At 46.5% G+C, this 144,179-nt stretch overlaps 6 long non-coding RNA genes across 7 annotated transcripts; all 6 read right to left on the bottom strand.

Annotated features, from left to right (window-relative positions):
* Positions 1–46,309: 46,309 nt before the first annotated feature.
* Positions 46,310–58,675, bottom strand: LOC109271182 (uncharacterized). Its single transcript, XR_002081863.2, has 2 exons — positions 58,504–58,675; positions 46,310–47,520 (listed from the first exon to the last, which is right to left on the bottom strand). It is a non-coding gene; the product is annotated as an uncharacterized LOC109271182 (long non-coding RNA).
* A 12,484-nt stretch (positions 58,676–71,159) lies between these two features.
* Positions 71,160–80,550, bottom strand: LOC109271351 (uncharacterized). Its single transcript, XR_002081938.2, has 3 exons — positions 80,261–80,550; positions 78,957–79,062; positions 71,160–71,966 (listed from the first exon to the last, which is right to left on the bottom strand). It is a non-coding gene; the product is annotated as an uncharacterized LOC109271351 (long non-coding RNA).
* A 2,060-nt stretch (positions 80,551–82,610) lies between these two features.
* Positions 82,611–87,100, bottom strand: LOC109271352 (uncharacterized). Its single transcript, XR_002081939.2, has 2 exons — positions 86,622–87,100; positions 82,611–84,813 (listed from the first exon to the last, which is right to left on the bottom strand). It is a non-coding gene; the product is annotated as an uncharacterized LOC109271352 (long non-coding RNA).
* A 58-nt stretch (positions 87,101–87,158) lies between these two features.
* LOC109271353 (uncharacterized) lies at positions 87,159–92,640 on the bottom strand. The gene is made up of 3 exons (XR_002081940.2): positions 91,397–92,640; positions 90,531–90,634; positions 87,159–87,458 (listed from the first exon to the last, which is right to left on the bottom strand). It is a non-coding gene; the product is annotated as an uncharacterized LOC109271353 (long non-coding RNA).
* Positions 92,641–95,266: 2,626 nt separating this feature from the next.
* On the bottom strand, positions 95,267–112,366 carry LOC109271183 (uncharacterized). Of its 2 annotated transcripts, XR_002081864.2 has the most exons (4): positions 111,503–112,366; positions 108,901–109,062; positions 104,199–104,426; positions 95,267–97,609 (listed from the first exon to the last, which is right to left on the bottom strand). It is a non-coding gene; the product is annotated as an uncharacterized LOC109271183 (long non-coding RNA). The 2 variants fall into 2 exon arrangements; XR_002081865.2 differs by lacking the exon at positions 108,901–109,062.
* An 11,631-nt stretch (positions 112,367–123,997) lies between these two features.
* On the bottom strand, positions 123,998–141,195 carry LOC128776099 (uncharacterized). The gene is made up of 3 exons (XR_008421026.1): positions 140,902–141,195; positions 134,777–134,979; positions 123,998–124,126 (listed from the first exon to the last, which is right to left on the bottom strand). It is a non-coding gene; the product is annotated as an uncharacterized LOC128776099 (long non-coding RNA).
* Between the last annotated feature and the right edge of the window lie 2,984 nt (positions 141,196–144,179).

Below are 144,179 nucleotides of genomic sequence, written 5' to 3'. Positions count from 1 at the left end.
GGCAGTAATGCAGTAATAGCACATTGCTAGAGTAATGTAATTACCATTGCAAGAGGAATGGTAATGGTACGAGCAATGGCAGAAGTGCTAATAACACAGGAAGGTTTCTGCACCTCGTCTGAACTGAAAACTGGGCAGATAATATCTCACAGCTGTGCCGATGTTAACAGATATTCCCATGTCCCAGGCGTTTGCTGAGCCTTTGGGAGCATATGTGAAATTGCCTACAGCTCAGAGCCTGCCATGTGGAATTTCACCTCATGTTAGGTAAGTTTAAACGTGAAACCCTCTCCTGGGGTAAGTAAGAAGTTTTCCCTCATGATTTCTTTCTTCACAGACCATGTGATGGCCTTGCGGGGGAGGGAGGCCAGACCGCTACAGTGGAAGCGGTACGGGCAGGGGTGATGTTGTCCTTGTCACCGTCGAGTCCCCAAGGCCAAGCATCAAGTGTGGCTTAGCTAGTGTTTGAGTAAGTAATACATTTGCTTAATGAATGTCTGTTGAATGCAGGATGAACGAACGGGCGGGCTGCCTAAGTGAAAGACTATGGAGATCCGAGAAGGGTCTCTAACTGCGGAAGTGTTGCCGGTTTGGCTCTTAGCCTTTGGTTAGGACAGAAGGGAAAGAAACTCAGTTCTTGGGGGGCCCAAGGGCTGCCTGGGATGAAAGAGCTCTGGGGTGCCTTTGTGAGTAAGGAGAAAATCTGCTGTGGAACAGCTCCTCTGCCTCTATGTTTTTACTTTAAGTAAGCCAGACAGACCCAGGACATGTGTGGGTGGGAATTTATTTTGGCAGCTCAAGTGGGGAAGGGAAGCCAAGAGCCTGAGGCTATTCAGTGAAACACCACATGCTAATCTCAATCTATCCTGGGTAATCCCAGCAAACATTTTGATCTCAGGAAAGGGTAATCCAAGATCAAGCAGCTTCCGTGAGAGGCTTGTTCTCCGTGAGGCTCAGTGATACAGGAGGATGTAAGTGAGGTCTGGGGAAGAAACAGGTTGTCCATGCAGGCTTGATCAGGCTCGAAGCTCATTCTGCCCTCCAGATTATGATGTTAGGAGAGGATGGGTCCCCTGACCTGCCAAAGGCTGAGGTGACTGCTGTGTTTCTCACAGAGTGTGGGCATTGGAACACATTGCAAGAAGCAGAAAACAAACAGAAGGTCCAAAGGATGAGGCAGCCTCTAAGAAAATAGCAAAGGTGGTGTCTTGAGCTAATACTTGCTCTGCCAGGTGCTGGCAGGGTGGGGGCATGAAGACCCGGCTTCTGAGAGCAGGCTGTCTACAAAAGGAGCAGCCAACTCAGGTCTCTGTGTCATATCCCAAAGACCTCAGTGTGGCAGCCAGAGGTGGACCCTGGCAGCTGTGAGAAGAGACTCATGAGGAGCCGGCCCTCTGCTGATCAGAGTCTCTCCCCGGTGGTTTGCGTCCCCACCTCTTCATCAAAGAATCGGTAATCCTGGTCAAGGTGGGGTTACTGGCAATGGCCATATATATTCCCTTAATATAGTCCCAAATTTTTATATATACATACACTGCTAATATGTGTGTGTGTGTGTATCTATATATATATATATATTCCCTTGATATATATATATATATATATATATATATATATACTCCCTTAATATATTCCCTTAATATAGCCCCAAATACTTATATATACATACACTGCTAATATATGTGTATATATATATATTCCCTTAATATATATATTCCCTTAATATATATATTCCCTTTATATATATTCCCTTAATATAGTCTCAAATATTTATATATACATACCACTGCTAATATATGTGTGTGTATATATATATACATATATTCCCTTAATATAGTCCCAAATACTTATATATACATACACTGCTAATATATGCATATATACATATATTATATATATATATTCCCTTAATATAGTCCCAAATATTTATATATACATACCACTGCTAATATATGTGTGTGTATATATATATATATATATTCCCTTAATACATATATATATTCCCTTAATATAGTCCCAAATACTTATATATACATACACTGTTAATATATATATATATATACACATATATATATATTCCCTTAATATAGTCCCAAATGTTTATATATACATACACTGCTGATATGTGTGTATATGTATATATATGTATTCCCTTGATATATATATATATATATATATATATATATATACTCCCTTAATATATTCCCTTAATATAGCCCCAAATACTTACATATACATACACTGCTAATATATGTATATATATATATATACTCCCTTAATATATATATTCCCTTAATATACATATATTCCCTTAATATAGTCCCAAATATTTATATATACATACACTGCTAATATATGTGTGTATATATATATATATATATATATTCCCTTAATATATATATATATTCCCTTAATATAGTCCCAAATACTTATATATACATACACTGCTAATATATGTATATATATATATACATATATATACATATGTATATATTCCCTTAATATAGTCCCAAATTTTTATATATACATACACTGCTGATATGTGTGTATATGTATATGTATTCCCTTGATATATATATATACTCCCTTAATATATTCCCTTAATATAGCCCCAAATACTTATATATACATACACTGCTAATATACGTGTATATATATATATTCCCTTAATATATATATTCCCTTAATATATATATATATTCCCTTAATATAGTCCCTTAATATAGTCTCAAATATTTATATATACATACACTGTTTATGTATGTATATATATGTTTATGTATGTATATATATTTTACATATATGTGTGTGTATATATATATATATTAAAGTCTTAGTCATACCATTTCTAACATTAAAATCATTTTTAAATATCACATAATACCTCTATCCTACACGTGCATAACCACAGTCATCCCCCCACACATACTCCAGATGCTCCAGACATCTCCAGGATAATTTTTACTTGTATCCAGTGGGCAGAGTATAATGTTAGCCTATGAGATAAATCATCACAGGCCCAAGATAAAGAGGATTGTCGCCATGGGCTCAAAGGAAGTTAAGCAATAGGATGAAAGAGTGTCTGCGTGTAGAATTAAATATACATGTAAATGTAAATAAATGTGAACGTGCATATTGTATATAAGTATATATATAAGAAGTCATACACAATGTAGATCCTATATATGATGTCTAATAGATATAATATCTTAACTTCTTATCATTCAGTATAGGTTTGTAAGCATGAAGTAGGAAGCTTGAATTCAAATCTTGATTCTACCATTTACAAGATGAGGGACTTGTGTCGTCAGCCTCTCCTGACTTTAATTTTCTCATGTATAAAAGAGGGATGAGGATACCTACCTTCTAGGGTAGTTGTGAGGATCATATAAGATCACTCTCTATGTCAGGAGTCCTTTTTGGATTTGAGCGACAGAAATATTTGGCTCTCATGACTTAAACACAGACAGACTAAGTTTTCTCACACAAGAAGATGTCCAGAGGCAAACAACTGCTAGTTTAGCAGTTCAGCTCTTTGTGGGATAGTGTCTATGCAATTCTCTTCTCCTTCCTCTCATGGTGGCCAAGTGGCTGCAGGAACTCCTTCCATCACATCTGTAATCCAGCAGGAAATGGCAAGGAGAAGGAGTGTCTCTGTCAGGAAATCAAAAGCTTTCAGAGGAATCTCACAACGGGCTCCACTTATTTATCACAGCTAGACTTTTGTCCACCTCAGGCTGGAACCTGGCAAAATAGAAGGAGTTGAGAATGTTCAACTTACTACGCCTACTGCATAAAGCCTCCGTACTAAGACACATCTGTATTGGTGTCGAATGAATATTCTCATTTCTTTTCTTTCTGAAGAGTGCTATGAGTGTGCCAGAAGCCCTGGAATAGAAAGAAAATGGTGGGGGTAGGAGGTGTTGGCAAGATGGTAAAAAGTGGGCTAAGCTGCTGGTCAATGTACTGGGGAACTGGGTAATTTTTACCAGTCTTGCTCACACAGGAGACTTCACTGGTGTAGAAATCAGGGCCACCTGGTGAGTGAGGTGAGCCTGCACGCCATTGAGGACTAGCAAGGGACAGACATCCACCGACCTACCCCACCCCCCACTGAGCTGGGCTGCTGGACAGTTCCATCTGGACCTCTGTCTTACCTCACTCAACATGTCCACAGACATCTTGGCATTCGGGGACACCGGGTCATCTTCACTATTGGTGACTGTCCACCAAGCAGCTGCGTCAGCTTCTCCTTGCTGAAGCTCTATGTTCAGAGCTACCCTCTTTGACTGTGAAGACAGATTCTTAGCAGGTGGTGAGGTTGTGCAATGGCAGAGGGACAGTCAGGCAAAGAGGAGGGCAGTGAGCTGGAGGGGAACATTCTTCCATGAGGGGAGGCACACTGAAATGCAGAGTCTGAGATGGGAGTAGCATCTGGACAGAAGCATGATGGCTTCCTATCCCTGGGTGCCTGGGTGGCTCAGTCAGTTAAGTGCCCGACTTCGGCTCAGGTCATGATCTCACAGTTGGTGGGTTTGAGCCCCACGTTGTGCTCTGTACTGACAGCTCGGAGTCTGGAGCCTGCTTCGGATTCTATGTCTCCCTCTCCACTCTCTGCCCCTCCCTCGCTCACAATCTGTCTCTCTCTGCCTCTCTTCTCCCCTCCTCCTCCTGATTACACCAAAGAGCCATCGCTTGGTCCCCTCCAATGTCTCAATGCCGCTTAGTTCCTCTTTCTCTTGTCCCTTATCCCTGGCACATGGATCCAGGGACAGCCTTCCCCTGGGCTCCATGATCACAGTCTCTCCTCTTCCAACCAGGCAGCATCCTGGTGGCATGGAAGGAGAACTGAGCTTGTTGGAATCAGGATTGTAGGGTTCCCAGCCTTGTGACCATATTTTTGAAAGAGACTTCAAATTTGGTGGGGTTTTGGGTAGGAAGAGAGCAAAGGAGTAGGTGGGCTTCAACTCTGTCACCCAAGCTTCAACAAAAGCAGCTCCTTTTCTATGTCTTTTGTGTGTTGAGATTTTGGGGAATTATCCATGCGAGAAAAAAGAAAAAAAAAGGTTCCCTGTAAAGAAACACACACACACACACACACACACACACACACACACACACTGGGAACCACCAATTTATGTCAAGGGCTTAGTACATATTAGGCGCTTAAAAATACCGCTTTTCTCCCCAACCTCTTTTTCAAAGGATGGCAATTACCATTTCCAATGGCTTTTGCTTCATGCACTTTTAAAAGTTAAAAAAAGATACACTAAATGCTTGCCACTTGCATCTAATTATGAGGATGGTCGGTCCAGTGATTCTGTGTGTCGAGATCACAACTCCGGTGCTTATCTCTTAATCCATCAGTTTCAAATGACCATCCAGGGACTCATTTTTCTTTGGTGTGACTTCTTTCTGCGGCCAAAAATTTCTGGACCTGCCTGAACTCCCGTCTCCATGCGGCTCCCCTTTCACTTAGCTGACCTGATAAATGGCCAGCAAGGTCTGGTTTCAGCAATGGGCACATTTCACTAGAAAACAATTAAAGTGACTGAAGCCTGCTGAGATCTAATAAATATTCACTCATCCGCCTGAACAGATGCCAGTTACAGCAGAAGAAAAATACAGCTCCTGGAGTCAGGGAATTCGCCCTGGTCTAGAGCTCCCAGCACAGGTGTCAAAAGAAACAGGACGAAGTGAAGATAATCTTGCAAGAGGAAGAACATCAGGGAATAAAGAAAGATGGGGTGCATGTTTCTGTCCATGTGAAAGTGGTACAAAGGGACCCCCATGTATGGATTTGTTCCCCCTGTTAGCAGAAATGGTGACTTGGATGTTTATGCTCCTTTTTAAGGGTTGCATAGTACATCTTTGGGCTCCTCCATGGTGCCCAGAACAGGACCCTAAGAGTCAGGGGCATTTATTGAGCAAGACTTAGAGTATGGGTGCAGGAGACATGGGGACACTCTCCATACTTCCATGATCCCGTAGGAGGGCTGACAGCTCTGAGCAAAGTCCAGGAGGATCTGTGTGGAACAGGGGCTAAAACCAAGGACTCTGGAATTTTACAGGGGAAATCACCTCTGCCTGGAGGGGATTAAGGGAATTGTATGGCAACAGTAGCATTAAAAATGCATCCTGGGACGTGGAGGTGGGTCAGGGCATTTGAGGAAGAGGGGATCATGTGAACAAATGCTGGGAGGTGGGAGGCTGTGGGCTGTCCTCGGGGGTCCTGGGAGATCGTGTGGTTTGGAGACAGAAGACCCAGCTCCAGTCCAAGCCTCCATCTGCCCATGAGGAACTGAGTTTCAGAGAAGGAAAGTTATGTGTCCAAATTCACACAGCTGGGAAAAAGCTTTTAATAAGTTCCAGAGCGGTAGTTGACCAACACATGACACACAATACAAGATAAACTACAGTTGATCGCTATTGACTAAAAGAAACTCTTGAGTTCAGAGGAGATAGAGTGCTATAGGTGACGGCAGAAGCCTGCCTTCCTGGAGAAGGTGGGGAGGGAAGCTTCTCAGGGACGAGAGTAGAAGAGAAGAAGCAGAGAAAGGGACCTTCTCTCTGTGGGACCCAGGCATTGGGGCAGGCACTGCCTACACCTAACCGAGAAAAAGATAGATTGCAGTTCCTACTTTTATTGGATGTTTATGCGCCACCTCTAATCTTTGAAACGATCCTTCTGGGTAGGAATAATTATTGCAGTTTTGCAGATGAGAAAACAGAGGGTTGCAGAGGTTAAACACCTTACCAAATCCACCCTCCTGGCAAGAATCAGAGTCAGGAAATAAAAAATGACCTGCTTCCTTTACTACATTGATTCCCAGGGTGTTTGGTTTGGATTGGATTGATTTGCTTCGGTTTGCTTTGGTCTGTTTTGTCTGTTAACAAATGAGAAAACAGGTTCAGAGTACTTAAGTAATTTGCCCAAGGTCACACAGCAAAGATGTGGCAGACCCTAAGGACAGAGCTGATGTTTATTTGTTTTGTTTTTGTTTTTGAACACATTCTTTCACCAACTTGGGTTTGGCAATGGCCAATGGACAAGGTGAGAGTGTAAAGACATAGAACAGGGGCGCCTGGGTGGCTCAGTGGGTTAAGCGTTCGACTTCGGCTCAGGTCACGATCTCGCGGTATGTGAGTTCGAGCCCCGCGTCGGGCTCTGTGCTGACTGCTCAGAGCCTGGAGCCTGTTTCAGATTCTGTGTCTCCCTCTCTCTCTGACCCTCCCCCGTTCATGCTCTGTCTCTGTCTCAAAAATAAATAAATGTTAAAAAAAAAAAAAAAAGACATAGAACAGAGGCCGGCCAAGAGCACCCCCTGCAGGATGCTGTGGCAACTTACCTCCTGTCCGTCAGACTATGCACCTGAAGGGTACACAGCCTTGATCTTGGCTCCACCTCTCCTTCCCAGCCGATACCTTTTCTTCTCAGGGTGCTTCCAGGTACCCTTTGCTCTCTGTACCTTGTGCCTTGAGTGATGAAAATTTGGACTTACTAAATTCACTGTCTCTCGGCTGATCTTGCACAGAGTTTCTAGCCACCAACTCTCTAGCTCCCTAACCTCTGGGCAAGTCAGTTCTTCTCTCTGAGCCTCAGCTTCCTCCTCTATAAGATGGAAGGGTGCGTCTCTACGTTAAGAACTGCATGAGTACCGAGGGAAAAAATGGTAAGTGTTAAGAACAATGGCATATATTTGGCACCGGGTACATGGATGTCCTCCTAATAATATCATCAGGGGATGGTGTGGTTGCCAACATTACTATTTTCCTTTGGCCCACTCACCCAGTTCCCAGCCCCCACGACCCACTGAGCCTGAATCAGCTCGCCAGCATCTCTGCTGTCCTTTTCCTGCTGATGCGGGCTGCCTACAAGGTTCCTTTTTCTGACATGGCAGGAAGGACGGAGCTGGAGGGTGGTGGTGGGGGAAAGGCAGGGGTGGAGTATAGCTGGCAGGGTGGCCAGGCGTTTCCTGGCAGGAACTCATGGGAGTGATGCTCAGGTATGGGGTAGGGGCAGCAGAGAAAGCAGGTCTTGCTCCATGGCCAACCAAGACTCCCGGGGGGAACCAGTCTCTGAGAAGAAATCGAAGTCTCTTTCCTTTCCACTCTCCTCATTCCTGCCTTGCCCTCCTTTGCCAGCTCTGGGCTCCAGCTGGTCTGGGAGGCAGCTCACCTCTGCCTGGTCATTAACAGTTCATTTGCTTAAATACCCATCATCATTACTGCCAATGGCTCCTCAGGGCCCCATTGCATCCCAGGAACTGCAGCAGACATTCTCCTCTGACTGATGGCCCCATGCTCGGCCCTGCCACCTGCTAATGACTCCTGGGCTGACAGCCCAGCTTGGGGGCAGCGGGATGTGGAGCACTGAAGGAGGTCTGCCTTTCTCCTTGTGAGTCCCTTTGACCCTCGCCATCCTGGAAAGGGCTCAGCTCGGAAAATAACGACTCCCCAGATCCTCCAAGGAGTGGGCTGAGAACCTCAGAGAGGAGAAGCCTGAGAGGGAACAGAAGGCATCCTCGGTGCCCTCCCTGTAAAAGCTCTCACCTCTTCCTGTGCCGCGGGCATCTGTTTTCCTCCTGCTTGCGGGATACTTCTCTTAAGTACGTGGGTCAGTGTGAATCCGAGAGGAAGGCAAGTCCTCTGACTGGAATACCACATCTCACCAGGTCAGTTAGCAATCCTCTCCTTTCTCCTCATCCCTGCACTTCCAGGTTGGTGGGGTGGTACCCCGTTTTACAGAGAAGAATCTTGAGGGTCACAAAGTCTGAGTGAGGTTCCCAAAGTCACATAGCCAGGACGTGGCAGAAATGGGTGCTCAAACTCAGTTTGGTCTGAATCCAAAGGCCACGCTGTTTTCCTCTGCCACTGACTGTTCAAAGGGAGGGAGTCCTGGGGATTCGGGAAAATTCAGAAGCTGACAGTAATGGACCAACAGAGCAGCTGCCCTGGGTATGGAAGCATTTTCTCTTTAAGAATTTTTGCTCTGCTTGGGAGACATTTTGTGGTTTTGTGTATTTGAGGGAAATTCCACCAATTTTCCCTTTCCTGACTTGCTGACCCCTGCCCTCTTCTGTTCTCTGCATTACCTCATAGGAGGGGGCTGCTCTTAGTTACCAGGAAGACTAACCCTCTATGGGTCAGGTGCTTTTTAAAGTGCTTTATGTGTGGGGCGCCTGGGTGGCTCAGTCGGTTGGGCATCCGACTTCAGCTCAGGTCATGATCTCACGGTGCATGAGTTCGAGCACCGCATCGGGCCCTGTGCTGACAGCTCGGAGCCTGGAACCTGCTTCAGATTCTGTGTCTCCCTCTCTCTCTGCCCCTCCCCTGCTCATGCTCTGTCTCTCTCTCTCTCTTTCTCTCTCTCTCTCAAAGTAAATAAATACTTTAAAAAATAAAAAAAAAATTTAAAGTGCTTTATGTGTGTTAGGTCATTGGGTCTTTGCAGCCACCCTGTGTATTAGGCCTTGTTATTATACCCATTTAGAGATGAGGGAATTAAGGACAGAGAGGCTTAATCACTTGTTCAAGGCCACCAAAGCTACTCAGCCAGACCCCTCAGAGGTCAGGGTGAGAGGGATGTCCTCAGGGCATCTTTCCTGTGCCTCTTTCCTGGTTTGAATTACTTACACGAGCTATAGTTGCAGCTGTAGTGTGAGAAGCTAGAGACCAGACGCTGCAGAATGAAGCAGGTGTCGAAGGGCCTGGGTCCTGGAAGTGCCCCCCCCGCCCCCGGCAACGGTGGGGAGCAGGCATCTCTCTGGGAAGGTGGAGCCGAGGGAGAGGCGGAAGTGATGCTCACGCCAGCTGCCAGAGGCAGGAGTGGGCAGGACCGGGAGCAGTTCTGTGATAGGTTTGAAAGCTGCCAGAAGTTCAGTCAGTGGGGCGGGTGGTCAGGCTCAGAGGAGGCCTGGCAGTCTGGGCTGGCTTCTGGAGCCCAAATCAGAAATGCATCCAGAGGGAGGCCTTGGGTCCCAAGGACGAATGTCTGGTCTGGCTCCTGAGCCAGGCAGAGCGCATCACCCCTCCTCTCACGACCCAGCGCACCGCCCACAGCCCCGTTATCATACTTGCTTCCTTGTCCAACTGGCAACGCTGTCCATGTCATTCCTCCATTAGGAGTTTTCAGTGGCTCCCCCCAAGGCCACACCATAAGTGCCAAACTCCCTAAAATGACTTGCAAGGTTCTCTATATTCCAGCCTTGGGTAGAACCTCCACCCTCACTGGTCTCCACCCCTGGGAAGTTTTGTTCCACGGACAAAACACAACTTAAATCCACGTGACCACAAGCTTCCCCCGGTCATCATACTAGGAATATACGGATCTCTCACTTGGCCATTAGCCCCACTCCTCCACCCAGAGCCCCACCCCTCCCTATCGCCTCCCATTCACATCGACTCCCAGTTGCCTTTGCCTGGCGAGCTCCTGTTTATTCCCCAGCTCAGGCATCGCTGCTGTGGACAGCCAGTCTCAGATGGCCCTGCCCCTGTTCTAAAGGCCAGGTCAAGTTTAAATGCCCTTGCCGTGTTTTCCTCTCTGTCCCCAAACTGGATGTCCCCTAGGGTAGCACTTGCCCTCTGGAACATGATCCCTGATTTGTCCGTGGTGGATCTCACACTCAGCTCCAGGAGGGCAGGCGCTCGACTGTTTTTTTCATTGTTGTGTCACCAGAGTCTGACACAAAGTAAGTGGGCAAGCGGTATTGCTGAGTGATTGAGTGGCCGCCATGTTTTTGCTTATTGGACTGTTCCTTTCCCAGAGTGACTCAGAGACTGTGTCGGAGTCATCGTCAGGACTGAAGAGCCTCCCACAGATGAGCCTCTGGGCACCCAGGTCGAGAGCAGGCAGGAATATACTTTGCTTTGACTGAAGACCACACAGGAAATGGAGCACTGGAACCGACCATCTGCCCCCGGGCCTGGAGGGAAACGGTCAGTGAGTCAGGCACAGGTCATGGCCACTGGAACCAGTTTGTGCTGGGCCCTGAGGTTAGTGTCAGGCTGTAGTTGTGAAGGCCATGCTAAGTCACCTCATGTCCCCAACAATAGCTACTTAAAGTATCTCTAGCTGAGGATCGGCCTGGCTGCTGAGCCTTGTTTGGAGCTGCCCCGTAATTGGTATCTGGGACCCTTTTTGGGGAAAGACTGGGACCACGGGGGTTGGGACTGAGCCAGAGTGGGCAGTGGGTCTCAGAGAGGGAGAGGTCCACGAGCAAGAGAAGGCAACCAGGGGAAGGAGAGGGAGCTGTGCTGTGCAGTCACAGGCTGATCGCGGGTGACCGAGAAGCTCAGCTCTCCTCTTGACTTCCCAAGGGAGAGGCTGGGCTGGAGGGACCCTCAGAGGCGACGTCCCCGGAGATGCCCAGTCCCGGCAGAGATACGCATCACGTGAGGCTCCAGAAGGAGCAGGGTCGCTGCCCGAGGCGAGTCAAGTGCTGACACAGCTGAAAGGAGATCCGCGGTCAGGTTCTACCTACCACTTGGCCACGGCGAGGCGGGCAAGCTGTCTCCCATTTTTCAACTCCACTTTGCTTCTCAACTAGGTGAGGATGTTGAGCCTACGATCTGCAGTTTCCTAACCTTCTTAGTACTGCACCCAAGCCTCATCTGTGTTTGTAGCAGGTGTGTCCAGTTTTATCCACTCAACCTTATCAAACACGGACCTGTATAGAGAGAAAGAGCATAGGCCCCAGAGTCAAGTTACCAGGGTCTGAACTCTGATCTTGCTGCTTGCTCGATGTGGGGCCTCATTCTTCTCTGTGACCAGCCTTCTCCATCTGTAAAATGGGGATAGTGTCTGTACTGACCTCAGCAGGCTGTTAAGAGGGTTACATGAGCCAATGCAAGTGTGGCAGAACCTGGCACATATTATGTGCTCAGTAAACGTTGGCTAACATTACTCAGTCAGGTCTCTTTAGTTTTCACGAAAACACCCACTTGATTTTTGTTTCCTCTTCCCTTTGGCTTCACCCTCCCCCTTCCCCCACCTCTGTCTACACCTAACCCATCCATAAGGGTGTATATTTGAGTTCTCCAGAGAAATGGGACCAGTAGGATGTGTATGTGCATATATATAATACACATAGACACACATATATGTAAAGAGGTTTATTATAAGAAATGGACTCATGTAGCTATGGAGGCCGGCAAGTTCCAATATCTTTAGGGTGAGTTGGTGAGCTGGAGACCCAGGAGAGCCAATGGTGCAGTTTTAGTCTGAAGGCAAGAAAAAGGTATGTCCCAGTTGGAAGGCATTCAGGCAGGAGAAATTCTCTCTTACTCAAGGCAGGATCAGGCTTTTAGTTCTGAGCCTTCAATTGATTAAGTGAGGCCCACCCGTACATACCAGGGAGAGCAATTTGGTTAAGTCAGTCTACTGATTTCAATGTTAATCTCATCCAAAAATACACTCAAAGAAACACCCACAATAATGTTTAAACAAATATGTGGGCACCCTTGGCCCAGGTGAATCTTTATATAAAATGTACCATCACAGGTGGTTTAAAGCCTAGCTGCTCCCTGAGAGACTTACCTAAGTCTTTCGTTACCCTGGGATCTTGAACCCTCCTTCCTCTGAACTCCTAGAAGATCTTTTTCATGGTTTTATTTGTCTTGGCCATCAGTCATGCATGACCTTGCATTGTAAAGAAGGACCCACACTTAACGCTTACTCTGTGCCAACCCGAGGGGGTAGTTATTATTCCCATATTAAGATGAGGAATCTGGGGTCTAAAGGGTTTAAGAAACTTACAGAAGGTACGTCTTGTCAGTGGGAGAGCCAGGATCCAAATCTAGGTCTCTTTGACTCCTAACACATGTTCTTGCCAGTACATCCAGCTATTACCTGATCATATTTAAATAATTCATAATTTCCCTTTCTTAACAATTCATACATGTGTGTTTTCCCTTTCTTATTGGATTGTAAGCTGCTAAAAGGGAGAGATAGATACTCCTCTGGATCTTTCACTGAGCTTAGCATGGTAGCTAACACTTGCTAAAAATGAAGATACATCTGGTTGTGATCTTCTTTTTTTTTTTTTTTTTTTTTTTAAGTATGGGTATGACAAACGACCAAGGAGCCTTTGGGCTGATGTTAAGGCTGTATTATTTTTTTCAGTTACTGTGCACTTTGTCTTGGTTTTCAGCTGGAGTAGGTCCTTTCCCCAAGAAAATGAGAAGCCCTGTCTCTACGGTCTCCACCTTGCAGTCATTTGCTCCTATTTCCAGCTCTGCCCCCTTGGTCATTTCCTTCCGGGGTCTCTACCTCCCCCTCGAGGCCCACTCTTGTCCTATCTTTAGTCTCCATCTTTTCCTGTTCCTGAGTCATCCTAATTGGGGCAAGAAATATTTAACTTGCACTTTCCCCATCCACCCCCCCACACAAACGCTCAGCTGCTTGGGTCCAGATGTCTCCCTGGCTTCTGAGTTCAGGCCACTATTCAGTTTGGAAGCACTTGGTGTTTTCATAGTATATGAGGTGGCTCTCTGCCTTCTTAGTCTAAGATCCTTGTTTCCTGCTAGATCTCAGTTTGAGATCCCTGCCTAAAACACCTATGAGATCCCTGCCTAAAACACCTCGAAGACTCAGAAGGTTAGTCTAAATTCTACACGATTTTAAAGATCGCTTAAAAAATAACTTTGGGGGGGGCGCCTGGGTGGCTCAGCTGGTTGAGCTTCCGACTTCAGCTCAGGTCATGATCTCACAGTCCGCGAGTTCAAGCCCCGCGTCAGGCTCTGGGCCCACAGCTCGGAGCCTGGAGCCTGCTTCGGATTCTGTGCCTCCCTCTCTCTCTCTCTCTCTCTGCCCCTCCCCAGCTTTCACTCTGTCTCTCCCTTTCTCAAAAATAAATAAACATTAAAAAAATAACTTATGGTTAGAATAAAGCTCATTTGATTTACTTTATTAAAGTCATCACTGACGATTTAAGGATTTTTTTCAGAAATAAAACTGTCACATTGTGTCCAAGGGAATTGCAAATGGGTCAGTGTGGCTGGAACAGAATATGCAAAGTGCACTAGTACAAGATAAACAGAGTGGAGTAATAGGATAGCGGTGGGGGTAGCAGATCATCTGGAGTTTTATAGTTTGTAAAAGTTTTGACTTAATTTTTTATTCTAAGATGTTTAAATATTCATTTAATATTTCTTCTGAAGGAGATGAAAAGCCATGGGAACATTCGGGCAGAGGAATGACATGATCCAAGTAAAGTTTTAGCAAATCTCTCTAGCTGGTGTATTGAGAATAGACCGTAGGAGGGGAAGGTGGGGCAGGGAAACTAGTTACGGGACTATTGCATAATCCAGGTAAGGGACAAGGGAGGTCTGGGTAGTAGAGTGGACAAGGTCAAAGTGATAATGCATGGCAATGAAGATAGCATCTGATGGATTGGACCATGTCTGCTTTGTGAGGGCAGAAGCGTGATGTGTGAGATCCCATAGGACTGTTCCAAACAGAAACTACTACAACTCTATAAATCTCGAAATTGGGTAACGGGGGGTCTACTGATGACTGAATGTAGATGTGTGTGTGTGTGTGTGTGTGTGTGTGTGTGTGTGAGAGAGAGAGAGAGAGAGAGAGAAAGGGTTGAAAAATTTTACGAAGATTTCAGGGAAAACCAAGAAAACCAAGAGCGCACAGTAGCTGAAAAAAATAATACAGCCTTAACATCAGCCCAAAGGTTCCTTGGTCCTTTGTCATACCCATACTTAAAAAAAAAAAAAAAAAAAAAAAAAAAAAAAAAAAAATTCCCAGATTTCTTCTTGGGAAGCAAAGATCCAGAACTAAGCCTCTGCATGGGCCAGATCATGAAAATAAATAAATCAGCGGACACATGACTGCAGGGATGACACGGGACCCAACCCTAGCCTGGCCATTCCCCTTGAAAGGCTTATGCCCTAGGGAAGTGTTTTAATGAGTTGATGTAAAGGGGGCAGCCCAGCCAGATGGGCTCAGAATGGGCTGGGCAGATCTTAAGGGTTAAGGATCATCCCCCCCCCCACCCCGCCCCTGGTAGAGCCACCGTGCCCCGGGCAGGGTCTCCTCTAGCATCCACGGCAAACCTCGTAGCAGGACGTTCAGCCCCAGGACATCCTGCTCAACTGGCAGGATGCATCTCAGCTCGGGAAGGAGTGGCCAGCCACAGAGAGTGGGCATCTGGTCAGATCGCCCCCATGTCTGCAGGGACGGTGGGCCTCCATTTACACTCCTTTAATGCCGAAAGGCTGACACGAAACAAATCTCTCTCCATCCTGCCAAGTGCGACAAAATGGCAGAGCCGTCAGGAGAGACACTTGGCAGAACGCGTCCCTCCACTTGGCATGATGTAATTTGCGCCACCTCCACAAACTTTCCCTAACTATTTCCTAAAAATAGTGCTTCGATTAGAAACTGACAGGGGCGCCTGGGTGGCGCAGTCGGTTAAGCGTCCGACTTCAGCCAGGTCACGATCTCGCGGTCCGTGAGTTCGAGCCCCGTGTCAGGCTCTGGGCTGATGGCTCGGAGCCTGGAGCCTGTTTCCGATTCTGTGTCTCCCTCTCTCTCTGCCCCTCCCCCGTTCATGCTCTGTCTCTCTCTGTCCAAAAATAAATAAAAAACGTTGAAAAAAAATTAAAAAAAAAAAAAAAAAAAGAAACTGACACAACTTCTGTTGGGGAAGGTGTGAACAGCCGTGAAACACTCAGTGCGGGAAGGAACAGGTGAGACCCCAGTAGTTCATCAAATGCCAAATGATATAGTATAATGTATGGTAATTGGTTATTATTAAAATAGTCTATTGCTTATCACACAGTAGCTAAATGGCCTTTCAGTTGCTCTATAATTACCCAGTGATGGGTGATCTGTTTTCTTCTTTGGGAGCTGGGTACCAGAGGTATGAGAGCAGAATCTGTCACAACAGAGGAAGAGAGCACGGAGAGGAGAGGGTTTCTGCCAAGGTGGGGCCGAGAAGAGTTCTTTCAAACATCCCCAGCAGGGCCAAATGCTCAGAGGGGTCTCCGCGGGGCCAGGGAGCAGAGGATGCGGTTCAGCCTCTGCAGGCTTCCCCTCTGACTTGCTTCGTTTCCGACCCATCCTTGAACCTACCTCTTCTGAAGTTTTCTAAAGGTTTTTGCTGCAGGGGAGACAAGACACGTTTGTGTGGGGTGAGAAGAGGGTGGGGGTGCCAGTCCCTGCCTTTGCTCCTTCCCTGAATCCCAGATGGAAGCCCAGGCCTCGTGTGGGGACGCTGACACGGGGTCTCCGGGCTTGAGAAGTAAGCTCGGTGGCTGTCAAGGGAGACCTGGCTCGGACTCCCAGGGCAGCAGAGAGAGCAGGGGTGTCAGAGAGGAAGACAGTCCGGGATGGCATGAGAGAGGAGGAGAAGGCAGGTTCAAAGGGATCCAAGAGATGGGAAGTTTCTGAGCAGTCGTGGGTCTCCTCTCTCGGTCCTCGGATGGGAGAGAGGGAGCCAGAGAGGAGGAATTTGTCCAGGTCCTCCAGATGTCCAGATGTCCAGAGCTGGGGTGAGGGTTCAGGTCCTCTGAGCCCACCTGGACAGGCCCAAATCTCAGAATACGGCCAACAGGTCTGTGTTGAGGCTGGGGGCTCAGTAAAGGGGAGGGACACAGGGTCTGCCTTCCCCGCCTCACCCCGCCCTGTGCCCCTGCAGGCCTCATCCTGGCCATGGGGCAAGGTGAGAGGAGGGAACAGTTTTGTGGAAAGAAGGACAAGGTATCCCCAAATCCAGCTGGGGAGGGGAGACAGTGGGAGTTCCTGTGGCTCCCAGGCTGGTTCATCTCTTCCACGCTGGGTGGCCAGACCTGGGGTTGGAGTGGACCAGACCTCGGTCAGTGGGATGCACACATATCGGGAGAAAATCACTCAGGAAAAGTCTACCACTTCTTGCCTACTGGCTCTTGTAGGTGCGTGGTAGCTATTTTTTCAACCAGACTCAGTCTCGTATACTCTAGGTGCCTAATGAATGTTTGTTGAATGAATTTATGAATGAACCGGAAGATATAGAACTGTTTAGCATCACAAAAGAGCTGTCTCTATTTCCATTGTTCTAAAGCTAAAAGATCTGGCCTGTGTCACTTCCTCTGGGAAGTCTTGCTGGATCTTATCAGGAAGAACAGGGATGTGTCTCCGTAGCCCCGTGTACGTGTGTGTCCTGCCATATTGCCCCGTACGTATCTGTTGAGGTGTCTCTCTCTCCCACTACGTGGTCAGTTTCTCCATCCTGACATCCCCAGGAATGAACATAGTGTAGATGGTCAGAAACTGTTCGTGGAAGGACTGGGTGTGCAAAGCAACCCCCACCCCTCCCACACACCCCTCATTCTAAACTGTGAAAACAAAGGTAGAGGTGTTTTGGGATTTTGTGTTTGTTTGTTTGTTTGTCCTTGGCTATAAAGTTTCCTTCATTCCTCATGCCAACCAGGATCCTGATATTTTGGAGAAATTACTTTATCCCTGTTATTTACAATATGGACGGAAAGGTAAATTCAGATGCTTTATCCTCCACCTTGGAAACCAAAGGGGTCCCTGAGATCTTCCCAGCCAAACCCAGGGGTAAGTAAGTGGCCACAGTTGACGATCGGAGTGTCTGGTTTTCGAGCAAATGATAGAAAGACGAAACAGGCAGTCAGAGCTCACTTATTCTCACAGCAACTCCATCTGATTGCTCCTGCCTAGAGGAATTCCTGGTAGTTCCTAATTCTGCATTTTTTCTTCTTCTGAGACTGGTTCTCCAAATTTCCCACGGATTCATTAAGGATTTATCCTTTCAAGAAATCCCCTTACACTCATACCAGCAAAACTCGGTTTTATTGCTGACAATCAAAGTCTTCTGACTGATACCGTCACAGATTTGCTTCTGAGCCTGAGTGGATGCCCAACAGGGGACCTGGACTGTCTGTGGAATAAACAAATTATGTCCAGTGGCCCCTCATTTATAGCTGCCACTCAGAAATGTTCCTGAAGAGACTTACTTTTTTCGCAGATATCATCAAAGCTCAAGCATTTGCAAGCAAGTCCAGATTTCTCTCTTGGCACGTGCCAGACTTGGAGGAGTCAAATATAGGTTCTGGAACCTGCCAACTGCATTTGGGTGGACATTTAGACTCTGGGATGCTGAAACCCTGCCAGCCTAGAGGGCCTCAAATCCCTGCCAAGGGGAGGAGTGCCAGGCTGGTTGATTCTACCCACCTGTGGTCGACACCTCCCCCAAATGTGGGTCTTGAGGACAAGGAAGGCGGTGAGTGAGAAGGCGCCACATTTATGCACACCCAGGAAAAGAAAGGGAAAGTGAACTTGGAGATTTTCCTTTAGCCACAGCCACTGGATTTTCCAGCCAAGCTCTGACAATACAGGGCTTTGGAAAACAAGGCTTCCAAGAGAGCATTCCGCCTGGCCTCCACCCTGGGTGTGGAGTGGTTGGTGACTGTTAAAGTTAAGAGAACACCCAGGGTAAGACATTTTCGGTTTGTTTGTAATGACACTGTGTCGACCTGGAGTATCCTATCCTCTCTGTGACGAAGTTAAGAACCAAACCCGAGGGGCGTAGATATGGCGTTGCCACAGAGCCCAGCACGGGCTTTGCCACTGAACATCTCAACCTCACGGGGCTGGGGCTGGGGTCAGGGTTCAGGCGCCAGACAACCACCGGGGCTGTGGGTGGGAACTGGCTCTCCGTGCCCCCAAAGAGCATCACTGGGAGGCAGTTGTTCAGGGAAAAACGAGTCAGGGAGGCGCAGTGGAGAGAAAATGAGCTCATTTATTACACCATAGCCCTGTGGGGTAATGAGAATAGTTATGGCACTATGGGCTAGAAACTCGATGTCAGCTCCTTTATATCTAACGGTCTGTGAGATAAGTGTTCTTGTACCCATTCAACAGTGGTCAAAGCCAAGGTCCAGAGAGGTTAAAAGTCATAGTGGTTCAGAGAGGAGCTCAAACTTGAGGATTGCTCTCTGATTCCACCTCCTCTGCTCTTTCTCCTCTGCTGTGCTGATCTCCTGTGGTTTGAAAATCATTTTTGTTTCTGGACTTCTGCGCCTTCCCAGTACAACAGAGATTTTGGTTCAATCGTCCTTGATTCCCTCCCCTCTAAAGTTATATTTTTTCTTTTTTTTATTATTTAAAACTTTTTTAATGTTTTATTTATTTTTGAGAGAGAGAGAGCACAGAAGCGCAGGAGGGACAGAGAGAGAGAGAGAAAGGGAGACACAGAATCTGAAGCAGACCCAGGGCTTGAGCCCACGAACTGTGAGATCATGACCTGAGACTAAGTTGGATGCTTAACCGATTGAGCCACCCAGGTACCCCTATTTCTTTTTTATTTTTGTTTCTTTTTTCTTATTTTAGACAGACTGCAAACCGGGGAGAGGGATAGAGGGAGACAGAGGGAGAGAGAGAATACCAAGTAGGCTCTATGCTCAGCGTGAGACCCCATGACCCTGGGATCATGACCCGAGCCAAAATCAAGAATCAGACGCCCAACCAACTGAGCCACTCAGGCACCCCCAAAGTTATATTTCTTTAGGACTGAGGATCCAAGACAACTATACCCACAAGAAATAAGACAACTACCTCTTGGTTGATTCAAGCACCACAGGGAAAGCTGAAGCCTGCTCACAGATGGACACGAGCAGGTCCTCCCCTGGAAGCAGAAAGAAGGGTAGAATCTAGTCTGTAGGCCTGTGGTCTCTGATGCATGTTGTCCCAGGGAATTTAAGGGAAAGAGAAGATTAATTCTGGGAAAGCTGCATGGTGGATGGGATGGGATGTAGAATTTTAGCTGGATCTTAAAAGGATGATTAGATGAGGTGCCTGGGTGGCTCAGTGGGTTAGGTGGTTAAGAGTCTGACTCTTCATTTTGGCTCAGTCGTGATCTCTTGGTCATGAGATCGAGCCCCATGCTAGGCTTCATGCTGAGTGTGGAGCCTGCTTGGGATTCTCTCTCTCCCTCTCTCTCTGCCCCTTCCCTGCTTGCACTCACATACTCTGTCTCTCTCTCTCTCGCTCTCAAAATAAATAAATAAACATTAAAACAAAATAAAAACAGAATGGTGACTAGAGTTTTGAAAAGGAAAAGAAAATTGGGCATTTTAAGCACTGATTAATAATAACAATTGCTGAAACAGAACAATCATCATTAATCACCCAAGACCTTTGCAAACGTTAATGGCATTTAATGATCGTAGCAGTCCTATGAGAGGGGCAATGCTATTACTTCCATTGTGCAGATGGAAAAATCAAGACTTTGAAATCTCAGGAGACTTGGTCACAGTCAACATAGATGTTCAGTGGCAAGTTGGGTGATTGAATCCACCGTGGTTTCCCAAGCTCATGCTCAGGGTTGAAAGATACAGGGAACAAGTGCAGAGCAGGGAGACCAGGCCACAGGTCGTGGAGGAGGGGAGTGGAATATCGAGGTAGATGCAGCAGCACAGGAGACCTCAGAGCAATCCGATCTCAGATCTCAGGGGAGCTCGGGCAGCGGAGCACAGGAGAGGAGGGGAGGACAGTTCTGCTATTTCTGCATATTCCCAGGCTAACAACTCCAGTTTGTGTCAGGGTGATCAGGACAAGAGCTCATTTTTATAGCTCTTACCCTGTGCCAAGCATGCATCACCTACCATTCCTGAGGTTTTCTGCCTATTAACTGTTAATCCTTACCACAATCCTTTGAGGCGGCTACAGTTATGAGCCCCACTTCAGATGAGGAAACTGGCACAGAGAGGTTAAGGCACTTGCCCAAGGTCTAGAAACTGAATGTGTGGCAGTCCAGCTCCAGAGATGGTGGTATAACCACTCTGCATGCCGCCTGGACAGGCCAGGGAAGGGAAGAGGCCACCAGCCTGGGTCCAAGTCCGGGCTTCGTTCCTTCCTAGGTGGCCCCGCTTTCTGCATCTGCAAAGCAGGGAGGATACCACCTGACTCCGCCGATGAGAGTTAAATGACACGACTAAGGGAAACTCTAGTCTGGGTCAGTGTGAGGTCAAAGGCAAGCTTCCTTCCAGCCTTCCATCCCTCTCTCCTACTCCCCAGAAGGTTTCCTCCTTAGGATCAGGATTTTCCAGACTCCTTTCCCAGGAGGGAAACACCTTTTTTTTTTTTTTTTTTTTTTTTTTTTTCCCTGAGAATGTTCATAACAAAGCAGCTTGAGGAATTTCAATCCAAATTTCACTTTCCCAGAGGGGGCTGACTGACACTTTCTCTCCCCACTCTGCTCAGAGATGCTGGAAGCATTGAGAAAACATCTGGGGTTTTCACAGTTGCCCGTGTCTTTTAAAGCACGGCTCTAAAATGCACTGGAGATTCCAGTGCTTAAAATAGGCCCCTGCAAATTCTCCAATGCCTATAATTGAATAGTAGTTAGGGGGAAAAATAGCTTTGATAATGTTTCATTTTAAAATTATAGTATTAATTGTGCTGAAGAGTCTCCACTTTCATTCAAGAAAGTGGCCTCCTCATCAGTAAAGTGGAAAGATGTAGAAGAAAACACAAAAAAAGAAGTCACACTTTTTTTCCAAACCAACTGAAGGGCAAAGCACACATAGTCTATTCCCAGGCAGAGAATGGGGCTGGCTGGAGTTTCAGAGGGAGACACACACCCCCACCTGCATAGGGGTTCTCATGAAGAAATCCTCTTGCAAGCACCCCTATGTTGCAGTGAACAGAGCCCCAGAGAAAGGAAAGATCCATCCAATACGTATGTCCAATTGTGCCATGAAGCCCTTTGGCCGAAAGATTTTAAAGGTCTTCCAGCTCAGTAGATCCCATTTTACAGATAAGGACACTGAGGCTGAGGAAAGTAGCCACCCAGGACCTTATCACCTGTAATACTTGAGCTGGTGTTTCGGGGACCTAAGGAGTCCCTGGACTTGAAGCCCTATTGGTCATGACAGAGGGAACCAGATTACTCGTGGAAAATGGCCACAGACTGTCCTGAAAGCCTTGCCCTTGCCACCTACTGCTAGCACTTAGGACCTCCCGTTTTTCCTGCTTGTCTACAACACATTCACAGATATCTGGCTGACTCTCGAGTCCACAGTTAGACATGTGGGTACCAGATGTGCACAGCGTCGCATCCAGCTGTGCTTTTGCCAGCTGTAGAAGGTACCATATGCCAGCTCCTACCCATAAGACATCTGGAGAACAGGGCCCGCAAGAGAAGAAGCTCCTGACATGCCGCTAAGACAAAGTATCTCTCTGGGTGACAGTTGCAATGTCCTCACAACTCACCAGGAGCAGAAGTAAAGGCTGGGAACTGAATTCTGGCCAAAACATTCAAGAACTATTTATTGACTGCTTGCTCTGTGAGAGGCCCCACGCTAGTTGCTAGAGATTAGTGAACACAAGACAACAAGGGGCCCACTTTGGAGGAAAGGGATATCTGTGTTCCCCAAAGCAGCCAGAATGATCCTTTAGGAAAGTCAATCAGATCATGCATTTGCCCACTCACAGCAAAAGCCACAACCTTTATAATGGCTTGAATAAGCTTATTTTCTTTTATTTTCCTCACTTCAATTTCTAACACATTTCCTCTTGCCCAACCCACTATAGCATCATAGGTTCCTTTGCATTCCTAGAACACATTTAGCATGTTTCTACCTCAGGACCTTTGCACTTGCTACTTTCTCTGGTGTGAGGCCCACAACAGGGATTCTTAACACTTGCTTCCCTTCCTTTTCATTTTCTTCCCTTCCCTTTCTACCTCCACCAAGTACCTAAATTTTTCAGAGCTAGTCCTTATAGGTGATCAAAGAAGAAACAGGGTGGATGATGGCTTAGTTCTATTCCTGCTCCATTTTAACTTCAATTCCGTGCCTTGTGCCCACACTCAGATTCAGATCCAGCCTTCAAGTTAGAAAACAGATTGACCATGGGCTGGCCTGCCATTCCCACCAGCACCAATGACTGGCTTCTCTCCCCTGCCCCTGAAGGAGTGAGTTGGGCCATTTTCCAGACACATCCCAGGCAACAGGCCTGCTCTGTGACACTGTCAAGAAGCGAGGAGCCTCAGGAAAGTCACAGACATAAACAAGATAAAGCCCGTGACCTTCCAGGGCACTTGGGCTTGTGGACCAGAGAGCTGTCAATGGCCTAGCTCTTGTCCTGATAATGGAGGGCAAAAACATTCCAGGAGATGTATTTGTCTCTGAGCCCAAGGGAGGGCAAAGGCTGAGCATCCTTGAGAAGCTGGGGGTGGGAGAGGCATAAGAGGATGCCTCTTCTGGAAATTTTCTCCAGGGCACAGAGCCAGCTCTACTGTGCTTGCTGTCCTTGCAGCCCAGATGCGCGGCAAGGACTTCGGTCAAATGCAGCAAATGCTAACCTAGACCCCCAGCCCCTGCCTGTCCGGCGGTGCTAGGGGCAAATGTGCTGGAGACGTAAAGACTGAGATTCCTGATCTCCAGATTCTCACAAAAGCTGAATGAGACATGGGGGTCAATAAGCTTCATGGAAAACAAGGGGGGAACAAGGGACAGACTTTAGGGCTCCGAGGAAGTAAGCAGCCATTCTGTCTGGGGTTGTGGGAGTCCAGGAATATTTCTAAGAGGACAGAACCCCTAAGCAGAGCTGTGAAGGTATGGTGTGATTCCGACAGGAGGAGAAGGCAGGGGGAACACTGCCGGGCAGACAGACCGGTGTGTTTTCGAAGGCATGGAGGAAGGTGATTGCAGATGTGTGCAAGTTCATGTTAAGGCCCCTGAAGAGCTGTTGAAGAAAAGAAGCTGGAAAGGCAGACCTGGGTTGAAATAGGAGGGGCCTTGACCCCCAGGAAAGAGGTTGGACCCTACCCTAGAGGCTGCCGCAGCTGGGACCGGCCCACAAGCTGAGCAGTAGCAAGATTAGCTGGGCTCTACATGGCGGAAGAAGGCACGGGAAGGGGGCAGAGAGGTGATGGGGTTGGGCTATCCAAGTGGGAGATGGTGAGGCCTATGTCCCCCCGTTGCTGGGAAAAGTTGACTTTCTTTTCCCGCTTCTAAGACAGTCATTAGCAGCTACGGGGCCACTTGAGTCCACTCTGGAAATGGGTTTGAGGCCCAGGTATAAGTCTGAATCCCATATTTGACCAAGCAGAGGTTACCAGGAAAGGCAGGAACCCAGCTAGGTAACCCAGGAAACCCAGCTGGTTTCCAAAATGCCCTGGAACTGTCTGGGTGATCCTTCTAAAACACGAATATAAACATGTCTTTGTGCTCCTTAAAACCCTTCATTGGCCCCATGTCACTTGCAGAATAAAGCCAAGATCTTTGGCTTGGCAGTCACAGCTTTGTGAAACCTGAACTTACTTCTCTCATCGCATCCCACGGTTGCCTTCCCCTAGGCGTGTGAGGCAGTGTTTCTGAATTTATCTGCACACTCAAATCCCTTGGGCACTTTTTAGAACTTCCAAAGCTCAGACCATACCCAGGATCACCTGAGTCACCATCTCTCAGACGGCCCCAGACAATCCTGGGAACTTAGAAACAGGGCCTCTGCCCTAAAATCCGGTCACACCAGTAGATCAGCCAGCTGTCTCCATCACTGAATGCTTCAAAACCTCCACAAACATTGGTGAACATACTCACATAAATGCAGATTGAGTGGGATTTGGCTGATAAACTCTGGTGGCGGCCCTGCTTCAGGCCTCAGGTCAGCGGGGTTCCTGGCTGCACGTTGCATTCAGATGCTTCCCGGTGTCTCATCTTTCTGGAAGCAGCTTCCCTGGGACAAATTTTGCAGACAAGGTCAGAGTGCAAGTGCCCCTTGAGATTTTGGCTTTTATCTGGCACCCTTTCACTTCCACTCACATCCCCATTGGTCAAAGCAGGTGACGTGGTCAAGGCCAACGTCAATGGAGTAGGGAAATAGAGCCCGCCCTCTCTTCTGTTCTGGGAGTCACAGAGAAGGAGGGGAGTGAGGAATGGAGAATAATCCAATCTACCTTATAGGTAATCTTGTGACTTCGGACGGGTCACCTCTACGAACCTGTTTCCTCATCCAGAGAACGGGAGAGCTGAAGCGGGGGTTCCACGGATGCCCACATGCACCACTGCCCCTCCCAGCTCTTCTCCTCCATAAGGACGTGTGCACGCATATGCACAACCATCCACCGGGTCCACACTGCACATGTGAACCATGACTATTATTTTTAAGCGCTTTGTAATTTCCAAAATGCTTCTGTACACTCAAGGCCATTTACTCATCTGCCGATACACACCCTTGTGCATACAGTCCCACACATACATATATTAATTAGTATTCAAGGACATACTCTCACGTGGATGTACCATGCATGTGTGCAAATGCACACAGATGACCACATGCTTGCGTGTATGACTCACACACAGATGCATGTATTCTCACACCTGTTTCTTTACAAATATACCTCCCTCCACGTGCCTTCACCTCCCCCCCACCCACCCACACACACATGCACACACCCGTCCTGCACCTCTGTGCTCACAGTGCATAATCAGTTTCCTCCACATGCAGGCCCCAGGGAACCAAGGGGCCACAGAGGAGACAGTCAAAGCTGCTTTCTCTGCAAGCCCAGGAGTTGCCTGGGATGCAGGGCCCGGGAGAGAGAGCCGGAGACAGAGGCACCAGCACTTGGGACTCTGTGCCTTTGCCCCCTGCTTCCTTCCTCAACCCCAGCCCCACTCCTCCCGTCCAATGTATCTTGTAAGTAGGACAACCAAAAATCTTACCATCCAAACCAGGACAGAGCTGAGGGTGAACGGTTACCCCAAACAACAGAATCACCTGAAACGGTCACAGGAAACAGATATACGATCCCCCTACCGGGAAAGACCGGATCTCCCATGATTACTCGGAGCTCATGTTTTCGCACAACTCAAGTCCAGGCCAAGTTGAAGGGAACTTGAAGACCAAATCTGCTCATTTGACAGTTGAGGCCTCAGAGAGAACCCGGGACTGGCCGAAGGTCACACAACACGACGAGTGTAGAAGTCAGTTTTTCAGTTCCCCAGACCAGAATTCTGCCTGGTCCTAGGTCCGGTTCCTGGTGAGCAGGTCCAGACCATCAGATTAGTGGGCAAGGACTCACTGAGGGGAAAAAGCCAGCGTGGGACGGTGGCCTCTGCCACTGTGGTCCCTTGGGGGGCTCTGGAGCTGAGGGGGCCCTTCGAAGGTGTCCCAAATTAGGACAAGGAGGCTGAGGTTTTGTGCCTCTAGGGAGAGGCAACCTTAGGTGAGGAGGTGCCCTGAAGGGGAGCACAGTCCCAGACGTGGACGCAGCTATGAGCCCAGCAGCTGTGTCCTCCGAGGGAGTGAGAGTCTCCTTCCTGCGGGGGGAAGTGGGCAACACCACAGCGGCCACCACACCCTGCGGCCTGGTGTCCCTGAGCAGCAGCTGGGATCCAGAGCTCATTTCCTGGCTCCGCAGAGGCTGCTGGAATGAAATCCCTGGGGGGGGGGGGGGGGGGGGGGGAGGGCGCTGCCCGGCGAGGAAGCCCCGTGCTGCCGTCCCCCCTGCTGCATTTTTCACTCAGCAGAGCAGAGTCTGATGTGTCTTCCAACTTCCCCCCCGCACCCCACACTGCACGATGAGGAAGCAGATGAGTTTGGGAGACCATTTCTGTGTGGCAAGCAAATCAGATTCTCATGACAAAGTCGTGTCTTGGGCTTGTTCTGTCCAAAGGCTTTTCCCACGAAACCCTGTCAGGGGAGAAGGGTGGCCCAAGTAGAGCCCAGCGGGCGCCCTCAGAGCACTGGCCGGGAGGAATTCTGCAAATCTATTACAAAGCTGAAAGCAAAAATCAAGATGAGAAATTTCAGACTTCCCGGGGTGCCTGGGTGGCTCAGTCAGTTAATCTTCTGGCTCTTGATTTCAGCTCAGGTCATGATCTCTGGGTTCATGAGTTTGAGCCCCACATAAGGCTCTGGACTGACAGCACAGAGCATGCCTGAGATTCTCTCTCCTTCTCTCTTTGCCCCTCCCCCACGCTCTCTCGCTCTCTCAAAATAAATAAATAAACTTAAAAAAAAAAAAGAAAGAAATTTCAGACTTCCCAAATAACAAGAGACACATTACAGGCTTCTGAGTCCAGGAACCCTGACTTCCAATCCCAGCTGTGTTGCCTACCTCCCGGAGGGCCTTGCACACTTCAAGTCACCTGTTCAAGAAAATTCGACGTGGCAACGCGTGAACCAACCCCAGGGAGAGGAGAAGGAACAGTGGGTACCAGCACGAGCTGGCATGGCGGCACCATCCCATTTTACAGATGAGCAAACTTGTTCTGGGGCCCAAGCCTGAACTCACACAGACTGTGTGACTTCAAAAAAAATTTTTTTAACGTTTATTTTATTTTTGAGACAGAGAGAGACAGAGCATGAACAGGGGAGGGCCAGAGAGAGAGGGAGACACAGAATCTGAAACAGGCTCCAGGCTCTGAGCTGTCAGCACAGAGCCCGATGCGGGGCTCAAACTCACAGACCACGAGATCATGACCTGAGCCGAAGTCGGACGCTTAACCGACTGAGCCACCCAGGAGCCCCTGGACTGTGTGACTTCAAAGTCCTTACTCCTTCAGAGTCTTCTGTTGATTACTCCTGACACCAGGCCGTATCATTACTCCAGATTATTCCTGACACAGGGCAGATCCTTTTACTCTAGTAGAGCTGGAATAAAAATAATTCTGGTCTGTAAGCTTTCCTTGGTGTTTTATTATGTTTCCATCATATTGGTTGCAGTCATGGGGAAGGGCAAGATCTTCCTTGTTAAAAGCCCAAGAACTTCAGTGCCAAAAACAATGGCTCCAGAGTTTTTCCATTTGAACACACACACACACACACACACACACACGACTCAGAATTTTTTTCGGAGGGCCCCGAAGAATTGTTTTTCACCAAAGAGAGCTCATGGTGCTGGCCTTTTCCAGACAGCAGATCAAATGGGTTGTCAAATTTGGAGAGTTTTCCCAGTCCCTGGAATGCTGGCTGGGCTGATAGTAGGGGCTGTGGATGATACATGCAGCTCCGTCAATGTGGGTGGCTGAGTCCCCAGTGCCAGCCCCCGCTAGGGAACTGACAGTCTGCTGGGGGAAACAAACATTAAAACAGGAAATTACAACAAGTTAATAACAACACGGAGTAGTAGAAGCAAGTACACAGTCCCCAAATAACTTGGGAGGGGCGCTAGCCCTGTTGTGGAGACTCAAGGAAGATTTGCTGAAAAAACTACCAGCTCCTTCAGGTTTTGAAGGATGAATAGGAGTTTCCTAGGAACTTATTATTTAATGTTAATGGTTCATTTTGCTGTCTGGAGAGCGGAGAGAAGGAAACAAGAGAAGGTGGCTTCTATGGACAGTGCACACGCCATCTGCCAGGCTGCATTTGGGATTTTACACACACTTATGCATTATTTAATTCTCACAATAGCTACATGAGATAGGAGTTTCACCAGCAGGAAAGTGAGGATCAAGAAGGTAAGTTGAATCACTTACCCAAGGTCACAAAGCCAGCAGGTGCTGGGGCCAGAAACCCATCTCAGTGCTTTTAGCTCTGACTCCCTGGCTCTTTCCCAGGTGCTGGCTTCTGTAGCCGACAGGAGGTGTGTGCCTTAATGGCATCTTTTGTGGCAAACTCTACACTTATTGAGATAGAATGGTGCTAAATAATTAGACACTGGGGGCGCCTGGGTGGCTCAGTCAGTTAAGCGTCCGACTTCAGCTCAGGTCACGATCTCGCGGTCCATGAGTTCTAGCCCCGCGTTGGGCTCTGGGCTGATGGCTCGGAGCCTGGAGCCTGCTTCCGATTCTGTGTCTCCCTCTCTCTCTGCCCCTCCCCCGTTCATGCTCTGTCTCTCTCTGTCTCAAAAATAAATAAACTTAAAAAAAAATAATTAGACACTGATGTAGCAAATGGTCTTGTTCAGAATTAACCCTACACAAATCTCCTAATCTGTTCGCAGAAGCTTCAAGTCTCCAAAGTGTTGTCCTACTTGGTACTTACTAGGTGCTCAGTAAATGTGATTTCACTTTTTGTTTTTTTTTTTTCCTTAGCCTTCCAAGAGGCGTGACCTGTGTCCAGGGTAGATAGGGCTAACCTCACACCTACAGGGACCTAGGTGTCCCCACAGAATTAGGGCTTTTATTGTCTTGCACAGTAATTCTCTAGCGGTTGGACAGTCTGAATCACATCATGGAGCAGACCCATGGTGTTCAAACCGGGTTCAAAGTGGCCCAGAGGTCCCGGGAGGTGGTTCAAGGGTGGGGGGCTCAGTGGTCAGGACTTCGGGCCACCCCCCCCCCAGCCCCCAGGCAAACAAAAGCAGTAGCTTTTTCACATGCTTTGTATATTGGGCTTCCGGCAGAATTTCATGCTCTTGAGAGCAAGTGTTGAACACAGAAAGTGGAAAGTGGAGAGAAACAGTTCAACATGACCAGAGCATCTCCCAATGGGTTGCTTTCCTTCTCATGTTCCCTGTCTCCTGCCCTCCTTAATAGGAAATGCCCCATGCTGCCTCCTCCCTGCCTCCCATCCCCCCTCGGAGACCAGTCACAGAAGAAAGAGGAGCCAAGGTCTGTGCCGGCAAAGGCCGGCAGGGCTGAAGCCCTGAGCCCTTGGCACACGCGGGGAAGCTGAACCCTGGGCTTTCCGCCCAAAGCGATGTTTTCTGCCCTAACCCAGGCTGCAGGGTCTTGTTGGCTGAAGCAGTTCTGAGACGGGAGGACGCAGGGCCTAGGGCAGCAAGGTAAGGGCAGAGAGCCTTGTTAAAATGAGCCAATGAGTGTGGCAGGAACAGACGCCTTCTTCCCGCCCGACACCCAGCGAGGTGGAAGACACGCTGACGCCAGAGCCAGGAGGAGCTGAGTTCAAATCCTGAGTCTGTCCTGATCAGCTGCATGACCCTGAGCAAATCAGCTCCTTCTAGTCTTTACTTCTCATCTACAAAATGAAAATAGTAACGCTGCTACAGAATCAAGTATGAGTGCATGTATTATATTAAATACATTAGGGGCGCCCGGGTGGCCCGGTGGGTTAAACGTCCTGCTCTTGATTTCAACTCAGGTTGTGATCTCGTGGTTGTGAGTCTGAGCCCCGCATCTGCTCTGTGCCAACAGCACGGAGCCTGCTTGGGATTCTCTCTCCCTCTCTCTCTGCCCCTCCCTGGTTTGCTCGCTCTCTCTCTCTCTCTCAAAACAAATAAACATTTAAAAAATTTAAAAAATATATTAAGCATGTATCAAAATATAGTTTGAAGAATGGAAAAACAGTAGGTGCAAGACTAGCTGCCGCTGAGTAAACAGAGGCCCCCTTTCCCATCCAGCTACCAGGTCCTATCTTGCCCTGGCCTGGCCTTTTTCAGACCAAAGAGTTCTACTCATCTCCTCACCTCCTGACATCTCCCTCCAGCTTGCCACCCTGGCTGGCTGGCTGGTGACAGGGCCTGCTGGCTGTCCATGAACAGGTGTCTCAGATAATGACGATCCGCCCAGTTTTCCCATCTCTGTGTCTCCCTACCTGCTAGGTCAGCCTCCCTTCATTCTCGTTATGGCTGGGAGATGGCTACATCCTTATGTGCCAGGCTTTACCCCATGGGGCATCCCTGGACCAGTGCCCAACCTCTTCCTATCTGCCAGCGATAATCTGGCCAGGCCTAGTTCAATCCGGAGACAGGATGGCAGTCAGGGCTGGGGATCACTTCCAGTGAGGCTCTGGTTGTAGGCACGCACGACAGGTGTTGAAGCTTGACCAGGCCACGGAAAACATGAAGGTTACATGTGGTACGAACCTCAGGCGTGTGCCTTTGGGCAACTCATTTTCTCTCCGTGGGTGAAAGGATTTCTCATCTGCAAACTGGAGATAAGAATGCATAACAATTACTTCTGAGAAGTGTTTCCAAGAACACATTATATAATGCGTATTAACCTCAGGGCCTGGTGCGCAGGGAGATCTTAACGGACCTGAGCCTCTTTCCACGTCACTGTCTCTTGTTGTTCTCGTTGTCGGGGCTGTCTTTACGAAGGGTGCACAGCCTACCCAGGTACGTCCCCTGTGCTGCCTCTTTTCCTCAAACTATTCATTAATATTCTGAAGACTAAGTCAGGGAGGCAGTAGCCTCACACCAGGCTTAAAACTAATCAAGTCCCCGTCAATCCAAATGAACTTTTCTCACTGATTCTCAGATCTTCTGCATCTTGCCACTGGGTGTCTTTTCCCCACATAATGAAGTTTGGGCGGCCCTGGCTGCCACTGCCGGCTGGTCCCCGAGTGTGACCTCCACACAGTCGCAGCTGCTCCCAGGCCCTGTGCTGTGAAGCCGCACCCACCCCCCCCCCACCCCCCATCGTCTGTCTGCCTTCTCATCGGGGAACCACAGGACCCTACAAGATTAACATGATGGCCTTGCAATTCCGCATCCAAGACATGTCATTTTCCTTCAACACATTTGGAAGGAGGGCAAGTTCTACTTTGTAAGGACCGTCACTTATTTTGAACTGGAAGAAAATAATTTATTTGCTCAAAGTTGTGTTTTTCTGCCAGGCGCACACATTTCCCTTTTGTGATGGGAAACGGGTCCTCCTGGATCCCCACAGAGTCTACTCTCCAAAGCCATTCCAGCGTGGGGCTTTCTTCCTCAGTTTATTTCAACGAACTAATCCTACAACTAAGAATGAGTTCACAAACAACCACATGAATGGAGGTGACAGGCAGAGAGGTAGGTGTGTTAGCAGGCTTCTTGCCTTTCCGATCTTTCCAAAACAGCCAGAAGACTGTCCCTCGTCTGCCTGGAAATCAGTTCAAATTCTTTCTACTGTGGAAAGAAATGATTGGGAGGGCTCCTTCCAACACCTGGGCCCTGCCTCTCGGCTCAGAAGCCCTGCTGCAGTTTCTGGTGTCACCTGTCACCCAACTAAAAGGGCTTGTCTGCATTTTTCTAGCTACAAGTGCTGGGCCTTCTGGCCTGGAGCCCCCCACTTGGGGACACCTCTCAGAGGCTAAGATTTTGTCAGTGACAAACTAGAAGGTTCAAGACCTTGAAAGAAGCTGCAGACGCTCAGGCTCTGGATGACTATGCCTGTAGGGAGCACGGTGGAGTGTTCCCACCCCTTCCACCTCTCATGAACCATTTTCAACCCATGTTCAGTCCTTGGATGTGGAAGGGATGTCCTCTAGGACCCGTCTTCGTGCGATGGAAAAGGTAAGCTTGTACACCAAAGGAAGCTGCCTCGGACATTCTCAATATGACTCAACGAGAAGAGAGAGGGTAAGTAACTTGCTCAGGGTCACACAGCATGTGACCATTGAAACTGGATTTTGAATCCAAGTTTATTTGCCTTTAGATTATGTCTTTCTGCTCTGTTACTACTTAGAAGGCAGGCTCAGTGCTTCTGAGACCCTGGCGGACGTCTGCTTTCCCCAAACCTGTAAACTTTGCAGATTACAGCCAGATCTCTTGCCGTCTGCTCACTTCCGGAGGGCTTCTCCAAATGCCAGGCATCCCACTGGGTTCACGTCCCAGAATGTTCCTGACACTCAAGCACTCACTTGCAGAGAAAAGCTGGACCCCAGTCCCGACATTGGACAGACCCCATAGGAACTTTATTTAAAAGTCTAAGAAGCGGGGAGAGTAAATGAGAAATCATTAAGGCAGCGGCAGGCTTTCATCCCAGGGAGGGACCGTCACTGCTCACACCTCCTGCACGGGCTGGGGATTGCATTTGTGTTTAATAACAACTTTGATCCCTCTGCCAGCGGCAACGGTCATTGAGAAATCCTGACATAAAGAAGGTATCTGGGAGATAAAGTTCTGCAAGCGATGATTACTAGCACTTAAGTTCTCTTTTTGTTGAAAGGAAGAATCCCAGATTGAACAGTGCATTGAATGATATGACAAGCAAGTACTTGATCCCTGTCCAGCTGGAGGGGGATTGTACCCATCAGCAGCTTTTTAGCTAAGGACGTCTTTATATTTCCCTTCTTTGTCTGGGCCTCTCCAGTTCCTCCTTTTACTTCATGTCAGCACTATATAGTAGGTATGCCAAGTGGTTTTGAAATTTAAATTACAGTCTCTTTTTCAGATGTTATTGGAAAGAACATGTAATTTATAACCACGTGTTAGGAGTACAGGATGTGCATGGTCCACTGCCAATTTTTCTTTTGTAAAGTTAATAAAACTTTCATAAAACACTTATACACTTGTATATTTCATGGTAAAGATTTTTTTTTTATCTCATAGGCTAATGTAAAGATTTATTAAAACCATTTTTTTGTTAAGAGGAGTGTCAATAGTTTGCAGCTGAGTGTAATTTTGAATCCGTGGAAGATGACGATCTGATGGAAAATGACAGTAACAGCTTTGTTGATTTAGCACTAAAAATAAAGGAGCCTTTCAAACGCGAGAATGCTCTAATATCCAGAGTGGGCTAGGACGCACTCAGGCCAAGGGAGGCGAGCCGAGCCGGCCACCAGCACTCCAGCCCCTGGCAAGAGCAGAGAAGGACTGGATGGAGCCCAGGTGGGAGAGTGAGCGGAGGCCCCCAGGGATTAGCTGGAAAGACAGCTCTTGTTGGGGAGGGAGGTGCCGGGAGGAGTGTCTGGGGCCCGCTGGCTGTTGCTTCTTGTGGCAGAAAATTCCAGGATCTGCCTGCCCCCATAGGCACGCCCAGCCTTTCCAGCCTTCCCAGGAACCTGGTTTTCCTCTGAAGGTCAAGGACTCCGTAACAATGAATTTGTTACAATCTGGCACATTCCTTCCCCCCTCATTCCCCCCAACCCTGCCGCCTCCAGCATTCCACATCTACCCCAAACTTCTTTTTGAACGATCATTTGAAGGAACCTCATTTAACTTTTTCCCAATGATATGCCCCCCGAGAGTCCTGGAAGAGCCTTTTCTGGTTTTTCTTTTCTTTTCTTTTCTTTTCTTTTCTTTTCTTTTCTTGTTTGTTTGTAGCTGGTAAATGGGCGTGCTCTCCTGTGTGGGCTTGGGTATGGAGTTTGCCTCAGAATTCCATGATTTGGAGAAGTGAAGTGTCCCCTCAGAGTTTCTGGGTTCTTGTCCATGAAAGGCAGATGATAACTCTGACCTCCAGGCCCCTTTACCAGAGTGTTCTGAGATTCTCGGTTTGCAAAGCATATGGATGGGCTTTGTAAACTGCAGGCGGTGAGCCTGGCAACTCCTTTTCTCCAGGCTGGATCCATTGCCCGTTAGAAGACCTGGTGAGAGGCTGGCAAAATGCACAAAGACCCTCATCCCTCAGATGTTGAGACAAGATGGATTTACAAAGACTAAAAAGCTCGGAGGAAATAAAGAGGAAGGGATGATTATTAACTGTGTGCCCACGTCTTTGCATTAAGAAGTCCTATTGTCCCCATTTTACAGATGATGAAAGTGGGACCATGAAAGGCCACGCTGTCGGCCCAGGTCGCAGAAAAGTGACACAAGCAGGTTTCAGACTTTGGCCATTCAAGGTCTGAAGCTTATCTTCTTCCGCTCGGCACCATTAGTAGTGGGGAATGTCGTCCAGTGGTTCCTCCCTGCTAAGCGCCCTGCTAGGCACTCGGTAAGCAGTCTCGCCCTTAATCCTCACGCTGGTCCTGCGAATCACTGTTATCCTCCCGCAGAGAGGCCCCGAAGGGGTGCCCAGTTCAAAGTGTGCGGCCTTCGCCCCTTAGAGTTATAATTCCCCGTTGAGAAGCCTGTCTTCAGTGGGAATCCAGAAGCTCTACCACCCACCGCTCCCCAAGTTGAAGGTGGCTCCTGACCTTTGGCTTGGGAACTGAGGCGTCAGTACCCCCAGGCTCCCCATGGGCCTGTGGCCCGGCTCCCTCACTCTGTCCTCCCCTTCCTGGTTCTTCTGGCTCTCCCGCATTATCTTGCTCCCTTCCCAACCAAAGTGGGGCTCGCCTAGCAGCTTTTCTCCTGGTGACCCTCTCTGGCACCCCTGGGGCAAGGACCCGGCATATTCCTGGCTTAGGGGCGGGGTTTCCTTTGCTGGGGCCCCCTCCGGCTGCCTCTGCCACCTGATTTACTGGCTAACTTCTAATCCTCGTGGAAGTTTCTGCTTCCTTCTCATTTCTTCAGACCCTTCCTGACCCCTCCGACTGGATCAGGCCATCTGTGTGCACTTTCATATCATCTTGTGTTTTCCCGGCACCTCTCGCAATTACAATGATGCATTTATAAAATCACTTACTTGCGGTCTGTGTTGCCCACTAGGCTGTGAACTCCAGGGGAAGAGCCACATCGGTCTCACCCGTGGCTTATGCATTTTCCATACCCAACGTGTTGTCTGAGTAGCCCTCTCCAAGATCTCATACTGCCGCCAAATACTCCTCCTCTTCAAGACAAAAGATGCCCTCCCTGATGGCCTCTTGCCTTTATAGCTTGCCCAATTTGTGACTGTGCCCTGTGTCCCTAAATAGTGTCACAGAGTCCAGGTAGGGGCTACTCTGGTGACAGCCTTCACCGATGCACATCTGAAGGAGAAGGTATAAATGCCCAGATGGTAGGAGGTAGTGGGAGATAGCCCATGGCCCGGCCTCCCTCCATGTCTCAGCCACTCTGAAATGTGGATCGCAGAGAGCTTTAGGCTCCTGGGAGACAGAGTAGATGAGAACTTGGGATCCCGGGACAAAAAGCCCCGGAGAAGTGACAGAACACCTTCTGAGACCTCTGTCACTGTCTCTCTGGGCAAAGAGAGTAGGTGGGACCCCAGAGGCAAAGCCTGGAGTGTGAGTGTGGATGTTTCCCTCCCAGGAGATGCCTCTTCATCGGGTCTAGGGGAGGACTGTGGTTTCACGGAGCAAGCGACTTCCAGGCGCACAGCTTTGTTCATTGCTGTTGCTGGCGATTTTGCTGCTATTGTCGCTTGCGGATGAGGCAATGGGGTCTAGTGGAGGGTGTGGCTTCTGGAGACTGAGTGTGAGCTTCTCAGGCCCGGAGCGTGAGAACCAGTGGCGGGAGCCTCCCGTGTGCGCATGCTCGCAGTGTGACCAGGCTGTGGCTCTTGAATGGGATCAGCCAGGTTCTCCTGCAACTGTCTATGGCAGAGGAGTGTTGGCAAAGCTGGAGGGTCTGCTGCTCACCATCTCTCTAAGAGTTGAGACAAGTTCGCAGAGTGGCTAAGAGTTCAGGTTCCACTGTCAGAATCTCAGCTTCTTAGCTTCATCATCTTGGGGAAATTACTCTGTGTCTCTGTGTCTCAGGTATAATCATAAGCAGGGATGGCTTCATGAGCATTAAGGTCTGTGTCCGCACAGAGCCCCATGCTCAGAAGGGTGCTACACTTGGTTTAATGCTCTGCTCTGATCATCTTGCAATTCTCAATAATTTTTTTAAACAAAAGGCCCATATTTTCACTTTGAATCAAGCTGGGTTTTGCAAATAAGTAAATATTATAAAATATATATTTATTATAAGAGTGAGGGTGAGGAACGATGAGATAAAGCAGCTTTGTACCTAGCATACATTAAGGGTCCGATATTAAGGGCCATTATTATGACTGCCTCCTGTCTACCGAGTACTTCATACCTCTCCAGCTTTCTGGCAGGAGGTTGGTGAGAAAGGACATCTCTAGGCCTCAAAGACAGTCAAGGACAGTCTTTAATCTTCTAATAGAATTCAGACTGAATAGAAACCAGAGACCTTGGCTGGCCTCATGACACATTTCCCGAACAACCGCTTGAGGTATAAAGTAGGGCCTACAGGTGGCCGGTTGGGAAGGGCTGGCCCCGGGGTCATCTGTGTGACAGGCTGCCCAAGAACCAAGTTCACACTCTCCTCTCTTAGTGCCCCACCCTCAGTAGCAATGTCACTCACTACACCCAGCAAGTTGAACCGTTCGGATGCTATTTTGCCAGACCAATCATTCATCTCTGCTCTCCCGAGTCTAGGAGTTTGTGACTGGGTGCAGTTCCCGGCTGGGCACATCCCGAGGAACAGAAACAGGTGCAAGGAATGTTTGCTTCACTCTTGTTTCACCTGGTTGATAGATTAGCACATCTGCGTCTCTCCCCAGTCCTCTCTGACCACCTCTGGCTCTTCTAACATGTGTAGTCACAGCCAGCAGTAAGTCTCTCCTTTACTCTTTTAACCTCTCTCCAACTCATTCCAGAACTTCTGTCTGATCTGAATGCTAGACTGCCTTTGTCCATTTGGTTCACCATCCCTCTGTCTCTCTGATGTATCTAGAAACCCAAATCTCCTTACTGAAAGGAGACATTTTCTATTCTATTCGACCAAAATCTGTTTGTTTTTTTTACTACTTTCTTTATTGCCAACAGTTGGCAGCATGGCACCGCCCCTCAAGTTTCTTATGCAATCCCAGGTATTTTTTAATGGGGAGAGGGGCCAGGAGAAGCAGAGGGTCTCTTTAGCCGTGAGGAGCCAGGGAGGCAGAGGAGGTATCCGCAGAGCTAGGCTTTGAAAAGGGGGCTCTGAAATTCAGCCCAGTGCTTTTCTTCCTGCCGCATGATGTTGTCTCTGTTGAAAAATTCTCCTTCCCCAAACACAGCGTACAACAATCCCATTGAATGCATTGCCAATGATAAACTATGTATGGACAAATAACAACAGTGACAAAACCACGCACAGAGACAAGGCAGTCTGTGTCGGGGAAGAAAGAGAAAAATAAATGAAATTAACAGTGGGAGACAAAAACAGAGGAAAACCCAGCAATTAGATTAATCATAGACTTCCAGGAAATTGGCCCAAATTTCTTTAAAATCTTGTTGATTGTTATTCAGATTGAAGGGTTCCCTCAGCAAGATTAGCCAGAGCCCATCAAGCTTGCATACCAATGGGCTGCATCCCACAGGGAGCTGCTAGGCTCCCAGGGCTGTGTCCCTGCTGTGTGGGTCACCTGTGCAGGTGTGAGGTCCACTAGGCAGAGACTGCTACTGAGGATCACGAGGTGGCATTTCCAGTCCAGGCTCCTTGGCCAACGCACGTTAGGACTTTGAATAAATCGCACAACTTTCTGGCCCTCAGTTTCCCCATTTGTTGAAAAGTCAAGTTCTACCTGCCCTTCGTAAATCAGCGGGTTTTGAGATGTTGACGAGAGAAGATAGATGTGAGTGTCCTTGGATAGGCCAAAAGCGCTACGCAAGTAGAACATAGCTTTTTGAGTGTTTTCAGGCTCAGAAAGAAAAGTTACGGCCCCCTCCAAGCCCTCGGACTGAGGAAGTGCAGCGTGGTCCTAGACCTGGTGAGTTGCCACGAAAATGTTCCAAAGCCTTCGGATTCAGTAAAGCCTTCAGTACGTTTTGACCCGAATATTCTTCCCTCTTTTATGATCTGCATTGAAAAGAAAATTGAATAACCTATCTCTGGATTTATTAATGCTTAAATCATTAGTATCTTGGCTCCAGAATGCTCTCGGATTGCCAGAGGGACGTCAGTGATTTCAAATGCCTGGAAGTCGCCCTTCACCCATGGTGAAATAATCTAAGCATAAAACGGTTTGGGTTTGGTTTGAGGGACTGAATGCCTGAGTTCCTCTTAGAACCGAACTCTTAAAATATGACTCTTTTTGGCTCAAGGTAAAAAAAATATAGATATTGACTGCTTACTAGGTGCTAGGCTCTATGCTAAGTGCTCTGCATGCATTATTTAACATGATCCTTACAACAACCCAGTGTGGTAAGTTCTATTAATATTCTTATTTTAAGGATGTAAAAGTAGCACACCCTTAAGTATTACGGAAAAGATTTTGACCAATTTTTTCTTGGCTTCTGTCTTTGAATCTTTGAATCCTATGAAAGAATAACTAATCTGAGGGCTGAAGAGAACAGCCATCCAGTATTATGTGTATCAAAATATGTCTGCACTAGATTTAATAAGCTTGAGAAAAAAATTAAGTAGAATTCTTTGCTGCGGGACTTCTCAGGGACTTTGAAATGAATAAAGGGGAAGATACATGCATCATTTTCCAAACTAATTTGGAATTCTAATATTCTTCAGAAAATCATTTAGAAAATGTTGGTATAGATCATCATATCATTTTATAGAGGAAGAAACAAAGGCTCAGTCAGGGGAAATAATTTGCCCCAGGTCACAGTGTGTTAACAGTAAGGTCAAGATAGCAACCCAGATGTCCTGAGTCCAGGCCTAAGCCCCACATTCCATTCTAATTGTGGGACCCCCGCAGTTTCAAGCCAGAAGGGCCCCACAAATAATCATAGATCACAAATCACACATTTACAGGCTCAAATGGTCACAGATATTAAGACAGAAGAGAAGATTTTATTTACATAAACTCGTTGGTTCTTGAAGGGGCTTTATTAGTTAGAATTCTCTAGAGAAACAGAACCAGAACCAGTTGGAGAGATTTTAAGTCATTGGCACATGTGATTGTAGGGTCTGGCAAGTCCAAAATCTTTAGGGCAGACCCACAGGCTGGAGATACAGAGATGAGGTGATATTGGAGCTTGAGTCTAAAAGACAGAATTCCCTTTTCCTCTGTGACCTCAGTCTGCTTTCTCTTAAGGCCTTCAACTGATTGGATGAGGCCCACCCAAAGCAAGAAAGGTAATCTGCTTTACTCCAAATCTGCTGATTTAAACGTTAATCTCATCTTAAAAAAAATAAAAGAAAATAAGAAAACAAACAAACAAACAAAAAGCCTTCACAGGGACATCTATATTGGTGTTTGAGCAAATATCTGAGTACTGTGACCCAGCCAAGTTGAGACACAAAACAGAGGCCATGTTCTTTCCGGCCGTTAAAATGCAGATGACATCTTTCCACATTATCCTCATCAACACAGCATGTACCCAGAGATCAACCCTTGCTCTGGCCTCCAAACTAGGCCCAGTGTGGACTCAGCCGTACCACGGAGGTGCCTCATGGATGTCATCAGTGGAGGAGGCTAGAGACAGTGGCCAAGGAGGAAGCCTGAACTGGATATATTCAAGGATTCCACCATGCTGCCCTCCCTCAACAAGAACAATTCCACTTTTGTCTGTTACATATTAGACTTCCATTTAAACCAGTGCTAAAATGTATTCAAAATCTTAGTCTACACCAGTACTCCACCTCCTCCAGACCCTCCTTATTCCAAGTGGCTTTGAAGGACAAGCATCATTAGCACCACACAGGAGCTTATCAGAAATGCAGAAGGTCGGGCCCCGCTCCAGAACTACTGGATCAGAATCTGCATTTTAACATGATCCTTGGGTGACTTCAAAGCACCTTGAAGACTGAGGAAGAAAGCTCTACAGGTCAAGCTTTTTGAGGACAGAGACCAGCACAGAGCCAGATGCCTAGTAGGCAGTTGAGAATTACTTTTCTTTTAAATGATGGCCTCACTTAGGAAACTGAGGTCTAGAGGAGGGAAGGTTGACACTGTTAATTAGTAGAGTGTTGGCACCAGAAAATAAGATTCTCTGATTTTGTGTGCTTTGTGCAGGAATACGACTCCTCCCTGGAGAGCCCAAGTTATTGCTGAAAACAGTGAAGTCTCCGATCTGAGCATTTCAGAAACCAAGATGTTCCAAGGGAAGCATCCAAGTTCTCTGTGTTTGTGGGAAAACTCTCTCCAAGGAGTTCTATCCGGCAAACAAAATCATTTGGCGAGAGCAAACAGGCTCCCCCCGAGGGGTCCCCTGGAATGGAAGAAAACTGAACTATGTCTTTACCTGCAGGCACATTCAAACTGAAATAAAAATCCCCTTCTCTGAAACCTTGGGTCCATCTAAACTGCCCTTTTCTGCAAGGACGGGAGAAATTCTGAGCCAACGATCAGTTGAGGAGTTAATTTGCTTCTGTGCTAAACGGCTTGCAGTGAGGCTGTCAGAGGGGAGAAGCAGCAGCAAATGGAGAAATCTTTGATCCTCGGTTCAGCCAACTTCTTCCGGAAACTTGAATGGGAGATCAAACATGAACAGCAGTGCGGGCGCTGGGCTCTGTCCAGAGCTATAGGAATCCAATACTCCAATAATCATCCAGCTTCAACAGAAGTCAACCCAGGAAGCTCACCAAGGAAAAGGCTTGAGGAAGGAGAGGACTGAAGCCGTGACTGGTGAGGGAGAGGAGGAGAGGTTTGCAAACAACCTTGGGCTGTCTTCATTGGAGTACTCCTCCGGTGCATTTCTTCCCTTATCCAGCCAGACTTTCTCATAAAACTCAAAAGGAAACAAAGATGAAGTCGAATATCATCTGCGTTTCTAGACTCAGGTAAAAATTCGAGGGCTTGGTCTTGGTTTTTCCATGCTACGACTTCACACGATCTCAGCCTCGGGAGCCGACTGACTGTCCAAGCAGCACTGTTTACATGGTCACAACCAGCACTCTGTCTAGATCACATGGGATATTCATCATAAATCCCCTCACATCTCTGAGGCACCTCGTAGTTCACAAAGCATTTTCACACTCCTTATCTCATTTGTCCTGTGGTGGGGAGGGTGTGGGGAGTGTCTATGTGTTTCAGGGGCTCAGAATTGATTGCCGCTGCCTCTTCATCACATTTTCACCCCAAGAATCCTGGTCATAAGTGATACATAGGGCAACATGATCAAAGTCCGGCAAATCCTGCAAGTGTGGTCACTTAAAGCTGCCACAAATATAAAATCTCACTACAGTCACTGACATACAGCCAACCACACTGATATTTGGCAGAAAGACAGGACAGATAGGCAGAATAGTGCTTCTCATAACTGTCAGAGCACCCAGACGGTTACCACCTTACCTTGGTACTCCCAGACCAAATGCATGGAGTGGATACTAAGTAAATTTGTGCCTTGGCACATAATCTCTGCTCATGGGCTTGGTCCTGAACTATGTTCTTCGGTTCTCCTAGCTCTCAAATGTCCTGGCCACCCGCTAAGATACTGGGTCTCCCTTTCTTTCCTCCCTCTCAAATACCCCCCTAACCCCCACCAAGATTTGCTTTACAACCCTGACTTCTTGTCAATGTCAAGCACAACCTAGCTCCCTTGCCCAACGCTGACTTTAGTATCATTCTCATCTAATTCAGCCTAGCCTAAAGGACATTGTGCATCAAAGGACGAACATATCAATCTTCGACGGGGAAAAACACAAAATTCTGAGAAAAGCTCCATAAATCCACACCTTGGCATGATCCGCTGTAGAATCACCCAGTATAAAGACAGAAACTAATTTCACCTAGTGAGCTCTGGAGCTATTAAGTGGTGGCCTGGCCAGCTCAGCCATCTTTAGGTGAGTTGATACTAATGCTTATGGCTAATAAAACAGCCCTTTTCTTCAAGAGGCTTAGAGTCCAACAAGGAAGACAGACATTAAACATGTAGTTACACGTTTGTTGTGATGGAGATTTCCCAAGTCTTTTGGAGGACCTTGCAGGTAGCAAGACCACACTGAACAGCTTCAGGGGGCACTATTCAGATTGGAAGCAGCTCACATCATCTGTTGGTCAGGGAGGTCCTTGGCACCAATTCTGTAGAAGCCGACCACATAATGCTAACTTTTGTAACACATGATTGTCTATGGCAAACGTCAAGATCTTAGCCTTAAATAATGAGGTTGCCTTGCCCAAAGAGCTCCCAAGTATCCAAAATCCAATAGAGCTGTAGGTGGCTCAGAAAAGTGGGGTAGATACCATCTCTGAAGTGTTTTCACAGGACAGGCATTATTGGAGAGAGCCCATCTGGCTGTAAAGTAGAGAAAAGTCTCCAGGCTCTGTGTTCAGAGGATTGGAGCTCCAGATCTGTGACTTCAAGCTTCATGGTGTTGGGCAACTCAACCTGGTGATCTTTACTCCTCCCCCTTCCAAAGGGCACACTGATAGCATTTTCATGAAGTTTCTTGTGAAAATGAAGTACAAAGTGCCTGGCACACAGTTGAAGCTTTAAAACTGTTTCTTCTTTTCTTTCTTTTCCTTTTCCTAAACTTGGAAGAGATTCTAGAATGCAGGAGTTGGGAAGAAAACAAGAGATCACCTAAAATGTTTTCATTTTCTAGATTTGTAAACTGAAACACAATTTGGAATTAATCTGATTATCAGTCATTGAAACACTCCAAAAATAATATGAAGCAATGATTATCGTCTGCTTTATGTGGGTGAGGCTCAGTTGTGTTGACAGTTTTACAGTCTGTAAAATAAGGATAATAATTCTGACTCCATAGGACTATTGTAAGGTTTAAATGAGAAAATACAGGAAAGTATCAATAGTTCTGTTAAGGTTTAAGGCTTGCTTAAGGTTACAGCCTGCCTTCAGGAACAGGGAGGTGTAAAAAACAAGGAATTTGTATTTTTTCTAGCTAGAATATTTTTTTAAATCTTGGTTATTTACAAGTGGGTGGTCTAAAGTGTTAAAAAGTCTCACCGTAACCCTTTGGAATAGCAAGAGGTCAGAGAGAAGAAACCTCTCTTTTATACTTGATGGCTGTCTCCGAACTAAGGTGGAGGCTACAAGGTTTCTATCCTGTCTGTCCCTGCTTGCCCCAACAGAGAGAAAGGGACTCTGGGGGTGCATTCAGAAGGACACAGAACTGATAGGAGGGGGCCCAAATGTTCACTTCTTGAAACATTGGGAAAGTTTACCCGTGACTCGAGTTTGAACCAGGCCTTTTTCTGAGTGACCCCAAGGCAAGAATCTCCTGAGATTCCATCTGTCAACAGTTTACATTTCACTTGAACTTTCTCTAGGGCTATGGAGCCATGACTACTGGTGAGATGTTCTTTGTATAATAGCCTGAAATCAGGACAATTGTTGTTGGCCGGGGTGCCCATTTTCATGGCAGTCTAGCATCTGATATTTACTGAACACTCACTATACATGAGGCAACCTGCTTGTTAATAAGCATCCCAAATGGGAAGGAAAGAGCCAGAAAGAGATCTGCATTAAAATCCTGTGCTGGCCACCCACAAGCCATGTGGCTTTGGTCAATCCGTCTGGGCCTTGGCTTTCTTCTCTATCCAATGAAAGGAAAATCTCAGGAGTCAATGTCTTCTGGCACACTCTGGGGTTAGACATATGTTTTTTCCTTCCCTCTTTCAAAAGCAGGCACTCTGGAGTGAGTCTGGCTTATGTTGTGGTTTCTTCACTATATATAGGACTTTAGTTCCCCTCTAACTTGTGAAATGGGACAACAGTAGGATTTACCTTATGCAATCGAGTAACCATGGGATGAATAAGTGTAAGTACATTCATATATGTAAGGCATTTAAGACAACCCCTGACATATTCTAAGCTCTATATACATGTGAACTACTTTTATGGTTGCTTTCCTTCTACCTTTCCTCCCTTCCATCTTCCCTTTCCCCACAGTCCCGATATGACCAAAGATCTCCTTCTGACACCACAGTCCATTGGCAGTTCTCAGTTTTCAGACCACTGATCTCTTCTCAGCATCAAAAGAGTTAAGATCCTTTCAAAACCAAATGCCTGAGCCACAAGTCGCTCCCTCTCCTTTTACAGAGGCTAAGGCCTTGATCATTTCTTAATGTAACTACTTCAGGAAATTTGTCGCGCTAATAATGTTAATATGCCTTATTTCTACACCGCTCACGCCCTGAGCTCTCAATCACTTCAAAACACAGTGATTGAAATTTTTCAAAAGTCTTTGATTTGGAAGTTGTTATGTAGAACACTAGTCAAGTATAAATATGGCAGAGTGATTTAAGGCAGTTGGAGCAATCCAAATGTTTAAGCTTGTTTCAAATAATTATCAATCTTTCTGCTCTGCATTTTCAACACCCCCCTTCATTGGAAGGAGTGGTCCTCGCCGAGGCCTGGAGCATGCTGTTGAGGCTGCCAAGTGCCTCTCCGTTCCCCACACTGTGTCTCGTTGTCATAATCATGTTATTAAATGCTTAATGGTTTGTGCTGTTCCTAGTATCAGAGACTCAGGTCGCGGAGACAACTGGTCACCCTGGAATCAAAAGCTCATTCTATGTCTGCATCCATTCAGGGGGACTCTTCCCAAGCTACAGCTCTGGGGGTGTGCCGCCAAGGGGACCCACCTGTCGGTTCAGAGGTGCACACAGAGGATCTGGCCGAGCATCTGCCTTGAAATCCTGGTCCCCAGAAGGTCCACATGATGCTATTGTGGTCCAGGACACCTTCTGGGGACTATTCCTCAGCTTCTGGGCTCCACTTCTTATCTTCCAGCAGCGACGCCCATCTTCTTGGATCTGCTTGGATGGTGACAGATTCTCGTGGTGGGGGTGGGGGTGGGGGTTGCCTGCTCTCTTTGCCCAGGTGCACATCACATATCCGCCTCCCTTCCTGTCCTGGGACATCTCTGACATGAAAGTGAGAGCAACCACGCAACCTGCTAGCCCTGTGCGCGTGTAACTGGGAACACAGGCAAGTAAATGGCCAGAGGACCACCTGAACCAATGGAGGAGAGAGGCTGATGGGTAAATATGTTTTTCCTTCGTGCTCTGACTTCTCATTTTCTGAGTCTCCTCCAAGGCATGGGAGAAGCATCGGTCACCTGTAGCACATCCTCGTATTGTCTTCCCCTCCTGTGCTGTCTCCCTCCAGTGGGCCTCTCTCCAGAGCCCTCCCTGACCAAATAAACTACCTGCACAGAACAGCCTCTGCCTTAGATGCTGTTTCCAGGTGAACTCAGGAATTACCCACAGCCTAGAGGATTAAGCTCAGAAAATTCCCAGCCTGCCCTCACCCCTCCCAAATGGACATGGACGAAACTAGAGCATGTGGATTCCCGAGAACAAAGGGAACGAACAGAGCCAGAGACACTTTAGCGCAGAGGAACAAGGTGACCCAGTTGCCTGAGCACAGAGTGACCAGGGAGCAGAGCTACCTCAGCACAAAGGGTCTGCTTGACACAATGTTGTTTTTAGCACCAAAGAACCAGCGGTGAGATTAGTTCAGATGGCACAGTTACCATAAATGGCACAGGGGATGAAGGGCTTGAGCAGAGGGAGACCAAGAAATACAATTACTTTTGACAGAAGAAGCTTCAAGTAAAGAAGCTGCCTCCATATAAATGAGCCAAAGCCTAGAGTTTCCTTTGCATGGAAGAACCAGAGCCAAGGTTTCCAGCTCTCTCCCCCTGCACCACCACCACACACACACACACACACACACACACACACACACACAAACACACATACACACGACCCCCCCACCCTGCTGCTCTCACTCTTACCTGTGGAGAACATATGAGGGAGAGCATGGGGTTTGGGCTGGGGGAACCAGAGATGAGCTGGGGTCCTCAGGGACGTACCCTAAGCTGCCTGTGTGACTTGGGCAGCTCATACAACTGTGTGAGGGACACTTGTCTCTTCCATGAATGGGGAGTAAGTAATGAAACATGGGAGAGTGGGGATCAACATCCTCTGTAAAACTGTCAAATATTATGCACTTCCTGTTGATATTACCATCCCATACAAAGTAGATGTTTCACTGAGGTCAAGAGGCATGGAAATTTATCATTATTATCACTGTTGTTATGATGATTATGAAATAAAATTTGTGTAGCTGTAGTTTGTATTTTCACATTTTCACACCTGTGGTGTCCTTTCATTCTGTCAAAAATTCACCTGGCAGGTTGTACCATTTCCCCTCATTCTAGAGAGGAGGAAACCACAACTCAGAAGACAGTGACCTTCTCAACACACTGAAATGCCCAGCAGAACCAGGGAACAAAGCAGGACTTCTGGGTGCATATCCTTCCCTGTGTTCCTGCCCCAACATATTGGAAAGGGGAGGTGGGGCTCCAAATTTTCCAATTTTAATTGGAACGATGCTGGGAGATAATATTTCCACTTAAGAACTCTGAGATGATAGTGCTCTGTCTCCCTCTTCCCCAGGGCCATTCCTGGGTGGCACTTGCTTCCTACTGTCACATGGAGAAGCTTCTCAGGCCTATATTTATGTAATAAGATATGGCAGCCTGTGTATTTCTGGGACATTATTACATGCCTGGGGTGGCGGTAGGAGGCTGAGGCTAAGGAAGATTCCTTGAGCGCTGCTTTGGATATTGTAAGATATCATGTATAAATCAAGATGGGGTAGGAGATAGTCAGGGGGGCAGACAGCCACTCAGAAGGCAGTGCTGGCGTGGCTGTGACATCACCGCCAGCCAGTCCCACAGCTTCTTGGTCTTGCAGAGTCTCCAGGTGATGTGAGCATTTGAGGCCTCAGAAGCATCCAGATTCAAAGTCATCCTCTGGACTCTGAAATGGTGGGCGTTGTTGAAGTCGGAAGGTCACGCACCCCGTTGTGTCCATCTTGGGCAAGTGTGATGTGATCCAAGTGATTCTGGACTTGGAAAAGGCTGCCTTCCAGCACACCCATACTTGCCATTGGGTAATCGCTGGATTTGCACGTCTCAAGGTCTTGCGGGCTGTGGTTGTGGTTTTACACTCTATTTGGGGGAGAGGCCCTTACTCTCTGCCAGGTTAAATGACTAGCAGGCATTACAGATGGCTGCCGAGCTGATCAGAAACAGACCTCTGGGCTGATCTGTAACTGGATCCCTGAGCTCTGATGTCGCAGCCAAGGTTAGGCAAATCCAGGCCACACGCCGGTCTCTTTGGGGTGTTCTCATGTGCGGCATCCAGGCTGTGATGAGGAACAGTAATATTTTCCAGAGGCTTTGCCCTCAGGGAACTGATAATCTGGAAGAAGGTATAAAAGAAATACGCTCAGATAAATCCGATATGGGGCAATAAAAAGAAATACAAGGACCAAGTCATGCTTAACTGTATGCTCAGTGTGTGGCAAAAAGTTGGGGATAATAGTTACTGGGTCGCTGACCGTCAAAGGGATAAAGTGCCCTTAGAGCTCAGAGAGCCAAAGGAGTCTAGGTTCTCCGAGCCTCAGGTTTCTGGGCTATAAAGAAAGGAAAGTGGGACTTCCTTTCCCTGTCTTTCTTGCATGTTTAGAGTGAGAAATTAAAAATTGAAAATTACATTATAAGCTGTAAAGCACTACCCAGTTGTCAGTGATTGCAATGAACCTGATGATCACACATCTAGCCAGCAGTAAGGGGGACAACTCAAAGAAAAGACTCTTGAGGGTTTGGGAGGTTCATCAACCCTTACAGCCTCTTTTGCTTCCTCCCCCACTATCAGTGATGTGGGTTGAGCCTGATTTGCAAAGACTTTCAACTGCTGGTCCCTTGGTAATGTCTGCCCTGTATACTCAGTTGAGTAAGACGATGAAATTTCCCTGGGACTCAGCGGAGGAATGCCCTGATCACTTAGTAATGTGGGCCACAGACCTGGGTTGGAGAATAACAGCATGCATGGCATATATTTGGCCACTTTCGCCCAGACCCTTATTTCCTCATTCAGTGCAATAGCTTCCTAATTGGTCTTCATCTTCTGTTGTCATTCAACCCCAGTCCATCTTTCCCTCTGCCACCAAAGTAGTCTCTTCCCAACACATACGTTGAACTGTGACATTCCCCCATGAAAGTCATTTGAGAATTTTCTTCTTGTTCCACGGAATGTAACCAAACTCCTCAGCAAGGCCTACAAAGCCCTCAGTAACTTGGCTCTCACCTGGTTAAGTCGCTCTGGGTCAATACCCTCAACCTTGCGAAGACACACCAAGAGAACACAGCCAGCTTCCTCCCCAAACACATCCTGCCTTAAAATATATTCACCTTTAGTACCCAATGCACTTATTGCCATCTCTGTGAAGTCTTCCCTCACCTTCTTCAAGTAGAATTGATCCCATCTTTTTTTATCTCCACGTCACCCTATATAGATATCTATTATAGCATTTTTCCTGTGTAAAAATGCTATATTATCTTGCTTATTTATCTCCATCACTAGACCATGAACTTTGTAAAACTGGAGACCATTTTTCACATATATACCTTTGTATTTATCCTGCACCGTATTTGGGATAAGATACGTGCTCGGTAAATATTTGAAGAACAAATAAATGAGATGGAGAATGTACTAAATTGGCCCGATTTATATACAGCCCTTTCTATGGGGCCCCTTTTTCATAAGTCATCATCCTAGGATCCAACTGGATCTAGGCAGGGTAGAGACCTAAGGTATCCATCCTGTAAGGTGGGTAGTACCTTATGAACTGCCCTATCAGGAGAACTCTGATAAGCAGGGGAAATGGTCACAAACCAATCAACCATGACTTATCTCTCAACTATCTGAACTTGAGATACAGATAGTCAATTAGCAGAAGCAGAAGGTAGAAAATACAAGGAGAATGTCAACTTTGTTACCACGAGATATTAGAAGCTACGAGTAAACAGGAATTATAAGCAAGACAAGGATGACATTTACATGGAGTAGAGAATAGGGTAATTGGTTGATAAGGAAGTAGGGAGAAGCAATCAACTCTGGTCTCTGAGAGATTAGCTCTAGAACTATCTTGGATCCTGAACAATGTTTTGGTATCTACATTATATTCTAGCTACATTGTTAATCATACCAACACACACACACACACACACACACACACACACACGCGCGCGCACAAAACAAGAAAACAAAAGACAAAAGCAAAACAAACCCTGAATGTGTTTTTGCTAAATTGAGAGGGTCTATTCGGGATGGTCTAATTTAAAATGCAAAGTACATCGTTTCATAAATAGTGCAGGTGGAATTCAAAGACCAGAGCCCTGTATGGTCAATAGTTGACCTCAGAGCTAAACAGGGATGGTCAGGGATGAAACCCATGGTGTGTAGGGAAACCTGGTGCCCAGTCCTGGTTTGAGCCTCACTCATGCAGAACTACTTAGATGTGTAGACATTGATTTCTACCTGGAGGTTCACCTCATCATCACATGCCTGGAGGAAAAAAGATTGACTTCAAAGAGCTGTGGAACTATTTGAATAGATGAAAAGCTACTCTTTATCAGGTAAAGAGCAGACAATCATTATATGAGTACTTCCCAAGCTTTAATGGACATTCAAATCACCTGGAAAACCTGTTGAAATTCAGATTCTAATTCTGCTGGAATGGGGTGGGGCCTAAGATTCCTCCCTTCTAACAAGCCTCCAGGGGACCCAGCTGCTGCTGGTCTGAGGACCACATTTTGAGTAGCAAGGCTCTACGTGATCCCAGAGGGAAGAGCCAGAACCCAGTGGAGGAAGTTAAAAGATAAAAGTTCTAGCTAAGGAATCCTCTACCTGCTCAGAGCCCTGTGGAATGGAATGTGGTGCTTCGGTGTCGAAAGACACTGAGTAGAAGTTAGGCAACAATATGGGAGACACGCATGACAGACAGTGGACCACCACGGTCAACTGCAAAGTCGTTTGTTGATTTTGATAACTATGTACCTAGTTGACTGTTTTTAGACATCTAAAATTTTACATCATGTATTTATTCTTTTTTATACATCACCTATTTAATTCATTTATTTCTTAATAGGGGATTTAAAATAGTAAACAGCTTACTAAATAAAATGATTAATTTAAATAAATACTTTTATTAGATCTAGCATACAAGTTCCAGAGGGCGGGGACATATATTGCCTGTTGTGTTTTGTTTTTTTTTTCACTGATGTGCATCCAATACATGGTAGGTATTTGACGTTTGTCGAATGAATGAAGGCGCATAAATCTGAAGGCAGACATGAAACTTTATCCATGGGCCTTGTCTAGTACATCTCAAAAAATGTGGTAGCCCTGCAAAGTATTCCAGTTATATTTTTAAAAAATGATGAAACAAAAATTCTTCAAAATTCAATGCATCTCCAAATCACTTGACATACCAAGATTTTGGATGAGGAAGCGTGAGGCAGGCTGAGGGACAAAGCACAAACTAGCACCGCCGCCCCCCATCCCCCAGCCCTGGCAGGACGTGTGTGATATTCCTTGGACACTCCTGGCTACCCCAAAACAGGAAAGGACAAAAAAAAAAAATGGTTAAACTGATAAGAGTCTCCACCAGTTTACCAGAAAAAGGCAATCCCATCAACAGCCTAAAGTCCAGGAACTCCCTACCTTGTTAATGTTAATGCCTTGCTAAAGGGAAAAACAACCTTAGCTTCACAATGGCTAGGCCTCCAGTAAGTTTTTAGCATGTGAAAGTCTCTTTGGAAATACCCTATTGACTTTACCTCCCCCAAGTCCAAGGTATATAACCAGCCATTCTACACAACTCCAGGACAGCTCTTCCTGCCCTCCGGGTGGGTCCTGTCCCCTGTGCTTTAATAAAAACACAATTTTGCACCAAAGACATCTTCAAGAATTCTTTCTTGGCTGTCGGCTCCGAACCCCCTGAACCCTCTACCACCCCAAAACTTCATCAGCATTAATGCTAAGTTTTACTTTTAACAGAATTTTGATCAAGACATGAAAAGATTAAAAGCCCTATAAAAGATAGGATGCTTTGGTTACTCTGGAAAAACTAAAAGATTTTACGAAGGCGTCTTTAGACGTCCCAGAGTTGCCTTTCCGGTCAAGTTTTCCTTCTGAACCTCCATCATTTTGTCCCATCTACAGGTCAAAACATCATGGAGATCTAGGTTAGGACTCCAATGCCGATGACATCTCTAAAATACCGTAGGGTGCCTATTTTCATAGTCTCTGGATGCCACATGCTGCCCACCACGTGAAATTTTTCCTAGTGCCCACATGACTGCCCGCGGGTAGCCGGGGCCAGGCCTCCTACCAGCCAGCGCCTTTCTGTCAGCAGGGACAGGCATCTGAGGGCTGGCCAGTGTCAACATGGCCGTATTGCTCAACCCTCTGGCATCTCTTATGTTCTTCATCTCCCTTTTAGGCCATTTTACTCTCGTCTTGGACATTCTCTCTCCTCTCCACATTGGTTTTCTGAACTCCGACCCCTTTGGCCAGTAGACCCCATAGCTGGAATCTTTCTGAGTGATCTTGTTTCTGTCCCCAACTTAAACTGGCTTCCTGCTTCTTTCCTATTCATATTGCAGAGCAGACCCGGGAGCTCTGGAGTTTCCTTCACACGCCCTCCCCCAAATCCTAAATCGGCTCCCCCAGCCTTTGTTCTCTTTCTCCTCAGCCTTCCCCAGAGCCAGAGTTCTGGAAGGACATCAGGCGTTACCTGCAGCAGGCCCTTCCCAGCCCACTGCGGTGTTGCTAGAAGGAAGGTGCAGCCGGCCCTGTTCTGCCTTCCTTCTCTTCGTTTGCAGCCCACATCCTTAGGCAACAGGTCAGCCTAAGACCCTAAGACCCTGCTACAGCATCGCTCCGACACGGAGAAGGAAATGGGACTGAGAATGAACTCAGGCCAAACAAAAACTATTTTTGATTGTGCCTTTTTTTTTTTTTTTTTGAGGCACACCATCACTCGTCTGCCTGAAGGAAAGGGGTGATATTCCAGCATCTGTTTGATAAGCACATCAGACAAGCCCACGGATCATGGGAACCAAGAGAAAATGGCACTGCGGGGTTACGTGAGCCTCGGATGCATTCCCGGACACAGCAAGTGTTACTGTGGGATGACACAGACCAGAGCTCAAAGCAGATGCTGGTTTGTCCTGTTCTCAGAGAAAATGCCGGCTGGAAATCGATCTTTGAGACAGGGTCAAAAGCAGCAATGCTCTTTCTGGCTGGTAGCCCTCTCATCCAAGCCTTGTCTCCACAGAATTTCACTGGGAAAAAGACAGACCCCAGAAAAATCTATGTGACTATCTTTAGAATTAATCGTGATTGATGCTCATCCAAGCTAGTGACTGGATCCAGGACAGGGAGAGAGATGTCTGACCACAAGCCTGCGTAGGATATTTCCCAACTTTGCTTTCTGTCCCATTAAAATCTCATCAGGACAAACCCTTTGGGAGACCTAAGACAGTCCCCCCGGAAGCATTTGGAAAAGCAGATATCTGGGCAAGAAAGAGGGCGTCGATTTAGATGTTCGCCACTGGACGGGGATAATAACAACAATGGGGCAAACAGAATCATCAGAACTGATGAGAACCTTGGAGATCCTCCAATCTTGATTTTGGAAAGGAAGAAAGTGGGGCTCAGAGAGAAATGAGGACACGCCCAAGGTCACACAGTCACAAGGTGTAGGGGGAAGGTGAGCCAGGACGCAGACTCAGTTCTGCGGACACCCAGCCCAGGCCTTTTTCCTTTGCACTGAGCCTTGAAGGACAGCCTAGGAATTGGCGAGGACGCTGCTTCCCTTTTCTGCTGCTCTGGGGCCAGGGAGAAATGGGCCAGGGCCTAAATGCAGCTCTCAGGGAAGTCTCTAGCAGGTTGTCAAGTGCTCCTGCCAGTGCTGAGCTGGCAAAGGAGGGTGGGGAGAAGTGCTTAGAAATCCTGAGCACTGCAAGGTGGCCTGTAATTGTAAAATTCCATTTCCTTTCAATTAGCAGCTGATTGCATTTGATGAGCTGCAACATTGTTTCCTCCGTGTAGATTAGGAGTCAGAGCAGTCAATGAGCTGTGAAATTCTCTCCCTGCTGAAACAATAGACAGTGATTAAAGCGCAGCTAATCCGATCATTATAGCTAGAGCCCACTGATCATTAGCTGCTAACCAGATCCCAGAGAGCAGCTCCAGCCCAGCCGGCCAAGGCAGACGGGATGCTGCAGGTAAGTGGTACTGATGTGCTGGCTTCCCTCCTCTCCATTCCCAGAAGTCTCTGGTGGGCCCAAGGGCCAGGTGAAAACCAGGATGCCACCGTGGAGGCGGGGAATGGGCCTGACAAGGACAGGGAGGCAGATGTAACAGATATGGGATAGAATTCCAGCCACCCCCCCCTCCCCCCCCCCCACACTCTGTTGTTTGTTGTTTAACCTCTGAGCCTGATAAGTTATTTGCCCCAAATCCTCAATAATACCTTCCTTGTGTGGTTGTTCTAAGGATTAATATCACAGCCTAGGTAAGATCCCTGGCATAATGCTAAAAGTCAGTAATAACACTAACTAGCATTTCGAGTGTTTGCTACGTGCCCAGCACTGTTCTAAGGGCTTTATATGGATTAACTTGTTTAATCCTCATAACAGCCCTGATAAAGTAGATGCTATTATTATCCCCATTTTTTTTTTTTTTCCCCAGTGAGGAACACAGAAGTTCGGTAATGTGCTGGAAATCACTGAGTGACAGAGCTGGGATTTGACTCAGGCCAAGGCAGAGGCCCAGCTATTAACTACCCCACTTTGCTGCTTCTCAGAAAACGTTAACACTCATTGTCTCCTTTTGCTGGGCCTTCGGTTTTGAAACTTTGTTGTGTGGATTAGCCAGAGAAGGTGTTAAAAATGCTGATCCTCAGCCCCAAGCCCCAGAGATTCTGATTCGGTATGTTAAGGACCAGAAACAGGAGCCTGGGTGTTACTAATCTCCATCCGCCATGCTGGTGCAGTGGCCCAGGACCTCCCCGGAGAAGGTTCTGGTGAGGAGCGATGTATCTGCATCTCCTAGCTTGATGAGAAAAGCCACACTGCGCTTATAGAGGACTAGACAGAGGCAGAAAGCATAGGCTCTCGGCTTTGCAGCTGTTCCTTTCCTTACAAGACTGGCCATATAAATCCTCTAGAGCAGGACACCTTTAAGAGTAAAAGGGGGAATGCTTATAATTATTTCCAGACAACAAGCACAAGGTGGGATTCCCAGGCAGACTGGGCATGGGGCACTGCTGTGCCCTGCCCCCCTCCCTTGGTTCTCGCCTCCGGTGCTGAGGTTCTGTGACAGCGAGCACCTGTGGAGCAGGACCAGCCTCGAGCACTGGACAAGCAGGAACAGTAGAGTTGATGTCCCCAAAGCAGCATCAACCAATGACAGATAAGGAGGCTGTGGATAAATGCCCCAGCATCCTGGCCTTCTTGACCGGAATAATCAGTCTGAAAATGTTCTGCTCGGTTTTCCAGAGTTCCCCCGCAGGGCTGAACTCCGGCTGTCCACCATCATAAACCAGTTAGAACTTAAATGTTGTTGTCTTCCTTCCCTTCGCTATTTTATGTTTCACATCTTTGCCGGTTACTTCCTGGAATCAGCTCCCGAATGAGTTACGTATCCCCCATATCCCTTCCCCAGAGTCTTCTTCTGAGCTCAGAAACGGTCACTGTTTCTGTTTCCTCAAGAATAAACTGGAAATAGGGGCTCCTGGGTGGCTCAGTTGGTTAAGCGTCCAACTTCGGCTCAGGTCATGATCTCGTGGTTTGTGAGTTAAACCCCCGCGTCGGGTTCTGTGCTGACAGCTCAGAGCTTGGACCCTGCTTCAGATTCTGTGTGTTTCTCTCTCTGCCCCTTCCCCCACTTGTGCTCTACCTGTATCTCTCTCTCAAAAGTAAATAATAAAAAAAAATTTTTTTAAAAGAATAAACTGGAAATAACAATTGGTGACACATGTAAATCATAGGACATGGCAAGCACTCAACAGAGGAAAATGCACAGTTCTCTTGTGACTGTAAACGGTGAGAAAACAGGTCACTGCTCTGGTTCACATCTGGAAGCATCTTTACTTCCAATGCTGCCATTGCCTCTTGTTCCTCCTGTGGATTGTTGCAACACTCCCCCGCGAGGACACCTGCTCCTCTCGCATTCAAGGTGGCCTCGAGGCCACGCCAGGGTGCTGTTCCCCTTTTCATCACTACCTGCTGTATTCCAGGCAGAGTGCTAGGCTCTGAGAAAGTGTAATGTAGTGTTTTTAAATCTGTTTTGAGAAATGACTCAGGATGACCACTTCTGAAGGAGAACACAAAACTTACATACCGAATGCAGAAATCTAACACTTCCATGAACATCAGTACACATTTCTAAAGTCCCGAGTTTATCATCACTCTCTGAAATACCTTTCATCACTGCCACTGAACAAAGTCCGCATGTAGCTTTCAAGGTCACTTCGTAACCTCTCAGCCACCCAAAATCTTCACTGACACTGTTTCTGCTCAGAGGCCTCTCCTGGCAGAGAAAATGCCGCAGAAAACCCCCTCTGCAAGGCTAGCCCTTCTTCCCACTCTTCGTTCAAGTGAGACCAATGCGAGGTACGCTCGCCTACTCCTTTTAATTTTTTGCCAAGCACAGTTGAACAGCTGATTTCAGTCATTTCTACCTATGGTTTCCTCCTTAAAGCTAATTAGTTTCTTTTCAAGTAATTGCAAATAGTACATTTTCCAGGCCCTTGGAGTCAAGGCTGACAACTAGCTGGTTGGAGTGGGCTCTTATCAATAGCTCACGGAAATTAGACGCGCAAACATCACACTGGGTCCCCAAGGGTTGCTCTGAGTTGTTGAGAATAAATAGCTCATGGAAGTCCCAGGGCTCTTTTATGAATGGTCCCGCTGATGCAAAAGCTCTGGGATGGTGTGGGCAACGGGGTAGTCAGGACATTCCCTAAGCGTCAACAAGATCAGCTCCCCATGCACAGGATTTGCTGTGCCCTAGACACTGTCCTTGAGGCTGACTGTGGTCCCGGAGACAGGTGCTGCAGGGTGGGGGCTGCGGGTGGAAGAGAAGAGATTGGGAAGGTTTAAAGAGGTGGACAATGATGTTCCCTGGAGAAGGAGGGACAGACAGGCTTCATGGGATAGTAACAGACCAGTGAGCCTGATTGGCCATTCCCAGTACCTCTAGCAGGTACCCTCCAGGAATCAAACATGGGTTCAGGCCTATGAAGTTCTAGTTCAGTCTTTGGGACATGATGAGAGCTCATTCCCAGATCTGCTGTTCCTGTCACATCTGGTGTTATGTATTGAGGGGATTTCTTTTATTCTTCTTTCCCTTCAATTTTAACAGCGTTGTCTTAGACCTTGGACGAGGAGGGCAGACTTTTTCAGACTCCACAGTTCAATGGATGTTGCGTATCATCACAAGCCCATGCAAGCCCCTTTACCCTTGGGTTCATTTCCTAAGGCTGCCATAACAAATTGCTACAATCAGGCTTAAAGCAACACGCATATACTGTTTTATAGTTCTGCACACTAGAAGTCTGACTTGGATCTCCCCGGATAAGATGAAGGTGTTGACAGGGTGCCTTCCCTTCTGGAACTGTCTAGAAGAGAATCTGTTTCCTCCCCTTTTCTAGCTTCTAGAGGCCTTCCACCTCCATCAGCTCTTGGTCCCCTCTCTCCATCTTCAACGCTGGCAACTTTGGGCCTAATCCTTACTTATGCTGCCATCACTCATAAATAGTCACATCTTTCTCCGACCCACATTCCTGCCTCCCTCTTCCACTCTTAGGGACCCTGGAGGTTACACGGGGCTCACCTGGATAATCTAGGCTAATCTCCCTACATGCTGATTAGCAATGTAAATTCCATCTGCAACCTTAATTCCCCCTTGTCACAAAACAAAACAGATCCACAGTTCTGGGGATTAAGTTGTGGACATTTCTGGGGGTGGGGGCATTATTCTGCCTTCCACAATCCCCAATCTTACTCCCATTCCTTGTCCTTGTCGGCATCTACTCTAATGTGCACATGTATTTAATACGTGCCCTGAAACACACGTTTCCTTGTAAGCATACCATCAGTGTAGTTTTTTGAGAGAGAGAGAGAGAGAGAGAGAGAATCCCAAGTAGGATCCATGCTCAACTTAGAGCTAATCATGGGACTCGATCTCACGACCTGAGCCGAAATCAAAAGTCAGAAGTTCAACCAACTGAGCTACCCAGGCGTCCCTATGTACATGTTTTTAATTGGCATATATGGTATTGTTCTATGTTCTGTGTGTGGTATTGTTCTTCCATTTGTCACTGAACACAATTTATTTTTAGAGAGAGACAGAGAGAGAGCACAGGAGTGTGCGTGCACAAGTGGGGGAGGGGCAGACAGAGAGGTAGAGAGAGAGACTCTCAAGCAGGCTCCACATCTGACCATGAGATAATGATCTAAGCTGAAATCAAGAGTCAGGAGGTAAACCAACTGAGCCACCCAAGCGCCCCATGGACACCACATTTTTAAGGTCTCCCGCGTGGTTCTGGATGCACTGAGTTTGAGGCTGCTAATGACTGCATGCCGGTTCATAGTTTGCATTGGCCTTGGTTTACTCATCCACTCTTCCATGAGTGACTCCTAGCCCGCCATTACCCACTCCACACAATGTCATGACAGACATCCTTGCTTGGGTCACAGTGGACCTACGTAAGCATTTCTCTGCAAAACACATCGAGGCTAGGATTGCTGGGTCCCAGGCTATATATCCCTACTTAATGTCACCAGTGAATATTTGATTCTTTTGGTGCTGTGCTAGCTAGACAGGGACCAGTATACGCTCAACTCCTCTTTACCATGATAGTGGTGCAGTGTCTTCCCATATCAAGCCTCTTGCCCGGGAGCAGAATGCCCACTTTGCATGTCTCTGATGTGGATTTTTGTGTCCTGCACAGGTTTCAGAGTCACTAAATTGTCTGTCCTCCGGTAACGTTTGGAGTCTCCGTCTGCTCTCCTTCTTCGTGTGTGAAGCACTGTGACCAACTCCAGGCTTTATTAGAGAGGTTTGTTCTGTGGCTCTGCAAGTTCAGTTTTATTTCCATCCCTTCTCCTACATCTTCATGCCTCTGGACTCTGGCAATTCAACAAATATTTCTTGAGCACCTATTGGCTGGAGTATGTTACCCCCACTCCCCACGCTGGACACTGAGGATGTGGAAGGAACAATTAAAGGGCTACCGTGTGGTGTCCTGTCAAGCTCCAAAACTCAGCTTACATCCATTTACCTCTCCCCAAAACCAGCTTAGACCAAGCCAACATCACTGGTCACCTGGACAATTGCTTTTGTCTCCTACTTGGTCTTTCCATTCCTACTCTTTGCCCCATCTAGTTCTTTCTCCAACCAGCAGCCAGAGTTAGCACTTGAAAATGTAAATCAGAGCCCATCATTCCTCCATGTCTGTTGACATCCTATTGCTTGTACAATAAAATCCATATTCCGTGGCCTTGTTTACAAAGCTCCATGACAAGTGGTAGAACATTTGACAGCAAAGTTCCATGACGGCTCCCTGCTGCCTGTCTCTCTGACCTCCTCCATGTTGCTCTCTTCTTCATTCACCAAATCTCAGCCACATTGGCCTTCTTTCTCTTTCTGGAATAGGTCAATCTGTTCCTGCCTCTTAGCCTTTGCATTAGCTGTCCCCTCTGCCTCAAATGTTCTTCCTCCCGAGCTGCTGATGGCTTGCTTCTTCTCATTACCCATACTCTGGTCTTGTTTTTATTCTCTGGATAGTGCTTATTTATTTATTAGCACTATTTATTTATTCATTTATTAATGGTTTTATTGCCTGCCTTCCTCCATGGAGTGTGAGCTTCACGAGAACGATTTTATCTGCTGGTTCGCGTCTCTATCAGCATGTAATATACTGCGTGGCACAGAGCGGGCACTCCAGATTGACTTTTGAAGAATAAATGAAGGAGTCTCAAGCAGTAGTCAGGCTTGGCTATTGTCATCTGCAGAAAACTGTTAAAAATACTGGCATCCAGGTCCCACCAGACCAAATGAATCAGAATCTCTGGGTGTAGGGCTGACACTTTGAAAAGCATCCCAGACAAATGTGCATCTGGAGTTGTAAGCCACCCATTTGAAAGGTAAGTGCCCATCTCAAACAAGGCAATTTGGGAACTTTCCCCGGGATGTTGTATCTAAACTCAGGAGAGTGATTTCTCTTGATTTCTGGCGTTAAGTGGAGGTGCCATAAGCCTGGAACTGTCTGCAGCCACATCAGCCAGGACTCTGCCATCATCCCTGGCTACAAGGAGGAAACCCAGTTGTGGGAGGAAAGACAAGGATCAACTCACAGAGAAGTTGAGCCATTTCAAGAGGGAGGGCGGGCATGGCAGGGAGAAGTCAGAAAAACACTGGCGATGTCGTGGAAGTCCCCACTGAAATGTTTTTTGTTTTTTGTTTTTTGTTTTGTTTCAAGCTGGTGGGGGCCAGGTTTCCGTCCCTTGCAACTAAAAGAATCCTGAGCAACACTCCATCCAAGCAAATAATTGTGGGCCAGAGAAAGACGATTTAAATGGAATCCAGAAGACAGAATATTACGGCAGTGCCTTTATCAATAAATCCACAATGCCAAAGACAGTCTCTTGCGAAACTAGAAATAATCCTTCACTTCTCTCATTTCAGCCGATGTTAGTGTGTTTACAAAGTGTCAGCGTTAAGCACTTCCACAGCCAAATGAAAAGTATTAGATCACTCACTGTTCTTAATAAAGGGAACAGATCGGCGGTGGGGCTGCTCTGTATATTCATCACACGGCCCTGCATCGCCCAGCTTTCTGTCCTCGGGGGCTCCTCTCCCAGCGTGGCACACAGACAGAACTCAGCACACGTGGTCGAATGCTGAGCCCTCTCTTATTTCCCTGTCCTCCGTGATCCGAATCGCGTCTACAGAAGGATGCTGAAAGGGTTGAAGCTGTGGCTCCTACAGGCTCTGATGAGCCTGCACGGTCCTACCTCAAGCAGGGGAGGGATAGTTCGGTGAGATGCCAATGTCCAACGGGCGCCAAAAGGTTTAGAGAAATGGAAGAAGATGGAAAAGATTTTATTTAAGGGTGCTCCTCTCAAAGAGAATACCGTATGTGATTGAAAGGTACTAGGCTGTCCAGAGCAAATGTGAGGTCTCGCATGCACTTTGGGAAGTAAATGCCTAAACTCCTTAAGCCTTGGGCTGCCAAGCCCCACTTCATGAAATCCCACGTGCGCCTTATTCCTGCCCCCTTTTTGCATTGCCCCAAAGATAAGCTACGAGAAAAAGAGAAACAGCACCCCCAAAAGATTTTCTGCCGGGTCTGACTCCCACCCGGAGGCACTGATCAGGAATAGGACACCTAGAATTGCACAGGGAAAGTATGTAAACCAGGTCTCCAAGCTGGAGGTAAGAGCCAGGATATATTGCTAACATTCGGTTAGGCTCCTGTCACAAACAGCCCCTGTGTTGGATAAATAGAGCAAATCCTAGCATTAGCCCAAGTTACAAGGCTATTGTAGTTGATTTCTTGTACTCCTGAGGCTGCTCTTTCTCTCTGGTGATGGGTCAGGGATTGCAGTGAGCTATAGGGAGCTATTAAATTGGATGGCAACCCGCAGTGGCACCAGCAAAACAGAGCCATCGACCTTAGGACACCGTTCAAAACAAAGAGATATTTCATCAGCCTCTTAGTACAGCATAAGATCCCCCAAACCTGTGCTAAGCAGTGTCCTGCAGGTGATGAATCTGCTTAACTGAGGGGCTTTTGTTTTGTTAAGGGAAGTACACATGTTTGGGGCCAAGCAGAATATAGTAAAACCTCGGACTGTGAGCAACTTGTTCTGCGAGTGTTGCACAAGACGAGCAAACATTTTTAATACATTTTAACTTGATAAACGAGCCATGTCTTGCAATACGAGTCGGATGGGATGCCGAATGTCACATGACCATAACTGAGTCAGTGGTTCTTGAAATTCGCTTTGATATACAAGTGCTTTGGATTACAAGCATGTTTGGGGAGCGAATTATGCTCACGAACCAAGGTTATACTGTAGTGCCTTATGGTAGAGGAGAAGCCAGCCCAGCCTCCATGGTCTTCACTCCCACACCCCTCATCCTTGTGCTCAGCTTCTCTGGCAAATAGGTATCGAACAAACGAGAGCCACATTCTTACCTGCCTAAGGAAGTGTGTATTACGGTTCTGTCCTGCTCAAGGACATTGGGCAGCCCCCCTGCTTCCTGAGGTTGGCATGGCAGGGAGGGTGGGGTGGAGAGTCACCCCTCCCAGGACAAACACGTTGAAGAAAACTGCTCCAGATTTCAGCCTATAGGCTGTCTCTTTATTGCTTTTATATTTCCAGTTTTTGAACTCAAATTGCCCCTGGTCCATTAGCACTGCCTCTTGGGGGCTTTCTGTGAAAATGATTGTATTTTGATGGGGCTAAAACCTGAGCAGAATTCCCCACCATCAACCAAAGCCCTAAAACCAATGTCATATAAATCCCTCCATTTGACAAGCTCTCTGGGACCGAGACCCACATTACATATTCTGTGACCGACTCTCCAACTGGGATGAATTTCTACATAAACCCCTCCACATGGAGCACCAGCCTTCCAGATTGGAAAGTAGAGGTCTGGCGATTCCATTATCCTTCATAATTTACATACCCTTGCTAATGCAGTCACCGACCTCCTGACACTACATTCTAGGATCACTCCCTTGTTTAATGCCACACCTCTACCATGCACATCCACACACACATACACCCATCATTCAATACAAATGGAGAAAGAACGGAACAAAAAAACCCAGAGCTGTAAAACAGGTCAATAAAACGAGATTATCTTTCTTTTAAATTTTAGGGGTGTAATCTAGTGGAATCTCCCAGTGTGATATATACTTCTAAATATTCTTCTTCTTCCCGGTCAGGATTGGACTTGGCCACCCTACTTGCTTTCCAATAAGATGTGAGTGGATGTGGCACGAGCAAAGGCATGAACTAGCTTGTGTGTCTACCATGACCATGAAAATTACATGTCTTAGCCAGCCCACTGATCCAAGGAGGGTGGAGGACACATGGAGCAGAACTGAACCAAGGTACAGCTTAAAGCCAAGCACCATTATTGTTATTATTATTTTAATGTTTATGTATTTATTTTGAGAGAGAGAGAGAGACAGCATGAGCAGGGGAGGGGGGGGGAGAGAGAGAATCCCAAGCAGACTCCACACTGTCAATGCAGAGCCCTACTCAGGGTCAAATCCATGAACCATGAGGTCATGACCTGAGCCAAAATCAAGAGTCATACTCTCAACTAACTGAGCCTCCCAGGCACCCCACACACCCTATTTAGATCACTTAATCCATAGATGGAGGAATGATTACACTCTTAAGCCACTACATTTTGGGGTGGTTTGTTATACAGTTTTATTGCGACCATAGCTAAGGCGATAATAAAGATTTTCTAAAGCAAGATAGGAAATGCAGACATTGAAAGAGATGATACTGACAGATTCAACCACGTACATTCCTAAAGCTACGTATGGATTTTTAAGGCGACAATACCATAAATAAGCTTGCAAAATTCATCTGAACCAATAACAAACAAACTCTCTTTAGCAGAGTTGGTGTCGAGAGGTAGGACTATGCAAAGAAGGACAGAATGTGTAAAATACATGCGCAGTGATGATTCTCATCCCTGTCATCTGCGGCACATCATGCCTCTGATAAAAGGAATGAGGGCAGTTATTTGTGAGCCATGTAAGGATGTTCACGATGAATAGAAATTTCAGAACGCATGATTGGTAAGATAATATCTTGAAAGGGGATTTAGAAGGAAAACCACTCTTTTTTGTTTTTCCTAGAGATTGGAATTGGGAGAGGGGAAGTGAGGATGGGGACTTTCAATTTGACCATGATTGTATCTTTAGTCCTCTTCTAATGACGATGCATTAGGTCTGCATTTGGTCTCAGATACCCTTTTGTCCAAGCACTCAATATTATAACTGCACCATTATCGTACAATGGTCCAGCCCTGTGTGGAAGACCTCCTCCAGGGACAGGAAGCCTACTCCCCTTTGACATTGCCTTTTTGGATAAATGCAATTTCTAGAAAGTTCTTCCATGTATCTCCACATATTTAGATAAAATCTGCTTCCCTTTCTCCAGATTTCAGTTTAACTTTCTTCAGACCATCACTACATCTTGTTTGTGCTTTATTTTTCCCAGAGTGAAGTTTAGTTCGTAGCAGGTGCACCTAATATTGGAACATACAGAAATGAGGGTGTGCAATTTCACTCTCCAGTTATAGATTCTGGGAACTGCAAGGGAGATCTCAGATCATCCTGTTAATCTCCGCCCCCCCACCCCATTACTTCCCTTACAGAAAGGAAAATGAGGCCCTAGAGGGACAATGTCTTACCGAGGTCCCAGAGCTGGGAAATCAGATCCAGGACTCAGAGGCAGTGAGGCAACTTCCAGCACAGTCTCCCTGTCCTTTCTGTCAGATGCCTCAACAGTCCTCTTCTGAAAACCAGTTGTTCTAGGGGCTGGGAAAGCAGGGAGATAGCCAGATATATTGGAATCGGACAAATGTGGATTCATATTCCAGTTCTGGGATTTGTACAAACTATAACATTGGGCACATTACTTAACATCTCTCAGTCTCTGTGCCCTCACTTGTAAAATGAGGTGGTAATAATCACCAACAGAGTTATTGTGAGAGAAAAACAAGACAAGGTTTATAATGCACGTAGCACAGTGCCTGGCAGAGAGTAGGAGCTAATTAAATGTGAACTCCATTCCCTTTCTCTGTGGAATACCTTGGTAGCTGAAATACTCCTTTATCCATCAAGGAATTAACACCACTGTTATGAGATTAATTCACGGCAATGCACATGAAAACAGTGATTCAGATCGTGGCAAAAAACTATAATTAAAGTATCTGGTATTGTTTGATTACAGGGTTGGCTTCACTCACTTCAGCACTTTGTGGGCAGAGAGCAGGCAGCCTGGGGGCAAAGCAGCTTTGTTTTCTGGGAGGTTTCTGACCACTTCTCAGGGCCCTGCTGGGAGGTGATGATTCCTTGGATTCTTGTTTTGCACTGAAGAGCTGGAACCTTAGTGGGACAGAGTAGAGAGGGGACTTCACATTTACTGAACATCTACTATGTATCAGGCCCTTTAAACACTTATTCTTACTTTATTCACCCAGAAATCCCAAAAGGTCAAAACTTGTAACTGCATTGAACAACCAAGAATGTTGAGGCTCGAAGAAATTCAGTAATGCTCAAGACGTCATTCCCAGTAAGGGATGGAGCTGGGTTCGACTCAAGTCCACTAGACTCCAAAGGCTATGTTCAATTCACCATGCAGGCTGCCTCCACCAAATTGACAGCCAACTGAGTAACAGGCACCATTTTTAAGTACTTTAAATGTTACAACCACACTGCTAGTTAGCTATCCAATTGTATTCTCCCCTTCTTTACTCATGGAATCCTAAGTTTTTATTCTAAATACCAATATGGCCATCTGCAGATCATTTCCCAGTTTCCTTTGCAGCTAAGGAAGCCCAAAAGACCCAAGAGGTTGTTGGTTGTAACTACCGGGAAATTTCCTAAACAGATTACCAACATCCTTGACACACACAGTTCTATGTCCTCTGTTCCCTCTACCTTTCCTTCTGCTTCCCGTCTAGAATATAGGCTGAGAGTTGGTGCCTGGCAGTCATTTTGAACCATGAGGTTCATGAGGCGACCTTGAGAATGGAAGATAGTGCCAAAGGCGGGAGAGCAGAAAGCTAGAGGAAGCCTGGGCCCCTGACAACTATGGAGCTGCCATGCCAATACTAGATGAGCAAGGTTTGAATTTCTTTTAAGTGAAAAGAAATACACCTCTACTCATTGAAGTCCCTTTATTTTTTGTTATCCCAGCTAAACAGAATCCTAACTTATACACCTATAATACATTGGTCAATCCTCCAACAGTTCTATGAGGTAGGCAACATTCTTGTTTTTCAGGTGATGTAACAGAAACTCAGAGAGGTTAAGTGACTGGCCCTGGATCACTGAGCTAGTAAGTAACAAGAGTGTGGATTTGAACTCAAGCCGACTTATACTCCTAATAATTATATCAGACAGCCGAGTTGGACTTAACATCAAAGACTATTTTTCTAAGCTGAAGAACTTTCATGTCTCAGTGGAATTTCCTTGAGAATCAAACTTTATTTCTGATGGCTTGAGCCCTATTTGCATCTGGCATGAGGTTAGTTTTTCACTTTGTAAGAAATAACATTCTAATGGGTTTTTAAGGGCCCAGAAGACTTGTTAGCCATTCCCTGGCTGCCGCAGGACAAACTCATTAAAAACATCTGAACAAAACCAACAGAACTTGAAGGGCAACAAGAAAATGAAGAAGACGCTGTGTGCATGGGGTTAGAGAATCTGTACAGTAAATCACGAATGTCAGAGGGCCCACTCACCCGACCGGAGTTGGGACTCTGTCCAGGACATTTAACCTGTTTGCATTCCCAGATCCCATAGCTTGGGGATGAGAATGGCAATCATATATTCATTATACTAGAATTTCTTCCAGTGAAACAATTTGGATGTTCCTGGAGTTTTCTCTTAACAGGATTTTACCTTTGTGGAAAAGAGTTTGCCAAGCAAACAAAGGAAGCAAATAAATTGGAGGAGAACTGTTTAGCGAGCGAAAGAGAACAAATCATTTTGTGGCACCAGGAAAGTACCCAATTACAGTAAAATATGGTTTATCCAGGGTTCTGTTGATTGGGACTTGCTATTAATTGGTATCTGTAATAAGGGGATAATCACACAGATGTGCCAGGGTGGAGGTAAGGAATACTCGAGTATGCCATGCAGAGGTGACTTAGCACAGTAACTACCACAGAGGAGAAAATACATCTTTTATGGAGCTCTAGGACCTAGAGCTGGCCACCATGTTCCCTCTCCCAGCTTTTGGAAAGCAATCTATAGATGATACAAAAACAATTTTAAAAATAGTGAGTGGAGAAAAAGCAATAAATTCTCCCTCCAGGACTGATGCCCTTAACAACCCAGGCAGAGAGCAGAAAGCATTAGCCCCAGTAGCTGCAAGTAATTTTGCAGGCTTTCTGGCTACCTGGCTACCTTTTAGAAGCCCACCTGATCAAATATCAAGAGGCAGCACAGCATGTATTGTCTTGGGTTTGAATCCTTGCTCTTCACCTACTTGGCCAAGTTAGTTAGATGTTTGCAAAATGGAGAGAGTAATAACCCCCACAGTTGGCTGCAGTGAGGGTTCAATCGGATAATACACGTAAAGTGTTAGAATATCTAGCACACAGTTAAGGGTCAATAACTCATGGTCAGTGTCAGTGATTAGAGTTATCAGTGCATGGTCTGCCATGATTTTCTTCCTCCCCTTCCTTCTGTGACAGCCCCATAATGGTTGTTCTCACTCTCATGTGGTGGTGGCTAATCAGGCTTCCTAAGAAAATCAGAAGCCCAGCACAGAGGTAGACCAGGGCAGGCCCTTGATTGGCTTCTGTTAAAATATTAGGGCTTAAAATTTGGGTTTAAAATATGGGTTTTAAAATAGGGCTTAAATATGGGTTTCGATCCTTAATTTTCTGACGACCTGTTGTCTCTGTGACCTTAAGCAAGATCTCAGGAGCTAGGAATACACATGTTTATCTATGGGTGCCTGTGAACTTTTGCTAATTAAAAAGTGTAGTTAATAACTCTTCCTCTTGTGAGTTTTAAGCCTTGTATCTAGTGCCCTGCTCACTATTAAGACTGGATGGACAGGTTAGTTAGAGGAATGGCCCGTGCACTTTAATTTGGAGGACCTCAGCCTAATAAACCATCCCAAACCTTAGCAGCTTAGAACAGCAACCATTTGCTTAGCTGATTATTCTGAGGCTTGCCAATTTGGTTTAGGCTCAGTTGGACAGTTCTTCTGTTAGTTGCAAATGGGTTCACTCACCTGCTTACAGTTGACTGCCAGCCAGCTAGGTGACTCTGTTTCTGGGAGTTAGCTGGCTGTTGGGTGGGATGGTGGAAGCAATATGGGCTATATGTCTCATCATTCAGCAGGCTAGCTCTGGCTCGATTACATGGGGGTAGTCGTGGGGTTGCAAGGGAATCAAGAGAGAGTTAGGTCCCAATGCATAGCACTTTTCAAATCTCCATTTATACCACAGAAGCCAAAGCAAATCACACAACCAAACCCAGAGTAAGTATGTGGGGGAGCTCCCCAAAGGCATGGATGCAGGGTGGTGTGAACCTATCAGGAGCCATTACTGCAACAATCTACCATAAGCACCACGGAACCCGCTCTGGGAGAAGTCGTTCTGAAACAGGCACTTTGTACACATGAGGCCAAAGTGACTTTCCTCTTAATGAATCCTAAGGAGAAATCATTCAGTCCAGTAGTCTGGACAGTTTGAATGATAAAATTCTCTTCCCAACCAATTGAAAGGTTGACTTTTGCACATAGATTTCCTTAATCTGTGAATTAGGGCGCCAGAATAGGAGGTTTCTAAATTCTCTTTAAACTCTGACATTCTGTGAATCAATACTTTTCTATTCCAATTAAAGAATAGCTAAAACCTAGCCCAGGAAAGCTCTGTTTTCTCGTCTGATGAAGTAGACAGGAAATTTCAACCAGAAGCAACTGGTCAACTGTTAGGATTGAGTGACCATAGATTAAAATGCCTCAGGAAATAGTGAATTCTGTTTATTGAAGGTGATCAAGCACAGACTGGATAGCTGTTTATTTGTTTGTTTTGTTTTGTTTTGTTTTAATCATGTGAAGTTGTGGTTTTTATGGTAGGTGTATGAAGGGACATCAGAATTTTCCTGTTGCTCCTAGCGATTCTGATGCTCACCCCAAAGCAGACCACACGGAGAAGTGGGATTAGTCCTTGCATCAGGTAAAATGTTAGATTAGATTCACTCAGCAATAAGAAGGACAAATGAGCACTTACTGTAAGTAAATCGAGATGCTTTTACATCTTACCTTTCGACTCTTTGAGTACCTGTAACTTTTTTTTACAAAGGGAACAAAAATTCAGAGAGGTGAGAACATTTGCTAAAAGTCATTCCCAACTAGGAAGTGTCTGAGTAGTTCTTTCCCTACGTTCCTGGTGATCTGTTTTCTTCCCTCCTTCCCTTCTATCATTCGTTCATTCGTTCAGTCTGTCCCTCATCTGGAGTTCACACTTTGTGAAATTTCTATGTGTTAGGAAAGACAGCCATTCATTATTCCTAGAGCGTGTGTGAACCTCACGTTCCACACCTTAAGATTTGGGTGTGAATGACATTCGATAATACATGTAAACTCAAGCGGTACCTGGTGACTAGAAAACACTCCCTGAAGGCTGGCTAGTAGTATTTTAGGGGAAATGATAGGAAGCTTTTGACACTGAGCCTGAGCTCAGAGAATCTGAGATGTGTGTTCAGAAGGAAACATTTACAAAGGGTTAGAGGACGATGACCAGAGCCCTGGGCCCTTGAATCCCGTGGTTGCTGCAGGAACCCTGAGGAGAATGAAGGACACCCTGAGCAGTGGACACCTCCAGGGGGAGCCGGCGGGGCAGGAGCCCAGCCCTGTGTGCTCTCCTCCTCCCACAGCGCAAGCCAGGACCGAGAAGTTCCTTGAAAGGGCTGTTCTTTGGAAGCATGGTGCCTTTCTGGAGATTGCCAGAGAGCATACCGCCGAGACCACACTGGAGACGTCTGCTCTCTTGAGGTGATGCCCAGGGTAAACATGAGATGAAGGAGTTCGTTGTCTCCCTGCTCTGTGCTCCCACAGCCCCTCCCGATAGCCCTCTTGGACAAGACCTAAGACCACACAACTCACAAGGAGCCAACATCTGGTCTCCAGAAAACGCTCAAGAAAGGCTTGCCCTGGCAAACTCCTGGAGTGCTGGTCACACCCAGCAGCTGGCCACCTTCTCCTTCACTCTGAGGACGTGACAGATAGCCAGGTCCCGCGTGGGTCCATCATAGGGCAAAAGCATGCCATAGCCTGGCCACAACACAGCAGGAGACTCATATCAGGCTTTTTGCGGGGTCTCCTGGAAGTCCTCTCCCTTGCCCTGGATGCAGATATGCATGCAAGAATATGCTCTCTGAACAGGGGTGAGGCCAGGTGGGGGTGGGGGGGAAGGACTGAATATTCTCTAGAAAAAGATCCTTTTCTGCAGTCGTTTTAAAGGAACATGCCGATAAGGCAATTCTTGGCAGTGTTGAAAAGAGATTAGAGGTAGCCGGAAGACTTACGTAACTGGAACATGAGATGGAAACAGCACAGGTGGTTCACCTTCGAATGTGCTCCCACTGGCCCAGCCCTGCCTCCAGGTCCGCTAGCGCCTCCTGATGTTGACGCCTGACTCTGTAGCCCAGACCTACAGCTCCAAGCTCAGGCCCAGAGGGTCCCCTGAAGGAAGCCTTTCATTCCAGAACGCTTTGCCACCTTGGAGACATTGCTGTTACAGAAGCAGTTGCAAGGACCCCAGATAAAAGTCTCAGGGGAAGACAACTTCAGCATTCAGTCTGGTTTGTGCTTTCCAGTGTGCTAAGGGCTTTTCGTATGTAATGCCATTTAAATAGAAAAGCCAAAAAAAAAAAAAAAAAAGAAAGAAAAAAGAAAAGGTAATTCTGTGCCATCCTTGGAGCAGCTTGGGGTATTAATTTCATTTTTTCTGTTCTCCCTGCATGGTTCTCTGCCCTGAATGCTCTTCTCCAGCATGTCCACATTTGCAAACTCCATCAGTCCTTACAGCCCCAGCTCAGGTCCCACCCTCTCCATCCATGAAGACTTCTGGGATCCCCCTCTCTGCCGCCACCACCACTACCCAGTCAGAACGATTTCATCACATACTAATTCGTTCCGTGCCATAGTTTCCTCATCCGTGAAATGGGCATCACAATAGTGCTTGCTCCATGCAATTGTGGCGATCAGTAAGAACGCTTAAAATGAAGCTTAGCATATCGATGAAGCTCGGTAATAATAATCGTTGTCGTTGCTGTTACTGGCGGATGTGACTTCTCTCCTTTGTTGTACTGTGAGATTGTGGAGACGGGGCAGGGACGAGGGCTTATCCGTCTCTGAACCCTAGAGCTCAGTAGATGGCCTCGATACCCAACAGCTCTTCAGGCTCTGTAGAATAGCTGTGAGACGTGTGCGTACACGAGTGGCAGGGGCCAAAGGCGAGAGCGACCCGTGAGCCAACAAACACACCGCTCATCACCCCTCCATCTGCCTGGCCATCTTTCTGGGCTACTGTCACTATCTGCTCAAAGCCAGCCAACCCGTCCTGGTGCTGGCTGCCGGCCTCCTTGCCTCCAAACAGCCACCAAAGAGGTGCCGTTACTGTCGTGCAGGTGACAGCATCGCGGAAGCCGCCTTTGGCAATCTGCCTCGTGGGGGCTGGTGCAGGTAGAACCTGAGCCCCTGGCAAAGCGGGGGCTCGGTGTGGCCACAGCCCCAGCCCTGCCTCGGATACCCATGAAAGCAATGAACGCGGCGCGCCTTTGACTCTTTACCTTGTCTCTTACGCTTCTTGCAAGGCATGGACGGTTCTAATGGATGTCAGACTTTGAATTTCTTATCATGTTGTTTATATCTAATAAGTGACTCGCCCTGTTTTTTTAAAAGTCAGCTTTTAAAAATACTGTGTTTGAACATCTGTCAAGGGCTGGGGATTAGTTGAATAGGCAGTGGATGCCAGGATATTATATTCTCTCTTATCCTTTATACTGTAATTATCTTGATCCTCAAACAACTCAGCGCCAGTTACAACCACTTTCGCAGACTTGTTGTTGCTGCAAATTCAAAAAATTATTTTATTTGAATCTAAATTAAACTGATATGTAACAAGGTTTTTTTTTTTTCATGCGAAGTCTCAAAAAACAGTATCTGCAGATGATTAAAAAACAGTAAAACATGGACAATTTCAAAGTTTATTTCAAGAATAAACTCATGAAAATTCATCTAATTACGCAGCAGTGTACCAAAAATAATCTTTTCCAAACCTAAATGTGTTTAACAAAACACACAGTCAGCTAAGCCAAATGAAAGCAAACGTGTGTTTCTGCCACAGTCACCCCCTCCCCTTGGTGCTCGAGTGGGCAGGAGGGCTTGGCAGGGTTTGGAAGCCTGTTGGTGGCTTCTGTGTCCTGAGCCGCGCTCGTCAACGTTTCCAGCGAGGGGCCGTTGGCATCCACTGGTCACGGAAATAGGCCCTGTTGTGAGTGGTCTCGGTTCCCGGCCATGTGCACAGCTGGGTGTGGAGAACTTCGAGCATTTTGGTCTCAGGAACCGTCTCGGGCAGAAGACACAACCAGACTATCGCGCACGTAAGTAACGCACAGCCGGGCCTTGTCTGCCACTGAGTCACAGTAATAGTGGCAACGTCTACCACGTAATGTGCCCTTGCTGTGAGTCAGGTATTTACTCGAGGGCCTTACATTCATTTTGTCAACTGATTCATAGAGCAAGACTGGGAGGTGGTTGTGGTTACCCTATTTTAAAGGTGCAGAAACTGAGATTCATAGGTAAATACCCTTCCTAAGATCACTCAAACAATTGGTTGAGCTGAGATGGACTCTGCCTGCCTTCCAAAGCCATGTTCACCTCTGCTCTATCACGCTATGTTAGCTTGGTCCTGGGCTGGCTTCTTTGGGGAATCCGTGGGAACCTAGCTTTCCCAACCCAGACAGCAACTTGTCCTTCTCTGCATCTCAGTATGTTCACCTGAAAAATGGAGAATGCAAGCCTTAGGACATAGTAAGAACTCAAAAAGTCATGAAAGATTATTGTTCCATTAGACTATACACTCTCGGAGAGCAGGAAGGTATCTATTTTATTCATAATTGCATCCCTCAGACCTTCCACATAGTAGCTCTTAGAGTGTTGGCCATATACTAGTCATTAATGCATGGGAAGTAAAAAAAAAATAAGAGAAGTGTCCTTCTTATAAATTGTTTGTGGCATATTTGGGAAAAGAAGACTAATCCACATAAGCAGAGGAGAGACCCACTCCAGTGAACATTCTGTTATAAGAATATTGACTAGGCTCATCAATAATGTCATATTGGAAGCGTACCTTGCTGTGTATTAGAAATTGGGTTCCGGTGGGGCGCCTGGGTGGCTCAGTCGGTTAAGCGCCCAACTTCGGCTCAGGTCATGATCTCGCAGTTTGTGAGTTCGAGCCCCGTGTCGGGCTCTGAGCTGACAGCTCGGAGCCTGGAGCCTGCTTCAGATTCTGTGTCTCCCTCTCTCTCTCTGCCCCTCCCCTGCTCATGCTCTGGCACTTTCTGCCTCAAAAATAAATAAAACATTAAAAAAATTAAAAAAAAAAAAAGAAAGAAAAAGAAATTGGGTTCCGGACTCAGTGCTCCAATTTCCTAGCTGTCCAGCCCAGTCACTTTTTTTTTTTTTTTAGGTTTATTTCTTTATTTTGAGAGAAAGAAACAGAGAGAAGGAGGTAGGGAGAGAGAGGGAGAGAGAGAATCCCAAGCAGGCTCTGCACTGTCAGCACAGAGTCCAGTGCAGGGCCCCATCTCACGAACCATGAGATCATGACCTGAGCTGAAATCAAGAGTCAGTGTCAGGTGCTCAACTGAGTGAGCCACCCAGGTGCCCCCAGGCAAGTGTTTGAGCCTCTCTGAGCTTCTGTCAGGGAAGAGTCATAATGATCTCACTCTGCTTTTCTCTTTGCATGGTTGTGAGGATCTCCCAAAATACAGTAAGCACTGTCACGTGCTGTATGAAATGTCATGACCATCATCACTTTTTGACAGTGAGAACAGGCAGATGAGGTTGAACTCACTGGAGGAAATGGTTAGAGGTTTGAAACATGAAGGGGGAGCCACATTTCATTGTGGATTATAATGGATTTCCAGGAGAAGAACTAAAATCAAGGATCTATATCAGATTCAAATCCTATGTTTCCAGAAGCCTATATCATCCTGGGGGTTCTCACTCAATCACTTGCCTCCCAGTGGCAATATTAGACACTCCCTAAATGTTTTTCAAATGTAGCTCATTTGTCTTAATTGTGATAAAAGAGTTGGATTGAATTAAAGGAAATAGGGTTGAAACTTAATTACAACCCACCCACCCCCAAACACACAAATAAAATCACCAAATCAACTGTCTTCATGAAGTTCTGTGGTCTGCCCCACCTCTCTACCTTTTCCTTAACTGAAGCAGAGAACAAGAGGAAAGAGCCTGGCTGCTAGAAAGGGCCGTAGGAATGCGTCCTTGGACACCCAGGGGGAAGGAACCTGGGACTTCCAGGAAACAGGAAGTCCCCATCTCCGTTCAACTCCTTGAAACATGCTTTCCAAGATTGGCTTAAAAAGTGAAGGTTTTTATCTCAACATTCAGCTATCGATTCATGGAATATTTTCAATTTCTGCTGTGTGCCTGGCACTGTGCTAATCCTTGGGTCTCCAGGCTTTTCTTATTTTGTATCTCTGTGACCTTGGGCAAGTCCCTCAAAGGTTCTGATCCTCAGTTTATTTGGAGAACTGACATCCTTTTTTACATGCCTTCCAAAGTTAGTAGAATGATTGAATTAGGTTAAAATGCTTAGCACACTCTCTGACCTATAGCAATTACTTTAAAAGAAATAGTAAAGAATTGAAGATTAAAAGGAAAGAAAGAAAGAAAGAAAGAAAGAAAGAAAGAAAGATCTTTGGATGTAATAGTGGGATAAGCCATAGAAAGAACTAATTATAGTTAGCAGTTGGAAGAAACACATGCATGTTTTGCATGCATGTGCAAAACACAGACTGGATTCTGCTAGCCCCTTCTCAAACACGCTCCGTGTCTGCCACACCATTCCGCAGGAGCCCAAACTCCTGAGGCCCTGGCCACCCTCCAGACCCATCTCTCACAACCCCAACCCTAGCCCCCACTCTTTCGCCACGTGTGGGTTCTCTTGGCTGGCTCTTGAAGAGACAGTGTTCTTTCGGGCATCCCCACCTTTGTCCAGGCTGTTCCCTCTACTTGGAAAAGCCCCAGTCATTTACAAGACCCAGCTGAATAGCAGCCCCTCTAGAAGACCCCCGGTCTTGTCCTCCTGTCCAGGCAGAGTTTTGTTCTCTCCTCTTGTCCCCACAGCATTTGGACAGTTGACACAGTGTTCTTTTTGTGACCGGTTTTCCAGTAGACCACGGGCTTCCTGACTTAGGAGCCTCTCCGTCATGGAGGGGTCTGGCCCAGTGCCTGACATGGGGGCGTTTAGTGATGAGAGAGAGGTAAGCAGAGAGTCAGTAAAAGATCAAGAAATTCTTGACAGTGGTTCCCAGAGGTGGGGGGTGAGTCCAGGGATGGGCTACTAAGGCTCACCTGGAAAAATTCTGAAAACAAAACAAAACAAAGCACACATATATTATGTCCTCCTAGGATTGCTGATGTGTGGACCCAGGTAAAAATGGATTTACCTAGAAGCTAATGAAGCTTATACTTTAGGAACCTTCACTCGCACACCATTCCAGCACCTGGCGAGGTGCATTTCTTGTTGATAATTTTTTTGTTTTTTTATTTTTCTAAAAGTTTATTTATTTAAGGAGAGAGAGCCCAGGCAGAAGGGCAGAGACAGAGGGAGAGAGAGAATCCCAAGCAGGCTCCATGCTGTCAGCACAGAGCCTGGTGCAGGGCTCAATCTCACAAACTGTGAGATCATGACTTGGACCAAAACCAAGAGTTGGATGCTCAACCAATTGAGCCACCCCGATGCCTCTATAATGTTATGTTTCTTTAAAAAGGTCCCTCCATACAGAATGAGCTCAGGCCTCATAAAACCTGGACCACATCTGGCCCCAGGATCTGGAGTTTTAATAACTTGCTAAGTGATTCTGGTACACAGCCAGGGTTGGAGATCACTTGCTACTCAATCAATTTACAGACCAGAAGCATCAGCTTCACGGGTGAGTGTCTTAGGAATTTAGAGTCTCAGGATTCACTTAAGACCCATTATATCTGAGTTCACATTTTTACAAAATCTCTGGGCTGACAAATGTCCATTGACAGATGAATGGATAAAGAAGATGTGGTGTGTGTGTGTGTGTGTGTGTGTGTGTGTGTAATGGAATATTACTCAGCAATAAAAATAATGAAATCTTGCCATTTGCAACAATGTGGATGGAACTAGAGGGTATTATCCTAAGCGAAATGTCAGAGAAAGACAAATACCGTATGATTTCACTCATGTGTCGAATTTAAGAAACAAAACAGATGCACATAGGGGAAGGGAAACAAAAAGAAGATAAAAACAGAGAGGGAGACAAACCATAAAAGACTCTTAAATACAGAGAACAAACTGAGGGTTGTTGCAAGGGTATTGGGTAGGGGGATGGGCTAGATGGGTGAGGGGCATTAAGGAGGACACTTGTTGGGAGGAGCACTGGTATTATATGTAAGTGACAAATCACTAGATTCTATTTCTGAAATTATAACTACACTATATGTTAACTAACTTGGATTTAAAATTTTTAAAAATTAAAAAAATAAATAAATGACAAAATCTCTGGGCTGGTTCACATGAAGAAATTGCATTCAAAATAAAGTTTGTGAAGTGTGGCTCTCATTTTTTCTCGGAGAGAAATATTTCCAGCCGTGAGATTAAGGAGGCCTTCTTGGAGGAGGTGATCTCCGAACGCGGCCCTAAAGTAGAAGCAGTGTTTGGGTGTGTGAAGTATATTCCAGCAGAGGGAGCAGTGTTAGTAGACTCACTGAGGTGGGGAGTATGGGTGTGTACAAGTGGTCCAGGGACTTTGGGCTGGAATTCGGCAAGGTCAATTGCAGGGAAGCTGCCTGGAGTGGAAATGGGAGCGGCAGGCAGGCCGTGAAGGCACTCATGTGCTGGGTTAAGGCCCCTGGATTCTAACAGGTAGGAATGTGGAGGTTTGGTGTTTGGTTCCAAAAGATATGAGAGATTAAGCTGCAAAAGCAAGACTTTCCCTGGAAGACAGAAGGGGCCACGGATATTCATGCATGCTCAGGTACAGATCACTTATGCCCCAGCCTTTCCTGAAGAAAGTACTGGAAAGGAAGGGACAGGAGGCCAGAAGAGAGGGCTGAAAGAAATTACTGGAGGCCCTCATATTTATTTCCACCCTGGAGGGCTGCTGAGAGTCCCACCTTGCTTGCATACTGGAAACTCCATGACCATTGGCTGATGGAGGTGTGCAGAGGGGAAGGAGCTGGTGTGGTCCAGGCTGAGCCCTGTGAATTCCCCATCACTCCCCATTCCTTCCGGCCACCACCTGCAGCTTCTTCTAGTTCACTCATTCCCGTGGCCCCAACTAAACCTCCTGCAGGGTTGGGCCGCCTGGGTGGCTCCATGGGTTAGGCTTCTGAATTCGGCTCAGGTCATAATCTCACGGTTGGTGAGTTCGAGCCCCGTGTTGGCCTCTGTGCTGACAGCTCAGAGCCTGGAGCCTGCTTCGGATTCTGTGTCTCCTTCTTTCTCTCTGCCCCTCCCCTGCTTGTGCTCTCTGTCTCTCTTTCTCAAAAATAAGTAAATAAATAAATACACATAAAACAAACTAACCTCCTGTAGGTTGTTAGGAAGGTTAAAGAGGAGAATATAGCGCAGTACCAGGAATCTATTAGGACCTGAAAAAGTGCATGAAATCCTTTGAAACTTGGCATCAGAGCTCATGGCCCATGCATTTTTCTACCCTATACCTGGTTCAAATTCTAATACATAGTGAATTTTCAATGAATGACTCCTGGAGAAAGTGGCCAAAATACCAGCTAATGGGAAACTCATTGCCATTTGGCCTCGGAGAAGGTTTTGTTAAGGGCTGTGATATTACACACACTTTAATAATGCACACCAGTCACAATGTAGTCGGCATTTACTGTGCCCATCACTGTGCCAAGCATTTTGCCTCTATCATTTCATTTAGTCCCATCCTTCTGATGAGGAGAGGGGGCCTGAGAGATGCTGAGCATCTGGCTCAAAGTCCCGCTGCCATGAAAAGGCAGAGCTGGAGACAGACTGAACATCAGTGGGAGATGAGAGCAGCATTCAAGTGCAAAGCTTCTTTCCAGTGTCACGGGTAAACGGGGTCCCATAGGGAAATGCACATTTGGTTTTTCCCCTCCCCCACCTCGCCTTTCTCAGATGTTAGGGAGAGTCAACATCACGCTTCATACTGGTGGACTTTGTACACTCAGTGTCAGAGAAAACACAGAGAAAACATCCCGGATGATCTAGTTCAATGCTGCTGTCTTACAGATACTAAAATGGAGGCCCAGAGAGGTTGCCTGACTTGCTCGAAGTAACACAGCATTGAGAGTGGGAGGGCTGGGCTCCATGTTAGATTTTCGGCTCTCATCATATGGTTCTTACATTAAGATAAAAACAAACATTAAAAAAAAAAGGTTATCTTTCTCACTCTGCCTTCACTTCTTCACATCTTTCTCCCTTTATTAGCCTTCCTCTTCTCTTTTACTTCATTCAGCTCTTTATTGGCTCAGCAGATATTTAATGAGGCACTGCTCTAAGCATTTTACATGTACTAGGTTATTTAAATCACGCAGAAACCTTGTGATGCAGTCACTATTATTATTCCCATTTTACAGATGAGGCACGTGTGGCTCAGAAACCTTAGACAAATTGCCCAAGGTCAGAGAGTTGGAAGGCGCTGAGGACCTACAGAGATATCTGTGTTGATATGTCCTCCAAGTGCCTGATGGCCACTGGAGGTGAATGCCTCCAGGAGGGACAGGAGGGACAGATGTTCCCATGAGTCTTTTATCATATTTCTCCTTAGTTGTTTTTTGGAGAATAATCCTCAAGTGGTTTGCCCCAGGGCATGAAGGGGGGTACTGCACTGCACTTGGGGCTGTGGGTCATGTGGTTTAGAGCCCTGAGAGCTGGAACTTAGCTGGAACTTAGCTCTGCCACTCACTAGCTATCATATAGGATGAGTCAATTCATCCCAATTTGTCTCATCTGGATAAGGGCAACAATAGTCAATTCTACCCGATTGTGTGTGCATCAGAGGAGTAAACTGAGGTAAAAGTAGTTTATCATACCAAAAGGCAGAACCAAAGAGAAATCAAATAGCCATCAACCTTCCTCTGCTTTTTTTGTATAGATGTTTGTTAAAAAAGGAAGAAGGGAACTCTGCGGGGTGCCTGAGTTTAAGATAAGGATGACCGAGAACCCAAAAAGGAAGGAAGGCTCTGGAGATGATCTCTCTGTGGGTAAGGGTAAGAGGATGGATCATTTTGGAAGAGCCCAGGGGATAGTTAATGGTCTCTGGTTAAATGGATGGTTGTAGTCATTTATTCGTTCAATAAATATTTATTGAGTATCTCCCATGTGCCGGCCACAATGCTAGACAATGGGGTGGAGTGGTTTACAGAACAGACATAACCCAGATCCTCATGAAGCTTACGGTCTACTCAAAGTCGGACACAGAACAAATGCATACAGCATCTAAATGCATTATTTTAAACTGTGACATGTTTTCTATAGGAGAGGAAAGACAGCATTGGAGGACTCAATACCCTACCTCCCCCATTCTCCCCTCTCTAGTACCCCCCGTGCCTCCCAGACGACCCCATCTCCTGCCACCACCAACTGCTTTTCAAAAGATCATAGGCCTCTGCCTATACAGGTTTATATTTTCTTGATTCAGTGCGTATCTTACTTAGTTCGCTCAGGCTGCTATTATAACAAAATCCCCAAAGCGAGGTGACTTATAAACAACAAACCTTTAGTTTTCACATCTCTAGAGGCTGGCAAGTCCAAGATCATAGGGCTGGCAGATTCATGTGGGGCCCCGCTTCCTCACTGATGGCAGTCTCTCTGCACTGTAACCTTGAGTGGCAGAAGGGGCAAGGACTGTCTTTTCTGAGGACACTAATCCCATTCATGAGGGTTCCACCCCCATGACCTCCCAAAGGTCTCACCACTGAATATGGTCACCTCAGGGGTTAGAATTTCAACAGGAGAGCCTGTTAGGGGTGGGGGTGGGGGGGGTGGACACAAACATCAGCCCAGGGACAATGAACAATCTTTTGAATGCCCAAGAAAAACCTGTACACGTATCTCCAAGGGTTCGGCTGCTTTCACAGTCCGACTTGACCACAGCCCTCTTTGATGGGCTTCCAGCATATTAGTCCCACTTTACAACTACAAACAATGTTCACGACAGTACAATGACTTGTCTAAGATGACACGGCCAGTAAGGCCACACTAGAGCTCAGGATTCATGCTCTAAGAAAGGGTGACATAAAGGGATCCAGAGCGTATAGAAAAGGCTGAGAGCATGCCTGACTCAGAAGGAGGTCAGACCTCCAGGACAGTGAAGTTCTAACCCTTAGGAAGCTAGAACGGAGACAGCAGCCATTCTTGGAAGACCCACGTCCAGTCCAGTTTGGGCGGCCAGAGAGGGCCCTTTAGGCCCAGAAGCAGGATTTTCAGAGCTCTAAAGGGAGCCATAGTCAAGTCTGGGATGGGGAGCAAGGGGCTTGCCTGTTACTCCAGTCTCTGTAAGGGCAGGGTCCCAGTCACCCCCATAAGGGCGCACGCCAGAGGACCAGGGCTTCGGGTGGCCTGGCTGAGTTGCTCCCACACAACCGCCACGCAATACTCCCCGGGAACGGGGTTCCAGGCATTGGGACCTGAGCTGGTCTGGGGGTCGGTCGGCCCGCCCCATGGCCGCTTCCGAGGCCGGCCGGGCCCGGCCGTGCAGTTCCCCGATGCGGACAGTAGGTGGCAGTGGGTCGTGAGAAATCTCGGTCGTCGCCGGGCAGGGCGCGGAGACCCAACCCGGAGAAAAACGCGGCTGGGCTTGGGCCGCGGCGCCGAGAGAAACGCGCCCCGGGGTGGGGCGTGGGGGCCGCCCCGGGCCGTCGGCTTCGGCCGAGCCGAGTCTGCGAGGACCTGGGAGGTAGCGCGGGACTGGGACCGGAAAGAGCTCCCCGGGACTCCTGGCCTCCCGTAGGCTGCGCGGTCCTGGGGCGCCCTGGGGACCCTGGCCCCCTGGGGAGGGCCCTGCCCACTGGCTCCTTACCCAGAACGAGTGCCTAGCGTGGGAATTTACTTCCTGAGCGAATAGCTTTGTTGTTTTGTTAAGTGAAGGAGAAACAGCCGTTCAGAGAGGTTAAGGGGTCTGGCTGTGGCCACAGCGCGCGACCGTGGCCGGGCAGGATTCGAACCCTGCTCCGCGTGCCCGGAGCCCGCGCTTCCACCCGCTGAGCAGCACCCGCGGGGCCTCTGGCGAGAGGAGCGCCCACTGTCCTGCGGGCGGCCTCCGTGGCCTTTCCGGTGACGGGCTCTGCTCAGCGGTGCTGTGGCCCCGGGCTGGTGTGCGTCGGTTCTGGGGCACTGTCCCCGGAGGGGAGTGGCTGCGATGGCCTCTCCTGCGCTGCCAAGCCCAGCGGCAGGGGCCCGTCTCCCGCAGAGGGGGCCTGGCCCGAGCCGCCCCCTCCTGTCTGCCTCCTCTTCTAAGTCAGACTGGCTCTCCCAAGCGCTTTTACTCTTGGGAATTCGTTACATCTTTACTACCCCTCCGGGAGGCAGGCAAAGAGGGGCTTGCATTTACAAAAGAGAAAACTCGGGCTTCCGGAAGAGGTGATCCGCCAAAGGGTGCAAAGCTAGGGCATGGCTGAGCCTGGTCTGGAACCCCAGTCCTCCCAGTTGTCCCCCTACCCGACTACCCCCAGTCAAGGCAGGGCAGGGGGTGCGGGTCTCCCGCAGGGGAGGCCACTTCTGGCCTCTTCCACTCCCGCGGCAGGCAGGCGGGGAGCAGCGGACAAATTAATTCACGCTATCTTTACATTATGTATAATGCTGCATGATTTTATTTTGCTTCATTCCCGAAATCTTTTACAGTAATTAGTAGCCGAGTAAAATATAAAAATCAATGCAATATAACACTTTAATGGTAATAATACACCATCCTGTCTAATTAATAAAATCTGTTGTTTCCAAGCTCGATTATTTATTTGACAAATTGATAGCACACATCGTGTTCATACCCTCTTCCCCGGCGCACATCCTCTCAATTTATTGAATAAAATTGTAGCAGGAAAATAAACAGATTGTCTTCTGACCTGACAAGCAAGTGAGAAATAAACCCCTCACTCATACATCCCTAATTGTTCTCAACAATATTCCCGAACACATGTCCAGATTGGTTAGAGATGAATCTCGGCTTCTTCCTCCTTTAAAAAAAAAAAAAAAAAAAAAAAAAAAAAAAAAAAAAAAGCTTCTCCTTATTTCACGAAAAAGAGCCGGTCGGAGCTTTCCTTTCCTCTGGGCAGTGTTTGCATTGGGCCAGTTTGGGGGACTGAATTTTGTGACTGTGCTCAGAGACTCCGAGGACAAGGAACGGGGCAATTTTTCTGGCTCTGGGGAGAGGAGGTCTCTGATGATTCAAGCTGCCCCTGGAACACTGAACCCCTGTCAGAGGCAGCAGAGAGGGTCAGCAAGGGAGCAGGGAGGAGGCAGATGGAAGGGTTGTCATCAGGAGGTGGGAAAACAGACCCCAGAAAAGGGTTAGGGCAGGATCCTCAGGCCCGGCGATGCTTGTGGGTAGGGGCAGGGGCAAGGAACAATGTCCAGGGTTTTCCTAGGTGAAACGCGGGATGAGACACTGATCTAATTACAAACTCAAATGTGTGTTATTTTATGTAACATGGGGACATTTCATATGCTAAGTGTGAAAATATGAGAGCATTTTAAGCTATAAATAGGACCTTAGAGATAGAGGCAGAGATACCAACACAGAGACAGAGACACAGACAGAAAGCCACAGAGAAAGAGCAAGACAGAAAGAGAGAAAAAAAAGAGGGAGACTCACCATCTGCAGGTTATTTTGTAGCATTTTTCTCTGAAAGAAAAATTGTGATGTGATCTGTGTTTGGGGAAAAGCTGTGCTATCCTCAGCTTTCAAGCTACATTTACTGGAATAAAAAGAAGGAAAAAAAAATCTCCAAGTGCACACAGGTGAAGGAAGTCACCCTCTCATGGAAACAGGACTCAAAACACACACAGAGATGTCCACACCTAAACATACACACGCATACACACACAAGACTCCTTTCTGATGAAAAGTTCTATGACCCCATGTGCACCAGGCCCATCACGCGTGTACACACACACACACACACACACACACACACACTCACTGCAGATATGCAACGACAGACATACCACAAAGGCACACACACCCTGCTGAGCCCGGGCCATTGCATCCAGGCACGCATGCCACATTGCTGAGACTTTCTGAACTGCCACGGTAGCTACCATATTCCCTTGAAGTTTCAATACTCTGATCTTATTAAACCTCCCCAGGTCGTCTCATCTGATCCATCCACCTCCCACTCCTGCCACCATTTTGTGCTAATGTCTTATTTTAATAATAATAATAATAATACTTAAGATAAAATTTTCCCAAGAGCATTTCCTACTCTCTCTGGAAGCCCATCAAGTAGGTGGTCACTTCAAGCTTTTTGCCAACACACAAATATAAAGAAAAGTGATCAACAAGGGCAGTTGGGGGTGCCTGGGTGGCTCAGTGGTTGACTTCGGTTCAGGTCATGATCTCACAGTTCATGGGTTTGAGCCCCACATAGGACTTTGTGCTGACAGTGAGGAATCTGCTTGGAATACTCTTTCCCTCTCTCTTTGTCCTTTCCATTTTCTCTCTCTCCCTCCCTCAATCTCTCTCTCTCTCTCTTTCTCTCTCAAAATGAATAAATAAGCATTATAAAACATAAGGGCAGTTGGGCTACTTTATCTTGTATAAAGCATTCCCTATGAATTGTTTTAGGACAGGGGTTCTACCCCCATTTTATGGATGAAGAAACAGGTAGTTTCTTTCCAAGAGAAAATAGTTGGGGTATTCATTGAAAACTAATTTTTACTGAAAACTTTCCATGGGTCAGAGAGTATCTAAATGCTTTACAGGCAGTATGTCATTTAATACTCACAATAACTCTGAGAGGGGTCCAGTTATTACATCCAGTATGATATTCAGAAGGCTTGGGTAATGTGCCCCAAATTATACAGCTAATATACGACAGGGCTTGGATTTGAACGATCGTCTGTCTGGACTGGTAATCCCTCAAAGCTGTGTTCCAGTCCCAGCACTGAGAGTCACTGGCTGAGTGACTTTGAGCAAGTAACATACCTGAGACTCAGTTTCCTCACCTATAAAATAATGAAAATTCTCTCACCTTGTGGGATTGATATAAAGGTTAAAGGGGACATGATTATAAAATAATGTGCCTCGTAGAGTGGCAGGCACGCATTAGGAGTTTAATAAAGACCACTTTTTCCTTCAATTTCTCCTTTTGTTCTTATGTGAGCCACTCCACCAGAAATTGCTAGAAAGAGAACTTAGTAGGCCGGGGCTGCACCTAGTAGAGCTCGGGGTTCCAAGCTTTGGTTTTACCATTTGCAAAATAAGGAAAGAACAGTGTTTTGTGAAGACAAAATGGGTTAAAGCATAAGAGGGCAGGACAGTGCCTGGTATACAGTTGGTGCTAAATAAATATTTGTAAAAGGAAAGAAGGGAGGGAGGAAAGAACCTGGCAAATGGTGCCCAAGTGCTCAAAAAGAAACCGTGCCCCAGCAGCTGTCAGGGCCTGGGACAGGTCCCATCCCACACTGGCTCCACCAAGCAGTGGGCAGGAATGTTCCAGCGGGTGGTGGATGTCCTGTGGACCTGCTCCGTGCCATCGATCAATATGTTTTATGATGGGTCTAATTAAGCTCTCTAACGAGAGATCACGAGATGACAATTTATCCCAGAGCCATCACTCATTAAAATGCTATTTCAGGAGATGACATCGTTCCAGCCTTAATTGGAGGAGTTCGCGTGACTGGAATCCCTTGGGAGCTGAGATGTCCCTTGTCACTCCTCACCTCTGTGGTGAGGGGCTCAGACGGGGCCTGAGAGGCACATGAATTCCTCAAGTGTTGCAACAGCCCGGGGCCCCACCTCCTTTATTAAGGTTGTCCCCTCCAGCAGGTGAGACACCGGCCGGTCACCAACTGGGGGCAGGCAGCCTGTGGCTGTGCAGAGGCTCGCATCCAGAATCCAAAGCTGGGAACTCTCTCATCAGCTCCACCAATGTCTAGTCACATAGGCTGGGGAAGGGACTGTCCTCGTTCAAGCCTCGGTTTCCTCATCTGTAGAGAAGCCATGATGATGCCTTCCCTGCCCATTTCACTGAGTTGTTCGGAAGATTAAAGGAGGTTGTGGAGAGGCTTAGTGAACAGAGGAGTGGAAAGAGCACAGACGTTGAGTGGAAGTCTGTAGGTCCAAATCTCTGTTCTATGACTCACTAGCTGTGTGACTCTAGACAAGTTACATAGCATCTCTGAGACCTGATGTCTTTGTGTGGAAAAATGAATCAGTAATAGTACCTACTTCAACAGGTTGCTGGGAGGATTTTAAGGATTTTATATTCAGCTTGGTTTCTCAATATCCTGGGGCCACAGAGATGAGGAGGCACGACAGTTTTCTGAGGGATCCTGTCATATCTTAGTGTCCACAGAATAATACACCAAGGACAAATGACAAATCTGAAGTGGACCTGATTCAGCCATGCAATCCTAGAAGACACAAGGGAGGAGGTGATATTTTAGCTAGACTGGAAATAGGAGATCATCTTCAGTTGAAGAATAAAGGAAAGAGCATCCTGGGATAAAGGAGCAGGCAGCATAAGCAAAGGGACTGGGGTTGGAGAAAGTTGGTGTGTTCAGAATACAGTGAGCAGAGGGAAGTAGTTTGTGGGTGAATAAAGGGTATGGCATAATCAGAGAGGGAAAGAAAGCCAGAAGGGCAAGCAGAGAGCAGGTTTTAAGGTCCCTGAATGCCATGCAAAGCATTTGGGTTTTATTAAGAAGGTCACTGAAACCTCACCAAAGATGAGTCTGATAAAATACCATTATAGAACATGGACCTCGGAGGGGAAAAGCAGATTCAAGTGCTTCTGCCAACAAAGGTGGCTTGGAGCCTGGAGACTATACAGCGTGAACCTCATCTGTCCACCAAGAGCAGGAAGCCCAGAGCCCTGTGTGCTAAATGCCATGGTCGTCCGGGGAGCGCATCAGGAAACAAAAACTGTGATGGTGCCTTGAACTGAAACTGCTTTTCTCCCAGAGAAGGAGAGGGAAACTGTACTCACTGAGCTGCTCTCATGCTTCCGGGATGTGGCACTTAATTTTGCTCGCACTCTCAATGAGGGGTCACTGTCCCCATTTACCAAACAATGCATTTAAGTCCCAGAAACGGACAGCTAATACGAGCATTCACATTCGATGCTTAGTCAGCTGGTCCCAAGGCAGTGCCACCACCACTGCACGCTCTCTCACAAAAAGTTGTCACATCTCGGACCTCCAACCTTCACTGATTTGAGGTATGGGCAATTTATCTCTATTTTTCAGAGGAGGATCCTGAGACCCAGAGAATTCTCCAAGAAGCATCTTGCCCATGGACACCTTCTATCAGATAACTTTCTGATAAAAAACAGAGCTGCAGCTCTTAACTGATAGCTATGGTACTGAGGAACGTGTTTTCCTGGAACTCTGGGACAGAATTGATGGCCTGATTCCAATCCGCCTTTCCAGAAGCCATTTGCCTTTGCTCATTCCTGCCTTCAAGGGCATATGTGGCCACTCCTGGCTCTTTGATGTTTGAATGGGTAGAGACAGGGAATGGACACCTCTTCCTATGACATAATAAAATCATTCCCTTAATCAAAAAGGTGGGGAGGGGTCCACCATTTCCAATTAGAGTGCTTTTCAGGAAAAAAAAAATGGGGAAAAACATAGTTAAAAACATTTGAAGAAAGAACGCACCCTGAAATGTGAAATTGTTCAGAAAGTATTTGTACTAGGATTCAAAGTGTTCATGACAGCCACTACTTAAACTGTTTAAAAAGTTGCAATTAGTACCAAAAGGCTTGGATGAAGAAAACATCATATCATAGGCATATTTATAAAACAACTTCCATCAGCCAAAGGAAAAATGGACAGAACTCTATTACAAGCTTTTTATATTTGAAGAGCAATTTCTAATAATACATCGAGAAGCCATTTCTGAAATTGACTTAGTGTGCATGATCTGGGATTAATGTTTCCTGCAAAATCACATGCTCGTTTGAACGTAAACATTTTGCACTTCCGTTCCACCTCCTGGTTCAGAAGAATGCACCTCCAATGTGTAAAATGATCTATCAAAATTAATTGTGAATGCCCTAATCCAATCAAGTCCACCTCATTAGGCAAACATTTAAATTATTAAGTTAAATAGTGGGGTATTTCAATATAATCTTGTTATGCTATTTTTATGGCAATACAAATGCTGTCTACAGATGGGCTCAGCTTCTCGGCATCGTTCTTATTGTTAATGCACTTACCCTCTCCATTTCCGGCTTTCATCCAAATGTGTGACATTGGTCCACAACCGCTCACTCTCTCGCTGCTTCATAATTACTGAGGGAACACCTACTATGGGCTAATATTTGAAAGCTGGAGAAGACCTTCAGGGTTATCTAGTCACCTCTTTTTGCAGATGTAGGAGCCAAAGTTCTGAGAGGCTGGGTGATTTTTCCTGGATCACACACGGCAAATTTGTGGCAGAGATGCAAGGAGAACGCTGAGTTCCTGACTGCATCCACCCTTCTGCTCTCTCCTCTTCACTCTCCTGAATTGGTTTCTCTGTCTCCTTTCTTCTTTGACTCGGATAAAAATATAGAAATAAAATAGATCAGGGGGTGCTTGGGTGGCTCAGTCAGTTGAGCGTCTGACTCTTGATTTCAGCTCAGGTCATGTTCTCAAGGTCTGTGGAATCCAGCCCCTCATCAGGCTCCTCGCTGACAGTGCAGAGCATTCTTGGGATTCTGTCTCTCCCTCTTCCTCTGCCTCTGCCCAACCCCCCTCTGTCTCTCAAAATAAATAAATAAACTTAAAAAAAAAGAAAGTAGATCAGGTCCGTCCTGGACCTATTTTAATAATTAGTATTTTGCAAAATGACTTTTTTAAACCTCCCCATATAATACAAGACATATTCCCAACCTGGTTGTTCTTCCTGGAGCTTTAAATAACTTGTCCTTTCCAAATTCCTCCAGTCAGCAAACAGCTATTCATCATTCGATATTTCCTTGAAGGCCAGCTCAACAAAGACATGTTTGGAAGGAATTCTATCTGGATGTCTCAGACTCCAGCCCTTAAATTAGTCTCTGGGTATGTGTATGCTGTGGAGAGGAAGAAAAAAGAAAGAACAAATAGGAATTAAAGCAGCCACCAAGACCGGCTGGATGCCCATGTTGGGATCCTTTTGGGAGCCAGAGGACATGATTCTGTCCTTGCCAGAGCTCCCAGCCCATGTGCCTCTTGGGAGTTGTGTCCATGGTGTCTAAAGATTCAGATTTCACCTCAACCCAGAAGGCAGGTCTAAAGGACCATCAGACTCTACCTTACTCTTGGCCATAAAGTGCAATGAAAAAATTTCCCAGTGTACCCCTTTTAGTGTTTGGCTCAAATGTGGACGTGCTTCTCTCTTCCTTAAACCTGGGGCATGACTGAAACCGGGCTAGAACTATCAGTCGTTCCCAAGGGGAACTAAACACAGCACCATGAATCTGGATATCCATCTTGCACCTTTTAGCTGGTTCTCTGATTCAGGCTGCTGGGCCTTATTATAACTTCCATAAGCCCTGGGCACTTTTGCCTTCAAGGGTTCCTTCCTCCATTAAAAAAATTTTTTTTTAATTAAAAACAAAATTATATTTATGAGTTTATTGACATAAAGAATATTAATATAATAATAATATATTAATATAATAGAATAAAACATTTTCTTCTACCCAAAAGTTCATTTTTTTTTTCTGATTTTAAAAGAATTTAAAATGTTTTCATGAGTCCCTAAAGGTATTGTGGGTCCTGGGAACTGAGCCTACTATGGCTAATAGATATATTGGCCCTGCCTGCCAGGCCGAGGGGCGTCAGCTCAGGGAGAAGAGAGCCACCCATTCTGCCTCCGTTTGGTGAATGGGCCCCAACTATCAACCCAAACGCTCTGAAAATATCTAGCTTCTTTGGATCTGGACAAGAAGGAAGAGTTTTACCTCCTGTCCTCTTATTTCCCATTTCCTGTCTGGGGACAGATTAAAAATTGTTGGGGTGTAAGAAAATGCCCTTAATACCAATCAAACTCAGGCTCTCCAAGTTTATCATTGAAAGGGGGGACGGCCTTTGCTCCTTGTCCTCTTGGTTTGATTCCTTCTGCCCCCTATCTTACCGAGCCACATTCTTCACATACTAAAACATGGCTCAGTTAGGGTTAGAACTGTCAGAAAGACCTTCCCAAGGGGAAAGTAAACACATAGCATACTGTAAATTGATGATATGAAAGGGCCCACAGGAACAGAAGATGTCAGTAGCTAAGACTCAGCCGAAGGATCTGGGTAGCCTTTGTTTAAAAGGCTGTGGAAATTGGAAACTTACACAGTAGTGGTGGGAATATAAGCTGTGGCACAACCACTTTAGAAAACTGTTTGGCAGTATCTACTAAAGTTGAACATAACGTCTTATGACCCAACATTTCTACTCAAAAGTAGCAGATTGAACCACATGAAGTTGCCAACTTTTTATTGTTTTTGACCTACAAAAATGGCAACTTGATTTGATTCAACCTAATGTGTAACAGAAATGCATACACTTGCTCATCAAAGGTCATGTATAAGGATGGTCTGCTCATAATAATCAGATACTGGACACTGTGAAAAAGCCCACCGACCATAGAATGGACAAGTAAGCTCTGGTTTGTTCATATAATAGAAAAGGGCATGCAAGGAAAATACAACTATACCCAACACATTGCTGATTGAAAGAAGCCAAACACAAAAAGGTATGTATTGTATGATTCCATTTTTATAAAATTCAAGCACAAACCTTATTCATCCACAGTGTGAGAAGTCAGAAAGGAGTTACCCTAGTCAAAGGGGACTACGTATTGACTCAAAAGGCACACGAGGGGCTCTTTCTTGATCTGGGGACCAGTTTCATGGGTGAGTGTACATTTTGAGAAAATTCATCCAGTTACAACTTATGAGTTGCATATTTTTCTGTATGTGTGTTTTCCTTTGTTAAAAAGTTTAGCAAGAAAGAAAAAAGAAAAGAAAAAGAAAAAGGAAAAAGAAAAAGAAAAAGAAAAAAAAAAGAGGGCTGCAGAAGGACTCAGGCAGCTGTTGGGGCAGAGACAACAGCAGCTGGTTCCAGGAGGGCCAGCACTGCCCTCTTGCTCTTGTTTGTGTCTTGGTAGATTTTTTGACCATTAGGTAATACGGGCTCTGTGCCAGCTGCTTCCCATGCTTTATCTCACTCAATCTACGACTCAGCACTGAGGTGGCTCCTATTATTATCCCTATCCAATGGATGGAGACACTGGGGAAACGGATGCTTAAGGACTCTAAATAACCCTCCCAAATTCACACAGCTATTAAGGGATGAGCCAGAATCTGCCCCCAGGACTGTCTCTCCAAGCTCTCATTCCTGTCCATGCTCCAGAATCTAAGGAATCGGGATCACCCGGGACAACAGGAAGGTACAACTAACTCCCTTTGATTTGGGTCCAGATCCTGCCTCTCTGGCCCCTACCTTTTCCCACTGGCCCCTATTCTTGTTCCTTCCCACCAGCATGCATGGCCACCCATGAACCTGAAAGATCCCTCAGAAGGGGCCAGGGTCAAGCACCTGGAGATCACCCACCCAAGCCAGCAGAGATATGGTTTATGCCAAGGGCATCCCAGCACCGTCTTCTCCTGCTTATTGCCCTTTTTTGACATTGGTTCTGAGTCAAAGGTATCTGTGCCAGTTTATGAGGAAATACAATATACAGAAAAATTATGTAGCTCTAGGCCACAACAAAGGCAAAACTCAGCTTCTGCCTTCTTCTCTGACCAGAAACTCAGCCTTCCGCATCCCCAGCTCTTCCCACAGCCCCGTTCAGTTTGAGTGTGGGAAGAAGTGCCAAGAAGAAAGGCAGGAAGGAGCACTTCCTGAGTGTACGCAGTGGGAGTCCATTTACATACTCTTTCCCTTCAATACACAGGACACCCTTGGGAATTGGGTATCGTTACCATTATTCTACTGCTGGGGAATCTCAGGGCTCTGTGGGTTAACCGTAAGGGCTGCTGTTTCCCTGGTGTGGGACGGTGAGACATCAGAACAAACTAGTGAGTGTTCAGGGACAACCAAAGTGCCTCCTCCCTCAGGTCTATATCCTGACCTCCTGGAGTCCCTGCATTGGGTGTGGACATACTCACAGAGCTTGTGTCCAGTGATTTTGGTACAGGGACCGGGCATGATCGGTGCCATTAGCAAGACAGGTGCTGCACTCCCGAAGCACGAAGAAGGGGGCCAGTGCCTCCTATGAAGGGCAGAGGATGAGAGATATTAGCAGGCGGGGGTTCTAGTTCCAGCTTGGCCACCTGTTCCAGGTGGCCTTGGAAAAACTCCTCCCCCTCTCTGCTCCTTAACTTTCCCCACTGTGCAGTGAGGGAATGAGGTTTGTTGATGTCTTCCAGCCTTCCCAGTCCAGCCCTCTGGCATCTGTGAGGAGGTGTTCTTGGGTCTGGACCCTGAGGTGTTAGTGTCACTGGGGAAATCCTTAAACTCTCCCTCAGAATAGAAAAGGCAGGAAGGAACTTTCCCCCTTGGCTCGTGGCTCAGGTGGATGTCTGAATGGCAGATGGAAATAAGGGACACGAACATCTGCAGGGTAGCTGCGGGGTCCTGTGGGCCCAGGCCCACCAAAGGCGTGGGGTACTAGGCAGTCAGAGGAAGGGCTCAAGAGGGCAGGTCCTGACAGTTCCACACCCAAATCATTGTGGCAACCTCCTATTTTATGTGTTCCCCTCCTGGCCCCCATGCACCCTCACTGTTTCCATAACTCAGCACTTCTTAATCTGGAATTCATGCCCCTTGAAGTTGTTTGCAAAATAATACATGTAGGTGAGTATGAGAATTTTTCTGGGGCAAGAAGCCTTGATTAGATTCTCAAAGAGCTTGGGCACATGCACTTACATATACACAGAACTGCTCTTCCAATTCAAACGCATCCTTTCTCCAACCCTACCACCCGTGCTGGCTTCAAGCCCTCATCGGGGGTATCTTGGGCTATTGCAATTACCTCCTGAGGAGCCTCTTTGCCTCCAGCTTCATCTTCCTCCAGTCTGCTTCCACAGAGCCTTCAAGGTCACCTTCTTCAAATTCTGCTTTAACAACCTTCCTTGGTTTTGCATTGATCGCCTCCAGAGACAGTTCTGTGTTTAGCCTAGCTTGCAAGGTCCTTCCAAATGTGGCTTTGACTTCTCCAGTCTCACCTCCTGACAATCCCCTTCCTTGAGCATCTGGTAGGCATGCCCTTCCTCTTTAATTTGTTGAACTCTTAGGATATAAAAAGGCTTAGTTTGTTTCATTCACTGCACTATCTTAACATGCAGTGAGTGCCTGACATGTGTAGCATTTAGTAAATATTTTCTGTAAGTGAAGAATTGAGTGAATGTATCCTTGGGGATCTAGATCAAGAGTTCCCACCTCTTGAAGCCTTCTCTCTCCCCCTTAGTATAGGTAGTCATTCTCTTGGATTCATAATTTCCTGTATTGCAACTATTTTTATATTACATCTGATATCGTGAGTTGTCATTATATGTGTCACAGATGTAGTTTGATGTTTCTTTATATTTCTAGTACCTAGACTAGGACTTGGCACCTATCAGTTGCTCCAAATACAGTAAATGTATCTTAAATAGGAGAGAAAGTGCCTGAATGCCCTTTCAAACTCAAATGCTAAGCCAGTCTTTGCCCATCAAAAGCCTATCCATTTTGGGTGGACTGTCTCAAGTTCTCCTTCCTTCATAAATCGATTCCTTCCCTTGCCCTCAATAGGATACATTTCTGGCTTCTCCAAGCTCCCCTGGCGTTTTTTTGACCCCATTCTTGTGGACTGCTATCCCTCTCCCTTGTGCTAAGAATTTACCATGAAGCTCTGCCCAACTAGTCTGCACACACCTTGAATCCTGGAGACTCATCTATTCTGTTCCTTATCCACCCCCACACTTGCCTGCTAACCCAGCTGTAGCATGGTGCTCAAAACTGGTCATATGTTATGAGGCTATTGGCAAACTCATTGTTAAATTTTCCCAGTTTTGGCTGGATCTCCAATTCCTCTCCTTAGACATGGGGCAACTCCAGTTTTTCACAGAATCCCGTTCTACAGAGAAAGATCCACTGGCCTGTATGCAAGCTTCCCTGGAAGCATTAGCCCTTTGCGTTCTCCCAAGAACACATGGCCAGCCGAACCCTCCCCAGGAAACCTGACACAACCAGGCATTCACACTTCAGGAAAAATAAAGATGAAGAAAGGGAAAAAAAAATCATTATGGGCCACAACCATTGCACAGTGAGAAGCACTAATTATTCTGTGTAGCCTGAGTTTTTCTTAGTAGGCAAACTCTTTTGAATATTAACAAATATTTATTTAGGAATTAATAATTGACATCTATTAAAGCATAATTTATGGAGAGTGAATTCCTCTTGGTTTGGGTTCCCACTGCTCAGTTACATCTGGCTGCTCCAGGAGTGACTCTTTCTTTTGTTAAAAGCGAGAGGCAGTGCTGGGGATGAGCTCCAGCAGGGGACAGGGACGAGCTTCAGTGACTGCACAGAACAGCTCAATCAGGGGACACTGGGTGAACACTCAGTCCCGACTCCGTCATTCCTTTCCGCATGGCCTCGGGAGAATTTCCTACCCTCCCCAGCCTCCCTTTCGAGACCAAGAAACAGACATCTTTATGTCTACCTTTATTTAGATGGATATGCTTGGTTGCAAGTAAAGGAAATTATTTTGAGTTGGCTTCAGCAATAAAGAGGGATTTGGATAAGGACATGGGTCATCTCCCGATGGGTCATCACCCTGCATGAGGATATGGCTGAGCCACAGGCATCGCTGGGAGCCAGGCTGGGTAAGCTCTCAACTCACTCTCTGCTTCTCACCTCTGCTCTTGTCTGTGCACCTAATGTTCTTGTCCCTTGATTGGTCTCCACAGCAAAAGCCCAGCCTTCTCACAGCTCCTGAGCATCCCCAACATGAGTGCAGCCATAGAAGAGCATGTGAATGTCCCTTTTTGTCCCCATTTCCACTTGGCACCTGTGTGGTCCTCACTGCTTAGTGGAGAGGTGCCTGTCATACAACCGAGCATGGACAGGGGCACAGGATCACACAGAAGGTCACACTTCCAGGCACCATTTAGTCATTCACGCATGCATTCATTCATTCAAGAACTGTTGCTAGAACCCAATGTGTACCAGGCACTTTTTGGGTGCTGGAGATATGGCAGTGAAAGAGGCAGAAAGGGGTGTGGGTCAGACAGGCCACCCTTGTCTTGGAGGATAGGCCATTCCAGGAGAAACAGCACTGGCAAAGAATCAAAAGGAAACTACTCACTTATCCAACTCTGCAAGGCTGTTTGAAGAGCACAATGAAAGCTCCAAGCCTTTGTGCAATTTTAAGAGGTTATTATGATATTAGACATTTTTAGGGAGAACTGATAAGAAGTTAGAAAAGGAAGAAAAGGAGGAAAGGAGAGAGGGATCAAGGGAAAAAGGAAAAACCACAGAAATAGAAAAAATATCATTTTTCTAAAATGATAGGGAGGTCTATTTTGGACCAAAATAAGAATTAATCTTATGCTTGGAGGCTTTGAAAAATATAATGGACAGTGGCGAGTTTTCCATTACTAGAGAGTATTCAAGCCAAAACTAGATCGCCTCCAGTCAGAGCTGATTTATAGGTCACTCATTTGATGGGGAAAAGATGGACAAGGTGACCGAAGAGGTGCAGTCCCATCCCACAGTTTGGGAAACAATCTTTATAGTCAAACCCAAGGTCTTAGGAGATGCCACACCTCTGGCATTCAAGGAGAGACGCTGCCTGTCACCTTCCCTGGCCTCCCAAGACAAGAGCTTACACCTCATTTTAACGTGAAATAAAAACAGCATTTCATCTCCTCTGGAATGCAAAACTGTGAATTTGAGTGAAATATGCAGTTTTCATTATGTTAAAAGATCTACTCATTACAATCAAGATAAGAGGATGTGAATAAGACAAATTGATCACCACTTTAAATGTATTAATCAGCTTGCAACTCTTGTCACCAGTCAAAACAGAACAGCCAGACATTTATTCTGTCTCACTTGTGTTTTAGAGCCCATCCCAGGAGGTCACGGAATCAGTGAGCTTCCCTACACAGTTTACGGGCAAACAGTCTCAACACACTGCAAAAGTTCTTGCCTGCTTAGAATCGGACTAAGAAGACACAATTAAATATGTTTACTCATTCTGCAAACATTTATTGAACATGTACTATGTGCCAGGCATTGTGTAAGGCTCTGGAGATACAACAGTAAGTCAAAGCTGGTTGGCCCTTGCCTGCCACATTCCCATAGTTTAGTCAGGGTGCAGACATGCAAAGAAACAATTATAATACAGAGTAATTGGGGTTGAATCAATGGTCAGCATGAAGTGTTATAGGACTGAGGACCAATCTGGAGATTGTGGTTGAGGTCGTATGGCTGGGTATGAAGGATCTTCTGCACAGATGTGGTCTGAGCTTTAAGTCCAGGAGAGAACAGAGGCTCTAGTGAGAAAAGATGCCAGCCCATCTCTAGAGTCAGGCCATCAGAGATGTAGTAAAGAAGGCCCAAATACTTCATTCAAAAGAATGTGCCTTTTTAGTCTAGCCTGTTGGGAAAATTTGGGCTGATATCTATGTTGGCTGAACTATCACACCCAGTCCAAAGGAAAGCAATAAACCTGGACCCAAACCCCTCCCAGACCATGGCTTCATCCTCTCACTATTCCCACCACAGTGTGGCCTCAGAGCTCTGGAGGCTGAGGGGTGGGTCAGGTTGGCACCCAGGAGAAAGGAGTTGAGGGAAGGATTTATTTAAACAGGAGGAAGAAATTGAGTTTCCGGGGGAGGTTGGATAGGAAGGAAGTCCCCGTGGCTGGCTTGGATTCAGCCCAGTCAGGATTCCCATCCCCGCGATAATCTCCACTCTCAGAGGACATAGTAGCAAGACAAGGACTTGGGTGCAGGGGATCTGGGAACAGAGTCACTTGCACGAGGTGGCAGCTTGACCAGAGTCAGAGCATGCCACGAGCCGGGTTCGTTGCTCCACTCCAGCACCTTCAATCCTTCCTGCCTGAGAACAGAAAGGCAAGGCTGCAATGTGTGGGTAACTTACCCTTGGCCGGGGGTGGTCAGAGAGAGAGGAACAGAAAATCTGCCCAATGTCTAGCAGCTCTCTCTTCTTCCTGTCAAGGCTGTTTCTCAGGAGAGGATCTGAAATCCTGGGAATAGACACATAAGAAGCCTGGTATCTGCCTGAATTGAAACACTTTGTTTTGGGGCTGCAGACTTAGGTACCAGTGGGAAGGTGGGATGAGGAGATGGAACCGCCCAGAAAGGAAGAGCTGTCCCTAAGATTTCTTTCTATGCCTTTGCTCCAAGCCTCATGGAAAATGTGGAGGAGCTATTTTAGGGCCAAGGAAAAACAGGTATCTTTTGGCATGATCCACTTTACTCCAGGGAATCCATGAGGCCAAATGATTCAAAATGGGTTGAACTTTACAAGTTAACTATTTTTTTTTTTTAACTTCAATAATCTGTTGTTGACAATTCCATTATGGAGAGGGAGAGAGGTGTAAACTCCGTGTAAGGACCTTTGGAGCAAGGCATTCATCTGGCTTTATGAGGCTTTGAGAGACCATAATGCATGTTTTATGGGCCCATTCTCATTTTTAATCTGCCTCGATAAGATCACTATGCTGGAAGGATACAGAAACTCACTGGCAGAGACCATGATCCTGGCTTAGGAAGGTTTGGGCCTGTGGGGAGTTCCCTGAATGTGGCCTCTCAGGATTCGGCTCAGTCAGGGCAGTCTTGTCCCACCCTCCCAGCTCTCTCCTCCACATGGATCCTGGGTGGTAGCAGGCACGAGAGGGCACAGACCTCATGGTATGACAGAGTAAATCACTTTAACCCCTCCTCCAGGTCACAGAAGTAGCAGCATTTTCCAATGAGTAGCACACGTAGAGAATGGGAGAAAATGGAATCCCCGTGACTAGAAACAGACATGGTTCCAGTCACAGATTTCTGATCCTAGCTCTCAAAGGTTGATTGAATGCCATCATCCCCAGCCTTGACCCTCTCCAATCGTCTCCCACTTGGATCTTCCAATCCTGTCTCATCACTTCTCCCGTTGGAAGAAGGAAAGACCATGTGCACCTGCTCACGAGGCAGGGACAGTCACTCTTCATGAAGCCTCCACAGACTCCTCTCCATCACCGGGTCTCCTCTGCAGCTGGGCTGGGGCCACACGCCAGGTCCTTAGGCTGGGAGTGGCAGACATTTGCGTGGCTTCCAGTTCAAAGTTGTCAGGGGCAGCTGTGAATTCTCCACACTTTCAAGACCATCAGGATATCACTGTTGGGAGGGGGCAGATAGTCCTGATCCAGGAAGTGCTCTTGGAAAACTGCCTCCAATGGTGCCTGACCCCTGTGGCACTTGGTGGAGTTATGTCATTGAGATGGAGGCGTTGTTTGTTCTTGCCATCTAGTTTAGCCCAGCCTTACTAATATACTGAGTACTGTACATACTTATGAAAGTCTACTCTGGAGAGTTTTGGTCTAGTGCAGTGTGGGGATGTTATGGGATCCTACACTCCCCAAGATTCTTCTTCTTCCTATGTACCTCCAGATCTTATGCCAGAGTCCCTGACTCTGGAGACTCTTGGGTTCTGCCTGTTCTCAAGACTTCTGAGAATCCAGGCTGTTGTCTTGATCTGGGAGGTACCACCTTTTGCCTTGGACTTAGTCTCTGGATACTGGAAGAGTCACCCTTTTACTGAATTTAGTTCATTGGAGGGTGACTGAATAGTATATAAAATATTAACTGTTCAGTTAGACAAATCTGAGTTCCAATCTTAGTAACACTTTACTCATTCATGCATGCATTCACCACCATACAGTGCTGTGAATGCCCACATGTGCATCTCTAGCTTGGACTGCTACTCTAAACTCCAGATCCAAGTACCCTGCTATCTGCTGGGCATCCCAGACACAACTAGAGCTCTTGACGTCCAGAGCTTCCTCCAGGCTCCCCTTCTCAGTACGAAGCCTGGATGCTCAGGTCAGACGCTTCTTTCAGTCATTGTTCTCCCTTCTTACCCTGTAGTCCAACCATCACCGAGTTCTACAGATTCTATTCCAAATACCCCGTGAGTTCCTGTCTGCATTTCCACATCCACCATGCTGGTCCAAGCTCCTCTCTTCTCCCACCTGGAATAGATAAATAGCCTCTTTGCTCTGCACTTAATTGCCCTGCTCTATCCATTCTCTGTCCAGCAGCCAAATGAACTACTAGAACCTACTGGAGGTTTTGTAATGCCTTAGGGGGTAAAATTCCAAATTCACACGCGACCTTGAGTGACCTGTGTACCCTCTGCTGACTCCATGCCCTTCCGTCCAGCTGTCTGTGCCAGGCATGCCGGACTTTCAGTCTCTGATCAGGTCCTCAGAGGGGCCCCATCATGCTTCTGCCAGGAGTGTTCACTTGCTCCTGGCCCGGCCACCTTCCATCATTCTTTTAAAACTCAACCGGAAGGTCTCTGTCTCTGAGATGCTTTCCCTAAACTCCCAATCTAGATTTGGTCCACCAGTACAACTTTTCATCACACCGTGTATTCCTCCTTCACTTTATAGTTTGTAGTTGGATATTTGTGTGTTTATGTTCTTAATCCCTTTGTTTGCCTCAGAAGCTCCGTGGGGCAAGCTACCCACGGTGTCTGGCAACCTAGTATGTTCTCAGTACCTGCTGCTGGGTAGGGAAAGGTGTTTACTGACTGGAAGGCGGGGTGGGGTGGAGGGAGGGACCAACTAAAGTGTACATGTGCAAGCACCCTACTATAAGACAAGTTCTGAGATGTCCACATTTACAAGATAGCAAAATGAGCCAGTGATTGATGTAAAAGTGGAGGTTAGTACGGGCTTCTTCTCAGTAATCATAAATAGCTAATATTTACACAATGTTTCTTATGCATCTGGGACTCTCTATAAATCTCCACAAAAAGACTAGGAGGTAGGTTCTGCTTTTGCGCCCATTTAAAATGAGGAATCAGACAGAGAGGTGTAGTGACTTGCCCACGGTCACACAGCTAATAAATAGCAAAGCCAATATTCTGGCTAGGGTTTTCAGTACGCATGGTCTGTGCTTAGCCGCCTTGTGCTAGGCTAGGAAATGTTTCCTGGGTTTCTCTAAAATGGAAGATGAGTTTTAGGCCCGCCCGCATCTCAGTCAGCCACCTAACACAGGGACGTGTCCCTGGGCTTCTCAGAGGGAATCTTGAGTCGCAGCCAGGAAGGACACCGCATTTGCCGCCCAGGGTCCAGAAGCTGGGTAGACCTGGCTTCCGGTCCTGGCGGTCACCAACTCACCGTGTGGTATCGGGCAGGTCATTCTAGTCTCAGAGCCTCTGGTGCTTCTTCCCATGTAAGAGCAAGGGGATGGACTCGTCTTGGGAGTTCCCTAAGATTTAGTACTCTAGAATCATGCAGGCTCTACCGGAGCAATGGATCCTAATCAAGTCCCAACTCCCCTTCATTCATTCCCAAGAAGTCGATCAGAAGCACAGGCTTCCCGCTCATCACTTAGGTACAGGGCTGAGCTGACTTGTGAATGGGAGAGGCAGAGGCTGGCGTGGACTGGAAGAAAGAGGAAGGGGGGAAAGAAAATGGGAGGGAAAGGAAGGAGGCGGAGGCAGAGGAGAGGAATGAGAGCGAGGGCAGAGAGAAGCCAGGAAGGCAAGGCCGAGGAGGGCAGCCACCAGCAAGGCGCCCGTGAGGGTGCAGATTGGGCCCTTGCTTCTAACAGTGCCGACCACCGGCAGCGGCTTTTGACTTGCTCCGAGCCAAGAGAGAGGAATGAAAAGGCTGATTTAAAAGCCACAAACAACGCAGAGCAGAGATGGCAGATACAGAACAATAACTGTCCTGGTCAAATTGCCGATTGGAGTATCTGTGTTAGGCCGCGTTTGTAGTCTCTGCGTGCGGAGCGATGGAGAGCCTAGATTGTGCCCGGGGAAGTCACACAACAATGGGGCCTGATGTTTTGTTTCCACTCTTCAAAGGCGCTCCTTTTTTTCCTCCCGGTGATAAGGCCCAGGAAACGGTTAGTGACATGCTCGTGGGAACCTCCGGAGAAGAATACCCAGCGTATCAGCGGCGCGGCGGCCGGCCCCGGAGCGGAGCGGGCGGGCGGGGCGGCTGCGGGTCCCCGGCGTGGGCTGGGGTGGTGAGATAGCATTGAGGAGGCTGCCGGAGCCGCGCGCCCCCAGTCTGGGGACCGAGCCCCTTTATCCAGCCAGAATGGGTGGAAGGCCAGACAATGTAGCGCTATATTTGGTTTGACAACAAAGGGCCGCAGGAAGATTTGATAGTGCGGGGAAGGCCGGGAGGGCGGGCAGGATGCAACACAATGAGAGCTTTGCAAAGGTATTTAGCCGGGCCCTTGGTGCCAGGAACATGGCATGGCACGGATGTCGTCGTGATGTCTAATGGCTTTTGTCTGGGCCACAGTTCTGTTTACTAGAGTGAGCCCCCCCCCCCCCCCCCCCCCCCCCCCCCCGCCCCAGCAGGGCTGAGAGAGGCGCCAGGGTGCGCCTGCTGCCTACACTTAAGGGCCATCAGAAGTCACACTCCACTAAGGCCAGTCCTCTCCTTCTCCTGAGCCCAGGCTCCAGCAGGCCCAGAGAGTCCCCGGTCAAGGGGAAGCCAGAACAGGAAGAGCAGGAACGGGACCTTTGCAGGGCGTAAGCAATCAAATGAGACCTCGAATCCAGAAAGAGGAAGCTCCAATTCCATTCTGGGCCAGGTAGCACAGAGAGGAGCGTGCCCACCACGCAGGAGAAGGAGGGAGGGATGAAGGTGAGGCTTCAGAAGGGTAGGGCAGGGGACATGGAAGGGCACTGTGTACCAAGCCTGGCCTTTCTGGGAATCCCAGACAGAGGTAGGGCAACAGGCACCAAGAGGGCTATGCTTCTGGTAGTAAGGCTGGGGAGAGTCAAGGGAAATAGGTCCAGGGTGGGGGGCAAAGGTGGGAAGATGACTTTTCCTGCCCTAGACTCAGGCCTTCTTGGAGGAGGGGACAGGTGAAGACAGCGACCCCAGAAACACAGGGGGCTGGGTGGTGGGGGCAGGAGGCAGCCTGGCTGTACCAGTGAAGTGTTCTAGACCAGCAGTATGGAAACAGGGGCCACCACCCGATGAAGACCCTAGTACATTCAGGGCTTCAGTCCTCGGAGGAAGAGCATCCCTCACTATTTTCAACCTCCATTCGGGGTTTTTTATTTGAAAACTCCTGCCTGGCTGCCCTCATACTGATTCCAGGAAAGGAATGTGGCAACCAAGGCAGGGGTGGGTAAGTGGGATATGGGCTAGGACTGAAACAGGACAAGACCTGGTGCAGAGTCTCTTTGTTCTTCCAGCGTGACCTCAGGAGTCATGGGCCCTATCAGCTCGAAAAGCCAGGAATGATGCAATCTCCCCTGGTGGAGAGATTCCTGGTTTGGGCACACTTTCTTCCTGTTGCCCTTTTTGCAAAGCAAGATTAACTGCCAGTGGACATAGCCTGGAGCAGGGCTTCCCCTCTGAGAGGCCTGTCCAACACCTCTCTGCTCCCTTAGACTTATTACCAGGACCATGGGATCCACCACAAGCGTTTTCTAGTGATTTCCTTCCGTTCCATTTTCATCAGTTCCATCCGTCCTTCCATATAACAAGGATTTACTGCACTCCTTGGCACCACGTGTTATGCCAGATACTAGACACAGAGTATGAACTCTTGAAGCCCAGCTCACAAGTCCTCAGACTAGAAGGAAGATAGCGGCTTAAACACATAATGACCATGACAAAATTCGCACAGCGGTTATTATGGCAGTACCAAATTCTCTGGAAGAAAGCCAAAGCAGTCTTCATGGACAACGTGACACTTCAACGACCTGCATCTATGTGTATTGTGGGCTAAACTGTGTACCCTCCAAAATTTATATCATGAGGTCTTAATCTCCAGCATTTCAAAATGTAACTGGATTTGGAGACAGGGTCTTTAAGGAAGTAATTAAATTAAAATGAGGTCCTTAGGATGAGTCCTTATCCAGTATGACCGGTGACTACCCAACGAGAGGAAATTTAGACCCAGACACATACAGAGAGAAGATGATGGGAAGACACAACAAGAAGATGGCCATCTACCAACCAAGGAACGAGGCCCAGCAGAGATCGTTCCCTCGTGGCCCTCAGAAGGGAACCTGCTGACAGGTTGTGTAGGCCACCCAGTCTGAGGTACTTTGCTATGGCAGCCCTAGCAAACAAATACAGCTGTCACTCCAGAACATTGTGACATTCTTCCTGAGGGTCTGGCCTAGTGCTTGACACACAGTAGGTGCTCAATAAATGCTAACCTCAACGGGACAGCCCATTCATAATTTTAACTCCAACTATACCAGCCTCAAGTAGAACATGCGGACCAAAGAGTACACAACCCTGTCCCCAAACAGCGCCTAGTCTTTTACCTCAGCATGCATTATCCACACTCGGTCAGTAAGTCAGTCAGTCATTTACTCAACATATATTGAGAACTAATTATGTGTTAGGCACTGGGAATTATAGTAGGAGGAAAGTTCCTCCTGGACGATGAAATTCCTTCTTTGCTGCTCCCCAAAGCAAAGAATGCCTCTCAGCGGGGTCACATCTCTGTCTGCCAGAGGGCCCATGTCTGGCACACTCTGGGTTGAAGTCCGTGGCCCAGCCTGGCCTTAGTACGGGCTCAGTGGAGGGCTGAGGTAGCAGGCACAGGAGCCTGGGGCTGGCAGGAGAGACATTTCAGGTGGGAGTAACTGAACTTTGTGAATTCCTCCTTGCTGGCTCTCGGGAGTATCCTTGGTCCTGGGGTGAAGCCAGGGTTGACGGGACAGAATGGTGCATCCCCTGGATAATGTCAGGAGTCCCTGCTTCTAACTGGCAGGCATCCAGATGCTGGGACAGCTTAGTGATGGGAAGGCTGTGGAGCAATCGTGGGTGTTAATGAGGGCTGGGGAGTCAGCCAAGAAGCAGAGAGGTGGCACCTGCCATAGCACTACTTGCAACACCTGCAGCTTTTGAGACAAACACGATAGGTCACCTCCACATACGTTCACACACATACATGCATTACACGCCAACCCATGCGCCCTCAGACACTCCTGGAAGCATGCACATGGGTCAGCATGTAAAACATGTTGACGTGGTCCCTGCGCATAGCACGCTGTCAGGAGTCATGAGCACAACATGCACACAGGGCTGCACACGCTCGTGGGCACTCACCCGCCTTATATTTCAAAGCATTCACTGACATATTAAAACTTAACTCAGGCTGGGGCACTGGGGTGGCTCAGTCGTTTGGCATCTGACTTCGGCTCAGGTCACGATCGCACGGTTCAGGAGTTCGGGAGTTCGAGTCCCACATTGGGCTCTGTGCTGACAGCGTGGAGCCTGGAGCCTGCTTTGGATTCTGTGTCTCCCTCTCTCTCTGCCCCTCCCCCGCTGGTTCTCTCTCTCTCTCCCTCTCTCTTTCTCTTTCTTTCTCTCTCAAAAATATTGTAAAAATTAAACAAAAAATTAAGTCAGGCTAATGTCCCGGCCCGTGAAAGTCACATAAGGGTTACTACAGCATGTAAGATTCATCTCTCAGCAGGGTGTATATCCTCTTCGATGCTCCAGAAAGCCCTCCTGAGACCAAAAACTAGCACAGTGTTTTTCTTTTACCATTTGGGTTAGGGGTTCTTGTCTTCCCTACAGGTCTTTGAGAAAAACAGCTGGAAGTTTCTCAATTCCTTTAGGAGACATAAAGTCCTGCTAACATGTAGGGTTACCATTTCTATTTCTGAGTTTTGGAGCAGAAAGACGAGGTGCTACCAGTGAAATAGCAGTGGACGGGAGAGCAGAAGATTTAGATTCTAGTCCCAGTTTTGCCTCTCTCTTGCTGGAATATTGGTTTGGATCAAGGATGACACATTTCTTCTCTGGTAACTGTGTTGAATATTCGGAGGTTATGACAGGCTTGACAAGGAGGAGTACCATGTGTGATTAGTAATAGAATAAGGTTGTTTCTTACCCTTCTTTTTTTTAAATTTTTTTCAGTGTTTGTTTATTTATTTTGAGAGAGAGGGAAAGCAAGCAGGGAAGAGGCAGAAAGAGAGGGAGAGAGAGAATCCCAAGCAGGCTCCCTACTGCCAGCACAAAGGGCTGACATGGGGCTCGAACTCATGAAATGTGAGATCATGACCTGAGCCAAAAGCAAGAGTTGGATGCTTAACCGACGGAGCCACCCAGGTGCCCCCATATTAGTACTCATTTAGAGATGAGTAAGTGGGGGCCAAGCTGGGATTTGAGGCCAGGTATCCCACTTGTGCTGATTCCCATCTTGGCTTTCAGCTAGTCTGATGAGGGGCCAGACAGTCCCTCCAGTCCTGAGTGTGGGCGTAGCCATCCAGGTGTTCTTCAGAGGGGCAGAAGCTGGGCGCTGTGTGGCCTTTCTCCTGTCCTGTGGTGGAAGGCAGACACTGGTCTGATTGGCAGGTTCTCCCCAGACCATCTCTGGGGCAGTAACCCTCCTGTTTTAACACTCTTTAAGTCTATAGTTCAGTTTTCAGGACTCAGGAACTAGAGGAACAAAATTCAGCCCGCATCGAGTTACTTCTCTACGTCACTGCCAACTTATTAGTCAAGACAGGGACCACACATGCATCTCTTTCTTCTCCTTCTTCTATCCCTCCTTCTGTTCCTCACCTTAGAAAACCTCTGAGTCATTCACACATTTTTTTAGTTTTGTTACCTGAATGGCCTCCATTGAGACTTCACCACAGTGGCTGAAGTCATCATCTCTGTATTTCAATGGAAAGATGTCCTGAAGGGAGGACTCCCCAGGGTTGTATATAAAGGGTCTGTCTTGTGGTTGCCAAGACAGGTGGAGGGCCATCTCATGTGCAAGTGCACAGTATAGTTCCCACTGTAAGTCTGCGAAGCAGTGTTTGCCTCTTGGATCTGATGACAAATCTGGTCCCTGAAAAACATTAGAAGCCTTCAGGCTCTGGTTATGATTCAGACTGAGATGAGAAGGGGCAGTAGAAAGACTGAGACCCCTTGTTTTTCTAACAATACCGACAGAAAAAGGCAACAACAACCAAAAATCCAGTTCAGGCTAACCTAGGACTTAAATTCTACCTGCTGATATGCCAGCCCTCCTCCACGAGGTTAAATGGGTTCTCAAGAGTAAATGAGATGCTCACCATCACTCATCATCAGGGAAATGCAAATCAAAACCACAATGAGATAGAATCTTATACCTGTCATAATGGCTAAAATAAGAAATACAACAGATATCAAGTGTTGGCAAAGATGTAGAAAAAAAGGAACGCTTGTGCACTGTTAGTGAGAATGTAAGTTGGTGCAGTTGCTACGGAAAACAGAATGGAGGTTCCTCGAAAAATTAAAAATAGAACTACCATATGATCCAATATAATAACATATAATAACAAAAGTGTCAACATTTGGGTCATTGGAGAAGGAAGTGGAACAACATTTCTAAATTGTTGAAAGAAAGGAGCTGTCAACTTAGAAATACAAATATCCTCAGTTGGTTGGGTGTCTGACTTCAGCTAAAGTCATGATCTCGTGGTTGGTGGGTTCAAGACCTGGGTCAGGCTCTGTGCTGACAGCTCGGAGCCTGGAGCCTGCTTCAGATTCTGTGTTTACCTCTGTCTCTGCCCCTACCCTGCTTGTGTTCTCTCTCTCATAAATAAATAAATAAATAAATAAATAAATAAATAAATAAATAACATTTTAAAAATTAAAAAAAAAGAAATGCAAATATCCTTTAGGAACAAAGGTGAAATAAAGAAATTTGTTGCCAGTAGACTTGCCTTAAAATAATTGACATAGAAAATCTTTAAGCAAAGGGAAATGATACTACAGAGACATTTGGAATATCACAAATAAGGGAAGAGCAATGGTAATAGTAAATATATAGTTAAATATGATAAACTATTGATCTTCTCTTGAATTATTTAAATATATGATGGCTGAAAGCAAAGATCATAACACTGTTTGATGGGGTTTCCAATACATGTAGACATAACATGTAGAAAACTATAAAATACACAGAGAAAGGAACCTATGTGGAGATAAGGTTTCTACGTTACACTTGTAGTGGAAAACATTGATTCCAAATAGACTGTGAGGATACAAGTATGTATATTTTAATATCTTAATAACCACTAAATATAAATATACAAAAAATATATAGTCAAAACCACAACAATTAAACTGATTTGGAATGATTTTTTAAAAATTTTCAAACAATTCAAAAAAAGAAAAGGAGAAACAAAGGCAATAAACCACAGGGAGCAAAGAGAAAACAAATAATAATATGGGAGGCCTAAATCCACACATATCAATAAATACATTTAAACGCCAATGGTCCTAACACACCAATTAAAAGTCAGAGATTCTCAGAATGGATTTTTTGTTTTTATAAAAGACTCACTAAAACTGTCTACAAAGAACTCACTTTATATACAGCCGTATGGGAAGGTTAGAAGGGAAATGATGGGAAAAGATATACCATGCAAATACTCATCAAAAAGAAAAGCTGCAGTAGCTGTAAAATATCAGATAAAGTTGATTTCAGTGCAAAGAAAATGATAGGCAATATAGAAGGATATTATGATAAGAGTCAATTTACCAGGAAGATTTAATGATTTTAAATGTGGATACATCTACCAACAGAACCTCAAGACATATGAAACAAAAATGGTCCAAACTGAAAATATAGGCAAATCCACAATTATAGCTAGAAATTTCAAAACTTCTCTTTCAGTAATTGACAGGACATGTAGAGAGAAAACCATCAGGGGTGTATAAGAACTAAATAAATAGCACCACTGGATGCCCGGATCTAACGGGCATTTAGAGAATACTCCACCCAACAGCAGAGGCCACATTTTCAAAATCTACAATGATCAGTTACCAAGATAGACCATATCTTGGGTCATACAGCAAACCTTCACAAGTTTGAAAGCATTGAATCATATAAAGTGTGCCTTTCTATTAAAATGGAATTAAACTTGAAATCAGTACTGCAAAGATAACAAGAAAGTCTCTAAATACTTGGAAATTAAACCACATACTTCTAAATCACCTATGGATCAAATTGGAATTCTCAAGAAAAATGAGAAAATATAAATACTTGGAAATTAAACCACATACTTCTAAATCACCTATGGATCAAATTGGAATTCTCAAGAAAAATGAGAAAATATTTTGAGCTGACTGAAAAATAAAAATACAACAAATGAAAATTTGTGAGATGCAGCTAAGGCATTGCTTAGAGGAATATTTATAGCTCTAGATGCTTATAGAAGCAAGGAAGAAATATCTCAAATCAATAAGCTAAACTTCCACATGAAGCAGCTAGAAAAAGAGCAAAATAAACCCCAAACAAGAAGAAGAACAAAAAATAAAGAGCAGAAATAAATAAAATTGAAACCAGAAAAAAATAGAGAATTTCAGTGAAACAAAAACCTTGCTCTTTGAAAGTGTCAATAAAGTTAATACACCTCTAGCAATACTAACAAAGGCAGGAAGATAAAAAAACCCTACAAATTTATGATATCAGCAGTGAATAGGAGGATATCATGACAAACCCCACAGACATGGCAAGGCTAGTAAGTATTTGTAAAACAACCCTACACATATAAATTTGACACATTAGGTGAAATGGACCAATTCTTTGAAAACCATAAATTCACCACAAATGAAATCCATCATATAAATAGTTTTATTATAACTATTAGAAAGCTTGAGTTGGAAAAAGAAATCTTCAGTTACACATGATTTTTGCAAATCCAGCAAATATTTAAAGAAGAAATAGCACCAATTCTACATGCTGTCTTCCAGAAAGTAGAACAGAAGGGAAGACTTTCAATTCATTTATGAGGCACACATTACCCTGGCACCAAAACCAGACAAAGACATTACAAGAAGAGAAATTTGAAACCAATAGCCCTCATGAACATAGACACACAGATCTTCAACATATAATTAGCAAATCAAATCTCAATTAAATAGTAAAGCCATGATCAATGGAGCTTATCCTGGTAGTGTAGGACCAGTTTGATATTCAAAAATCAATCAACATAAGCACCTTATTAATATTCTAAAGAAGAAAGATTATATGGTTTTATCAATCTGACAAAATTTTTCAATCATGATTAAAAAAATAACTCCAGAGGAAAAAAAAAAAAACCAATCTCTCAGCAAACTGAAAATAGATGGAAACTCTCTCAACCTAATAAAAGGAATTTACAGAAACAAAACAAAGCAAAACAAAAACAAAAAAAACCCCTGCAGTTACCATCATGCTTAATGGTGAAAGACTGAATATTTTCCCCCTAAGATCAGGAACAAAGGAAGGATGTCTGCTCTCATAACCCTTGTCCAACACGTTGGAAGTCCTAGCCAGTGAAATAAGGCAATAAAAGTAAATAAGAGGCATAGACTTTGGAAAAGAAAAAGATAAAGCTGTCTTTATTCACAGCTGACATTATCATCTATGTTAAAAATCCATGAGAATACACCAGAAAAGATCTCCTAGTACTCTAGAATGAATGAATGAGTTGGCAAAGTGACAGTATACAAGGCCCTTTCTGGAGCCTGACCTTGGAATGGGGTTCCCACTGGGGGACACTCCAGTCCCTCCTTTCTCCTTGATCCATTTCCTCCCCACCCCTCCTGGTATGTCAAGTCCCCTCCACTGGAATGGAGAGCGAGAGAAGGCAGTATAACATTTAAGGTGGCTGCTTTCAGGAAGGATGCTTCTGAAAGGGTATGGTGTTTTTGAAGGAGAAAAGGGAAGATGCTGATGGAAAAAATAACAGCCCCGAGTTTCAGTGGGTCTGGTTTTGATCCTGACTTTGTCATGCATTTGCAATGCCAGCAAAGAGAAAGCAGTGGATGGAATCAGAGATCATCTGTCTTTACCCATCTTTGGACTTTAGCTGTCCCTCTCTAAATAGGGTGGTAAAATCGTGTGAATAAGTGGTTTCCCAGAGTGTATCCAACTCTGTAATTCATGGGCTTGGTAAGAGCTAAGGCAGGAGTGGGGCTGCTGGTGCACTGGCTGGGACACAGGCTTTCCCCACTCTTGTACACACACTCTCTTCTCTCCTGCATTGAAATGGATCCTTCCACATCTCACCAATGAGAGCGGTACATCTGCCATCCCCACCACAGCCACCATCTCCCAGCCTCGGGTGGAAGCTCTCATCCAGTGCAGATGGGAATTCCAGCACTGCAGGGATTGTTCTGAGTCAATAATGACAGTTATCACAATAAACACACGATAGCTGTACTTGCCCTGTGCCAGGGACCACACTAAGCTCTTTAGCATTCTATGGACTCCTCACAACAAAGCATGATAGTCACTGTAAGCATCCTATTTTAGAGATTAAAAAATGAGGTCCAAAGAGGTTACTTACCATTTTACCCCAGTTCACTCGTTGGAAAATGGAGAAGCCCAGTTTAGAATCCAGTCAATCTGACTCCAGAGCCTGTGCTTTCCACGACCATAAAAGCTGGCTTCCTATCTCAACCTTAATTGCTTTTTTGTCCAGACAAGTAGAACATTTTATTGTTCATTTCTCAGGCCAAGAAGAAGAATAGTCCTTTAGTGCCTACTATGTGCCACTGTGCCAAATATTTCACATCCAAGCATAGCAATGGACATCCCAATTAGGACTTCCTCTCCACTTTAGTGATGAGCAAACTGACGTTCAAGGAAGCTCAGAAACTTGCATAGAGTTACACAGCTCATTATGGGCAGAGAGAAAATTTCAACCTATCCCTGACTCTGCCACTACGCCAGCTACTACCCTAACACATTTTGATGCCAGTTGGCTGCAGGGTAATTCAAAGCATATGTAGAAACCTTGCCTGCAGCCTGCAAAACTCATTAGCTTGCATCCATCTTCCCCCATTGTCAATAACTCATTGTCACCTCTGCAACTTTGCTCACACTGGCTTCCCTTCCCCCACCCACAATGTCCTCCCTGCTCCTTCCTGCCTAGTCAATGTCCCTATCCGTAATGGAACTTGAATGCATTGCCTCCTTCACAAAGCCTCCCTTGATTTCTCTGGGGCAGGGACTTCTTCCTATGAGCTCTAAGCTCTCAAAGAGTGCCTCGTTCTCTTACTTTGTGAAATAGACCTTTTGAATTGTTAGTTAGCTTCGTCCTTTCAATTTTTTAATGTAATGCATTGTTCCTAAAGGCACTGAAATTTCCTAAACGATAAAGATGGTGTACGAACCACACTCCATTGCATTTCTATGCATATGGCGTGTGATGACAGTTTCTTCTGAGGGTACTTTCCTGATAACCCTACCTAAAAGAGTGGTTCACATCACTCTTTCTCTCTTGCCCTGCCTCATTTTCACAGCTAGTGTATCTGTAACATAGCCTTGTGTAAGTTTCTTTATCATCAGCTTTCCTTGCTAGAATGTAAGTTCCATGAGGGCAGGCACTCGGTTCTGCTCACTACTGGATTCTGAGAATCTTAAACAGGACGTGGCTCATAACAGCTTGTTCAAAAAATGTTTTTCAAATGGCTGACTTAATGGATGAACAAACAGCAGACCCAAGAGTAGCAGCCAAAGGACCACACACAGCTGCTGTCACTTGGAGTGACCACAGTGGGGGATGGTGGTCGTGGAGCTGAGGGGATGAGACTCATCAGAAGCATCAAGACCAGAAACCATATCCAGCATATGTGCTGGATATTTTTTGCTCTCTCTGTCCTTACCCTCTGTACCCTGGGAATATGAGATTGACAGACTCATTACCTAGATTCCCTTGCCCTTTGGTTTTTGGTTGAATTCAGGTTCATCAGTAGATCAGAATGTAGAAGAAGGGAGAAATTGGGGCACTTACTTCTCCAGCTCCCTTCTTACCATGTTTTTCTACTTAAGATCTGACCCCTATCAGGAGGTCTCTCTTACAGCCATAGCTCTCCCTGGGTCTGATAAACTGCTCCCTCTACTAGGTAACACCTCCCACAGTTGCTAGACTCAGGGCACCTCGTCATCCTTGTTAGTTGCCTTAACCTTGTCTGGTCCTTTGTCAATAGTCCCTTCATGAAACTCTCAATCATTCTTTTCAGGAAGGACCTTGCCAAACACATATCAAAGAACCCTTGGCTGGCAACAAGAATGAGACGCAAGCAGGCAAGGATGTAAAGTCAGAGAGAAAGGGAATCATGGAAGAGCCGAGTCTCTGCTATAAATCCCTATGACAAGGGATCAGACCAGTCCCAGGTAAAAGGCTAATCCCTAAGACAAACTCCTAAAGCAGTAACATGGCCAAGTCTGGCTTCCAAAGAAGATTCTATCCACCATATTTGAGTTCTTTCCCACCCAATTTGGAGAGGACACACTCCCCCAGTGAGAGTGGGAATTAGATGAGAGGATCAGCCTTGAGGCAGTATTCGTCATGCTCTGCTTCCTCCCTAGACCTGAACCCAGCCAAGCCCACCCACGCTACAGAAATACAAAGGCCTCTGTGTGGTTAACATCTAGCACTAGACCATCCCCTGTCTGCTGCCAACCATATTCCCATTTCAGTGTGTCCTGCTCTTGACCCTTGGCTTTTAGTTTCTTTATTTTTCCTTCTTGGCCTTGATCCTGCCTCTTGGACATAGTGACTAAGCATAGTTTCCCTGCTTTGACCTTCGATTCTTTCTAAGGACTTTGGCTCACACTCACCACTGTATTTCCACTCCTGGATGCATTTTCAGGATACTGTGACCTAACAGCTCCTGGATCACTTAACTACTAGCACCTAGGGGTGTGTGTGTGTGTGTGTGTGTGTGTGTGTGTGTGTATTTAAGCATGTGCATGCTCACGTATGAGTGCATGTGTTGGGGTGGGGGAAGTATGCTTTCAAATTGCCTGAGTCTGAATCTTGGCTCCCCAGTTATTAGATGCAAGAACTAGAATAAGTTACAAATCCTCCCTATTCCTCAGTTTCCTAATCTGTAATCAGCAAATCTATAAAACGGAAAAAAAAAAAACCTTTGAGTATCTACCTTACAAAGTTGTTGTGTGGTTACCATTTTCAGTAAACATTTCCAGTTGCCACATCGCGACTTGTGGGACATAGACTCAGACTGTACCTCCTCACTCCCTAGTGGGAAGGGTCATGAGATTAGTCCTAGTCAACAAGTCGTGAGCAGAAGTGATAAGTGTCACTTAATTGCTGATGTAAGATCTTCTGGAACTTCTCTGTCCTCTGCCAATGTTCCAGACATGGGCTGCTTAGCTGCTGGGACCCAGAGTGAGGGTGACGTGGAACAGGGTTCCCACAAACATAAATGGACATGTAGCAAGAGAGAGAAATAAGCTTTGTCATCGTAAACCATGGAAATCTTGGGGTTGTTTGTTACCATGTCATAACCTAGCCTGTCCTGACTGAAACAGTTGTTTTATGAAACTGAGATCATTCATGTAAAAAGCTCTTAGCAGAGTGTCCAGTACATAGAATATACTCACCAATTTTCAGGTATTATCATTTATATGATTGTGTGGATAGGGGTATACATGTGTGTTTCCTTTGTTAAACCAAACAGTTGAGTAATTTCATTCTGAGCACTCGAGAAGTAAAATGGGGTGTCGTTCTAAACTACAGGGATAGTGTAAAGGAAGAGTTTCCTTATCTGAGGCATCCTTGAAAAGGTGCTCTGACTTCAGTGTCACAGACAGACTTGTAAATAGGCCCCAAACACTGGAACAGGCCAGTCACATCATAAACTGAACTTCTCCAAAGCAGGCTAACGTTGTAGCACACCCAGACACTGCTCCTCTGGCTATGGATGAGAGACAGGAGAGAGGCTGTGTTGGATGATCCTTTCATACAGTCTGAATGATTGTTGGTCTGTGGGGACCACAGAAGACCTCCAATTAATTATTACTGGAGAAGATGAAATCATAAACAAAATTCCTTGTAATAAATTTTTCAAATGAGAGCGCATGTTTTATTTACAGTACTGGCCCATTTTGGGCTTTAAATCTATGAACAAAAACAAACATGCTTTTTTATCAAACAGACGGGGAAAAAAGTACTCAATAGCCTTTCTTTCTCTCCTTGCCAAGGAGAACATGCACTCAGAGCTACAGAAAGGAAGGTAGACCCAGGCTCTTGTCGGCTACGAGAATAAATGAACTTATTTTGCTTTGCAGAGGAAGATTTAAGCTATAATGATCCTTCCACATTGAAGGGGGAAAAAGAAGGAAAGAAGAGGGGAAAACAAAAGGTCCTGCTGAGCTTCAGATGTTTATACTTCCTAAATTCAGCATGACACCTGGGTAGAAAATAGAACATATGCAAAGCATAAACTTCTATAACTTAAGCTGCTACCATCAGGCATGTTTTTATAGCTAAAAATCAGAAATCTGCTTGATCTGAGCATTCTGCAGAGAAAGGGAAGGAAGTAGGAGATCGATTCTGACTTAATGTCTCGTTTGCCCTTTGTCTACAGGTAGCCTAGTGAGGGCCTTCTGCACCTAGGGGAAGAGGCTCTCATGTAAACTCACACCGACTCTCATAACTTACGATCTACTGAGCTCAGAAGTGCTATCGTCAAAACTACTATAAAGATCTATTTCCTGACAAGTATTGTTGATGAATCAGAGAATGCATGTCTATTGGAACAATAGAATGGTACATCAAAACCGAGCTAGGTACCACTTTGGGGAGAAGCCCTGAGAGGTTAAGCTATTTGTTTCCAGTATGTGGTATAAGAATAAACCAGGGGCGCCTGGGTGGTTCAGTTGGTTAAGCTTCCAACTCTTGATTTTGGCTCAGGTCATGATCTCATGATCGTGGGATCGAGCCTCACATCTGGCTCCATGCTAAGGGTGGAACCTGCTCAGGATTCTCACTCTCCTCTTTCCACCCCTCCCCTGTTCGTGCACGTGCTCTCTTTCTCTCTCTTTCCCTCAAAATAAATAAATAAACATTAAAGAAAGAATAAACCAGAACATCGTATAGCACCATGTCCCTGTATTTATTTCCTGTGGCTGCTGTAACAAATTGCCAATATAGTTGATGACTTAAAATAACAGATTTTAATTCTCTCACAGATCTAGAGGCCAGAAGTCTGATATCAATATCAATGGGCCCAAATCAACGTGTTGGCAGAGTTGTGCTTCCTACAGAAACTCTAGGGTACATTATTTCTTGCCTCTCCAAACTTCTCGTGGCCTCCAGCAGTCCTTGGCTTGTGTCCCCATCTTCCAGTCTCTGCCTCTCTCTTCTGTCTGTATCTCTTCCCCTCTACCTTTCTCTTATAAAAGCACATGTGATGGCACTTAGGGCCCAGTTGGCTAAGACCCTTAACTTAATTACATCTGTAAATATTCTTTTTCCTTATCAGGTAGCATTTACAGGTTCCAGAAATTGGGACTTGATATCATTGCAGGCCATTATTGAGCCTGCTGTGGTCTCCAAGGGCCACAAAGTAAGGGTCCAGGAGGCAAAAGTAGAATTGAATCCTCTTACTTCCAGTGACCAACCTGCAGAATTTGTGCTTCCTGTCTCCACACTTTAGGTTCTTCTGGGTCAGAGGATCTGGTTCCAAGGGAAAGAGCATTTCCAACAGGGAGCACAATAAGGGTGCCACTGAAGATATGCCTGTACCTTGTCACTTCGGGCTCCTCATGCTTGTGGATCAGCCAGTAAAGAAAGGAGTTCTTGGGGCACCTGGGTGGCTCAGTCAGTTAAGTGTGACTCTTGATCTCAGTTCAGGGCACGATCTCACAGTTCATGAGTTCAAGACTCACATCAGGCTCTGTGCTGATGATGCAAAACCTGCTTGGGCTTCTGTCTTTCCTTCTCTCTTCCCCTCCCCTGCTTGTGCTCTCTCTCTCTCTCTCTCTGTCTCTCTCTCTCCCTCTCTCTCACTCTCTCAAAATAAATAAGTAGACTTAAAAAAATGTTAAAAAAAAGAAAGGAGTTCTTTGGAGGGACAAGTATTGCTGCTACAAAATGGGAGCAATGAAGAATGTGGAGGAATGTGGCTAGAAACCAGAGGATTCAAAGAGTGTCTTTCAGTTTTCTGTACCCAGGGGAAATGGCAAGTGAACAAGTGCACATCCAGTGAGCAAGGCTACTGAAGTTCCACAGCCCTCAAGAGGAAAGTCTACATCACTGCAAAGGACATGTAGCCCTGAGTAGCTGCAATGCTTATTACAGGAGACGGGAATCTAGAATAGGTGGGAGAGGAGGGAGATGGCAAAAGTTAATTAAAAATGCCGGTGGTGACTGGAGTGTATTTAGGCAAGCCTCCTATATTAAGCGTTTTCAGAGTGTGAAGCTAAAAAACACTTTAAAGGCTCAGTTGACAGAGGAGGTAATGGGAGCCACCTCCCATTGATCTGAGTTGATCTGAGCTGTGCCAAGGGTAGACTCTGGAGATGCATTTGGTGCTTATAGTGGATGCGGGGGGCACCACCTGGATGCCTGCTCCAAGGTCAAAGTTCTCCTTCCCAAGCTGCTAAGAGCATTGCCTGCCATTGGCTTCTGCCGGGACCCTCCCTTGGAGTTGCCATCTACTGGAGGGAAACCCAGTTTATGCCTTCTCTCTGGAGCAGCACACATTCAATAACTGATTGATGTGACACTACCAAGGACAAGGTGCCCTGACTTGATTCAAAACATTTCTGAAGGGCCATCCTAGCTTCAGAGACCCTTCTGGCACTGGCAGAAGACCCCTGGTGCTTTAGTGATTAGCATTCACTTCTGCTTCTGCCTAATCCCACCTCCCTTACTCTTCTAGAGTTATTGTTGTCCCGAATACTTCCCATTTCCGCCTCCACTCTGTTTCCAGGAATCTCCACCCAAGACCGTGCCCCACATCACACCCTCTGAGACCACCTCAGACTTGAGTCCCAGCTTCAGTGGACACTTAGTGCAAACTCAGACTCTCCTCAAACCACCCAGGTCCCTCCTCAACCATGTGCTGTGCATCTTTTCACTTTCTGCCCCAGGGCCCTTGCCAGCTACATGAGAAGCCTCTTGGCCTTTACATATGCAGAGCCTGGAAGTGCAGAGGAGCTCATGACCTCACGGGAGCAGACCCTAACTGAGGGTACATGTGAGCCAGAAGGTAAATTCCCCAGCCACCTGTCCTTCAGATGAATCATCCTGAGAGGTGTTCTGGATGCTATTCAGAAGCTTCCAGTGGAGGGTCACCTGGGTGGCTCAGTCAGTTAAGTGTCTGACTTCGGTTCAGGTCACGATCTCATGGTCCATGAGTTCGAGCTCCAGGTCAGTCTCTGTGCTGAGAGCTTGGAGCTTGAAGCCTGCTTCAGATTCTGTGTCTCCCTCTATCTCTCTCTTCCCCTTCCCCCCGTCTTTCAAAAAGAAATAAACATTAAAAAAAAGCTGCCGGTGGAATATGGCCCCTAATGCCCAAAGAGGCAACCTCAATAATGTATTCTATTGACTTTTTCCCCAATCCTTGTTTACCAGAACCATCTCCTTACAACTCTTGAAACTAAGTCCCCATCTTTGCTCTGCTTGGGAAGAAACCAAACACCTAAGTCCCACCATCAGCTAGGTGGTTGTTTCCGTCTCCTACAACTTGATCTTTCTCAAAGCGTGGAAATTTGGGAGCTCATAAATTCTCCTTAATGGCTATATGATAAAGGGGGAAATGCCATGTGTTAAAACCTACGTGCTAGGATCTCTGCCAGGGATATAGCAATGAATAAGATAAAACCTTATCCCCGAGGCAGCTTGCAGCTCAGTAAGTGTTGGGTGGCTAGAGTAGCAAGTAGGGTTGAGATAAACATTTAAAAGTAAAGTGGGAAGAGACAAAGGAGAGAGCGGTTCCATCTCATTGGATAAATCAAAAGGGGCTTCATAGAAGAGGTGGCATTTGAGAAGGGCAGAGTGGGGTGAGGAAGATCTGCCAGGCTGGTGGAACGGGGTGAGCGAAGGCCCAGGAAGAGGGAAAGGCAGGGCTGGGTGGGTCACTTGGAAGAGCCCAAATGTGATGGGGTGTTAGGCATGTGGGATGAAAGCCACTAGAGATTGTGTTGGGGACACTTGGGTGTCAGAAAGGGGAGTCTGGGCTTTGTTCTTCTGTGAGAAGTGACCTGGCATGTGCTGGCATTGACAGACCATTCAGGACACGCTCTTGCCACTTAGCAAGAAGGGGAGAGGTATCTTGATATACAAACCAACTGGATTTTTATTGGTTCCAGGAGAAAGCAGGTGGGGTAGCCTGCAGGCAACTAATCAAAAGAGCTAATTAACATTTATTGAACACTTACGATATGCCAAATCCTGATCTTTATTCGCATTATCCAAAGTAATCCTCACAACAATCTAATGAGATTGGTACCGATACTATCTCTACTTTACAGGCAAGAAGACGGGTAGAAACAAGCTCAGTAACTTGCCCCAAGTACAGCTAGTAAGTGGCAAAGCTGTTAATGTGCCTGAGGCAGACTGGCTCCTGTGCCCAGCACTTAACCACTGTGCTGGCAGGGTGGGGTGAGGGTGAGGCAAGACTGGCAGTCAGCAAGAGCTTCTGAGCAAAGCACTAATTCCGTCAGAGTCTTCTGCTCATCATGGGGGGGATCATAGCACCATTTTTGGCATTACTACAAAAGTCTCCCTAGTCTTCTGTAGGTTTGAGCTGATCCTTGTGTTTCCAAGCCTGCAAGTAGGGTAGGAATCACCATTCTGGGCTGGGATTCTGTAACTAACCTTGTAGCTATTTGCAGTCATTGATGTCACTGGATTTGCATCTCCAAGTTCTATCTCCTCAAAGAACTTTATCTTGAAGTAGCCCCATTAAGGTCGTAATTACTCATTTAAGAAGTGTCTCCCAAACATAGATCCAGCTACTCCATGGTGTTTACTCATCAATAACAACAATAGCTAATACAAATACCTACACACGTTGTATCATTAAATTCTCACAACCTTATGAAATAAGTACATTCCTGTTTTATCTTCATATTTCAAATGAGGAAATGAAGCTATAAAGAGGCAAGATAACAAAGTAAAGTTACTCAGTTGCAGAGAGGTGGAGAAACTGATGGAGCCATTATATTAGGTCTCCTTGAAAGCAACTTAAAGCTGGTCAGAACTCCACTGCGGTGATCGCGAGATCTCTGGGCTCACATCTCTGGAAGCCTATCCCATCAGGCATCACTCTTACCAGCAAGATTCATAAAGATAGTCTTCTTTACCAAATGCCTCTTATGAGCCAGACCCTTTTTACACATTGTGTCATTTCACCCTTACAATACTCTGTGAAGAAGATAAGGCTATGGCTATCCTCATTTTATAGATGAAGAACCTGAATCTCAGAGAGAATTATTAACTTAAGTTTACACGATTGCCCTCAAAGGGCTCATAGTCTAAACAGGGGTATAAATACATTTAAAGAAATGGCTAGGTACAATCCATCATGGCCAGGTCATTCTTAAGTGCTATGAAAGCCCCCAGGAAGGAACAACTGACTCTACATGGTGGCAGCAAGAGATGGTGGGGGAGCGGGGAGGGGTAGCAGAATGGTCTAGAAAGGTATCACAAAGTGGCATTTGTGCTGAGTTCAGAGGATAGGAGGCATGTTTTAGGGAGGAAGTGGGGGAAAGGTGTTCCAAGCAATCCAGGGAACAACTGTCCAGTGAGATAGTGGTAGGTATAGGCTGGCACATTCTGGAAGGATGAGTGGTCACCCATGGCAAGAGGATTGGGTACAAATGAGGACAGATGAGAGAGGAGTGAGGTCAGAATCAGATCACGCAGGTCCCTCTGAGTGATTCCAAGGAGTCTGGATGCTATCTTCGAAATTATGCAAAAAATTTTAAGTTCTGGAGGAATGTGGTAAGATTTACCTATGCATTATCCACAGAATGGAAGTGGAGATACAAAGATAGTGGAGGGGACAAACAGGAGAAACATTTAAGGGGTCAACTCAGTAAGTCCTCATGATGGTTGGGGATGTATATATAGTGACTATGAGCAAGGGCTTCAAGGATGACCCTCCAGATTCCATATTGGATGATTGGGCAGATGGATGGTGGCATTTACTTAATTAACGAAGAGCAACTTGGGGTGCTTGGGTGTCTCAGCTGGCTAAGTGTCTGACTCTTGATTTTGGCTCAGGTCATGATCTCGTGGTTCGTAAGTTTGAGCCCCACGTTGGGCTCTGTGCTGATAGTGCAGAGCCTGCTTGGGATTCTCTCTCTCCCCCACCACTCTCTCTTTCTCTGCCCCCCCCCCAACTCATTCTGTCTCTCTCAAAATAATAAATAGATAAAGATTAAAAGAAAGGAACAACAACTTGAGGGAGCGTGGCATAGAGTATCATGGCTTGAGGACCATGCAACTCTAAGGGGAAGATGCCCAGGAGGCCAGTGGACCAGACACGCAGGACAGAGGGATTGAATTAAGCCATTGGGCAAGTGTTCATGTGCTCATGTGTTCATGTGCTGTGTTCAGAGCTGGTTATCCAGAGCGAACAGCTCAGGATCTCACTCAAAGACTGCACAGTCTATAAGGGGAGTGGACCAGTAGGTACCCTACCATGTCATAGGAACCAACGCGTGTCCTAGGTCTAGAGAGGAGCATGAAAGAAGTAATGGCTAACTGAACTATGTGGTGAGTGATTAAAAGCTTTTTATAGGAAGGGTCTGAGATTTAAGTCTTGAAGAAACAGAAGGTTTTCACAGGCCATGAGTGCAGAAGATGGTATTCCAGGCAAAAGGACAACAGTGTCAAGCACATAAAGGTGCAGAAGAACCTACATTTCCATGGCCTGTAATTAGCCCAGTATGTCTGGAGGGTGGGCACATGGGAGGTGGGAAGAGGAGTTAGGATACTGAGGAGATAAGCAGAGGACAGGTGGGAGGGAGCCTGGAATGCCATGTCAAGTGGTTTAGACTATTCCCAGGATAATGGAATCCACCAAAAGAATTTAAACAGAGGAGTGGATGATAGAATTTGGGACCTGGAAGTCAGGGAGTGCAGTTAAAACTACAGGACTGGACATGATCTCTCAGGGGTGGGGATGGGGCAAAAATATTGAAGATGGAAGATTTATTGCACAGGTAGCAACGACTTTCATGGCCCTGTGCAGGCGGGCCCTTGTACCAGTTTAATCTCCATAATAATCCTACGAGGTAAGTTAACTAGAATGGAATGGGGCCATGGGATTTGAACCCAGATCACACAGCTCCAGAGCTGATGCATCTTCACCACTCAACCATGCAGCCTCCTTGCAGTGATAACAGTCAACACGTCAGGGCTTAATAGGTGTCAGGCACCTTATGTGCACTACCCACTGTGGTCCTTACAACAACCCCATAAGAAAGGAGAAAATGGAGATACAGAGGGGAACATGCAACTCACTTAACTCGCCCAAGTCGGGACAACTAATAATTAGCCAAGTTTAATTGAAGCTTTCTGGCTTGAAGAACTGTACATGTAATGACTTTGCCCTGCCGACTCTGTAAGTGCTCCATAAATACTAGCTGAATCCATAAATGGGTGGTTGAAAGAGCAATGTTTCTAAGAATTGGCTTCTGCATCCTGAGGTTCGAGCATCACCAGGCCAAGTGCCCAGACGGTGACTTTCCACAGAAGCCAGAGTATAGGGAGTAGCTTGGCTGGCTCCGACCCCAACCTGCTTGCTTCTGCAGCCTGACCCTTCCAGGGTGGGGCGGGCATCAAAGGCTGTGGGGACAGGCTGGGCCAGCCTGCAGCCCCCTCATTGGCCAGGCCCCATCAAAGGCGCCTGTGCCAGGCCCTGCTCCACTCCAAGGCTGGGCAGATCAAAGGGCCCTGCAGAAGTTGGGTTTCTGGACAGCTCCAGTCCTGATCATCAATTGTCACTTTGGCAGTGACAGCAGAGGGTCCAACATGACAGGACTGCCACAGCCAAGGCTCCTGGGGCAGACATCAGAGAGGCAGCTCCAAAGGCCAGGAAGCTGCCTGAAGCCCCTTTGGGCATCGACCCCTGGTGGGAAGAGAGGGAAGAACTGGAGAGGCCCCTAAGGAAAATGTTTGGAGCAGGATCACTAGAGGAAAGTTGCTGCAGGCAAGAAATCTGACCTTGGCATTTCTATTCCTGCCGTGGAACCGTGAATCGGATTACCTCATGCAGCCAAGAGAACTGTTGACATGCCCACACGTGTCCACTCTCATTCATATATACATACATGCAAACACATATACACACACCTAAATATATACACACACCTGAATCACCCACCTGGACGTGCGTGTGTTATAAACACACCTCCACACATGCAGATTCACACACACACCTAAACAAGCAAAATACTCATACAACATGCTCCCTTCCACTCATCATACTTGCCTGCAAACACACTCACATGTGCACACACACACACACACAGAGCCATACACATACCTAACAATGCAAGCACATAAGCACACATATATACACACTCACTCATACAGGAGCACACGCTCTTTATAATATATTCTGCCAGCTTCCAGGGCCTGAATCCAATATCTTACTCCCAGAAAGGTGAGAATCATCCTCATAAGTAGGCTTTAAGTGCAGAAATAGCTTATTACACAGATCCTGATGCCAGCCATTCTCCAACTCCTCTGTAGAAAAATCTAGAGGAAATGTCCAAAATTGTAGCAAACAGGATTTATGTCAGCTCTTGGAAAGCCCTCCCTGCCCCTAAGAGCTATTAAAAATATCAGCACGTTAGACTTCTGTTCAATGAGGAATACTTGGTTGCCAGAAATTTGAACTAGTTGAAATATCAATTTTGCCTCAACAAATAGATATGTGTTCTGAATTAATAAATTATATACATATATATGCCTAGATGTGAATCAGAGAGATTTATTATAATTTTGGAAGCTAAAAACACTTTAGTTTAAAAGGCAACTGATATCAGATTTGAATTTAGTTAAAGATTTCACAAATGAGTAAATAGAACAGTTTTGGTGCCCAAGCCTGGGATTCATTCAAATACCTTCTCTTTCATGGTCACAATCACATGACTAAGAAAAGTTGCATGGGGTCCTTTAGCACCAGCCCATGTATCAGCTCCTCCCAGAAATCCCCCTGAGCCTCCCCACACCAGACCAGGACTGGGCACCTATAGGGACAGCGCGGTTCCTCCCCATTTCTCCCCTCAGGCACCCCTCGCCAGCTGCCTGGAATATTGGCTGCTGATGGCTCACAGCAGAATCTGTCTCCAGGAATTGCCTTCAGCAGAAGGAAGCCACCTCCCTGGGGACAGCCTGCCTCCAATTACATCTTGGAAGGGACTCCCTGCTCTTAATGGATTGGCATAGGGTATACATGTCTAGCTCCTTTGCCCCAAATGAGACAATAAAGGGTTATCTCAGTTCCAGAACTTTCCATGGGATCCGCTGAGGCCTCTGTTGCAACTGCATCACAGTGCAACATCTTCCCCTCTCCAACATCCTTCCCTCACTCACAGGCATTGCTCCTGAAAGCCCTCCCCAATAAATGTCGTCATGTGTCCTAATCTCAAAGACACAGAATCTTCCAGTGAACTTGATCTTATAGCAGCATCTTTCTTCAGTACTCTGATGTTCCTGTGTATTCCTCTTTCCCTCACATACCTAGATATCAGCAAATTGATTAAAAATGTAGCCCAAAACTTTTCATCTCTCATTGTCTCCATGGCTACCACTCTGGTAAAAGCCACCTTCTCTCTCTCCTTTCCCATTTGCAATTTGGATCCGTTTCCAGACTGGTCACCATACTTCTGACCTCCACACAGTAATGAGGGTAATCTGTCAAAATGTAGTTTAATCATATAGTTTCTTTACTCAAAAATCTCCAGCAGCTTCCCATCTTACTAAAAAAAAATAAAGATAAAAAATACACAGTCCTTACCATGCATTCAGGATTTCCACGGCCTGGACCTCCCGCTCTACAAGTTCACCTTTTGCCTCCTCCTTTGTCCATTCCTTTCCAGTCCCACTGCCTTTCCTGCTGCACCTTGAGCACATCAAACCTGGGGCTGCCACAGGATCTTTGCACTTGATGATCCCTCTTCACTAAGGACTCCTGGGACTTTTTCTTTCTCTTCATTTGATTCTCTCCAAAATGCTATCTGTGTCTTTTCTCTCATTTTAAATGTCACTGTCCCACACCTGCCATATTTTGCACCCTTCTCTTACTGACATTTCTTCATCACACTTACCACCACTTAACATATTATTTATGTATTTATAATCTGTGATGTGCCCTCATATTTGCCCCCTTGGCCTCCATGGCAAGCCACTCCCCCTCCCCCCTCCCCCTACTCCTAGAACGTGTTCTTCTGGGACTCCGGTTGAGATCTAGATGTGGGGACCTAGATTCCTCTGAGCAAAGTCAGTATCTCTACCACCTCACCCCTTTAACAATGGATCTTTTCCATAAAAGCTTTCTCGCCATGCTTAGAGCCATCATTTCTTCTTCTGGGCCTTCATCAGGCCCATTCCTGACTATAGAATTGAACATGCAATGGCTTAGGTGGGAGCCAATCTGTGCCCCGCTCCTATTACTGGGGTTCTCTGGGTCCTGGGCTTGGAATGAACCCTAGGCTGAGCCACTTTGGTTTGCAGCAGGCTTTAGTGTCTATTCATCTCCGAAAAAGTGAGGAGGCTAAGTAAATAACAAAAGGAAACCAAATATGGGGCAAGACCTCAGTAACCCAGTACCCTTGATTTGGCTGTGTATGCTGTAGCCCAGCATAGCCTGGCCTGGCTCCTGGTGGCTGATTCCAAACATTCTGAGAAGACTCATGAGGGATGAATTAACAACTGAATGAGACACAGAAGTCATCCCTCTCCCTCATCCTCCACATCTAACAGTCACCAAAACATCTGGCTTCTGACTCTTGAAATTCTCTCTAAGCCAACCCCTCACTGCTTTCCCCAATGTCACTGTCATAATTCAGAACCTCAAATATCTTGTATGTATTAACAGAATAATAATCAGAAATTTTAACCTCAGCATTTTTTGATCCCATTTGCATTCCTACACATCCCTCAGTCTTCCCCTCATTAAAACTAGAACACCAATGGGGCACCTGGGTGGCTCAGTCAGTTGGGCATCCGACTTCTGCTCAGGTCATGATCTTACCGTTAGGTTTGTGAGTTTGACCCCCACATCAGGCTCTCTGCTGTCAGCACAGAGCCTGCTTGTGATCCTCTGTTCTCCTCTCTCTTTGCCCTATCCCCGCTCCTGTGCACATGCATGCACTCTCTCAAAGGTAAGCAAACATTTAAAAAATTACAAACAAAACAAAACTAGAACATCAAGCCTGAACATCCATTGCCTCAAAGTAAGGGAGTTATAGTAGAAACGCGCAGAGAAGTAAGTAAGTTAATTATTGGGATAGCAGCCAAACCCAAGCCTAAACAAGAAATTAGAATGCTTTTTGCAAGGATAAGGTTTAACTGAGTTGGGAGAACAGGCAGAGAGTCGGAGAGCAAATGAACCAAGTGGATGTCTGTGTGGGTCTCTGAGAGGGGTCCCTGTGTCCTACCTGCCCAGCTGAGCCCAGGGTGTGGAGGAGGTGATTGCTCTCCCCTTCAGTGCTGGATCTGAGAGCAAGCAGGGCCTGTGCCTCACTTCCCATCTCTAGCCTGACAAAATGGCAGCATCCAGAGTTCAGTGACGCACCTGATGGGAACAGAATGGTTGGTAAAACTGCTTAGGAAATTAGACATAAGGCCTATTCCAGACCCAATGAACCTCCAGAATAGTCTGAATGCTATGGACCAAAAGCACCTGCTGTCTAGATGCAAAGTCTGCACAATGACCTGTGTGAATGAGGCTTGTGCCGGGTAAGAGCTGGGTGTCCCAGCAGATTCCAGCATAAACAGATGAGAGCCGCCACTGTCCCCCCATCCCCATCCTGTCCTCACCCCACAGCTTCAGGCTATAGAAACTCTTCTCCACACAGAACTTAATACAGCCTTGTACAGCAGAAAGAGAAGGAAAAATATCTGAACTAAGATTAAGCTTCTGCCAAGAGTGGATTTGGGTTCAAGTTCATAGAAAATAAAGTTCAGTTTTTTGCACATCTCGTATTGTGGCCTGGGAGATTGTACTGGCTGCCTAACACTACTCAGTAATATCCTATCTGATCTGTCTGTCCCTACTTCCTGCTCTTCCCTCTACATGAGGACCAGAGGGACACTTAAACATGGATATGACCGTGCCTCTACTGGAAAGAAGCCACATTTTCAAGTAGGCAGGCCTGGGTTCAAATCTTGACTCTGCTAGATGCCAACTGTCCTTAGGCGTGTTACTCAACCTTTGTGAGCCTCATTTTCCACCCTTATGAAATGGAATAATCCTAGGGCCTACCTGCTCGGATGCCTTTAGGATTCCTGAGATGATCTAGGTCCTGGCACAGGTTAGTTGTTCAGTTAATACTGGCTGGTCCCCAGTGTACTCTGTGGTCTATCACCTCCTTGGCTTTTTACATTGCTTCTCCTCTCCACCTCCCAAAAGAAAAACAAAACCTATCCCAACTACCACTTTATTCCTTGAGACCTCAGCTGGGTCATCTTCTGTGCCTCATCCCCCACCCCCCCTCAGATAGGTTTAATGATTTCTTGGCGGTAGACCCTCATTTCCCCAAGTTCAGCCTCACCATAGCGTCCATTGCACACTATTACTTACTTGCTCACAAGTAAGCCTCCATCCCTGCAGCGGTAACCTTGGGCCCCCTTACAGCCCTGGGCTTCTGTTACTCCAGAGAGGGCCCAAGGGGCAAGAGGAAGCCCTTCTAAAAGACAGTGGTGGGAAGAGGGTCAGGGTTCAAGTTGAGGAACAGGTGGGCTTGCAATCTTGCCCATGATTTCTGTAAGAGTCCTTTGTGACCCATGGGCCCAGAGCAGCCTGGCATCCCAGTGGCTGGGACGCAGGGTTTCCAGGTCAACTTTCATCTTTGCGCATGGTGTTTGTCCCTTTGATCCTTGAGCACATCAAACAAAGCTCACTAATCAATGGCTTCCTCCTTGCCTTTCAGAGCAGATCATCAAACACAGCCTGCATCTCTCCCTGCTTCCCTCCCACCCACCCTTCTTTCCAGTCGGAGGAATTCGCTCTACAAGGCCCAGAGTGTGGCCCACCTATTACCCCCCTCTCCCCACATAGTGCAAGTGTGATTGTTTAATTTCTTTAATTCAAATGAGTGTAGGTATACATCAGTACTCATTCACTGATACATCCTGGTACTTACCTCTCGCTCAGACCCTTGGGCACAGGTGACATGAAACATATACTGTGATTGCCTGGCTTTTGGCCTAGGAAGTACCCAGTAATGAAAGAACCAGGAGAAAGATAAATAGGACCAAGAGAAAAAATGAACTTTTCTGATCCTATTTCCCCCTCTGTGTAACTGTAATATTATTTCCTGTCCCACCTACCTCACAAGGCTGAAGTGAGGATTGAGGAAGTAAATGGATGTCAAAGTTCACTTCTGGATACCTGTTGGGTTTGTCTGGTCTTTCGAGTCCTTACATTTTGCCAAAGACTCAGGTAAGCGTTCTGGACAATCAAGTGTCCTGAGTCTTCCCAGTTTGCCTGGTCCTGAGGGATATCCTGGGATGTGGGAATATCAGTGTCAAAACAAGGAAAGTCCCAGCAAACCTGGATAGATTGGTCAGTCTACAAACAGATAGCACTCTAGAATGGCTGATGTGGGCTAAATGATGTCCCTCCAAAATTCATATGTTGAAACCCTAAATACCAGTATCTCAGAAAGTGATTCTACTTGGAGATAGTCCTTTAAAGAGACGATCAAGTTAAAATGAGGCCCTCAGGGTGGGCCCTAATCTAATCTGACTGGTGTCCTTATAAGAAGGGAAGATTTGGACACAAAAAGACAGTAGGGACACATGCACACACCTGTGAAAAGGCAGCCATCTACAAGCCAAGCAGACAGGCTTGCTCAGAAGAAACCAGTCCTGCCGACATCTTACTCTTGGGTTTAAGTCTCCAGAACTGTGAGAAAATAAATTTCTTTTTTAAAAAATATTTATTTATTTTTGAGAGAGTACAAGCAGGGGAAGGGCACAAAGAGGACAGACGATCTGAAGCGGGCTCTATGCTGACGGCAGTGAGTCTGATATGGGACTTGAACTCACGAACCATGAGAACATGACCGGAGCCCAAGTCAGATGCTCAACCGACTGAGCCGCCCAGGTGTCCCAAGAAAATAAATTTCTGTTGCTTAAGCCACCCAGCCATGGTATTTTGCCAAGGCAGCACAAGTTGACTGATAGAGAAGCTCATATACCATACACTTAAATATCTGAATATTCGACATGAAGAAAACAAACTGGGTGAGTAAAGTGTTTCTATCTTGTCACATACACCTTTGTAAAGACCTGAGAGGCCACATTAGAATTTAGAATTCTCAGAAGTCTATGCCACTCCTGCTTAGGTATAGTAGAGCTCACCTCTGACCCCCTAGACTATGACCTCCCCCAATTCTCCCCACTCCTACATTATGTGTGGGAACTCCTCTCTGCTTACAACCTCTACAAACAGCCACCTCTTGGCCACCCTTCAGACCTAGAGGTGTTCACAATGAAGGTGGGGTTTCCCCAGGGACTATAGGCCACTGTAGGCCTTAAAGCAGACTCAGGGGCATTTAAGCTAGAATTATGGAGTCTCAGATGCCCATACCATAGTCTACCAGAAGAGGGTGAGGACTCTAGGCTGACACATCCCCTTAGTTCCTCAAATCCTTCTCTTTAAGGGGACTGGCCTGGGTGGGCCACAGTAGAACCCTCTAAAGTGTAGCTCAGGGTTGGATTCCCTAATGCCCTGGTCTGAAAACAGTACTTTGAGAAAACCAGGTTCCATGCCTGTGGTGTGGCATTCCATCCAAGTCCAGAAATGGGAGAGTGCTCCAATCAGGAGAGAAAGAAGGAGCCAGTCAAGGGGAAGATGGATTTGAACTCATGCTGTCTGGTTCCAGAGTCCATGTTCTTAACTACTGTGCACTGTTGCCTGCCAAGAGCAGTGGTCAGAGGAGATGTCCAGAGTGGGAGTGGTCAGGACAGCCTCGCCCATAGAAAATGCATGGACGAACAGAGGTGTTCTCTAGAGATGGGCACTCTAGGACACCCCTGAGGGGCACATCTCAAGAATTTGAACTCAGGGGAAAATTCTTGAGACATGCCTCTCAGGGGCGTCCCACAGTGCCCATCTTAAAAGCCCTCACTGATTAGAGCTCTGTCTTCTAATGATTATTATTTTTTAATTTTTTTATTTTTGTTTATTTTAGAGAGAGAGAGAGAGAGAGAGAGAGAGACAGAGGCAGAGCATGAGTAGGGGAAAGACAGTGAGAGGGAGACACAGAATCTGAAGCAGGATCTAGGCTCTGAGCTGTCAGCACAATGCCTGACACGGGGCTGGAATCCACCAACCGCAAGATTATGACCTGAGCCAAAGTCAGACGCTTAACCGACTGAGCTACCCAGGCATCCCTTAGATGACTGATTATAATAAATGTAATAAATAAAATCTCCACAAATGTTAGAGAAATAAAGGTGACCACACATGACAGAAAGCTTTCTCACGTAAGTCGCACTCATGGAACAGTATTGGCTTCAGTTTAAGAATAGCGAACTGAGGCTGGGAGAAGGGACATGGCTAGTCAGAGGTGATGGAGTTGGGGTTTGACTCCAGCATCCAAGTGCATTTTAATTGTGGCACATTTGAGGCAATCCACAGTGGCACTAAATTATGTCCATTCATTCGGTCAGGCATTTATTAAGAGTGTTTCTGTGCCAGGCATCGATTAACTGCCAGAATAGAGATGTGGACAAGATTCTTCTCTGCTTGAGTGGCTCACAGGCCATGGGGGAAATGGGCAGGTGAACCATGGCAGTAGGAGTTGAGAAGAGTCAGCCATAAAGAAATGCGGTGAGGACCCAGAGCATGGTCTGTGATGACCGCCCCAGAGGATTCAACTGGACCTTTAAGTCTAAGTAAGAAGTGGCAGAGAGCAAGAAGGACCTTGCAAACAGGGGGAATGAGCTTGCAGAGGGGAGACCTGAGGGAGGGGAGCTGCTTCGACTTCCATGAGCTTGAACCAGGGGTGAGGGGCTGGAGGGGGGGATTGCTGGGCCTGTGAAAGTCTGGTTAGACACAAGGGAGCACGGGTCAGATCTTAATCCAGGAAATGACCAGACCAGACGCGGGCTGTAATCTGTATCAAGTGCCTCTCACTTTGGGCTGAAATGGCCTCTTTCCTGGTTTCTGTTCCCCTTCACTGTCTGAGTTTCTCGGGAACTGAATTTTATCATTGCCCCAGTGCCTTGCATAGTACCTGGCATCCTTTTGCTGAATGAATGAATGGATGAATGAGTGAGTGAATGAACTCTGCTATCTGTTATCTTCCTATTTGAGCTTCCTTTTCCCCCACGCTGTTCCTGATTTTAGTTAAGAACTGAACGTGGGCTCTGTACACAGGCCCCGAGGCTGTGAGTCTGTGTGTGTATGTTTTACAGCAGCCAAACCAAATAAACAAACACATGGCAGAACCCCAGGCGTGCTGCTCCTACACTTGGCACAGCCAGCTGGCACGTGGCTGCCCCTCCCCAGCCGTCCCAGCTCCTCCCTCCCTCTGGAGTCAGCCTGGAGGCTTGGCGGTGGATTTGGGAAGCCCCTTCCCCTCTCCAGCAGCAGCGGGACTCCAGGCACACACTGATATGCTCCTTTTAATTAGAGGGAATTTGAAATCGCTTCTGTCTTGGAACTCGGGAGAATTGGTTGGCAGCGTCTAAGATAGTGGGGGCCCACTGACAGGGCGGTGACTCCAGTACCAGGGAGACGACAGGGATGTGAACCCCCGCCCCGACTGGGCTTTCTGCTCCCTTGTACTCATTCCAACTGGATTAACTGCCCATCCCCTACCGATTGCTCTGGGGACCCCTAAAGTTTCCTTTTGGGGAGGTGCCCAGCTCTTTAAGAGTCTCAAGTCAAAATCAGTGTGCAGAACAGCACTCACCGGAGGTTTGCCTGCATTTCTCCAAATCAGCATATGACTGCCCTATTTCCAGGGCCCCAGGGCAGAAGCCTTAGCTAATTCTCAACTCCCTGTCCCCTTACTCTACACCCAACGTCACCAGGCATCGCCTGCTTTACCACCAAATGGCTTCAAAATCCATCTCCTTCTTTCCATCCCTTTGCTACTAAGTTCATGTCCCCCTCATCTCTGCTTGGATATGTACAACTACCTCCCCCTAGTTTCTCTGCCTCCAGTCTTTCTCTAATCCCTTCTGCTTTCCAGGAGCCATTTTAGTCTAAGTTACTGATTTGACCCAGTCACTCCTTTACCAAAAAAAAAAGCAAAAAACAAAACAAAACAAAACCCTAAAAAACAAAACCAAGAAGCTTTAAGTGGTTCCTATAAGAGAAATAGTATGTTGTTTTTCAGTCTCTGTTCTTCTCTATTAACACAACCCTCCACATTCTAGGAGGCTGCTGAATAAACGCCACATTTCCCAACCTCTTTGGCAGCAAGGCATGGTCACGTGACTCACGTTCAACTAATGAGATTCACCTAGAAATGAAATGTATGACTTTTAGCAGTGTCCTTACAGGGAAGTGTTAGGCTCTTCATTATACTTCCTTACTTTCTGCAGGATGGAATACAGATGTGATGGCTGGAGCTAGTGTAACCATCCTGGGTCATAAAGTGACCTTGGCAATGAAGGTAGTGCATAGTAAGATAGAAACACACCATAGATCACTTATGCAAACCCTGTCTTTTTCTTCCAAACTGTCACATGAGAAAGGAATAAACTTTCATTATGATTAAGCCAGCAATATTTCAGAGTTTTCTGACACTCCAGCTAATCCTAATTCTAATGAATTATCACCTACCACAGGGATCTGGAAGACAAATGCTACCAGAAGCCAGGCAGGCAACATAACTTGGTAATACCTTCATGGAGCGGGGAATGGGGATGGGGTTGTTTATTTATTCTTTTTTTAATTATTATTCGGTTATTCTGTTTTTTATTTTACAAGTATTTACAAAGCCTGTTATGTGCTAGGCACTCTTAGGCACTGGGAAGGCAGAGACAAATAAGACTTGGTCCCTTCTTAGAGGAGATCCAGTCTGGTTGGAGCAGACATTTTTTTTTTTAAATTTTTTTTAACGTTTATTTATTTTTGAGACAGCGAGAGACAGAGCGTGAACAGGGGAGGGGCAGAAAGAGAGGGAGACACAGAATCCGAAACAGGCTCCAGGCTCTGAGCTGTCAGCACAGAGCCCGACGCGGGGCTCGAACTCACAGACCGCGAGATCATGACCTGAGCCAAAGTCGGATGCTTAACCGACTGAGCCACCCAGGCGCCCCTGGAGCAGACATTTTAAAGAGAGTAATATAGAGAAGGGTTATGGGGACTGTAATGGCTGACATACAAATAGTGGTAGAGGCAACAAAAGAGATTGGAGGAAATTCTAAAAAAAAAAAAAAAAAGATCTGAAAACAAAACTTCAAAGGGAAGGTAACCTCTTCCCCCAAAGATGAGTAAAGAAAAGATAGGGGAGCCCTCGTGGCTCAGTCAGTTGAGCATCTGACTTCAGCTCAGGTCATGATCTGACGGTTCATGGGTTTGAGCCCCGTGTCAGGCTCTGTGCCGACAGCTCAGAGCCTGGAGCCTCCTTGGATTCTGTCTCCCCTGTTCTCTGCCTCTCCCCTGCTTGCACTCTGTCTCTCTCTCTCAAAAACAAATAAAACATTTAAGAAATTTTTTTTTTACAAAGGGATAAACCAAGGTTAGGAGGACTTGGTTCCCTGCTGTTGCCAGTCCCTTCCCTTTCAGGGACTTGTAAACAATTTGTGGAATACAGTCCACGTGGGCTCCACCCAGAAGTCAGCGAGGAGAGGGAATTAGTCCAGCAGAAGGAACTTTGGGATTTGGTCAGGGCTAGTTCTATAGCCTTTTTTTCTAACTGAGCCCTTTCTAGGATTTGATAATACAGGGGAATCATAGTTCCTTCCTGACAGCACCATGCTGTAGAGGACCTGATGTTTAGGAACTACAGTCACCTGGAAAGATCTGACACATAGTAGGCGGTAAGTTTTAGAGTAGTAAGAGAAGTCTTCCTGAGGGTATCTGTCTGCTACTCTCCTGCTCAAGGAGGTTTGGGAGGGATTAAAAATATGTAATCATCTGGTATTGCACAGAATTGCACTGATCATCAGATCAAAAATCAGGTGTAAACAACCCATTTGGCATTATCTGTGCGGACCAGTATACATCAGCCCTGCCTGGAGGAGGCTTTTTAAAATAACAGCGTAAAAGTGACTGACCTGAATTTTTATGAGCATTAAAAGAATGGTTAAAGCAGGAATTACAAAAGCACAAGGCACATAGATGGTGGCCTCTCACTAATTTTCACTCTGTACTCATTGCCACTTAATCTTGAGATGCATCCCAACTCGAATTTCATGGTGGTCCAGTGGCATTACCAGGGCCAGCCTGGGTAAATCAAGACCCTGAACAGATCAAGCCATCTCTGGGCTTCCATGGTTTCTGTAAGGGGCTCGGAGCCCACACAGGGGTCCTTTCCACTCTTGAAATGGAGCGGGGGATTCCCGCCAGACTTGGCATAGGATTTCTTCTTCCTCTTCCCCTTTCCATCTTTCACAATCCCTGTTTCTCCAAACTGTCCTAAAATAACCACAGGGAACACATACCTGACATATTTTCTCCTCTGAAGCACTTTCCTTGTGGGAAAACTCTCTGCAAAGAATGCCTTAAGAGAAGAGAAAAGAACAAGGCTGAGCTGCATGCGTCAGCCGATAAGGACCTTGGAAATAACTCCGCCAGCTGCTCATTTCCAAAAGCGGAAAGCCGAGACCCAGAAAACTGGAGTGGGTTGCCCAAAAACACACAGAGCACTTAACAAAATTCTTCAGCAGTTTCAAGTGTGTGTACTGTCAGGCTTTCTCTCTGCCTACACCTTGTAAACATGTTTTGAACAGATGGAAGCGTTATCTGTCCACCGCTGTTAACCCCAGGCACACACCTCTCTGTGGTAGGGGGACATTCAGGAGACAGGGTCCTCCGGGACCCTCTCTTGTCCAAGGGTGTCAGGAGACCCAAGTGGGTCTGGAAAGCCACGTGGAAGGAGGGGCAGGGGTGCTGGTCAGAAAAGCAGCAGGGAGCCCAGGTGATAGGAGGGGCTGGGCTTTCCCTCCCTGGTCTGTAAGCTTTGAACCTCTTGGGCCCAGCAGGGGGGCAGCAGGCTGGGGGCATTAGCATTTGTTTTTCCACTTTGATCTTTTGTCTTTTAAGTGTTGTGGAAGATTTTGTTGGCTGGAGCCTGCCTAAGAAAATCCTTGTGGGAATGTGGCTTTGGTGCTGTGAAACCCAGTCTGATTGTCTCACTGGATCCCACAAGTCAATTTTCTTGTAGGAGGCTTGCACTAGCCCAGTGATTTTCGAACTTCACCTGCTAGCAGCAGAACCTCACCTTTTCTCCTTCGATTCATAGCTGGAAGCCCAATACTCAAAGCAAAGCACAGCTGCCCTGACCAAAGCTGGACATAGGGTCTCTCCCTATGTGGCCAAACTTGAGGACCCCTTCCTGAGGCAACTGACCCCCGTCCCAGTGGAAGTGCTGCGAGGACACTCTACACTAGATGACCTTGAACTGCCCCTCTTGTTCTCCTCTGTAATTCTAAAGCTAAGCCCTATGAATTAGGGAGAACAGAAACTCTAGTCTCATCATATAAATGAACTTACTCAAAGTCCTAAGTGGTGCATGATTTGCCCCACATTGGAGAGCGACTCTGCCTGTTTTTCTCTCGAGTCTCATCCCCTGTCACGCCTCCATGTGGAGACCATGCACCTAAGCTAAATAGAAATTCTCAGAGTTCCCCAAATATGACATTTTCATTCCTCCATGCCCCTCTCAATGCCCTTCTTTCTACCCAGAAAACAGTTCATACTTTTGTCACACTATTGAATGTGGACATTTGTTTTTACACTGGGCTCAATGGCACCTCTTCTCTGAAGACTGTCCCAAATCACACACCCTTTTCTTTGTGCGTGCACCTTGCTCTGGGGCTGCCTCTGCTCTAATAACTCCCACAGTCATGGATGACTTACCCCCTTGGCTCTCCCACTAGCGGGCCATGTATCTTATTTCCCTTTCCTGGACTTTTCAGGGTATCTTGCACATAGCTATTGAAATCCATGTAGTGAATGAATGGATAAAGGAATCAGGGGCAATGCTGGGACTGGGGTACTGGGCTTTTGCAGCCACAACTTCAACATCACAACAGTCAGGGAGCAATTTCCATCTTGCTCTCTTTGGTGTAGCCTGATTTCCTCCCCCCATGGTATTTCTTAATATTCAGCTCCAAGGAGCAAAGACATCATAAATGCAAGGCTGTCCTCAACTTGCTTAATACAACCAGCCTCATCTGCCAAGGAGGGATCAGTGTGGTCAAAGCTTAAAACCCACAGGGCAAATATCCCTCAGGGAAGTCATTCAGCAGAGGCTGCAAAGACAGAAAGATTTAGGTATCGGCCCCCTGCTATGTGACAGATGCTTTATGCAAGGGGGAGAACCAAGTACTCTACTCTTTTCATCCCTTTTTTCCTGCTTCCTACCACCTCCCACATCTCCATCTAGGAGAGAGTTGGATTCTGTGGTGTGTCTGTATTTTTCGTATTTTAATACATCAAGATATTGCTAACCAGATGATCCCTATTTTAAAAGTTTTTTAGCCTCATATAAACTTCTCCGAAAAGTAGGAAATGAAAAAGGAAAAAGGGCTCGCCTTCAGAGATCACCTCCAGTGGCAGCAGGGAGCATCCCCAGGCTGCAACCTGGCGGAAGTGTTGGGAAGAGTCAACTTCATTGTTTTGAGACAATGACTCCAGCATGGTTCTAAGCCAACCGTTCTTTGGCTGTACCAGTCCTCTCTTGCTTCCTGCTTGAGCCTGCTTGCCCTTCATTTTCCTCATTCAAAGTATGAGGTACCTGGTATAGTCTAATAGATCCCCTCGGTGTTCTCATTTAAAAATAAGTAGGCTTTTTTCCAACTTAGACTGAAGAGGCAACAGCTCAGAACAGAACTTGCAGATTGGAGCACAGTAGAAAGCCCAGACCCTTCTGAGACAGGATGATAAAGAAGGAGGAAGAGAGACAAAGGGGGAGGGGGAAGGGTCCACTCAAGGTGAACTTGGTAGATGAACTGGAAGAAAACCTAAGGAGAACGGTTTAAAAATACTTTGTATCATTTTTTTGTATTCCTGATAATTAGGAGAAACACATACCCTTTCCGGCGATGGACTGAGTGCTTATGCTGTCCAGCCATTGTACTTCTTCATTTCGTCCTCCCAAAACCTCAGAGGTACATCCTCACAGTCTAACACTCTTCAGAGAACAAGAGACGTTTACCCAGTGGCCTCTTGTCATCTGGCTGCTTCCTGGGGCCGGAAGTGAGGAGCAGGGACAGGGCTGGAGGAAACACTGTGCTCTGATATTGAAAGAGAGAACAGAAGAGTAGTTAACCTAAGCCTCCTTATGGTGGTAGGTGCTTCTATCACTGAGATGTCTACCACAGGGGCCAGGAAGAGGCTGTCTACATTGTCTGCAGAAACTTAGTTCAGAGGTTTATGGATTCTCTTAAGCCTCTGGGTCCCATGAAGGTCCACAGTTCAGATCCTAGACATGCACTATGTATCCATTACAGTACTATGCTGTGGGGCATCAGAATTAGACAACCACATCACTGCCCTCCAGGGTCTGAAGATCAGACATAGTGCAGCCGCGGGGGTTGGGGGGGTGGGGGCGGGTCGTGGGACCCACGTGTCTCCTTGCTGGAACATGGATGGACTTCTGAACAAAAAGTGACTGAGACAGAATCTTTGCCGTCTGCTGTCCACCGACCTGGTCGTGTTTTTGTTTGAGAGCTGAAGTATTTGCAGTGCGTTCTCAGTCTTTCATCTGCACTTGCTCAACCTTACTTTGCCTTCATTATTTGCTGACTTTATCAGCTGTGCTTACACCACTCTGTTGTATTTACATGGCATTTTTGTCCTCATTTGCCATGGACTCAGCATGTGAAAATGCAACTCCAGCACGATATGAACAAACTATTGTTACCTTCAGTGATGCCCCCTATTAATAACTGTGGTCCAAGGGAGGACCGAATCAAATGAAATAGAAAATGTATTAAGATTGTGTCAGGCACATAAGAGGCATTCAATATATGTTAGCCATTATCATTAGAAATCTGTATCTTTCAAGTTGACAGTTACTTGGAAGAAGTCCATTATTTAGAAGACCTTCTTGGCTGTCATTATCAAACAGTCCTTTGACTATAGCAGCTGGGGTTTGGGCCACCCACCTCCTGCCATTGTTGATTTCCCTGCTTAGCAATTTTCTTCCCACCTCTGAGCGGGTCATACCTGCTCTTCACTCACCATCCCACCCTTACCTTGAACTGTCAATGGGGGCAGAGAAATGTGCATTTCCTATTAAATTTTAACCACACATTGATGACAGGGAGAGACCATTTGTCTATTCAGCAAATACTATGAGCACTTACTCTGTGCCGGGTGCCGCACTGGGTGCTGAGGTTAGAGAGATAAGTGAATCGCAGCCCCTGCCCTGCAGAAACTCTGAGATGTAAACAAAGTAGAGTGTGTTAACTACATCCACGCACAAACAAAGTGTCCCTGTGCATTATGGCAAATGTTCCTGGACACTCCTATTAAAATTATCCTATCTGAAAAAAGGACTAGCAACAGCCCCCCCATTTTCTCCCAAATCAAAACAAAATTGCATTATGTTATATGGCAGGTTAGAGGATTGTTCACCAACTATTAACTCACTATCCTCACCCCACCTATTTTCCTCAACCTCTTGGGGCATGGCCACATGACCTGCCTTGGTAAAAGTGACAGTTTCCAGTTCCCGAGCCTAGGTTTTGAGAAGCATCCTGTGTTTCTACTTACTCCTCTGAAAACTTCTGACCTTCCCCGTGAATGCGCTCTCAAGAGCTGCTACCCTCTGGCATGGACCCACAGGGAGATATGTGGAAGCACACCTGAACTTCCCCCCAAGCCTGAAGCAGGGCCAACCCAGCGACCTGAAAATACATGTGCACGAAACCAATGCTCATTTTTTATGTGCTTGTTTGTTACCTGGTCAAAGCTGACTAATACTGTCTTCAGGATTTTGCTCCATCTGCCGTCACTCTCCTTCTTTAAGCCTCATCTCCCCCCAACCACACTGAATGACTCCCCGCTTCCCAAGCCCCCTGTGTTAGGACCTCTGCTTGGACCCATCTTCTTCACCAACTCATCATTTAAGGCAAGGATCAGATTTCTCCTATTTTATGATGCCCTTCTTAATCCATTCTTCCCTCCACCAAAAAAATCAAAATACAAATAACTAAATAAAGATGATAGTAGTGATACTAATAATAAATTGTTAATTTGTTCAATGAGCATTGGTCGAGTATCTACTCCACTGCAGATTTACATGCCTCTCCCTCTGTGTGAGCAAATCCAGCCAGATCCACCTAGGGCCCTTGCCACAGTGGATAGCAATTGGCTGTTTAAGAGTCCTGTGCAAGCCATGAGCTCGTGTCTCTTCCAAGGCAGAGGCTGTCCCTTTTACCCCTGTCTGGGTGTGAGGACAAGCACAAGGAAATGTCAATCTCCCTACGAACAGCAGCCGACAACGTATGTGTCCAGTTTCCTGGCTAAGAGAGGAAAAGGCCGAAGTGACTCACAGTTAGGGCTCAGCCTGCTCCCACCTGCTGGCCTGGCCCTGCCCCAGCCCCAGCCCCAAGCCAAATCTGACCAGGAAGACAGGAAGTCCTTAAGCATCTTCAGAACCTAGTCCAATGGGGCTTAGTGTTGATTCCCCCTGTTTATCGGCCTCGTCTGTGAGTCACTTCCCCGGCACTGAGTTCGGGACTCCACTGTTTTTCCCGACTTGCCTCTCCACTGGCTGACCTGGGAGGTGCTCTGTGTTACCACCCAGATTCTGGGCTCCCCCCTCATGCCTCCCACAGCCAAGGCCCCCTCCACAAAACTCAGGTTTTGAGCTAGGCCTTTTTGCTAGATGTTATCAGTACCAGTCTGGCCTGTTTGCTCCCAGGTTCTGGTGGCCTCTCCACTCCCTAGTTTCCTCTAAGGAGGAGACCAGCTCGTCTAAGGAGTTTGCCAGCGTCCTCTCCAGTTACCGCAGTCCTGCTCCTGATCCCCAGCTGGTCTCAGGGGCCTGCTCCCAGATGCCAGCCACCTCTGGCTTTGACAAGTTGAGTATAAAATCCCCACTATGGTCTGGCAGGTTCAGGCACCACTGAACACCCGGCTCTTTGAGGACAGGGACTTCGTTCTAGAATACAGACAGCGCCTGTCTTGTACATGCAACTGAAAAAACGTCAAACACATACATCAAAAGATGAATGCTCAGCCTCAGAGCTCACCTCCATAGGCCAAGGGAAGTAGAGGGAACATAGCACTTGAGATTTGAGACGGAAATCTCATCTTTGTCTCTTTCTTTCTCTCCACTCTCTCTGACTAGTTCCTCTTGCTGATCCTTGCAATCTCCATCTCGGTCTAAGCTCTCTTTCTCCACCACACCACCCCCAATGCCCAACCTCCAACTCTTTTCTTGCTTCCCCTGTTTTGGCCTGTCCCTTCTGGCACAAGGCTTGGGCAGATGGTGAGGGATGTCCCCACCTGGTGAGTGTAGGTTCTCTCATCCTTGGTCCTGCCCTCACTGGCAGAACCCCCAAGAATGTACCCCAGTTATTCATATTGTGTCTTTAGGGAGCAACTCTCAGTCATGACTATAAAGGGTTCTAGTAGCACTGGGCATTTTACCTCTGCCTTTTTAGCCCCTCATCTGGTTCAGCTACGCCCTTTGCCTTTCCCTAAACCTCTGTGCTGTGATGGTTGAGGGGAAGGGGGCTGACTGAGGCTTTGATGGAACTCAGCACTTGGACATTGTTCTCTAACGCCCCGGGAGCAGCTCTGCCTCACTGAGGGGTCAGACAAACAGAATGCCCAGAAATCCTGCCCTGCCCCTGGGCTTCTGGTCTCCGTCCTCACAGGACCCTGCAGCAAATTCTGGTTCTGCGAAGAACACGTGATACAAGATCCCACCCCATTTGGAGAAGGGGAGAGAAGTCTGAGACCATTCCCTTAGTCGAGCAAGAGAAAGATCCCTTTGCAGGGAGTGTAAACCTCTACGCCTGGGACCCTCAAGGGCTCTGGGGGGGGGGGCACTGAGGCACACCCAGCACAGAGAGCACTTCTCATTTACTCAAGAGACAGCTGCGGCTCTCTCCATCACACCCAGATCCAGTCAGGTGCTGAGGACGCCCCCGGGACAGAGATAGAATCAGGGACAGCTCCTCCTGAACTACTCTGAATCACACAGCCTCAGAGTCCCGAGGACTGAAAAGGGCCGGAGATACATGGCCATCCGGCTAACCCCCTAAAATACCTCTGACAAGAGGTCATCTTGTTTTAGACTACCTCAGCAAACAGTGACCTCACTACCTAACAAAACCATACGTATCTTCACATATCATATTGGCCTTTTAAATTTGTCTGCAACCTGCCTTCAAGTGAGATAAAGTGTCAAACTCGCAGCTTTTGCATCTGAGCTGTCACGATACCTCAGGTTTGGGAGCACCCAGAGCACCGCCAAGTAATCGAACAATCCCCCTTGACTACACTCTTCCAAAGCAATCAGAATCCTATTTTTCTTTAAATGTCCCTTTGGGGCTAAAATGAGTGTGTAATAAACAGAGGATGTTGTGAGTTAGGTCATTGAAACACCCTGGTGTCTTCAAGGCATTTATTTACAACACCCCCAAAGAGAAGCAAGGCCCCCGCATTGGTGCCGGTTCTCTCCGACTGTGGGTCAGTACAGGGTCTGTGGCAGCTGAGGGCAGCCCCAGCCCACATCTCCTCCTCCTCTCCCTCCCTGCCAACTCCATGCCTGTGCACACACTTCTCACTAACACCCCTTTGCCACTGGGCCTGCCTTTTTTTTTACATGCAAATGTCACATAAAATCCTTCAAATGAAAACAGGTACTTTTCATTTTGCTCCCATAAACAGACACTTTCTAAATATTTAGACATCTGTATATAATGCCCTTAAACTGTTTGTTCTGAAGCATAAATAGGTATCTCCGTGTTTGAGTTAGTGTCTGATATGTTCCTCATTTGCGGAGAAAACATAAAAAATAATTGGAATAACTACAGCCAGGAACAATGCTTACGCAGCATGTCAGTGTCTTTTATTGTGTCTTCAAGTAAAAGCTTCAATTGGAGGAGAGTTCTGCCTCCCCATCAGACAGAACCACAGCTCTTGCTTTTAACCCTTCACAGGATCCAGACACCTCAGGGCAAGGAATGCCAGCAAAGGTCCCCCTTCATAGGGCCTGATTTGCTATCTAGTTGCATTCACACAGCTTGGGGGCAGTACACTGATTTCTCCTTCCTCATCCCCAGCTTTTCATTGAGGGGAACAAATTCCCACTTTATTCCAAAGAGGGAAAAGCAGGGCCCTTGTCCAGCCCCTAGGTGCTCCTCAAGGAGTAGATGAAATGGGGAATAAGGATACCGGCATGTGTAGCTCTCGCTTTCTGAGTTCTGTTGTGGAAGTCTACTTGGAAGGTCTGTGATAGTCCCTCCACTTCTACCCAGAACTAGAGGGAAAGGTTCAGTCCAGAGCCGGAGGAATTAGGGAGTCAGTTTGGATAAAGATCCAAGCAATTTTCTCTAATAAGCTCCATCTTTCTGACTCTAGCTACTCTCTTAAACGGTCTGACCTACAGGATGAAGAGAGGTGGGATTAGTATTACCCCCAAACTCTACTATCAAATGGGATATTCCAAATCCCTGAGGCTCTCCTCCGAATACACAGATGAAATGTTATAGTTTTTACTGCATCCTTCAAACGGAACTTACACAAGATCATCATTAATGAATGGTGTTCCAGATCTTATTCAATTCTCACTGGATTGTCTTTAGTAGCCCTGCCAAGCTGTTAATCTAGCCTTGCTTGACTTCCCAGTGATGGGACATTGTTGGACAGCTCTGTTAAATCTTTTTTTTTAATTGGCTGAAATTTTCTATAATGTCCAACCATTGGCTCTGCTGTGGACTGAGTTGTGTCCTCCCTAAATTCATATGTTGAAGCCTTAACCTCCAATGTGATGATATTTGAGATGGGACTTTGGGGAGATCATTAGGATTAGATGAGGTCATGAGGGTGAGGCCTTAGTGATAGGATTAGAGCCCTTATAAGAAGACACCAGAGAGCTTGCTCTTTCCTCAGCACACAAAGGAGAGGTCATATGAGCACACAGCCAGATGGCACCACCTACAAGGCAGGAGCAGAGGCATCAGAATGAAACTCACCTTCCTGGCACCTTGATCTTGGACTTCTGAGCCTCCAGAACTTCAAGGTATAAATTTCTGTTGTTTAAGCTGCCCAGTCTATGGTATTTTCCTATAGCAACTTGAGAAGACTAAGACAGTCTCTGTTCATTCATTCTTTTAGTTCTTAAACATATGACAAATCCCTACTTGTATTAGACATTCCGCTGGCGCTTGAGATTAAAATAAAAATGAGGAAGTTTCCATTTCTGCAGAGTCAGTTTGAAAAGCAGACAAAAAAAGCCAGTCATTTCAGCACAAAGTATACTTTAGTATAAAGACAACTGTGATAAAGGCAGTGAGGACCCAGCAGAAGGATCTGTTTGCTTCTGAAGCAAGGCCAGCATCTGAGTCTACAGAGGATGAGAGCAAACCATGCAATCTTGCCTCCACAGGGTGGGATCTGATCTCCTCCAGAAGGCGGGGAGCAGGACACACCATCCCCACAGATGCAGTATGGGCCTGGAGCCCCCAAGCCTGGAGGAGAGCCCAGAATCCCACGAGAGTCCAAACATTTGCAGCATCAATGAGTGGGGCCTTCCTCTCTGACTGGGGAGCAGCTGCAGGGTGAACAGTGGTGCCCACGTTGTGTACACTCCCTACCATCTGTCTCAATGCATCAGCCAGAGGGATCCTTCTAAAACATCAGATCACGTCACTCCTCTTACAAAACCCTCCATGAGCTCCAGTTCACTCAGTGGAAACACCAATGAAGCATATGTGATCCTGCCTCTTGTTACCTTTTGGACTGTTCTCTTAATCCTGGCTGCTCACCCCACGGCCATGCTGGCATCCTTACTGAAACACACCAGGCATACCCTCACCATACGTACTGCTTTATCACACCTGGCCCCTCTGCCTGGGACACATTTCCTCCAGATATCTGTGTGGTACACACTCTCTACTCCCTAAACTCTCTGCTCTAATGTCACCTTCTCAATGAGCCCTCCCCAATGAGGCTTTTAAATACAGAACAGCCCACACCATCTCCCTTACTCATGGCTCTATTTCTTTCTTTCTCTTTCTTTCTTTTCTTCTCTTTCTTTCTTTTCTTTCTTTCTTTCTTTCTTTCTTTCTTTCTTTCTTTCTCTTTCTTTCTTTCTTTACATTTATTTAATTTTGAGAGAGAGAGAGAGAGAGAGAGAGAGAGAGCAGGAGAGGGGCAGAGAGAGAAGAGAGGGAGACACAGAATCTGAAGCAGTTCCCAGGTCTGAGCTGTCAGCACAGAGCCTGACACAGAGCCACAAGTTCATGACCTGAGCCGAAGTCTGACGCTCAACCAACTGAGCTACCCAGGTGGCCCTCATGGCTCTATTTCTGTTTTCTCTTGACAGTTTCATTTCCTAAAATACCTTATTTATTATGTCAATTGTATCATCGCCCCTCTTCCCCCTGCACGCGTGCGTGCGCACACACACACACACACACACACACACACATACACACACACACACACGAGTTCCTGAGTGCAGAGATTTCTATCTGTTTTATTCACTGACCTATTTCATTATCTAGAACTGTGTTGGGCACAGAATGGGTACTTGTGATGGACTGAATTGTGTCCTCCTCAAATTCATGTTAAGCCTTAACTCCCAATGAGATGGTATGTGGAGATGGGGCTTTTGAGAGGCAATTAGGTGTAGATGAGGTCATGAGGGTGGAGTCCCCATGATAGAATTAGTGCCCTTATAAGTAAAGACCAGAGAGGGCTCGTGTGCTCTCTCTCTCTCTCTCCCCCTTTCTTCCATGTGTGGACATAGCAAAAAGGTAGCCATCTGAGAACCAAAAAGAGAGTCCTCATCATGAGCTGAATTATCCAGCACTTTTATCTTGGACTTTCCTGCCCCTAGAACTAGGAGAAATAATGCTTGTTACAGCAGCCTGAGCAGACTTAGACAGTACTTAAAAAGCCAATCAAATTGATGAATAAATAAATAAGTGCAATCAAAGGGACAGTTCAAACCAAATGCTGCTTTGATGTCAGCCTTTTCTCTTGATTTCTCTTGCAGCTTGTCAAAAACCAGCATTTGACCAATAATTCACATGCCTACACATATATAGTAAACCCTTCAGACTCATATAAACTTGAGTAAATTCTTCTATTCATTCAATACTTGTGTTTATTCAACAAATGTTTACTTCCTTCCCATCATAGACAAGCCCTCTAATCTGATGACTGATCTTATTCTGTCTCTGTTTTCTTTTTGTACATCATTGCTTCTGATCAGAGCTTTGATTTATGCTGCTATGACTTGGAAGGAACAAATGCAGCTTCTTTGTGGACAAGCAAGATAACAGCTCTTGGGTCCAAAAGCCAAGGAAGCCCAGGGTGGCTTGATGCCTGCAGATAACTAATTCCATTAGCTCCTTTCAAGGCACAGGTTAGGGGGAAACCTCCCACGAATTTACCAGCTTGTGAAATTGAAATTGAATTTGAAGGGTCTCTTGGGACAAAACCTACACAAACAAAAGAATACTTGGAGTGCAAATCTGTTCTTTTCCTTCCTTAAACTTCATGTGTTTTAACTGTACGATGGAGACAAGAGATATCTACCCCATAGAGTTGTTGCAAGGATTAAATGAGATCATCTATGGCATGTGCTTAGCACAGTGTCTGGTTCATTATAAGGTCTGTTGCTGTTAGTTTTGATCAGAAAGAAGAAGCCCGAATGGCATCTGGAAGTATCTTGGTTCTATCAACTCAAGGCCCTGTCCACCTGCATCCTAGCGGTCCAGGAGGAACATTAGCAACACACAGTCTGGGCCCGGAAGACCCAGCCTTTGATAACTAACAGCATCAAAGCCTGCTAACTAACACACTGAGCCTGCGTGTGGGGCTTCTATGCATGAAACTCTGAGCCGTGTGAGATGATGAACCCGTGTGCATCTGCCCCTCTGCCAATCTTCTGATCTCTGCCCATATGCACTTATTGACAATTCTATCCATATACCTCGCAATGCCCAATCCCTGAGCCAACCCTAACGATGACAGAAGGGACCAGCTTACAGTACTTGTAATGAGTCATGCCATCAGAGACCTGGTATTCTATCTTCCTAAGAGGAACCCTGGAATCTACTTTCCCACAACGCTATCCATTTATTTAAACCTTACGGGGCATATGTTGTAGAATGAGTTCCCATGGGAGTCGACTCTGAGACAGAGTCAAGCACACAGGATGTTTACTAAGGAGTGCCCTTGGGTTCAACACTTAGGGAAGAAAAGGAGAAAAAGTAGGAGAGGATGGAGGGAGAGGTCTAGC

Source organism: Panthera pardus, unplaced genomic scaffold, assembly GCF_024362965.1.
Source record: "Panthera pardus isolate Hobbes unplaced genomic scaffold, ASM2436296v1 HiC_scaffold_12, whole genome shotgun sequence".
Taxonomy (NCBI): Eukaryota; Metazoa; Chordata; class Mammalia; order Carnivora; family Felidae; genus Panthera; species Panthera pardus.
This window is presented reverse-complemented; position numbering and strand designations above follow the sequence as displayed.